The sequence below is a fragment of the Aulonocara sp. 'chitande type north' Nkhata Bay genome, unplaced genomic scaffold (assembly GCF_057382095.1).
Source record: "Aulonocara sp. 'chitande type north' Nkhata Bay isolate Kocher_YH1m ecotype deep benthic unplaced genomic scaffold, A_spYH_male_GT1.1 unmapped_scaffold_7, whole genome shotgun sequence".
Taxonomy (NCBI): Eukaryota; Metazoa; Chordata; class Actinopteri; order Cichliformes; family Cichlidae; genus Aulonocara; species Aulonocara sp. 'chitande type north' Nkhata Bay.
The window spans coordinates 804-144,982 of NW_028234339.1; the positions used below are offsets into that span (position 1 = coordinate 804).

Sequence of the window (144,179 nt, forward strand, 5' to 3'; positions counted from 1 at the left end):
TCTTCTGGCCCGTGTCAGCCCTACTTATGACCCATAGGTTTATGTAAAAAATAGGATGCAATTTGGCCCTTGAAGTTACTTTTTCTGTTAGGGAGGATGTGTTTTTTGTTGAGTGCAACAGTTCTAATGTGTACATTTATGTCTGCATTTTGATTTTGTTAAATACAAACACAATGATAGCAGAAGTGCTGCCACGTGTGTGGACAGAAAGAGACCAGTGTGTTTATTTGGTCAACAAAAGGCTTCAGTTTGTTACGAGGGAGAAAAAAGATTTATGCTCATGTTTGCAGTTTTTCTCTTATTGTACAATATTTGAAATAAAAAAACCTACTTTGTACTACTTGAGCCACTTGAGTATAAATATATATGTATATGTATATATATATATATATATATATATATATATATATATATATATATATATACATACATATATATATATATACATATATATATATATACATATATATATATATATATATATATATATACATACATATATATATATATACATATATATATATATATATATATATATATATATATATATATATATATATATATATATATATATATGTTTATATATATATGTAGGTAGCATGGTGGCACGGTGGTTAGCACTGTTGCCGCACAGCAAGAAGGTCTTGAGTTAAATTCCAACATCAGGCCGGGGTCTTTCTGTGTGGAGTCTGCATGTTCTCCCCGTGTTTGCGTGGGTTCCCTCCGGGTACTCTGGCTTCCTTCCACCGTCCAAAGACATGCAGCTTGTGGGGATAGGTTAATTGGATAATCCAAATTGTCACTAGGTGTGAATGTCCGAATGAGTGTGAATGGTTGTCTGTCTCTGTGTGTTGGCCCTGCGACAGACTGGCGACCTGTCCAGGGTGTACCCCGCCTCTCGCCCTATGACAGCTGGGATAGGCTCCAGTGCCCCCCGCGACCCTGAAAAGGATAAGCGGAAGCGGATGGATGGATGGATGGATAGTTTGAATCTTTGAACTTTCTGCACATCAAGCAAAAATGTAATTATATGCAACAGGCTTTGACTTAAAGAAATTCGTTAACATTTAAACCTATTGTCTGCATATTCCAGTATATAAAATAAAATAATGTTTTGTGTATACACTCACTCTTTCAAATAGATGCAAGTAAAACACAGCAGAAAATGAATAAAATCAAAGATTCAGCAGCTCTTAAATCTATTGTCACCTGTTTAGCAGGAGTGGGGCGGGTGGAGGTTGGCCCGTCACCTAACCCTAACCCTTACTTTACTCATTACTTGAAAAAAGTAATCAAATCACAGAAACACGTTACTTTTAACGTGTAATATCTCTGCATATTACCCATAACTGCAGTTGGAGTTTGAAACCACGATTCCACATGTAATAAATTACATTGGTCTGAATAGTCATTAAGACTTTGGTAAGACAGATGCATTTATACACGTGTGCACACAAACAAGAACAACTGACGTGTTTGGCAAATGCCTCCGACAAGGTTGGAGTGATGACGGCAAGTGTGCAGCACATCAAATAAAATGGTCGCCAAAGTTATTTGTTGATCTACCCGCCTCGACCGCATGAGTTACCATGGAAACTCTGTTTCTGGTCAACTGACCCAGGCCAGAACACCGTACATTCAGCCAATCCAACAACCGCATGCCACTGGGAACTAACTGTCAACAACAGCAAACAGTCCATTCACTGCAAATGTTTACGAGAAGACACCGGCAATAAGGGCTGAACATGCAGAGGAAGAAGCAGATGGACATTAAGGTCTAATGGGCGGCTTCTGGTACGAACCAAGTGTTTTTCATGCTGCCTATCTTCACAGCTGCTCGGCAAAGTCCTGGCACAGATGGCTAGTTGTGAAAGAAGTATCAGGAAACAATTGTCCAGAACAACTGGTAATTTCCTGTTGCTGAGATGTGACAGCTGAGCCTAGATCAGGTACATCCACTGAACATAATACTAATTTTAATATATCAGATGCCTTACAATTATTTATTATTTATATAAATGATATTTGTAAGGCATCTGATATATTAAAATTAGTATTATTTGCAGATGACACAAATATTTTTTGTTCTGGGGGGAATCTAAAGGAGCTGCTGGATACAATTACTTCAGAAATGTGCAAAATTAAAAAATGGTTTAACAGGAACAAACTATCGCTAAATCTAAGTAAAACTAAAATTATCTTATTTGGGAATTCCCTTAGAAATGCACAAGTGCAGATTCATGTAGATGGTGTGGAAATTGAAAGAGTACTTGAACATAAGTTTCTTGGTGTGATTATAGATGATAAATTAAACTGGAAGTCTCATATAAATCATATACATAACAAAATTTCAAGAAGTGTCTCAATCTTGAGTAAAGTAAAACACATTCTGGACCACAAATCACTCCACATTCTCTATTGTTCCCTGATTGCACCGTATTTGAATTACTGTGCAGAGGTTTGGGGCAATACTTACAAATGTTCGCTATCATCAATCTTTATATTACAAAAAAGGGCCATAAGGATAATCCATGAAACTGGTTACAGAGATCATACAAATCCACTATTCTTAAAATCAAAAATTCTAAAATTCACAGATCTGGTTCATTTTCTCACAGCACAAATTATATATAAAGCAATAAATAACCTGCTTCCTGACAATATTCTAAAAATGTTTTCTAAAAGGGAACGGGGATACAATTTGAGGGGGGAATTAAATTTAAAACATCCTCGTATCCGTACAACATTAAAAAGTTTTTGCATCTCTGTGTGTGGAGTGAAGCTGTGGAACAGACTAAGTAAAGATATGAAGCAATGTCCAAGCATGGCGCAGTTTAAAAAGCGGTTTAAGGATATGGTTTTTACAGGGTACAGGGAAAAGGTAGAGATTTGATAGGGTGTTCTTGTCTAATATTTTCATGTGTGTGCGCATGCACGGGTTTGTTGGTATGGGTATATATGTATGTGTATATGTATGTATATGTATGTATGTATGTATGTATGTATATATATGTATATATATATATATATATATATAAAATTGTAGGTTGTGTATCCTTGAGGTGTTAATGGGGTTATTGAAAATGTGTATATGTGCGTATGTGTGTATATACGTATGTATGGATAGATAGAAACATATATGTGTATATATTAAAAAAAAAATTTACACATAACATATAATGTAATTGCAAGGAGGTATTTCTGTAGTCTATTGATACTAGATAGTGGAAAAGGGGTGGGATTAAATAAGCTTATGCTTCTTCCTGCTCCTTTTTGAACATGGACGTTATTTGGAGTTGTGGTTGCTCGTTTTCCTTTTGTTTGCTTTGTTCATTTGTCTCTTTTAATTCTATTTTTTTTATACTTTTTCAACATGTTCAAAATAAAGATTCAATCAAAAATCAATCAAATCAATCAAACATCAAAAATATACTATCATCATGATTATATATGACAAACTAACAAATCACCATGTCTAATGAGACATGTACGGTGATGACGCCACCAGGAATGATTTTGAACCTTGCAGTAGTCCGTAGCAGTGCTGTGCATTTTGACCTCATGTTTTCTGCTGTCTTAGGTTTTGCTCAGTGAAATGTGAAGTTTCTCTTTATTCAAATTCAGATACTGGAGTGTTTTTGAAACTGAACTATAAAGATTTGGCCGTAACAGCCCACTTCTCTTCATGTCTTCTGGGTTTTTTCTCTGTTCTGTCTGTCTATGCACTAACTGCCACAAACAGCAGCTGTAAGCATCTCCTTATTTCTCATTGTCTGTGGCATCATGAGAATCAGCTGCTGATTTTATCAGCTATTAGCCACTGCATACAAACCCTAACAACTCGTGTGTTCATTCGTGAAACTTTAATCCTCAGCACAAGGGTCACATTCCAAACACTACTACATAATTCAGAGCTTAAATATTTTTGGTAAATTAAACTGCATATTTCAATCTTTTCAGACTGCAATAACCGAAAAACGATTTCTGACTGATATTTTTACGTTTCCCAATTCGCACACAGCTTGCATAAATTTTTATTTGTATACCAACACTATGGAGGTCTCCTTCATTATCTGCATTAGACCAACTTCCTGTTAATCGTTAACCAATATGGCTGGTAGCGCATGTTCTAGACAAGTAGCAGGTACAGGAGGGACCTATGAGATGTGGGAGTGATTACAACATTAATTTATAGTGCAGAGTGCAGAAAGATGTATGAACAGAGAGCATGCAAAGGGATAGATAAAAATGAATGGGACTTTTATCCTCACAGAATGATTGCTTAAGTGCATCGCTTTAGTCTGCACACAAACACAAGGCCCAATAATCTTTAAAAATCTTGTCTAGATTTACACTCTGTCCCTTAATTTCCTCTGTAATGGATCCCTGATTGTCGTGGAGGAACAACCCACCATCCCAAGCCCAACCCAAGCAGTGTGGTGGCCCCCGAGGGCAGGCTGGTGGTCCTTGGCCAGTGTTTGTGAAAGGGCCCCAAGCTGCATGCACCGTGGCAAATGAGGCGCGTGACTCATCAGACCAAACATGGGATTAGCTGGTAATGATCTGGCAAATGGTTTTGAAATTGTAATTATCTGGCCTTCAGCTGGATCTGCTAGGAGGCAGGGACACATAGAAGGACTGACAAAAAAGGAGATAGAAAGGAAAATTATAGTTATTATTTGCTACGTGACATGCACATTAGCAAAAGTCTCATTTAAATATAGTACAGTTGGGACTAACAGAGAATACACGCACGAGATTCAAGCAGACGGAGAACTTAAAGAAAAAGGACTGAAACATGAACATGGAGAGGCAACAAACACTTTCACATCCTAACACATGTCCACTCCAATCTGACATAACTGAGCTCTAACTCTGTGTTGATCCATCCAGGCAACAAAATAACTTCCACAAAGACTGATGTAACCCGTCCAGTCATTACTGCTGACCTCTGCTGCCACCTGCAGGGAGGAACATAGAACAACTTGTAGCGATGCCCACTAAAGTTCCACGTGCTGGGGTATGAGTTACTGCAAACCCAGCAGCAAAGCAAGAAAAATATCAAATAACACAAGTCCAAGTAAGTAATGAACCAAGAACACATATTATAGTTTTAGACTACATTTTATGAGTTCACTGAAATATTCAATAATACCCTTCATGAAGCCTGGCCATCATTACAGTTTTTCTCAAATGCTAAAACACATGTCACAAACGTTACCACCAGGTCCCCCAATGTCCAAACACAACACCCTTCTCTAAAGCTACATAAACACAACCACACCTTCCCACTGCAAAACTCAAACTCCCACACCAAGAGAGCAGCTCGAAGCTGTCAAAACTGTAAACACTATACACAGCATTACACACTACAGCAAAACAATTGAAAACACAATGCTCAATTTGTGAGAAGGTTCTTTGTTTCATAACTGCCAATGCATATTTTAGAAACTATACAGTAACGGATCGTCGTAGATCTCTGCAGAGGATTAGGCATTTAGATTTGTGAGTTTCATATGAGTAGTATAAATCTATAGAAAATCCTGCATGTACGTACACTACTGTAACACAACTCAATGCAAAAACAGAATCTATTGCACACAACAGTAATCTTGAAAACATGAACAGGGTGTGAAGTTTTTTTATTTACGTTATTCACACCACACACACACCACAATCACTGTGCGGCATCATGTCGCTGAGCTGTTGCTCGCATCTCGTCCGTAATGATGGTGCGAGGTTGTCTTGCTCTCCCTCCTGGACCTTCTCCTCTCCCATGTTGGCCTCCTCCTCTTCCTCGTTGGTCGCTCCTCTTCCTCCTCTCATTTGAACTCCTCTTCCTCATTGGCCTGCTCCTCTTCTTCCAGGGCCAGCTCTTCTCCCTCCTCTGCATCAAATTCCTCTTCCCCTGACTCTGCCTTCATCCATTGTGTTTGTTTGGAACCTTCAGCATACTGTGCACTCTGAACTTGCTTTTACATGTGGGTACAGCATTAGCAACAAGTGTCTTCAATTTTGAGTCATTGTGTGTAGTGACTGACGCCAGGTGTGTTCCCTGTGTTCAAAGATTGGTGACTGTGGCAAGCATTTTGCATCACATGGGCTTTCATTTGAGGATATGAGCAGAGTTGTTTTGCAACATGTGTTTTAGCAAGGAAACATGTGTTTAGATTTATGAGTATAGAGGGTTGTGTTTTGTGAATTGTGTCTTCATGTGACATGTGTTTATGGTACTGGAATATGGTGGCTACATTTAGTAAATGTGTTTAGACTACTGGTCATTTGGGTTACAGGATTGGCTTTTGTGTTTTAACATTTGAGAAAAACTAATGTTACTGCTCTCTACCAACCCTCTCTCCGTGAGTCTTGACTAGGTACATACAGACTTTTATTGTGAAGGTTGGGCACTCTTGTCCATTAATCCTCTTAGCAGATTAGCCTTTGAAAAGCAAACCCTCCAGCTGCCATGATGTCTTTTAGAGTGCACAGTAGTAACACTGAAATGAAGATGCCACGTTTCCACAATGCCAGCTGACAACCAGACAGATTCAGATGAGGAGGAGGAGGAAGATGACGGCGGGAGTGAGGGAGGAAATAGTTCATCTGTTGTCACTTTTTTCAGTAGTTTAATTTCAGGTGTGTTTTCATGTCAGTGTAACTAACCCGACTCTATTCAAGCTAACTTTGAATTGTTGTGAGTTTTTCTGAGTGGTGTAATCAGTGTTGTTTTTGATGCAGCTCCTCTTGTTCTGTAGTGACACCCTACCAAAGACATCACACAGTGTCACCAATGTTTTGCTGATGTTGTTTGTAAATGTCTTAACTGCAGCACCCCGAGGAAACCCTGAGGCCTGTACTACAAGGCAGGGTGTGGGCTGATCTGGGTAACTCTAGAGTTCACTCTGAGCCTTCTGTACTATGAAGCAAGTTCAACATATCCAGAGTATCTTTTCATGACCTGGAAGCACTTCCCCTAACACTGACGGTCAGCATAAGTGGTTGCATGATGCTGGTTATCAGCCTGCTAAGTTAACCTGGGGTTTACTGATACAAGCGTGTTCATATGAAAGAGTTGTGTTGGAAACATCTGGCAAATCGCATTGATTAGTGCACTGGCAGCTGAATTGAAGAATAAACTATAGATTTAGAAAAATACACACATAATACAAAATGAAAGCAACAAAACATAAATAATTGATGAAAGATGAAACTCACTTTACAATGTTTACAGTTGGGGCAGATTGCTGCCCCTCACTGAGCCTGTTTGGAAGGTTCTTCCTGTTAAAAGGGAGTTTTCCTTCCTTCCCATGTTGGGGTTTTCTCTGCGTTATTGTAAGATCCTTGTCATACAATATAAACCTGGAGGCAACTCTTGCTGTGATTTGGTATTATAAAAATAAAACTGAGCTGAAATGAATTTATTTAAAAGTATGAACAGCATCAATGACTGCACTTCAGGAGCTTCGGTCAATAAGACTGGAAAGAGGCTTTAGCTGATTTGAAGTCTAGAAAGAAGCTAAACAACTGGGAAGTCCACAAACTTATGACGATCTCAGCTCCCAGACACGGGAGAATCTGGTGGATCATAATCGAGCATTTTCTTAAATTCATATTTTTATCGTAAGAATACAGAAAGATAATCTGCTCACGTTAAACTTGTTTGGTCGCGAAGCAGCGACGTCGCAAAATGATGACTTCACGTGTTGACTTTGTCGTCAGAGTGCGCGACAAATGTAGTCTTATTTATTTACGGAAGCTTAAGCCAGGCGGTAGTTCGCACTTACATCCTGGATAAGGAGAACTACTGGATTTGATTATTAAATATTTCTTTCAACTCGCGAACATTAACTTCAGTCGAAGTCTCACTCTTTAGATTTGCCTCTAAAGTGCGTTGACCTGTTAGCCTAGCTTAGCCTAGCAGCACTGCTCGGCCGAGATGTGTCCTGAGCTAGCACCGCCGACAGCATGACAGCACTGTGATATCTGGTGTTTGTGTGTGACTGTGTTAAACTGCCGCTGGTTAAACAGGGTTTGTACGAAAGTGGGGCTGCTTCCGGACCGTTCACAACATGTTAAACGTCCCGACCCAGTCCTTTCCGGCACCGAGCTCCCAGCAGCGGGTCTCTCCGTCCGGCCAGTCCGGGAGGAACAAGGTAACTCACTTTCTGGATCCCCCGAACACCCGTGAATCCCGCACACGCCCGTTACACACTTTATTGTGTTGATGCGCTTTCTCCCTTCTTTACTTTTGTAACCATTTATTAATTATCCTCCAAAATATTTATTGCGCAATTGACTTTTTTTTACATTTCTCTTTATTATTCTAATAAATCAGAGCTTCTATTCTGGCAAATAAGTCAGTGAGTTAAACCTGGCACATAAAATAAACTCGCAGTGGAAATAACCGAGTAATCTGGAGACACCTGTGTCGTCGTTTCCGCTCATGAGAACAACTGAACACTTTTTGCCACATAAATCAAGATTTCACGTTGTTACCTGGAAATGTCGAATCCAACAACGAGTTCGTGCCTAATTTATTCCAAGTGAAAATGTTTTTTGTTTGTTGTTTTTTCAGTGGCGGAAGCAAATATTCTGCTAAATAAGTAAACGTAAAATAATGTCAGAGCTTACTTCGTGGGATGCATCAGTTGTTGTGTATGTGAAGTAACAAGGCTGGTTGCTGTTATGGCAGATTTATGTTTTGCATTAGAGAGCAGTATTTATTCGTTCAGAGTTTTGGGGTTTTGAACGTCACACCATTAACATCTGGCATATTAGCAGAATTGAGTTTCCACAAAGCTCCAGAGCTCTGCTGTCTAAAATGAGTTCCTAACGTTTTTCATGACTCTGCCCTCAAAGGTGGCCTTGAAGCCGGGCCACAGTCTCATGGACTGGATTCGGTTTGCCAAGAGTGGAAAAGATCTTACTGGACTCAGAGGGCGCCTCATTGAAGTTACTGAGGAAGAACTGCAGAAACACAACAGGAGAGAGGACTGCTGGACCTGCATACGAGGTGAGTCTGCAGAGGCCTTTCTTCTTGGAGAAAACTTCATGGCACTTCTCTTTGTGAAGTTTGTCCTTTTGACAAACTATATAACAAACAAATATGACAAACTAAATAGATGCAAGTAAAACACAGCAGAAAATAAATAAAGTCAAAGACTCAACGGTCCTGTTGCTCTATTTTCACCTGTAAAGCAGGAGTGGGGTTTGTGGAGGTTTACCCTGGTGCAGGTGTGCCGCAGTCAGTGGAAGAATCCGTGAGTTTCTCTGTGAGTTTCCCATTACGTCGTAGCTACTCGGTGCTTGCTCTGAAGTTTAGGGTTTTTTTTCGCTGTAAAAAGAAGTTTTCTTCCCACGCACAGCGGACACTAATGTTTTTGTCACTTTTTATGGAATCAAACTCAAAGTAAGGTCAGTACTTCCACGCTTTAAACGCTGCACGCTCATACTCTCTCCGCACTCGATATATAATATACTGTTGACCTGCACACAGCTGTTGTCACTAACAGCGCACTCGCTTACGTCACTGTCGTGAGACATTCTCGCAAAAAATCACGGTTTTAGTAACGCAGTAACGCAGCGTTCCTACGGGAAAGTAACAGTAATCTAATTACCGTTTTTGCAATAGTAATCCCTTACTGCCCATCTCTGATCACGATACACGATATATCACAATATGTCTGAATAACCTCCAAAAACAAATGTGATTTTCAACCATACACGGCCCAACATTGCACAGCTGTACTCATTCAAATTCACCGTTCAGTAAGTTTTTCTACTTTGAACACAAAAAATCTGAATGAATTGAAATGTTTTATTTGAACCCTTGTGTTGTCCTTGGGACATTTTTGTCCTCTAAAGAAATGTTTTGCTCTCAACAATGTGTTTTTTATTCATCAGATGGTCTGAAAATAACAGAAGTTATTCATTACTATACTATGCATGACTGGAATAAGTTTTAAGTAATTTGAGTTATTTATGGGATTTTTATTGGATTTTATGACATCTCTTGTCCTCGGGGACAAAAATGACCCCAAAGTACAAAGTGTTGCAAAGAGCTGTATTTTCACACCATACTGCTTTCAAACATCTTTGATCTTGGATCACTGATGTGTGGGGTCAAGCACTGGTCATAACAACCACAACAGGCAGCACAATGAGGAGGCAGGTGCTCTATATTCAATTACATTTTATTTATACAGCGCCAAATCACAACAACAGCCGCATCAAGGTGCTTCATATTGTAAGGTCGACCCTACAATAATACATACACAGAAAGTAGCTCACAGGTCTCCATTGCAGTGGAGGCTTGTGAGCATACTTTTTTTTTTTTTTTTACCATGTTGTGCAAAGCAATGACCAGTAGGACAAAGCACATATTGTCCTCTAGTATAATGAGGAGGGAGAATCAATGTTCAGGAAGATCCAGGGTTAGAAGATATAGAAAATATTGTCAATATTTAGAGCACATGCTACCCTTTCTCTGAAAAAGCACATCAGCCACCTGCAGAAGTGGAAGAAGGCTATGAAGTGAAGAAAAGTGATGAAGAATCTGAACTATGTTCAAGTAGGTTCTCAGGCATCCAGGACATGGTAGTCTGAGGAGCTTGTCCAAGGACACCTTGGTAAGAACTCCAGACTAGAGCACACAGAGATTGAACCAACAACCATCCAATTAGCAGATGACCTGCTCTACAGCCAACTCAATGACGAACAAGGAGGGACAACGAGAGAGGAAGAAAAATGGACCGAATGCAGCTGTAGGCATATGTGGGTGTGTTGATTCTTACTGCCGTGCATCCAGCAGAGTCGCTACGGCCAGTTTATGACATCCTGAGTCTGGTAGAGAAGTTTTAAAGGTGACACAAGATTAATCACAGAAGCACAAAAAGGACATAATTTCTTGATAAAGACACAATAGATGATCGTCGTTCATGACACAAACGTGCTCCCATTTGAGGTGTATGGAACAAGTGGGTGTTCCTCCTGCTGTGATGTAAGATCCTGGTACTGATGTGACTGTATGAGCACCAAGTCCCCTTCAGAGGACTCTGTCCAACAGAACATCCAAGTAAACCAGGGAACTATGAGACAAAAACATGGGCAGCATGTGATGCAGGTCCAGCTGTACATGGAACATGCTCGTGTGCGATGGCAAACCGTCTGTCCTGCAGTCAGGACACGAGTTGTCCCTAACATTGCAGGTTTCCAAAAGAAAACAATCACCTGTAACAGCTTGTTTACTGTATATGCCCCTTGGCCTGCAACTGCAGAAAGAAAGCTGTCCATGATGGGACCAGTGCAGAGGAATAAACCTGAGCTTCCTCCTGCACTTGGGTCAAATATGGACACGCCTTTGTCCTCATGAAAGTTTGCCTTCACTCAGACTCATGCCCTCCTACCATGCCAAAATATAGAAAACTGTCAGGCAATGAGTTGGAATAAAGATGAATAAAACCTTGAAACACAGAAATGATATTTTATACTTGACAGGGGATTTCTCTAAATCACCCCGTAGTTCTTCAGCTAAGACGCCTGAGTTAGAAAACACAAACACTGCAGTTGTCTTTACTCGCGAGAGCAGTCATGGACGCACGACCTGCGTCTCATCACTGTCTGCGTGCTTTATTTATACTTGTCTGTGTGCGTGTGTGTGTGTGTGTGTACAAATAGCTTCTTATTCTAAGAACTCTGAGCTGAGGTTCCCCTTTTTCTAAGTCTGTATGTTCTTACAGAAAGAGGAAGCTATTAGTTGTTTATCACACAAAAGTACATGTCAAACGTCACGTAGACATTTGCTTAGTGATCAATAAAAGAATACATTTCATGAAGCTGATCACATTATATAAAAACTATTTTCCTTTGACAGTACTTGTTGCTTTATAAACAGTCAAAGCAAACGGGGGCATTTTTGAGCCCAGAGGACAACAGATGTGATTATTTGCTGCCAGTAAAAAACTTGTAGTTTAAAAACAGTTTCCTACATTAACTTTGACATAAACCCGTCTGTGATCATCTGTTAAAGCAGCCGACTCTGGTTGTGAAACGATAATCACAATAACTGATGATTTAATTTATTTTTTACCCAAAAACAAAGAAACATTTTGTATAAATGAGACATACATTTGAAATGGAATAAAAAAATAGTGTCAAAACAGTGCCCAAAATGTAACATGTAGGGTAAATTTTGTGGTCATGTGTTGGTCTTAAGTAAAACTAAGCTGTAACACTGAATTGATTGGCAATTTATACTTTTAAAAACAGTCAAATGAAGTGGGGTCCCGTGGTATCAGGAGGACATTATGAGGGTTCGCCACAGAGGTTTGTCACAGTGACGATGCTGTTCGTCTCTTTCTGTCGTCAACAACACTGATATTTAACAAAAGATCACGGCAACAGAAAAGGGCATCGAGCAATGTTTCATCAGACAAAACAACTGAAATTAAAAATGTGCTCCTTTGTGCTTAAACAAAAACTGTCTAAACAAAAGTGTAGACGGCGACTACAAAAACCCCCGACTGGTGCAATCCAAACGACAGCGAGTCTCAAACTCCCGCCGCCACCATGTTTTTCCCGATGTTGTAGTAAATAAACACGCATGCTGAGTGCAGTGTGTCAGGTTGGGAGGGGGGAATTAGTGATGCATTTGCAGTGTGTGGGAGAAAAAAAACTCAGTGAATTACATGCAGACAGCTTAATATTGCCATGGCGACGTATACTCAATGGTTACGATAAAGCCATTTATGCGTCGCACGTGGAAAAACTCGCGATACCTCGCGTGTATTCGATAAACATGGCCCGCCCTAGTTTGAAGCTGTTTCATTTAAGGTAAAGCAGACGTGCTGCAGCCTTTGAGGACGAGGTCTCTCTGTGTGAGGAGCCCAGTCACTGATAACACAGCTGATTTCTCAGCAGAGTGTGCACGCTCACGATGTGGGACCTTTCTGGGTTTTCTGGGTGTATTCTGTGTAATTTTAAAAATATAATTAATTAAAAATATGATAATATTGAACAATCGTTTTATACTGTTTTATCTGTTTCTGTCTGCAGAGGACAAACACAACTTAATACACAAAACGTTGTGTGGATGTTTTTGACAGGTATGGTGTATAATGTGAGTGCCTACATGGACTACCACCCTGGTGGAGAAGAGGAGCTGATGAAGGCAGCAGGAGTAGATGGAACTGAACTCTTTGACCAGGTATGGAAGCAAAAAGTAAATGCAGTGTATTGTATAGTCTGGAATGCATCTGCAGATTTATGATAAGTGGTAAACGTTTAATTGGTTTACCAGTGTGCACACGAAGCGACTGTAGGCTCATTTTCCTATCAAGCATCACTGGAATCAATAAATCAGTTACAGAGTCGACTTCACATGTCCGCTCTTTATTCTAGGCAGGATTTGTTTGTTTAGTCATGCCGATGTGTTTAGCTTCGATTTTAGCGTCAGACTGTGACATAATTCTTTATCAGTCTCACAGTCAATTAAAACGACTCTCCTGTTGGCTTCATGTGTGAAAGTGGGGCCTCGCTAACGGGCAAAGCTGAGCAGAGGTGAAAATAAGTCTGTAAGACTGCAGCAGGACTTGTGTTTGCAGTATGATATAGATTTGTAAGCTCAAAGCTTCAATTCAGCTTTATTTACACAGCGCCAAATCACAACAACAGTCGCCTCAAGGGGCTTTATAGTGTAAGGTAGACAATACATTGATAGATACAGAGAAAACCCAACAATCATATGACCCCCTGTGAGCAGCACGTTGGTGACAGTGGGAAGGAAAAACTCCCTTTTAACAGGAAGAAACCTCCAGCAGAACCAGGCTCAGGGAGGGGCGGGGCCATCTGCTGTGATTGGTTGGGGTGAGACTGACTTGGATGAGTGTATATGTGTGTTTGTGAGCAGGTCCATCGCTGGGTCAACTATGAGTCTATGCTGAAAGAGTGCCTGGTGGGCAGGATGAGCACCAAGGCCGCCACAGCTGTTAGAGGTACACAGAGATTTACATCCGTCTGCACTCTGCAGAAAAACACAGCCTTTAACTAAGTCTATGAAGCTGGGGGTCGGGGGGCTTCTCACAAGTATACATGTAGAAACTGCTGTGACGCTACATCCTGGTGCTGCCATAGTTGTGTTTAAAAAATAAACATGTGTGCAGCTGTGACCAGTTTATTGGCACATCTGTAATAAATACACATAAATATAATCGAGTCATGCTGTGTATGTTCATGTTTAGTATGATGTGTTGTTGTTATTCCAACTGAAAGTTTTTGCTGCACCTAACATGGTTTCGTCTGTTGCCATAGCAATCCTCCCTCCCCCACCTGTGACTGGCCTCGCCTCACCGACTTCAGTGGCTCCTCTTCCAGACAAAGACTCTCGCCCTCGGTATGAAGGACAGTAAGCACCTAAAGAACACATCTGATAAGGAAGCTCTCGAGTGACAAAATCCTCTTCTTCCTGTTGCTGCAGGTACGATTGGTTCCAGACTGATGGGACTGTTCATCTGGTTGTTTATACCAGAAGAAAGGTAATCGCTCCACCTGTGATGTGCTGTAAGATGGAGCTCTTCACATGCCCCCCTCTACACTGTGTGCATCCAGGCCCTGACTGTTATTGAGCTCCACTTGTGTCCTGTGTTGCTTTCATTCCTCTAACCAGTACAACCAGTACCAGCTGTGCACACAGTAACTGTACCATCTGTATGTGTCAGATACCCAGCTCAGGCTGTACCACTGTCGATCTAAAGGCAGGTGTTCTTCGACTGGAGGTGCTGCTGGGGAAAATGTCCTACATGATTCATTTGCGTGAGTATTGCTGTGTTGCATCGATCCTACGCAGCTCACTGCGCTGTGTCGTTGCAGCAGTCTTTCACTCTACATAATGAAAGCCCAACTCTCAGCTGTCCAATCTGGCAAACACAGAAACATTTTCATTAACTGTTGTTATCATCTGCCTGTCAGTCATAGCAGACTTGTGTAAGGAGGTAAGGTTGTGTAAGGTGTGGCACTAAGCTAAGAGGCCTTAAAGAGCTGCTGGGCTGGAAGTGTGATACACTACTTTAAAAAAGCACCTCAGCTGTAAAAGGCTCCTGGGGTCATCAACGTGGCCCTGCTGCGAGGCCGGCAGCATAGGTGCATCTATGAAAAGCAAACTACAATAACTCACATGAGGCAAACACTGAGCTTCACTGACGAGAGCGGGAGCTTCATACAGCACGCCTCATTCACCCGTACAAGCACCTTTTATCTGCGCTTAAGTTCTTTCTGTCTAACATTGATACGCATTCGTACTCTGATGGGCACGTCGGTAGATCAGCTGATGACCCGCTCTACCTCCTGAGCTATCGCCACCCCAAGAACAGCAGATCAGCTGTCAAGCATGGTGGTGGTAGCATCGTGCTGTGGGGCTGCTTTGCTGCCAGTGGTCCTGGTGCAGAAGAAGGACGACCTCTGAACTCTTCAGCTAGACAGTTAAAACAGCACAGGACAGTGATCCCAGACCTGTTCCCAGCTGTTGTTCTGCATAAAGCAGGTTAACATTAACCTTCCCAAAGCTCCGAGCTGAACTGTATTGAAATATGTGTAAAACTGACCAATTTAAACGAACTGTTCAAGGTTCAACATACCGAGAGACATTTAGTCAACTATTAGCTGGGATGTATGTACAGTATTTAAGCCTGTATGTATCTGTTTGACTTTGGTGAGAGAAAATACAAAATGGATTTAGATTTGTGTGCTCAATTCTTGTTTTTTTTTTCAGTCCACTTTGGGAAAAGAGCCGTTCCAAGAAATCATTAAAAGCCCAAAGAGAGCCTGAGTTTCGTGTAAACGTTTGACCACAGCTACACAAGAGCTTTCTCCCAAGCATTCCTCAGTTGTGGAAGTCCTACAGAGATATTTGTTAGCTCCCACATATGTTGCTGCTGACTCTCTGTTCTCTTCACCCCTCACAAGTCACAGCAGATGTTTCTCTTTCTGCTGTCATTGAGCATTTCACCATAGAGGATCTGAAAGCTGGGGTTGTAGTCTTGGTCTTTGCTTAGCTTTATAAAGGTGTGAATCGGTGGTATCCAGATTTAGCTAAAATCAGATTATGGTTTGATTTGGTGCCAGAACTACTTGAATGTCTAATGAGACTTTTAGGTGCTGTTACTTGTGGAAGCCCCAGTTTTTCTCCTGTGGAGATTGTTCCTCCAGCTTTTAGCACAGCTTCTGTCAACACAGCCCTAATGTGAGTTTCAAGCTTATGAATAAATGCTTTTGTTTGTAAAATCGACTGTCGTGCTTTTGCAGGTCTTTCTGATGAAGTTGAGGAAAATGTTGCAGGTGAACAACATCTTTGAAAACAGATTCTGTAAAATGAACATGCACTGTCTTGCTGTTGTCCTTAAGTTGGTAAGTTGTTATCATCTACAGTTCACACTGCTTTCTCCGTGGGAAAGATCCAGGTTAGCATACGCAAAGGTGCTCACGGAAAATGGGCGAGTCTCGGTCAACCTCTGGAGTCCCATAATACGTTTGTACGCCAAAAGGACCGAGGTGGGTTCCAACAGCATCACAGATGTGCCTGTGCAGCCCGTTCACATCGCTCCACTCGCTTCCTGCATGCTGTGTGCTCAGACAAAAAGAAAGATACATAGGAGACCACGTTGCTGTTCCCTGTTTTACAGCTCTCTTCTATCGGGATTGTGTGTTGGTGTCTAAGACTGAGGTGAACCACAACACTTACCTGTTCAGACTGCAGCTCCCTGCTGGGACTGTCATGCATGTGCCAGTCGGGAAACACGTCTGTCTGAAAGCGCTCGTCCAAGGTGAGCAGTCGCACAGGCAGCTGGTGAAACGTGTATAAGCTGCAGTTTAGAGGAAGCTTAAAACACCTGTGGAAGCAGGTGTGGTGAGCTGCTGAAGATAGAGCAGTGTTAGAAAGTTTATATTGTGTGGGGATGTTTCATTATCATCTACAACCATGAAGTACACAGTGGTACAGAGTATTCACATCCTTGTTGTTGGTGTCTTAAACCAGGTGCATTCAGTTTGCAGGCCTCCTGTCCAGAATAATGTGCTGCCCTCTTTCATCAGTGGGACAAACTGGTCCCCAGTGCTGCCGCCTGTGTGCGTTTGCTAACCTCCAAATAAAATCAGCATAAGGCATAAAATCTGATTATTGTGCTCATTTCATTTTGATGTGGAGAGGACACAAACTGAAAATAAGAAAAACACATTACATGAAAGTTGTAAAGTGATTTTCAGTGAGTAAAATAAGTATTTGAACCACATGGAAAACATGACCTTGCACTTGGTGGAGAGCCTCTTGTTGGCAACAGTAGATGGTCAGCAGGTTTGCACACATCTCAGGGTTTGTGCTCTTCCACTCCCGAGTCTGCAGTCCTGATGTCCTGTCACAGCTCTCTGGTTGTTACTTCAGGAGTATCTGACTCATCGGTTCATTATGATGTAGCGCACAGCCTTTGTGTGGCTGGGTTGTAGGGGATCGCTACTTATTTTACTCAGTGACCTGCAAATGTGTATAATTCAATTCATATGTGATTTCTAACTTTTATGTAATGATTTTTTACATCACTGCACATTTTTGTGACAACTGTTTCCACCAGTCTCATTCTAAGCCTTACTATAGTTAAAAATGAGCACAGCTAGATAAGTGATGACAGGTCAGTGAGTAAAATGCTGATATTAGTTTGATTATTTCAATGGCAGCGAATCACAGACAGAAACAGCTCTGACCTTGGACTGTTTCTGGGAGTGTGACATCACCGAGACGGGCACAGCTGTAAATCTTACTGTTTGTTATCTACATGCAGACGTGGAGGTAGTGAGGCCGTACACTCCAGTGGAGCACACATTTCCAGCAGCTTCTAAGAACGGGTCACAGGAATCAGACCTCTACCTCATGATCAAAGTCTACCCTGGTGGAGCGTTCACCCCACACCTCAGCAGCCTGAGTGTCGGTGAGTCACATTCAGGGAGCAGCTCCCAGGGTGGGAACATGGATGAGGTCCAGTGACTTCTCTCTCTTAACCTGTAACAAACAAAAGTACAATGAAAAAACCAATGTGTGCTTTTCCACGTGCGGCACAATAACGCGACCAACTCGCCATCGAACAGTAAATAATGTTCTGAATTTTGATTTGATGAAGGTGTTTAATCTGTGGAAACTGTTGTAATAATGACGCGTTTACTCTTCTAGGTGATCGTGTGGCCGTAAGTGGTCCAGAAGGCACCTTCAGTCTCCGCCCTCTTCGTGATGTTACAAACCTCTACTTAATAGCTGCAGGCACAGGCTTCACGCCCATGGCTCGTCTCATCCGTGCGGCCCTCGAAGACATCGAAACCATCGGGTAGGAGCAAACTTTCAGAAGCAGCGCTCATAAGTGACACCTTTGTATTCAGTGCTGATCAGTAAGTGCATTCATTTATATAAATCAATGTACTTGGAGCAACCATCTGGTTGTTGGTCACCTCCCCGAACTGTATCAGTTCAAACACACAACAAGAGAAGCAAACAAACAACAAGAGAAGCAAACACACAACAAGAGGAACAAACACACAACAAGAGGAGCAAACACACAACAAGAGAAGCAAACAAACAACAAGAGAAGCAAACAAACAACAAGAGAAGCAAACAAACAACAAGAGAAGGACACAAACAACAAGAGAAGGACACAAACAACAAGAGAAGGACACAAACAACAAGAGAAGGACACAAACAACAAGAGAAGGAAACAAACAACAAGAGAAGCAAACAAACAACAAGAGAAGGACACAAACAACAAGAGGAACAAACACACAACAAGAGAAGCAAACACACAACAAGAGAAGCAAACAAACAACAAGAGAAGCAAACAAACACACAACAAGAGAAGCAAACACACAACAAGAGAAGGACACAAACAACAAGAGAAGGAAACACACAACAAGAGAAGGACACAAACAACAAGAGAAGGAAACAAACAACAAGAGAAGGAAACACACAACAAGAGAAGGACACAAACAACAAGAGAAGGAAACAAACAACAAGAGAAGGACACAAACAACAAGAGAAGCAAACACACAACAAGAGAAGGACACACACAACAAGAGAAGGAAACAAACAACAAGAGAAGGACACAAACAACAAGAAAAGGAAACAAACAACAAGAAAAGGAAACAAACAACAAGAGAAGGACACAAACAACAAGAGAAGGAAACAAACAACAAGAGAAGCAAACAAACAACAAGAGAAGCAAACAAACAACAAGAGAAGGACACAAACAACAAGAGAAGGAAACACACAACAAGAGAAGGACACAAACAACAAGAGAAGGAAACAAACAACAAGAGAAGGAAACACACAACAAGAGAAGGACACAAACAACAAGAGAAGGAAACAAACAACAAGAGAAGGACACAAACAACAAGAGAAGCAAACACACAACAAGAGAAGGACACACACAACAAGAGAAGGAAACAAACAACAAGAGAAGGAAACAAACAACAAGAAAAGGAAACAAACAACAAGAGAAGGAAACAAACAACAAGAGAAGGAAACAAACAACAAGAGAAGGAAACAAACAACAAGAGAAGGAAACAAACAACAAGAGAAGCAAAAACAACAAGAGAAGCAAACAAACAACAAGAGAAGCAAACAAACAACAAGAGAAGCAAACACACAACAAGAGAAAGAAGCAACAAGGGAAAGAAACACACAACAAGAGAAGCAAACACACAACAAGGGAAAGAAACACACAACAAGGGAAAGAAACACACAACAAGGGAAAGAAACACACAACAAGGGAAAGAAGCAACAAGGGAAAGAAACACACAACAAGAGAAGCAAACACACAACAAGAGAAGCAAACACACAACAAGAGAAGCAAACACACAACAAGAGAAAGAAGCAACAAGGGAAAGAAACACACAACAAGGGAAAGAAACACACAACAAGGGAAAGAAACACACAACAAGGGAAAGAAACACACAACAAGAGAAGCAAACACACAACAAGAAAAGCAAACAAAGAACAAGAGAAGGAAACAACAAGAGGAAGAAACAAACAAACAACAAGAGGAACAAACAAACAAACAAACAACAAGAGAGCAAACATGCAAACAAAAAAGATGACTTGCAAAGACCTTACATTCCTGCATTCATTCATTGCATGCTGTGGGTCAGATGTTTGCGTACTGGAGATATTTCCCGTCTTTGTTGTGATCAGTTTTGGGTTTCATTGCTCAAAAAAGTTACTTATTGGTCACTTTTCTTAAATGTAGTGCCGTACGTTACCTTCCAGGAATTTGTTTCACTACTTTTTACACCGTTTTTGCATTTTTCCAAAACGCACTGAAACACACTGTGTGATAATCACCATTTAAACACATAAAGCTACAGCCCCACACACCAACACTGATCTGTCCTAATGAGGACACACGTCATCTTTCTCTTAGTACTTAGGTGTGACCACGAAGCAAAGATGAAAGTGGTTGCCATGGTGATAGTACTGTAGAAACGGAGGCTGACTGCTCATCAGTGCTCATGTTAACTGTTGAAACTTAGAGTGTGTCTGCTGGGCCGCCTCACTCAGCTTTAACGTCGCTGGGTTTTTGGCTAGATTAGCATTAGCATGTTTGCAAAGCTCTAAAGTTGCGTTAGCAGCATGATGCAGCTGCTGTGGATGCAGTTTGCACTCCTTTTATAGAAATAAAAGTCATGTCCATCCACTCTGAAGACTGTGGCACTATGAAGTGCAAGGGGAACTGCGGGATGGATAGACAAGCAAAGTAACAAGGAATTAGACTTCTGGGAACCGGTTCTTGATTCCCATCAATACTTCAGAGTGCTTGAAGGATCTGGTTAGCTGTGCAACAGCTTTAGTATCTCACACCCACTCACCATCTTTGATTTATTCTTACAAATCCAACAAGACAACAAATACGTTTGCACAAACCTGATCATTTTATGAAAACCAAAGTGTTTGGATGCAACATCTATCTGTCATGTGTGGGTGGTTGATTATATTTTGTTTGAGGCTCTGACACTGTGTTCTTAAATGCTCTGTGTGCACTGTGACCTCTGGTGTTTTACCAGTGAACTCCCTGTGCTCTTGACACTAGTTTGAGAAAACAGTTGTAGTGTTTTTCAGTTGGCTGCTTGCTTCATAACCTACAACATGTTTGTGTGTCTCCAGAAACACAAAGCTGCTCTTTTTTAACCGACGAGAAGAGGACATTCTTTGGCGCTTTGAACTGGATGAACTGGCTGCTAATAACGGCAGGTATAGGAGCTGTGTGCCTGGGGAGGGCCTCACACTGTGGGTCGTGTTAACAACAAGCCTCTAAGGTGGTGCATGTGAACAAACAGCAGGGTGGAGTCATCGGTAGAAAAGAACCCGAGCTCTAAGAAAGAAAAAGAAAATGCAGAGAAAGAGAGACGATGAGGAGAGGAGTAGTAACCAGTTTAGGCCAGTCCTGTTAAATGTAATTTAGATAGCTGGTTCAATATTTGTTTTAGCCTTTGGAGCTTCAATAAGCCGGTGTGTCAGAAAAATAACTCTTCTCAACTGAAGTGAATGGCTGTGGAGACATGTCTACATGTAAAATGGCTCTCGTGTCTCGTCTTCCGTTTGCTGTGTGTTAGGTTTCAGGTGGAGCATGTCCTCTCTGAGCCCAGTGAACGCTGGACCGGCCGGAAAGGTCCGGTGAACGAGCCCATACTTACTGAGCTGCTGTCCAGGCCTGATGGGTCCAAATGCTATGTGTGTGTCTGTGGCCCTGCAGCCTTCACAGAGCTAACACTCGGGTAGGTAACACAACCGCACTGCTGCTCTGACAAAGTGTTTTATTTAAAAGCCATCCTCACGGAGATCTATGTTCTGTTCGACTGACTGCACTGTTTCACTTGGTGTGCAATCACAGCATTTAAGAGCGCCAATACAGTCATGTGATACGTCCTAGAAATATCATTGAAACAGGCAGCGAGCATGTTCACATAGACTCCGGCAAAGTCTCAGATTTTATATGATCATTAAATAATAAATGTGTTATAAATTCAAAGGCCAAACTGCCTCAGCTCCGCGCTCTATTGTTCTTTTTTTTTCCAAGGACTTGATGTAATTAATGGCACATATTTTTCCACCTGAAATCTTTTTAAAACATTCAGCTGCACGGGCCTAACAACACCACACTGAGAACATTTTCCATGTGTAGCGTGAACTGACTCAGCTTTGTGTTGACCTCCTTTCCTGTGTGCTCTTCTTGTAGGTTGTTGAAGCATCAGGGCTTCAGTGAGCAGGAGCTCCACGCCTTCCAGGGTTGACGTGAAGGGAACACTGTGTTTCTATGCATCGAGAACTTGATGATGCTGATACGTTGGAGGTGCTCTGAGGAACGTCATATAAATAAAGAGAAATATCACTGGTACTGTTTCAGATACAGTGGATCCAGAAAGTATTCATTCAGCATTTGTCATGATCCAGCCTTATTCCAAAATACATTCAATTTGTTTTTCACTTCAAAATTCTACACGTGACACACCATGATAGCAAACTGAAAAACATTTGCTATATATATATATGTTTTTCAGTTTGCTATCATGTGTACATGGCCTTAATGCCTACTCCAGCTCATTTAGCTTAAAGCTGCTCTTAACCTCGTCAGTGAGGTAACCTGCGCTCACTGGGCATATTTAATTGCTGCTCACCTGAATGCTTTGAGGAGTGAACAGCCAGTGACACCTCAGCCTGAGTCCAACCTGCTGATTTTTATAAACACACTGCACCTTCAGTTCTGCCTTGACAGAACCTCATCACCTGCCTCTAGTTTTTAATTCACTTTCATTTATAAAGTGTTAAAATCACAACAGCAATCCCTGCGAGGTGCTTTATATTGTAAGGTAAAGACCTGCAATAACACAGAGTTCACATTGCAGGATGTTATGCCACACAGCTACGAGAGTAGAAGGTTACTAACAATGAAATGTCCCAGGAGTATCTCTGCCTGCTAAAGAAAAGAATAGAATAGAATTCAACTTTATTGTCATTGCACATGCACAGGTACAGGGCAACGAAATGCAAAAGTGTTGCAACAGAAGGAGATTTTTCCAACTATCAAAAAGAAAACTCTAATGAGCGCCACGTGCTTCCTAGCATGGTATGGTGGCACCACCGCCTGGTCACGGTGCCAGTAAAGCAGCCTTTTCCCGGGGCTTTAAAAACGTTGCTCAGGCTAAATTCAAAGGTTTGCTTTGATCATATCAAACTCATTGCTACATAATACAGGCCTCAGCAGTGCCGACCTGTGGCTGTAGCTCAGGTGGTAGAGCGGGTCACCTACTAACCAGAAGACATGATACTAATCCCAGGTTGCTCTTCAGTGCATCCATCGGGGTGTGAATGTTAGGTAGCACTGGAAGCCTAGAAACGTGCTGGCGTGATTGGGTGAATGAACAAGTTGTATAAAGCGCTTTGAGTGCTCAGATTGGGTAGAAAAGCGCTATATTAGAACCAGTCCATTTACCTTTAGCTCCTCCCACAATAGTTGGTGCACATTGTTCCCATTGGGCTGCAGTCTCTGGATCTTCAGTTTCAAAAGGTTCTAGCACTGAGCTACCAGGTGTTTCTTGGTTCTTTGCCCGTTCATAGTCATCACATTTATGCATATAACCTCTCTGAGTGGGTTCGCTGGCGTAGCCGTGTTACATCAGTTCCATGTTTCCTGTCCTTACCCGTGTAGGCAGCTTCTCATCTGTCCTGTTCTGGTTTCCCAACACCTGACCTTGTTAAGCTGGGTGACGTCTAAGCCAGTAGTTAGGCTTAGCTAGCATTTGGGGTCTAGCCCATGCTGCATGCATGTCTTGAATGGGTATAATACTGTCAGTGGATACAATTAGAAAACATCGTTTACATTACAGTTGGTAAACTTCATCAATACTTGGTCACCTAACATGACTTATCAGTCAGGGACGCACATCCACTGTTACAGTCACGCCAAGTACCCCAGTATGGCTCCTCTGCTCCTGCAGTGTGATAACACAACCCTTGAATTGTGCAACAAAGACATTCAGGCTGCAGACAGAACAACGTGATGTGCTATGTAGCTGCAACAAAAATGAATCCAGCAGATTCCATTAGTGTGCGAGCTACACCACAGCTCTGTGTTTGTGTCATATCAGTAATGCCAGCTCAGTCTGGGTTCAGGGAAACTGCTCTCCTTTAACATAAGGCTTCAAACTTGCATTTTTTGTAAGGGCAGCCTGTAGCTTCAGCTGGAACAAACAATCTTGAACTTGTGGAAAAATAAATTGACACCAATCAGATTTTCTGAGGTTCATTAAAATAAATCCGGATCAATAAAGCCAGAGCAGGCTTCACACCTGCACTGATACTGAAAAGAATAACTAACATCTCCTCTACACATGTGTGGATACAAACACTGTGTTTGCAGCTGAATGCAAACGTTACAGTTAACAGTACATAGAGGTTAAACCAGGTGAAACATTTCTAATCTTGCATTATTTTAATTCATTCACAGCACAAAACTCGTGTGTAAAATGTATTAATAAGAGCGGTGGTGAATTAACATTGGCTGTTTTGTAGCAGATGGGCATCTCACTGCACACTGTAAAGACAAATGAAAGCATTTACACCGAGTGTGGTGCTCAGCTGCCCCGTATCGCAGACACAACCTGGAAACACAGTCTGCAGAAGGTTCATAACATCATCCTCCCATCCAGACCACAGTCTGTGCTCCCTGCTTCCCTCTGGGAAGAACGAGGTTCAGGAACCTCTGATCCAGAAACAACCAGCTCAGGAACACCGTCCTCACATTTTAAACCCTAAACACACACAAGCACACAAAAATAACATTGTGCAAATACTGTGAATCCATGTACATATTTACTCTGTAGGCTTCTCTTTCATTCATGTTCGTTACTCTGGACAATAATGTTATATCGTTTCCACTTCACATCAGATACCAAACTTTGTGTCATAGTTTGAGTATTGTGGTTTTCAGTGACAATAAAACAGTCTAATCCAAAGCCGTCTTAGTTTTGATTACTAATCTTCATAACCTTCCCGGGATTCAGGAGATCAGGTAGTTTATTCACGAGAGCTGTTATTGAGTTTAGGCTCTCGTTTGCTGTGCGACACACTAATAGGTCCCTCTGACAATCCGCTCTCTTAACACGACATCATGACATCATGTGTTAAGAGCAAACACTACATTAACACTACTGTCAGACTAATATTGTTTTCCATTGAACATTATTGTTGGGCTGCTGTAGGCAGCTGGGGTCAGCGTCACTACTGGTGCCATGAAGTAGTTCTGACGTTGCACAGACCATAGAGAACATTATGCTGCTCGTAACATCGTGCAGATGAACGGTTTGGTCTGAGGACTCCTCCAGAGGAAGGCACAGACCTCTGCAGGCTGAGCACCTGACTGCCATTACATATCGGGCCTGAGCCCAACAATGCCTGGCCTCATGTGGCAGATTGCACTTCAGACTGTCCGGGAGCTCGCAATGACCATCGAGACGTGGGGGGGAAATGCCCCAGGACACTGTCGTCTCATTAGGAGCATGCCCTGATCCTGTCAAAGTCAAATTTATTTATGTAGCACATTTAAAACAGCGACTGTTGACCAAGGGGGTGTACATTTAAGGTAATCAAGAGATAAAAATATAGGAAGAAATGATAACATTTAAGAAAAAGAAGCATAAAAAGAGAAGATTTAAGTAAGAAATGAGACAAATAAAAGTCATACAAACTCTTTCTGATTTAAAAGCCAAGGAACAAAAGTGGGTTTAAAAAGAGTCCAATGTTGGGGAGGTCCTGATGTGAAGGAGCAGTTTGTCCCACAGTTTAGGAGCAGTTACAGCAAAGGCCCGATCTCCTCTGTGCTTTAATCTGGACCTCGGCACAGGAGCATTTGAGCCGTACCCCCAAGTGAGCTCTTTGGGGTGTACCAATTAAAAAGACCAGAAAGGTGTGAGGGTGCTAACCCGTGCAACGCCTTCAAAAACGAATAATAAAGCAACAAAGGATCCAGCAGGTGCATCGTTCCAATCCTGGGAAATGTAGGATGCATTTGTAGGCTGTATTTGGATGAACCTCTAAATTGGGACATCCTTCACTGCCTACAATACGAACCTCAACGATGGCACATCCAGTGTGTCCAAACACAGTAGTCCAGTCAGGTAGAGACATCTAGCACGGTTTTTTGGGTGTTTTTCTAAACTGATGTTTAACACTATATTAAGAATGCCTTTGCAGTGTAATTGAGAGAATCCTTCTCTCATCTCACATGATTTTATGTTATTTATGTTAAATAACTTTTTCTCCCTCTTCTTTTTGAAGTCTTATGTTTACCAGTTTAAAACAGTGTTAATGAACATGGGGTCGGTCGGTCAGTTTAAAGCCAGCACATCCTTTATCACACAAATGCATTTCATCTGAGAGAGTCAGGCTCCAACACAAAGAGATGCAAAATTATGAGAACCTAGAAGTTTGTAGATAACTGCTGGAACAAAGTTGAGAATTTGTGTTCGTGATCTGACGTATTTTCTCCAAAACAAAATATTCAGCAACTCATCCACAAAGTGGCAGCCAGGTGTCAGAGACATCCTGAGATGCATAAAGTGTAAAAGCTGCCAGTGCTCCGCTGACACAATAACACAGACCTCTGAACTTCTGGCGACACAAAAACCTCCTGGTTGTAGCGCAGTAAGTGCCAGGAGCTTACAGGAGTTCATAATAAAGGCTCCAGTATTTTTGTCAGTTATTAATTTCACCCCCTGCTTTAAGTTCACTTACATACAAAAGAAACGAACAGTCACAAATTTCATGGTAGTATCCAGAAAGAACAGAAAAAAACTTAAATAGATTTTCATGTCATGAGTGAAATAAATATTATATCACACCAAGCACAACATGACTTAACACTTGATGGAAAAACGATTCTTTCGAAGCACAGCAGTAACTGGTCACCAGGTTTGCACACATCTCAGGAAGGAGTTTGTTCCACCCTCTTTATAGAAACTCCTGTAGTTTTCTTGGCTGCTGCTAAACAAAAAGAAAGTTCAGCTCCCTCCTGAGTACCGAGGCCTGGAGACTGGCTCGGCCGCTCCTTTGTTGCCTTGGCAGTATGTTGGCAATCACTGTCAAGTTGGAAGACCACGACAATCTTCAGTATTCTTGCTGGTCTTGTGCAGGTCCACAGCCTCGTTCCTGACATTTTTTGACAGCTCTTTGGTTTTTCCAATGGTCGTAGAGAAGCTGGAGCGGAAGAAACTGACTCTGAAGACAGGCGGCGTGCTTTAAACACAAGTTAAGATCAGTAGTGTCTGTAATTGACTGATTGTAATCTGTGTCCCACATGGGCGCACAGCTGCCACAGACTGTTGTACACCGTATTTCACTCAGTGACATCAGGTTTGACAGCATTCCTCGTCAGTGGCTTGAGCATGAATCGATGATTAATGTATTTGCTCGCTTGAAGATTTTATAGTAGACTTAAATATGGCTACTCGCTGCAGTTTTCTGTACTTAACTGAAAGAGTGATCACAAGGAAAACGGCATGTACATGAAGTCTTCAGAACCAGGAGTTTCAAATTCTGATTCAATGACTCTGCTGCTATAGATATGTAAGAGTCTGACAAATGACTGTAACAAAAAACCTTTCTCACCGCTATGGGTTTAATTATATTGCCAACTCATGTAGGACCACCAAACTGTGCAAAGAATCCAAGAAGATGGAAAATCTGATAATGAAGACAAATTGGATCTATAAGTTGAATCTGGAGCTGATTTCTTATTACAAAGTCTGGCATGTAGTTGACCTGCAAAGGCACTGAAACAGAGGAAAAGAGATGAAGAATTGAGACTCTGATGTGAGTCCCATCAAAAACACCTGCAGAGGATAACAACTGACGGGCATGTTGCGCAGCAGCCATGCTTGGGTGCAGGCTGCTAACCAAGCCGGCCAGTGTTAGCTGAGACTTGGCCTCCACCTCACACTGGGGCCATAAGGAGAACATTTACTGCAGAATATTTAAATATGTGTTCATATTGTGGTTGTGATCAAGTATATTACTTTTATCTGCAGGCCCTGCTGTCATATCTAGACATGTAAAACAGTCAAAAAACAAAATGATGTTCGAGAGGTTTCTTTATTTTACACGACTGTTTCCTCTGTGGAGGCAGGGATGGTAAGCCAGTCTCTGCAGGTCTTTGGTGCAATACTGATCCTAATAAACCATTAACATGAAAAATATAAAAATAGTTATTTAAATAACAAGTAAAAGCTTCTATTGCTGACACACTGGCATGGAATCAGTGCAGCATTCACAGTCTCAGCTTTCAAACGTTGTATTAACTCCTCTGTGGAATGGCGAGCTCAGGAGTCGGCAGAACCGCTCCCTGTCGTTGCAGATGTCTCAGGATGTCCAGGATGGAGTCGAGCTCAAGGCGGAAAGCATCCATCTCCCTGCTCTTGTCCTGAGCCAGACGTCTCCAGTGCTCCAGCTCAGACTGCAAATCATCACCTGGCGTCTGCCACGCCCCCCCAAGCACCTGAAGGACACAAACAAAAGACCTCAGGTTGTATTTGATACAGTAGAACTACTTCATCTGACCTCTATGTGGATAATATCATCAGGGGAAGTGCACAAGCTTCTCCACCAAACAGTGTATATGTTTGGCCACAGGTTCAGCAGTGTGTCTAACTCCGATGTCTGTGTGACTCGCAGACGGTTTCCCAGAGTCCAGGAGACGTTTAAAGTCATTTACAGCATAACATTCAGGTCAGCTTACGTTTTCGTACAAGTTTGCCACTAGTTCAAGTTAGTTTCATTTACGCTGACAATGTGGATCCAGACCTGCTTTTGTTTGAACGTGGTTAGTTCAGGGGATCACCCACCGTGGATGTCCAAGCCTGTGTTCAAAGTTTATCACAACTGCTGATTTAAAACACCTGAATCTTGACCTTAGGGGTCACTACAGGTTCACATCAGGTTCTGGGTTCCAGTTTCTGTCAGCTAGTTGGGCCCTCACTGGTACCTGCTGCAGCTCCTTCTCTCTGTGCTGGTGTCTGAGCTCCATGTTCAGTATCTTCCTCTCCAAGGTGCACAGGAGTTTCACCTCTGAGCTTGAAGCTTCTTTAGCTTCCTTCAGCTCCTGCAGCAGTTTGGTTAGCTAAACATGAGACAGAAGCAGCTAAATTAAATTAATTAATTCCAATTAATTATTGACACATTTAATGAATTGTTTAATGGTGTATTTCATTAATTCATTTTGGCAGTCCTGGCATTCCATAATTCAGAGTCTTTCTGTGTACAATCCTGGATAGAGCCAGCACAGCTCCTCACCTGCGTCTGCAGAGCATCCTCTCTCCTCCTGGATATTTTCAGTGCTTCTTTGCACCCCTGCGTTTCTTTCAGCTGCTTGTCCAGATGATTCATCATTATCTGCAGGTACATATGAATGTTAAAGCAGCAGGCTCATGTTGTACAGAGGCTGCTTGATGAGGGAGCCCTACCTCTTGAGTGCTCAGCTTATTAGTCAGTTCTGCAACCTTAGAGTCTGAGTGTTCGAGTGCATGGGTGGCCCGCAGGTGGTCCAACACTCTAAAGTGTTCTGCCTTCGTAGTGGATAGCTGCTCTTCAAACTCCTCTGTCAGCCTGGGAGATTAAATCATATCTTTAATTCAGGGGCAGCAGGTGATTGGCTGGGTTGTTGAAGAACATCCTGCTTCTTTGCTGGATGGGTCTCTATTTGCACTATGAAGCACTGTCCAATCAGCTTTGCCTGAATCTGAAGAGAGTGTAACTTTATATTCCTGAGAATTCATCAGCAGCACAAATGTTCCAATAGCAGCCACGCATCCCCAACGTGACATCCCCTTCACCGTTTTCCTGACAGATGATGTGATCTGTATCATCTCCACACACTGTTTGTTCTCGAGTATAACCAGTGGTTGGCACTTTGTTGTACACCTGTGTATTGACGTTGACAGTGATATTCCCCATCAGCCTTTTACGGCTCAGGGATAGAAATTCAACACTGTAAATGAACTTTGATATTTAGTCTGCTTCACTGCTTTAAGTATAACATTTCCTAAACAGCAAGTGCAAGTAGAAGCATTTGGAAACAAGCAGAAAGCACACAGAAGCAAAACTACAAAACTGTACCTGCACAGCTGCTGCTTGGCCTGTGCAGCATCAGCCTTCAGAGCTTCCTTCTCCTGCTCGCTCTGCAGGAGCACAAGCTCCACCTGCTTTTTTAAAGCTTCGTTCTCCTGCAGAACCTCAGAGATATGACTCCCTGTCAGAAGGAAACATGAAAAAAATCTTCTAGCGCCTCCAGCTAGCTGCATTTTTTAAATCTGGAAAACCACAGCCCTGCTTATAGACGCTTCTATATCCCTGCTGTTAGTGTTCACACTGGGATCGATGTGGGCATGTTCTTCCTTCTGATGCAAGTCTAGAATATGTAAACAACACTTGTGTGTAAACCACTTTCAAGGATCGCTCGACAAATAACAGTCACACACACACACACACCATAAATTGCCCCCTTCACGCACTATGTACTTATACAGCACTCTGCATTGCATTATGAGTTGTTATTAATCTTTGGCTCTCTTCCACAGCACGACTTTAGTCTCGTCTCCCTGCTCTCGTCCCCGATGAGGCGAATCTTGTTGGGATTTGGAATTGAATAAATAAAATCAAAGTGAATTAAACAGTGTGACCACAAAATATTTTGATTGCATCAGGTGATCTTTAGTCCCTTTTGTGTATTACTTACTTTAAAAAAGTGCATTCCCACCTGTGAATACGGTGGGCTGATAGGTCTTCTCACACGGAGCAGCTGGGAATGTTTCTCCTCCTGCAGTGAGGAGACCTGGTTGTTGGTGTTTGCTCTCAGTGGATCGTCTTTCTGCTCGTGTGTTGGGGGCAGACGGCATGTTCCTCCGTTCCTTCTTCAGTTCCTGAATGGTCCGTGTCTTTTTAGCGAGCTCTTGATTCAGCCGCTCAAGCCGCACACCAAATGCTGCCTCGGCTTGGCGCTGGTGCCGGCCGGGACTCAGCAGGGCCTGTAAAACGAAGGGCTCTCCTCAGTATTGTATAATCGAGTACAAGTTTATTTTGTGTTATCAACTCCTCCATTATCCTACTTCATCCATTATTCCAAGGTTTCAGGGCAAAGGCTGCCTGCTCTAGCATCTGGAGGCAGCTAAGACAATAGCTCTTTGCTTTTAGTAAGACTTGTACTGACCTTCTGTTTAAGCTGCTGCTGGAGAGACTCGATCTGCTCATGCAGAGATTTCTCCTTCTGTTTGTGGCTCTGCTTCACACGGTACAGCTCTTCCTCCAGAGCCTGGACTACTGGTGACTGGGACCCAGCTGCTGCTTCAAGCTGCTGCTTACGCTGCAGCTGCTGCTCCAGCTCACAGATCTGCTGCTCGTAGCGGAGCTGCAGAGCAGACACATAGTGGCATTCAACAAAAATCTGCTACACTGTTGCAGGTTGTTTGTTTTTAAGACTCAGTTTGTGAGCATGATTTAAAATGTATTTGATTTTATAATGTGTCTAATTTGATTAAATAACTGTGACAAGTTATATATAAAACAGTCCTTAATGAAGAGGAATTAATAATACAGGACCAAGCGCAGTACATCAGTGACTGCAAGCAAAGAAACAACAAATCAAAAGCAGCTACCGACCAAAGAACACTGTTACTGATCCCTGTGTGAAACAAGCCACATGTGCTTCACACTTTCTACTTTACGTATAAACAGTGAGTGATACACAAACCAGTTAACAGGTACAGCTGGAAACTGAGCCAGTCAGCAGCTGACAGGCTCGTGGGTGTGACTAAGCAGGCCGACGCCTACAGACTCAGATCCTCCACAGTAGAGAGGCTGCAGTCCTTTATGAAACAATGCTCTGAAAACACTAATGAATATGTCCATGTCCATGACAAGAGTCCAAACTGAAATAAAACCTTTCTGTCCGTCAGTTTTTCCACAGAAATCAAAATGGCCAGTGCTGTAAGTGACTCATAGTGCTGTCACACAGCTGCTGAGGGATTTTACTACAGTGAAACTGGAGTTGAATCAGAAAAATATTATAATGTATTCACTCTGCCTCATCTCTTGAGTTATCTGCTAATGGTGCTTCAACCCCTGGCTGCTCCACAGCACTGTGACTGAGCTTGTGGACAGGTGACTGAGACGAGCTGTGTAAAGAGCTTTAAGTGCTACGAGGCGCTACAAGAGGAACTGGTTCATGTGTTCCCTCATCTGATGTTTTTAATGATCATTTCATCATTAAATGATACAAACCACAGAAAATAATGGTTCTGACACAGACTTCTATAAAACACACGGAGTCTCTACTATAAGCAGACGTCTGAAACGTGATTCTTCACTGTGATGAATCAAACTACCGTAATTGTCGGGCTATAAGCCGCTACTTTTTGCACAAGCTTTGAACCCTGCGGCTTTTAGTCAGGTGCTTCTTTTCTATGGATTGTCCATGATTTTTGTGATATCGTAAGACGATTTGTTTTGTTTGTTCTGCTGTTGTACGGCACTACGTTGCCTGGCGGAAGGATCGGGGTTCAAGAGTGGTATGTTGGTCACATGTCCATCCGCCAGGCAACATAGTGCCGTACAAGTAGCGCGAAAAACAAACTTCAAAGTAGCGCTACGCGTTCAGCGGGAGGCGCGGATGACCAGCGGCGATAAACTTGCGAAAAGCAAGTTATGCTCAACTCCACCGGTGGAATCTGACAGCGTGGAAAAGTGTGAAAACATCCACGATCACCAACGGATTTCGAAGGGCTGGACTGCTGCATGATGGAGAGGAGGACACCGCCACGGCCCTTCTGAGGGTGTTCGACTCCGACACTGACAACGAGGATTTCTTTGGTTTTGAAAGTGACAACGAAGGAAAGAAGCTGAGAGTGGATGACGAAGCCATCCTGAGCCTGTTCGTTTCCGACACTGGAGAAGAGGACTTTGGTGGTTTCAGTGCGCAGGAAGAAGAGAAAGATGGTGAATGACTGACTTTTCTTCTTGTTAAAGCCGTGTCGCTGCACCTGAGCCTAAAAGGTAGGCCGGATCTATTTTTCTGGTGTGCTGTAGGTTATTGTTATGTACTACATGTGCAAATATGTATCCATAACTTGTTTTTCAAAATATTAATAAAAGGGGTGTGTCTCCAAACAGCCGTCTCTTTCCTGACAATTCGCTTTGTGCATATTCTCTTACATATCTCTTATATTATACATATGATGAGTCAAAATTGAAACACCTGCGGCTTTTGGTCAGGTGCGGCTAATGTATGTACAAACCAGGATTTTCCCCTGATTTTAGCTTGTGCGGCTAATATTCGGGTGCGCTTTGTAGTCCGGGAAATACGGTACTTCCACAGCAAGAACATTTAAAAGTGTTGGTTCAGCACAGACACACGTTTCCTCACTGATCTGCTGTAAGTCAGACATGTGAAGGAGAAAAATAAAGGTTTTACTGTTTAGTCTCACAGCTGTGCGGTTAAGAAGCTCATTGACTGACTGAAACTGAACTTATTATGTCACACGGCTTCCTCTTTGGGCTTCAGTTCTCTATGAAGCTTTTGTCTGTTTGTCGCTCTGCTTTGCTTTTCTAGCACACCAAGCAGGAGGAGACGTGGTGATCACAAAGTGTGGATTCAGTGACTTCTACTGATGACCAGCAAGAGACGGTGGCTGCCCTATTTCTTTGGTATTAAGATGTGATTAACATATTTTTTGTCATTTAAAAAGGACAAAACCCCACACTAGCAGACAGCTGTAAAAGGTATAAACACGCCCCCAGCAGCCGAGGCTGGATGCAGGGTCACCTGATCCAGCCCTGACTATACGCTTTATCAAAGTTTTAAGCCCAATCTTAAAAGCTGAGAGTGTTTGACCCCTGAACCCAAGCTGGAAGGGGGTGAACAGGTCGGTGGTGTGACGGGGGCTTTCTGTTTAGGGTCCTCTTCAAAGTCACCCAGCTGTTACTTCCAGGCTGAGTGCTGGCAGGTCGTTACATCGACAAGCCTGTGGACTGATGTTAGCTGTACCTTGACTCTGTGAAACTGCTGCTCCATAACCTGGAGGCTGCGTTTGGCTTCCTCATCGTGATTCTCCAGCTCGGCCTCCAGACGTTGGATCCTTCGCTCCAGCAGAGCAGTGATCCGGCTGGAAGAGGACATTTTGCCAGCGTCCTCGTGGCTGGCAGATGTGGCTGCAGCATAAATCAAAGCAGGCAGCGAATTTGGGTTTCTGCTCCTGAGTATTTGTTCCAGCTCCTTCACCTGGTGAAAACACAAGTGATATGAAGTTGTAGAAGAAGGAAGGAGAAATGAATTGTTAGTGTATGCCCGTGTGCCAAACCTGTCGCTCCAAGTCCTTCATCCTCTTCGAGTCCACAAATTTGTCTCTCGCCTTTCTCTGCCAGCTGTTTCTTTTGCCCACTTCCTGTTTCAGTTTTTCTACCTGAAATGGAGACGGCCTGTTACTTCCCATCCTCATTCCTAAAGCTTTCACTGTTGTCACTGTAAAGCACCACAAAAGAACTCTCGCGGCCCGGTACCAAACGAGTCACGGACCGGTCCCCAACCCACGGACCCCGAGGCCCGGGGGTTGGGGACCGCTGCTCTAGAGCAATGTTTCCAGAGCCAGGAAAGATAGGCACGTTCCTCAAAATTAACACAATTTAAATCAATTTTAGTTTTAGTGGGGCGATCGTGGCTCAAGAGTTGGGAGTTCGTCTTGTAATCGGAAGGTTGCCGGTTCGAGCCCCGGCTCCGACAGTCTCGGTCGTTGTGTCCTTGGCCAAGACACTTAAGATAAGATAGAACTTTATTAATCCCTCGGGTGGGTTCCTCTGGGAAATTCGACTTCCAAAAAAAGCACAGCAACGACCGAAGTTACAGTTACAGAACTGTTATATATATATATATATACACACACACACACATATATAAATACAGAGACAAATATAAATAAAATATACAAAGGGGATAAATAGAATAAATAGGAATAAAAAATAAAAATACAAGTGAATTGCACATTTCAAGTATTGAGTCTATTGCACTGTTGACTATTTACAAAAAGTATTGCACAAGGTATTGTACAGTGAGGTGCAGAGGCACTACAGCTTAGTTGTTCCCCCCTCCTTTGTCCTCCTGTTTCCCCTCCCTCTCCCCTCCAGAGAGGAGTTAAACAGTCTGATGGTGTGTGGGACAAAGGAGTTTTTAAGTCTGTTAGTTCTTGTCTTGGGGAGAAGCAACCTGTCACTGAACAGACTCTTCTGGTTGTTTATGGCCGTGTGCAGAGGATGCCCAGCATTGTCCATGCTTCACCCGTTGCCTACTGGTGGTGGTCAGAGGGCCCGGTGGCGCCAGTGTCCGGCAGCCTCGCCTCTGTCAGTGCGCCCCAGGGTGGCTGTGGCTACAATGTAGCTGCCATCACCAGTGTGTGAATGTGTGTGTGAATGGGTGGATGACTGGATATGTAAAGCGCTTTGGGGTCCTTAGGGACGAGTAAAGCGCTATACAAATACAGGCCATTTACCATTTTTTCAAATCAAAACAATAGTTTCCTTGAGGCACATTTTGCTGTAACATAAAGAACTGAATGTTAGACTGAAACCAACAATCACACAATCCCCTGTAGGAGGTGCTCTGTGACAGCAGGAAAAAAAAACGATGGTTTGTGGCAAAACCATCACAGCCTGGTCACATGGTCTGACTGGGAGAGTACAACCACCAGCCTGCCTTAAATGGGAATGATGAATTATTCAAGTTGTATATCTAAAAAAGGTACAACAACAACAAAGACAAATAAAGTTCTGATCAACAAAGGAAACCGTCTCTAAGACTAAACACTGACCTCATTAATTATAAATGGTGTGATTGAATGTTTTGTTTCTATTATAAGTCCTGTTTAAATTAGTTGTTTAGAGTATTTAATGAAAACTGTACCACACACATGCTAAAACAGACTCTTAGATGGCTCGACTACACCATCTATTTCAGGTACAAACACTGAGTCACACGTTAGAAGGTTATGTTACAGTCATTGAATTAGCCTGCTTTATGTCCTGGTGGGCGGGGCTATGACTCGCCACACCCACTATCAGATCGTTACATGGAGAAACCTTTTGAATAGAGATTGAAAATGTGACGTCATTTCCGTGGTAAAACTGCAAAGGATTCTGGGTAAGAGTGGCAAGCGGTACCAGTGTACGAAGCCGTTGTATTATTAACTGCAATAGCCGGTCGCATGACAGCCACGGGAAGCCGACGGGTAAAGAGATCGTTTTTATCGGATTACATCGTTGAAGAGAAATTGTTCGAGCCATGTTTCCGAAGTAACAAAGAGCCGACGGATGGCCTGGATTGCAGCCATTCAAAGACCAAATATAACGTCCCAGAACACTCACAGGTTAGTCTGCTCCAAGCATTTACACGAAGGTCAGTCTGCTGTTGTAATTGTTGATGTAGGTTACAAATAAGTCTTAATTTGAATTGAATTCGTTGCTATGCTGCTTTGTTCACTGTGGCTTTGCGGGCTAATGTTTGTGTTTTGTAGGAAAACCAGCCTACAAAATGCAGGAATGTGATCCAGACTGGGCCCCTCTATCAGCCTGGGTCAGACCGAGTTTAAAGCTGCTACCACAGCCCGATTTGATCGGTTAAGAGAGAGAGCGAGATCGAAACGTCCCGCATATATGTGCCCAAGTGTTGTATTGAAGCAATCAATTGATGAATAACTTTTCCAGTATGTTGTTTTGTAATGTTTTTTTTTTTGTTGCATTGTTGATTAGTTTTTCACCGAAGCAGCTAATAAAGCACGATGGATTTTTTTTTTTACAATTTTGCCTTTCCTGTAAGATTCTATAATAGAGCGAAACAATAATGCCAGTTATAAATAAAAACAATAATTGAATGAATTACGAAACACTCATTTTATTTCTATTAGATCTGAAAATGTTGTGTAACACTACAACCTGAAACAACAAATAGATGCGTTGGCCTGTAACAACAGCTGTGAGATGGAATAGTCCAAATCACCAAAGTAAACTGGACCTGGGCTTGTTGCAGGATCTGAAGTTACTAAACATGTTGTGAGTGTGTGCACTCACACTTAGGACCATATAATAATAAATATGTGCGTGATGAAAGTTGTGCAGCATGCTAACGTCCTTACTCCACTCTGTATGCTCGTGTGGGTCTGACCCTTTCACTCCTTTGATTTTTTCCTCGTCCTTTTTTTGCCTCTTCGCCACGTCTGTCTTTGTACGGAGCTGCCGTGTTCACCGTCGTTTTGTACAGAACTGCAACTCGTAAACATAAAATGCAAGTAGGGATTAAAACCGCAGAATTAATGATTGCCGGTGCTGGAAATGCTTGATGCGCTTGATGCAGTGTTTTGATGTTGTTGCCACTCGTACCCACAATGCAATGCACGAAAGTCACGTGGTCTGTCAATCTCTATCTCTGTAAATTTCTATACAAAGTGTTCACGGACACCTTGGCTGCTGCCTCTAAACATATTGAGCGTTGTCGGTCGTGCATGCTGCTCATTAACATTCAGTATTTGTTAGTTACTGTTACAGGTTGCTGCTGTGGTCTGCCTACTGTGTTGTTCTCTTTTGGTTTCTTGACTTTTCTTCCAGCAGGTGATCCAGCTGACTTTTGTGGTCTTTTCCTTCTGTCCCTCTGATTTTCTTGAACTTCCCTTGTCTACGCCTTTCCCGTTCCTATCCCCCGGTCATGTCTGTTCTCATTGTAATAACTTAAAAGTAAAAATAAAGATCAATCAAGTGGACCAGTATGACAAAGCCGTAATGATCCACGTTGCCTGTTGGGCCTCTTTCTTGGCCTTCAGACGATAACTCTGATGCTACAGTGCCGAACGGCACAGGAAGAATAACTGAATTAAACTAACAACAATGACTTGCATGAGGGAAGTTCACTGAAGTCAGAGTATCATTTAAATATGTCTGTGAAGGTTCTCAGTCATCTAGGTCATTTTGACTCAAAATTGAGTCAAAGGACTCAATTTTGCCATTTCTCCGCAACAGTTGCCCACAGTGGACCTCATCTCAGCCACAGAAACCGCCATACGGATTAATAAATTATCACAGACAGAAGCAGAGCAAATCAGGATGAAAGTCTCAGCCACCCTCTCCAGTGCCAAAGTCCCTCCATCCAACCTCACAATACAGGAAAAGAAGGCCGTCGCTTCCCTGAGCAAAGACCACAACATCACTGTTTTACCAGCTGATAAGGGAAGATGCACCGTGGTCCTAAACACTACAGATTACCATACAAAGATCACTACTCTCCTCAGTGACAACAATACCTACGAAGCCCTAAAGCGAGACCCCACAAGCAGCTACAAAAAGAAAGTTATAGTTTGCCTTCAGGACCTTGAAAAGGACAAAATCATTGACTGCCTTACATATCACCGCCTTTACCCAGGGGATGCCATACCCTGCATTTACGGACTTCCTAAGATCCACAAGGAAGCTGTCCCACTCAGACCCATAGTCAGTAGCATAAACTCAGCCACTTACAACATTGCTAAACACCTTGCTACCATCCTTGCTCCTCTCGTGGGGAACACCCTACACCACATCAAGAACTCCACCGACTTCACCGACAAGGTCCAGAAACTTACCCTGGATCCAGATGAAACCATGGTGTCCTTTGATGTAGTCTCTCTCTTCACTTGCATACCCACCACGGAGGCCGTGGAGACTGTCAGAAAACGACTACAAGAAGACAGCTCCTTGGAGGACAGGACCAACTTCACACCCGATCAGATCTGCACACTGTTAGACCTCTGCCTCACCACTACATACTTCAAATACAACGAAGGCTTCTACAGACAAAAACATGGCTGTGCCATGGGCTCCCCCGTGTCACCTATTGTAGCAACCTTTACATGGAGGAAGTGGAAAGGAAGGCTCTTGGCTCTTTCAAAGTAAGAGCACCCAGCCACTGGTACAGATATGTAGACGACACCTGGGTCAAAATCAAGACACAAGAAGTGGAATCCTTCACTGCGCACATTAACGCTGTGGATAAAAACATCAAGTTCACCAGGGAAGACACAAAGGACGACTGTTTGCCTTTCCTGGACTGCGCTGTGCACATTGAAGAGAACGGCAAACTCAACATCGAAGTTTACCAGAAGCCCACACACACGGACCAGTACCTCCTCTTTGACTCCCATCACCCTCTGGAACACAAACTTGGAGTAATCAGGACCCTACACCACCGGGCAGAACATGTTCCCTCTAAGCCTGAAGGGAAAAAGAAGGAACACACACATCAGAAAGGGTTTTATTGCCAAATGTTGAGCGGGTTTACAACATTAGGAAATTGCTGCGGTGCTTCAGTGCAAACATACTGTTATAAATTACGCTTAAATAGACATGAAAATAAAAATAAGAATAAGAGTTAAAAGTGCTAAGTAGATAGATATATACATGATATATACATGATATATACATGAGTGCAGGTGGTGATCAGTGCCAAACATGGAATGATGCAGTGAACACAGCGTAGGGTCATGTGTTAGTGGTGGGAACAGTCGTACGTTTATTGTTCATGTGTCCAACAGCAGAGGGGAAGAAACTGTTCTTATGGCGAGAGGTTCTGGTGCGAATGGACCGGAGCCTCCTGCCTGAGGGGAGCAGGTCAAACAGACTGTGTCCAGGGTGAGAAGGGTCAGCTGAGATCCGAGCTGCATGCCGCAGTGTCCTGGAGGTGTACAGGTCCTGCAGAGATGGGAGTCTGCAGCCAATCACCTTCTCAGCAGAGCGCACAACACGCTGCAGTCTCTGTTTGTCCCTGATAGTGGCTCCAGTGTACCACACGGTGATGGAGGAGGTGAGGATGGACTCGATGATTGCGGTGTAGAATTGCATCATCGTCCGTGCTGGCAGGTTGAATTTCTTCAGCTGCCTCAGGAAGTACATCCTCTGCTGGGCTTTCTTAATGACGGAGGTGATGGTGGGCTCCCACTTCAGGTCCTGAGTGATGGTGGTACCCAGGAAGCGGAATGAGTCCAGAGAGATGATGGGGGTATCAGTCAGGATGATGGGGGGGAGTGGAGCTGTGTGCTTCCTGAAGTCCACAATAATCTCCACTGTCTTCTGGGCATTCAGCACCAGGTTGTTGTGGCTGCACCAGGACACCAGACGTTCAACCTCCCTCCTGTAGGCAGACTCGTCCCCGTCCGAGATGAGCCCAATAACGGTGGTGTCATCTGCAAACTTGATTAGCTTGACAGACTGGTGGGTGGAGGTGCAGCAGTTGGTGTACAGGGAGAAGAGCAGAGGAGAAAGAACACAGCCCTGAGGGGAGCCGGTGCTGATGGTCCGGGAGTCCGAGACATTCTTTCCCAGCCTCACATGCTGCTTCCTGTCCGTCAGGAAGTCAGTGATCCACCGGCAGATGGGATCAGGCACATTCATCTGGGAAAGCTTGCCTCGGAGATGGTCTGGAAGGATGGTGTTGAAGGCAGAGCTGAAGTCCACAAACAGGATCCTGGCGTAGGTTCCTGGGGAGTCCAGATGCTGCAGGATGAAGTGTAGGGCCATGTTGATGGCGTCGTCTACAGACCTGTTGGCTCTGTATGCAAACTGCAGGGGGTCCAGGAGGGGGGCCGTGAGGGTCCTGAGATGGGAGAGAACCAGGCGCTCAAAAGACTTCATGACCACAGATGTCAGAGCCACGGGTCTGTAGTCATTTAGTCCAGTGATCCTAGGTTTCTTGGGGACAGGGATTATGGTGGAGGACTTGAAGCAGGCAGGCACATGACATGCCTGCAGTGAGGAGTTGAAAATGCCAGAAAACACTGGGGCCAGCTCGTTTGCACAGTGTCTGAGGGTGGCAGGAGACACACCGTCTGGGCCGGGAGCTTTCCGAGCATTCAGACTCTTAAACTGCTTCCTCACATCTGCTTCATGAATATGAAGAGTTGTGGTGGGAGGAGGTGGTGTGAAATCCTCTTTTGTGTGGGGTGAGGAGGGGGGTGTTGTAGGTGAAGTGTTTGATGGTGGTGATGGCTCTATGTAGGGGGGAGAGGTGGGGGAATGAGTGTCCAAAGTGTCTCTATTGTTGGGGCCGTTGGAGGTGTGAAGGCTGCCTGATGGCTCGTCAAAACGGCAGTAAAAGTGTAAAGGAAGCACTCAAAACTAATTATCCTAATTGGGCTTTTATAAAGTCAGCAAAGAGGCACAGAAAAGAAGACCAGACACCAGTGAGGGAGGATAAGAAGGACAGACGCAACAACATTGTCATCCCCTATGTAGCCGGTGTATCAGAGAAACTCAGGAGAGTTTTCTCCAAGCATGACATCCCGGTGCATTTCAGACCCAGCAACACGCTCAGACAAAAACTGGTTCACCCGAAAGACAAAACTCCAAAACACAAACTTAACAATGTGGTGTATGCTGTACAGTGCAGCGAGGTATGCTCAGACCTCTACATTGGAGAGACCAAACAGCCACTTCACAAGCGCATGGCACAACACAGAAGAGCCACCTCCACAGGACAAGACTCAGCAGTCCATCTGCATCTAAAGGTCAAAGGTCACTCTTTCGAGGATGCCAATGTTCACATTTTGGGCAGAGAGGACAGATGGTTTGAAAGAGGAGTGAAAGAAGCATCTATGTCCACTGTGAGCGACCATCTTTGAACAGAGGCGGGGCTTACGACACCAACTCTCTGCCATCTATAATCCAGTTTTGAGTTCCTCCCCAGACGCCTTAACACCCACTCACATCCTGGGCCATCTGACCTCAGGAAATCACATGATAAGGTGGGGCCAGGTTTCACAATGAACTCACCCGAAACTCTGGCTGATTGGGACCCACACCCAGTTTCACACCTTGGATTAGGTAGATGATCATCAGGGGGTCCTTTTGTCCCTCTGTGGGGGGAAACTCCCACTAGGTTTAAATCTGGGACTCTCCACCATTTGACCTTAGAACTGAAGAAGCTTCTTGGATGAGAGGTGAAACGTCTTCAAGCAACTCAAAGAAGTCCAGACGCTTTTCTTTGCAAGTATCATTTAAAATAAAAAGTAGTTAGCACAGACAGAGGATTCATGCAGATTGAGGGTACAAAACAAATCAGTCTGTAACCATCGTGTGAGAGCGGAGCATCACCTGTTCTCTGAGCTGGTGTATCTCAGCTGTAGCAGCCTTCAGCCTGCCAGCATCTCTGTCCAGCATCTCCTGCTTCTCAGCAAACCACTGCAGCTTTTTCTTAAGGGCTGTCACTTCCTCCTGGTGCCTGTCCTCTAATACACGCATCTCAAAGGTCTGATTTCCTAACACGTTCAGGAGAAACGCACTCAGTTCTTACTCACATATACACAGCAGGTACAATAAGTATTGAACATGTCACCAGTTTCCTAAGTAAGTATATTTCTAAAGGTGCTACTGACATGAAAGCTTCACCAGCTTAATTCCCACATTACAAGAAATCAAACATAAATGTCCACAGATTAAGTTGTGTGTAAGAATGAGGAGTGACACAGACAAGTACTTAGAAAGCAATCCTGCCTTTTTATAGGCCAGATGGGACCATCAAGAAACATCTCATGATGGGTAAAAACAAATAATCTAGCTCAAGACCGTCACAGTCCTATTGTTGTAAAACATCCTGATTGGTTACAGAAGAATTTCTAAAATCCTGAAGGTTCCAGTGGCCAGCGCCCGGTCATGGCCGGTTCTCCCCACAGAGCAGTGAACAGAATTATCGCAGAGCCAGGGGCCACTTGTGGAGAGCTACAGAAAGACCAGGAATCCTGCAATTGTTTCAAACAACACAATGAAAACACGGCCTGTATGCACAATACTGTTCATTACTGAAGAAAAAGCAAAATGAAACATTTAAATTTTGCTGAAAAACAATCAAACAAGCCTTTGAAATACTGGGCGAACATAGTCTGGTCAGATGAGACCATAGTTCCACTCGTTGCATGCATAATAAACACCATGCCAACAGGTATGCACCACCAAGGCCTGGGTGTTTCAGCATGTGACACTGGCACACTTCAGGATGAAGGGAAAAATGTGCCGAGACATTCCTGATAGCGAAGAAATGACAGTAGATGTACAGAAAGGAAACTACTGACTGGCTTCAGAGAAAGAAAGAAAGTGTCTCGCCCAGCCAGTCACCTGACCCATATCCAGGTTAAAGTCAGTGGAAAGAACTAAAGGTCAGAGGTCATAGAAAGGGCCCGCGCAGCACTTTCAAGTTTTGAAGACTGTTTGCGTGGAAGTTTGGGCCAAAATCCCGCCCGAGCACACCTGGGAATACTTTCTCCACACAGGAGACGTCGTGAAGCCGTCGCCTCCAACAACGGCTTTTTGTGCGAACAGTTAAGTAAACATCAGTCAGCACGTTCAGTACTACTGACATCTATGTGTGGATTACATGTTACCCACATCTGGTGACAACTTCACTTTGAATCATACATTTAATGACATATTTGTCAGTTTGATACTTTTTGGGGTTTTATAAACAAATCACCAGTAGCAGCTGGTTACACATCTTTTCAGTGTTGCAGTAATCCTGACAGCATTTGATGCTTTTCTTTGTCACACAACATTAAAGTGAGTCTCTTTGGTCAAACACAACATTTGAAGCTGCCACTTTGATTTATGGGTTTCTGCTAAGGTGGCACATTTTTAAACTGGCAGAGTTTTGCATATTTCTACATGTTTTGAAGGCAAAACGAAGCTCCAAACTTGGGCTTGTCATTATCCTATTATAGCATTTTGGAATTGGGTTTGTATATGAAGTGAAAAGGGGATGAAAAATATGAATATTGTAGTTTCAGGACTGTTCTTTATCTTACCCGATGTGGAGGTGGCTCGGGCTTCAGCCAGGTCTCTCTCTTTCTTAATGAGCTGCAAGTCCACCTCCAGAGCCTGCTTTTCCTGCTTAAGCTTGTGGACGTCCTCAGACATCTTGGCCTCATTTCTCTGCACAAAGATTCACATCTGTGCTACATCAAAGAGGCTAACATAGCCCTTCAAGCCTTACAGTACAGGTGGATGAGAGCGGTACTAACCTGAAGTGAGTTTATTTGCGCTAACAAGTCTGCAGTGCGTGGAGTATGATCCGTTAAGCATATACTTCCCACTGGCCTCGAAGTTTTATGCAGCTGCTCCCTGGTGAGGTTAGAAAAGGTTTACCCTAACCACAGAACAACCACTCCACAGCTAGAGGACTTTATGATCTCTATTTGTTAACAACCTACTTCACAAACTTTGAATAAAGTTAGCGCTGCTGTCCCTGAACACGAGTGACTCTCCGGTTTGGCCTATGAGTTGAATACCTTCCATAGCCCAAACACGTGCTGTTAGCTTCACTGTTAGCTTCACTGTTAGGTGCTTAAATGCACAGAATGAAGCGATGCATGAACATGTGTATGACTCGCAGTGTTCCAAGTGGTCAGTCTTTCACAGTGCACATAAACACACATATATGGGTACAACAACATGTGTGTGGGACGTACAGGTCTGTCAGACGCTCACCTGGTGGCAGCCAGCTCATTCAGCAGCCGCTGGTTTTCTTTAAACATGGCCTCCTCATTAGCTTTACTCTTGGCCTGCTGAGCCTTCATCTGTAAATACAGCTTCTCATTCTCCTGGAGGAAGATTAATGTAAAAAAACAAACAAAAAACCAATGAAAAGAACAACAACTAGGTACAAATGGCTCTTGTTTTTTTAAACCGTTGCTCACACCCAATATGGGCTTTTCTATTTACTGCAGTTTGTATAAAACTGAAAATGATTAGAATTTCATAAACTGTGCCCACACGGCGTCTTAACATAGAGCTTCTGAGGCAAAGCACTGCTACGAGTGGAGAGCACTTCTAAAAAGTTGTTTTAAGCAGATGGCAGAAAGTTTAGTGCTTGGGGAAAATGAGTCCCTCTCATTAAAGACACACTCTCATCTCCCAAACCTATGCAAACTAAAGCAGGGGTCCCCAATCCCAGACCTCGAGGGCCGGTGTCCTGCAGGTTTTAGATCTCACCCTGGGTCAGCACACCTGAATCACATGATTAGTTCATTACCAGGCCTCTGGAGAACTACAGGACATGTTGGTCGTGTCCAAATTCATGGGCTGCATCCTCCTGAGGACCCGGCCTTCGCGGTCTATGTGGGCCGGGTCCTCAGAAGGTCGGGTAGGCCGGAAGTAAACGGCCGTGAAATTGGACGGTCTAGCCTTCTGATTAGCGTCGCCGCTGTCTCGGTGGAGTTTAATAAACTCGGCCGTCTGCTCCTTGCTATCTAAAATATAACAGGACACTGGCGTAAACTCTCGACCATCTCATACTTCTGTTTAATCAGTTTTCTGTTTGACGTTTAGTCAGCTGTGTGAAAACCAAGGGGGAACCCACCCGGGGGATTAATAACGTTTTATCTAATCTAATCTAATAACTTTAATCTCAGCCAAACCGATTTACTCACGAACAAACAAAACACTGAAAAAAGCCCAACAATAACATTTTTAGGTTGTCTAAGTGAATTATATATTACGTTTAACCCGAGCAGCGAAAGTCCGCGGTGATCTGAAAATGATGTGCCGGGAGTTGTGCCGTTCTCGGCCGCATCAGTAACCCTCGAGCTCCCGGCTAGCTGTCGAGCTGGTGGGTAGCAGACGTCTCCGAAAACGTCGAAGCACTTTTGCAAATATGCGATATCTTGATAAACTGAGCAGATATTTGATGTTTACACAACTACTTTCTCGCCTGAAAATATGTTAAAAGTTTATTTTGTGACCCAGAAAGATTAGTATGAGTAATTTTAAAACTTAGTAGCGGCCGCCATTGTTGGAAACTGGAGTTTGGCTGGGCCGCGCTATGAGTTCTGGGATATGGTAGGCCACGAAGGACACACCCGACCCATCCTTCAAATTCAGGGAAAAGGAGGACGCATTTGTCGGCTGCATTCGGAGGAGTCTACGAATTTGGACAGCCTTCGGCGCGTCGCTGTGACGTAATCGGTCTACAAATGCGGCCTCAGGAGGACGTAGCCCATGAATTTGGACACGACCGTTGAGGAGGTAACTTATCCATTTAAATCAGCTGTGATGGATCAAGGACACATCTAAAGTAGATGTAGAGTAGCGAAAGTCTGCAGTGATCTGAAAATGATGTGTCGGGACTTTGCCATTCTCGGCGGCTCTAGTGACCCTTGACCTCCCGGCTAGCTATCGAGCTAGTGGGTAACAGACGTCTCCGAAAACGTCGGAGCGCTCTTGAAAATATGCGGTGTCTTGATAAACTGAGCAGATATTTGAGGTTTACACAGCTACATTCTCCATGAAAATATGTTAAACGTTTATTTTGTGACCAGAAAGAATAATAAGAGTAATATTAAAACTAACTAGCTGCTGCCATTGTTGGAAACTGAGCTGGGCTGCGCTATGAATTCTGGGACACAGCTTCTTCTTCGGGGTTTAACGGCAGCTGGCATCCTTGTACATGCAGTGCTGCCATCTTCTGTTTCAGTGCGTTATTACACACTTAAATCCTGCTACTTATTCCTGCGTCTTTTGGGATCTTACAAAGCTTCAAACGACGCGTCGACTATTAAATCAGTCGTCGACGATTTTGATAGTCGACTAATCGTGGCAGCCCTAGTATGTAGTGTCATAAATTTGCATCCATTCAGTTGATGATGTAGCAAATGTATAAAATTACTTACACTGCTGGGATTACAGCTGACAGAACACAAATTAGAAAACAGTCTATTTGTTTTAGAAACAAGTCCTAATAAAAGTCCTTAAAAAGTCGAAATAACACTGAAATCATTGAGAGAAAAACGTTGTGACAAAAGTCACAATAAGATGTAGAGTTCAGGGTCACTAACCTGTTGGTAACCTTTTATGAGTGCCTCCTGCTCTTTTATTTCTTTATCAATCTGCTGGAACTTCTCATCTGCAGCAACATCTGCAGCCTCCACCCACCTCTTCTTCTGACTGGCTTCTTCTGCACTTCTCAGCTGTTGAGAGAAAAAAGTCTTACCCTGGCAGTACCCAAATAAGAATGGGCCATCCTACAGATTTCCCATATATATGGAATGAAAGTAGTGATGTGTTTGTGCACCTTGCTTTGCAGTAGGTAATTCTGCTGTCTGAGTGAGCTGAGCTCCTCTGCTCCTGCCTTCATCATCTGCAGCTCCCTCTCCTTCTGTGCCAGCTGCGTCCTCAGCTCCTCCAGCACGGAGCTGTCGTGGCCAGTCTGAAAGGCAACAAACCAAAGTCACGTCTCTCTTTCAGCAAGAATCAGTGTGCACAGGAGCTGCAGCATGTTTTTGCTTTTCTCCTATTGAACACACATTTTGGCAGTATGTTTGTGTTGTGACACTCTAAATGTAGTGTTAGGTAAAACAACACTGTCCTTGTAAAAGGTGAAAAACACTATGGATGAACGTGTGAAATCCTTTAAGCAGAGGCTGTGGCACTTTAGCTCTGCAGCTCAGTCACTCCCTGGATGGCTCTCAGTTTGCTAAAGTGATGTGCAAACAACAAAGGCTCTAACTTTACTCACATCTTTCCATTTTAAATATTTTATGTTTTAGCACCCAGAGCTGTACCAATGACCAGCTACTACGCATACTCAGGTTTTATCTAGGAGCTGTAAGCTTTAGGCTCTGCTTTGGTAACCAGCAGCAGATTTTAGGCACACAGACTTCATCCCACAAAGAGCTGGGCCTAACACTGTAAAACATGGCAAAAGGAGACCTCTGGAAGTTCAGCTCAATCTCAATGCCAGACACCAACACAGACATCGAACAGGCTGGAGAGAGGACACATCCCTTCCATCTCCAATACCCTAAATGTCAAAGGAGCTTGCAAAGAAAAGCATCTGGACTTCTTTAAGTTGCTTGAAGACGTTTCACCTCTCATCCAAGAAGCTTCTTCAGTTCTAAGGTCAAATGGTGGAGAGTCCCAGATATAAACCTAGTGGGAGTTTCCCCCCACAGAGGGACAAAAGGACCCCTGATGATCCTCTAATCGCCTGAGCCAAGGTGGGAAACTGGGCGTGGGTCCCAATCAGCCAGAGTTTCGGGTGTGTTCATTGTGAAACCTGGCCCCACCTTATCATGCGAATTCCTGAGGTCAGATGGCCCAGGATGTGAGTGGGCGTTAAGGCAGGGAAGGGAACTCAAAACTGGATTATAGATGGCAGAGAGTTGGTGTCGTAAACCCCGCCTCTGTTCAAAGATGGTCGCTCACAGTGGACATAGATGGCTTCTTTCACTCCTCTTTCAAACCATCTGTCCTCTCTGTCCAAAGTGTGAACATTGGCATCCTCGAAAGAGTGTCCTTTACTACTGTAACTTGGCTTCAGATAAGTAATAGAAAATAAATGGATTCATGTTCGCTGTATGATGTTGTTCAAGAAAAGCAGAGGTCATGGTTACTGCTGACACGCTTAGTATTAGAAGTTGAGATGGAAGTAAGCATGAGGGTGTTTGGTAATCCAATGCCACGTTCTAGATGCAGCCGGAAATTTAAATTTCCAAGTTCCAGTCAGAATATCATCTGGAATGTTCCCTCAAATCAATTAACTAATATCCCAGAAATGAAAACTGCACTGACACTGTTGTGTATTCAAGACTCACTAAATAAGCAGTGCGCAGCACACAGACCAGGCTCTATCCATCAATGTGCTGCAGGAGTGTTTCTCAGCACAAAACAACAAAAGTGTTACGGCAGAGGTTCCCAAAGTGGGGGACGCAGAGCCATTGCAAGGGGAGTATGAATGAAAAACGTGTGGACCCTGCTGGCATAACGGACAGGTTTTTGACGGGGCTCCCACACAAATGCAAAGCAGAGGATGAAGCATCTCCAAATATGTTTCCAAACCAACTTCCTTCCAAGTCAAAGAACAGATGATCATATCTTGCCTTTGGCTTCACCTGCACAAGTGCAAAGGTAGGTCTCCCTGCAGGATTAGTTTCCCCTGCGTCAGGAGCAGCGCTGGGCTGTTTAAATCACGGACACGGACGAATGTATTGACAGCAATGCTGAATATTATTACACAGGAAAAAACAACTACACAAAATAGACCATGACACCTTTCTAAATGGAGGGACAGTAACTGTGTGTAAGTGTGAACACAGGAACCACTGTGTTATGGTGTAATGTTAATGATGCATTAATGAATCTACTTTGCTAAGATACAAAACAAGCCCTGTTTTCCTCTTTTCCAGCTTCATCACTGGAATGTGAGTGATGAAGTAAGTGAAGTCACTGCAGAGTTCAAACAAGATTAACCAAACACAGCACAACAGCTGTCGTAATCTTCCTGAAGTTATACAGGTTATTACCAACCACACAGAGTAAAAAGAACAATGTGAAAAGATGCTGGTGGTCAGGAAAACCTGCACACACAGTATTTCCTTACACGGATCTGTGGAAGATGTTGCTCCAGCCTGGTTTCTCTGACTTCCTGTGCAGAATCCTGGTGTTTGGTAGCATCTATTTGCTGCTGGAGGACAGCCACTAAGGACTGAACAGATGCCACTAGTTCATTCCTCACTGTTACTCCTGGTTCTACCAGTGAAAACACACAGAAAGGGATTCAAAGAAGTGCTAACAAGTCAAGAGATTACAAGGTAAACTGACAGAATTGATGCTGGTTGATAAGAAATGAAGTTAAGCAGTTATCCAATGATCGATCAATGAGTTTCTAACAGTGTGGAAAGCACACGATTCTTTCCTACATTATTTAAGCCTCTGATGACTTGATGTGTGCAGTTAATAACCTGTGCAGTCCCAGCAGTCTTCATGGTTCGCTCTGTGTGGACACTGTGAGGAAATAGCAGACCGGGTTTTGGCTGGTGTAGCAGAACCTCTACTTATCCCCGATGACCTTGAAGTCACCGCCGTTCTCCCATCCAGGCGCTTGCCTCTTACAGGAGCTGGAGTGGCTTGTCTCATTGAAAAGGTACAGGAAGGAGAAGTAAGGGAGCCACGGGAGGCCTGAGAAAAACGTATAATGCAAAGTGTGAATGTAATCTCTTTTCTACAGTAGTGCCTTTTATATAGTTTGCTCACCGGGTGTTTCTTAGTTTTGCCAGTGTGAGATGATGTGAGAGAAGAGCTTTTGGTATGATCCTGCATCAGCTTGTCTACTTCTGCTCTGATGCTGCAAATCAGATCCTTGTTGGGGGGGTGAGCAGCACTGATTGGGTGGCTTGTCGACTCCTCGGCCCCATTTATTGCTGCAGCTGCAGGGTGCTGTGCCTCATCCGGGAATGCCCTTTCCAGTCCCCTGGAAGTCTTTTCTTGGTTGGGCTCCACAACACTGCAAAGTGACAACCACAGTAAAAAATAAACAAAATATTTTGTGTATTGTAACTTTACAGTTACTACTGTAACTATTTTTTCAGAAGAGTGGCAGTGATGTCACGATGGTGAGTTCTTCTAAATACAGACAGACGGTGGATAATACATTTTTTCTCTCATATTCATCTACATAAATGAGTACACATTAGTGCCGAGCAGAAGACTGTGGACGGACGGACGGGTGGACAGGCTTCAGCATGAGTCGTCACATCTGCCCGAGTTTCATTGATAGGTAACACATTTAGCTCACCTGTCACATTTGCCTTTGCTGTGTAAACTACATACTTTTATTTTCTTGGAGGGTGCAGATGGTTTCCTAATTATTACAATCCATTTCATAATCATTGACACTCTGAGTCCAGACCTTTTACCAACTGAAAACATTTGATTCATCATGAAAAATAAAGAAGAGTCAGGAATGATGAGCAGCTGGACAAGAATGGGACAACAATGCTCTCCAACATGTCCAGCAGCTGATTTCCTACTTCCAGATGTTTCAGGACTGTTGTAAGAAGAGGGGCTGGTACACATGGCCCAGTGTTTTTGAGATGTGCTGCTATCATTAAATACAACAGATTTTTTTTTTTTATTGTACATTTTATAAATATCGGATATATTTTCTTTGTTTTGCTAGGAACAAATAGGGGCTTCAACATATTTGCAAATCAATGCAAAGCGCTTTAATTAACATTCTGCACAGCCTCCCTGAATTTTAGAACTGATGATCACAGAAGTGATCCCTGTGTGTTGGCCCTGCGACAGACTGGCGACCTGTCCAGGGTGGACCCCGCCTCTCGCCCTATGACAGCTGGGATAGGCTCCAGCGCCCCCCGCGACCCTGAAAAGGATAAGTGGAAGCGAATGGATGGATGGATGATCACAGAAGTTGTCATGCTCTCCATAACGATCGATGCTTTCATTACTGTTTGTTTCACTGTTTTTGTTTGCGAGTTTATTCTTTGCTTCACTTCTTGTTTTATTGCTAGCAGAGTTCCTCCAGTTGATCATCCCAACCCACGGATGAACTGCTGTCCACGGCATACCAAGAACTCTTGTTTATAATAATAATAATAATAATAATAATAATAATAATAATGGATTACATTTATATAGCACTTTTCGAGACCCTCAAAGCACTTTACAATGCCACTATTCATTCACTCTCACATTCACACACTGGTGGAGGCAGCTACAGTTGTAGCCACAGCTGCCCTGGGGCAGACTGACAGAGGCGAGGCTGCCAGATCGCGCTACCAACACCAGTAGGCGGTAGGGTAAAGTGTCTTGCCCAAGGACACTGTTAGATTTGTATTGTTGATTGTCATTTATGCTTAGAAATATTTACTTATATATGCTTAGAGTTGTAATTAGTTGTAGATTGGTAGAGGTTTTGATCCTTGATAGTCTGCAAACTTTGTGTGTATTAGACAGCACTTTGGGAGCATGAGAGGTCATACCGTGTCTTATTATTTTATGGTAGGATTAACGTAGTTGCGTCTGTTCTAGTCTAAGTGCTCTTTGTTTAGATGAACTGCTGGACTTCCTTACCGGGGGGGTCTAGTCTACCCTCTTCCTGACCAAGGATGATTGCCTTCGTGCTTTCATGTTGTTATATGACCTTTGACACACACACACACACACACACACACACACACACACACACACACACACACACACACACACACACACACACACACACACACAGTATTCTTTGTTCACATGTATACCTATGTAAGATGTTATATGTTAATGACCCTATGCATATTCATGTAACCACAATAAAAGGAGTGCTGTGGGGAAACCTGGCTGAGAGTCTGACAGTGGTCAAGTGGTGGAACGACGCTTGGCTCCAGCCAGGTCTCCCTCATGCATGAGTAAACCAGAGAACTTTGGTGCCTTGAGTCTTGCTTTTGCTGCGTAGCAGATTGTCCTTAACGTTCCAGCGAATAGGTTTATGTTACAAACCTATCAGACACAACGACCGAGACTGTCCGAGCCGGGGCTCGAACCAGCAACCCTCCGATTACAAGACAAAATGCCAACTCTTGAGCCGCGATCGCTCCTTAACATAGTTAAGACAGATTGTGACGTCAGATTTAAGCTTGTCTGTTGGCTGACGTTTGAATATTTACAGTGAGTCCCTTCAAATGTTACTTGAACACTGTATTTGTGCCACAAACACTGAGATACTGATGAACTGGGAGGAAAACAAGCTGGCAGCTTGCTGAGAATCCATCGACTGTGTAGTCCTGACCTGACAGGCTGGAGGGTGAAGCCTCTAATTTGAGCTGCCTCTGGTCGGAGGAGCCTCATCAGCTCTTCTGCAGTGGGCAGCTCTAAATACACACAAAGACAAAAGAATTTCTTAGCATACTTTTATCATTAACGATCCTGCCCATCACAAATACTTTTGCACAAGTAGGATGCATCTTATTTATAGGGCTAACACACATGAAGTGACATGATGTGACACAGAAGTGGAGCCCAGGTGTGACAAATGTGAAATGAAGACCTTTCTCTCAAGTCTTTGAAATCTGTGGACAAAGAAAATAATCAAAAAATTTTGATGCTTTTTCCAAAACTGTCAAATGACATTGAGGGTTCATCCCTGATCTCATTTGTAGTGTCAGAAAGAGCCGTTAGGGTACGCTCACTGAGCAACCACAGACCTGGGGTTTATACACTGTATACTCAGACCGACAAAGACTTAAAGTAGAATAATTTCTGACCTGACTCACTGGTAGAAACAGGCTGCAGAGACTGTTGGGCACGTTGAGGAGGAGAGGAAGGAGACAGAGGTCTGTTGATGCTCCATCTCACTTCCAAAGATGAGGTATGATGACCATGATCATCTGAATCCTCCACAGCATGGACCTGCCTGTAGGCCTCCTGAAGAGCCTCCAACTCTGAGGCCCCACTTTGCACGTAAGACTGACCTGTAGAGGAAATGAATGAAGTTTATCCAGAAAGCAAAGTTAAAACTTGAATGATGTTTTAGGGAAGCTTCAGTCACGTTTAAAGACCTTCCTGAAAAAGCTCGTTTCACGTGTTTACATGCTTGTTTACATCCTGACCACATATGTATTGTTTACAATTTTGTCTTATAATCTGGTTTTCATTATGCATATTTACATATTATTTTACCTAATGAGGCTAAAGTTATTAAAATGTTTTCTGTAAAAGTCAATATATAATTCATTCATTGCATAGACTGAAAATGTCACATGTGAATCACAGTGTGTGAGATGTGGATTAGACACTTTATAACCTCAAATTGGGATTAAAGTAATCTCTGTCAAAGATCAGGGACTGTGGCTGATCTCCTTAGAAGTAGTAAAATCACACAGACACTAAAGAGAAAACTGCATCAGGAAAGAGAAGCCCAGAGAAAGGGCCACATCTTAAAGGAATACCAGAGCTGAAGACCATCTATCATCCTGACACTATATTTCTGATCATGGTGGAACTCACAGTACACTGGGAGGAGCGGATTGAGGAGGCCAATGAAAGGAAAGTACCAGGAACTAGTGCAGGAGTGCAGGGGAAGGGGCTGGAAGACTTTCTATGAGCCCATAGAAGTGGGATGTAGGGGCTTTGCAGGACGATCTCTCTGCAAAGTCCTAGGCCGGCTGGGCGTGGCTGGGGCAGCCAAGAAGAGGGCCGTCCAGGCTGTGAGCGAAGCAGCAGAGAAAGCCACAAGGTGGCTGTGGATTAAGAGGGCTGATCCGTGGGTAGCTACTGGTACACAAGTCGGGGCCTGATCACCCCCGGCTGGGTCGCCTGGGTGAGGGTGTGTGATGTTGTGAGACCCGAAACACCTGATGACCCCAGGATACATCACTGAAGATGCGTACCAGTGCATCCAGGAGATGTGTCTTGTATAAGAAAATAATTTATAGAGTGAGGAGGAACTGGAGCGAAAAAAGAAGCAGCAGCACTCCTGACACAATTTGTATGTTGTATGGTCGTTACCCTTCAAGCTCAGTTTGTCAGCCACGGAACTGGGAGCGTGATGGTCCTACAAGCACTACCACTCACACTGTTTAGGGGTCCATGCCCCGAGTGCCCCAAACACCTCGTGAACCACTATTGGCTTCACCCTCCACACAAGCTCCTCTCACAGCCCTTGGGTTGTGTCGAGCTTTTTGTGTTACGTCCTCCTGATGTTGCTTCTACCTGGTATAACATTTATCACTATGGCCGTCTTCTTCTTCTACGCCTGGTCATCACCAGTCTGTGAGAGCGTTCAACCATAGAACTGGGACTGAACTGCACTTGTGGTGTGGTAGACCCCAGCCTCTATCGAGCTTGTGCCTTTGGTGCCATTGGTAGGATTTTTCAATATCAGGTATTTCTATCTGCTGGTGGTGCATGTTGTGCAGAGGTTTGTCTTTCCATGATGTTTCCGTTCTCTGTGTTTCTGTTGCCTCAACAGAACCATGTACTCACTAGGCACACTATCAGCTGTGGCCATGTTCCTGGTGTACTCATGGATCTTAGCCGTTTCATTCTGAATAGTGGTTCTGACTTTCACTGGTTCTTAGCCTCCTTCCTTTCGCTATGTATCGTCTCAGGGTGCTGGACTTGGGCTGAAAGCCTCCATGCACAGAACATGGCCCCCTGCTAAGTCCAGTATCTAATTTAAAATCCTTCTCATCACATAAAACATCTTACGTACAGTATTTCCCCACAGAACAGTGTAATTTAAGTTCTACGCCTCCCAGAAACTACACAGAAAGGCATAAAGTCAAACATGACTTTCAAAAACACCAGCTGACCTTTGAAAGGCCCTGTAGGGGGAAAACTATTTTCCCCACGAAAAGCGACACCACTTCCGGTTTCCCCAGGTAATGGCGGACTTGAAAGTTCGCACTGACAATTTGATGATGTTAATTGCAACGTAGGAAGTGCTATGAACAGCTGATCAAGGTGTGTTTCTGGATTATGTTACTGTTGTTGCGAGCACGTTTTACTTGATTTTTGCAAAGGAAACCCTGACCTGGGACAAGTTGAATGCATGCTGTGTAAGTACAACTCCTGTGGTTTCATACGCAAAAAAATGATTGCACTAGCTTATTTGTGTCATTGCGGGGCAAGCCGTGTGTAAATTATTAAAGGACCCTTTATGCAGGCAGCTCAGATGCAAGTGAGTTTATTCATCAAATGTTGATACAAACAGAGATGGCGAGGGTGAGCATGAAACTAAGAAAAAACCTAAACAACCCTAGAGCAACCCTAGGTTTCTCTTCAGCACTGTAGCCAGGCTGACAAAAAGTCAGAGCTCTTTTGAGCCAACCATCCCTTTAACGTTAACTAGTAATGACTTCATGAACTTCTTCACAAATAAAATTTTTATCATTAGAGAAAAAATTACCAATAATCATCCCACAGATGTAATATTATCTACAGCTACTCTTAGTACCATTGATATTAAGTTAGACTCTTTTTCTCCAATTGATCTTTCTGAGTTAACTTCAATAATTACTTCCTCCAAACCATCAACGTGTCTTTTAGACCCCATTCCTACAAAACTGCTCAAAGAAGTCCTGCCATTAATTAATTCTTCGATCTTAAATATGATCAACCTATCTCTAATAATCGGCTATGTACCACAGGCCTTCAAGCTGGCTGTAGTTAAACCTTTACTCAAAAAGCCATCTCTAGACCCAGCAGTCTTAGCTAATTATAGGCCAATCTCCAACCTTCCTTTCATATCAAAAATCCTTGAAAGAGTAGTTGTCAAACAGCTAACAGATCATCTGCAGAGGAATGGTTTATTTGAAGAGTTTCAGTCAGGTTTCAGAGCTCAGCACAGCACAGAAACAGCTTTAGTGAAGGTTACAAATGATCTTCTTATGGCCTCTGACAGTGGACTCATCTCTGTGCTTGTCCTGCTAGACCTCAGTGCAGCGTTCGATACTGTTGATCATAATATCCTATTAGAGCGATTAGAACATGCTGTAGGTATTACAAGTACTGCGCTGCAGTGGTTTGTATCATATCTATCTAATAGACTCCAATTTGTGCATGTAAATGGAGAGTCCTCTTCACACACTGAGGTTAATTATGGAGTTCCACAGGGTTCAGTGCTAGGACCAATTCTGTTTACATTATACATGCTTCCCTTAGGCAGTATCATTAGAAGACATAGCATACATTTTCACTGCTATGCAGATGACACCCAGCTCTATCTGTCCATGAAGCCAGATAACACACACCAATTAGTTAAACTGCAGGAATGTCTTAAAGACATAAAGACCTGGATGGCCGCTAACTTTCTGCTTCTTAATTCAGATAAAACTGAGGTTATTGTACTCGGCCCTGAAAATCTTAGAAATATGGTATCTAATCAGATTCTTACTCTGGATGGCATTACCTTGGCCTCCAGTAACGCGGTGAGGAACCTTGGAGTCATTTTTGACCAGGACATGTCCTTCAACGCACATATTAAACAAATATGTAAGACTGCTTTCTTCCATTTGCGCAACATCTCTAAAATTAGAAATATCCTGTCTCAGAGTGACGCTGAAAAACTAGTTCATGCATTTATTACTTCCAGGCTGGACTACTGTAATTCATTATTATCAGGATGTCCAAAAAACTCACTGAAAAGCCTTCAGCTAATCCAAAATGCTGCAGCAAGAGTCCTGACAGGGACTAGAAAGAGAGAGCATATTTCTCCTGTTTTGGCTTCCCTTCATTGGCTTCCTGTTAAATCCAGAATTGAATTCAAAATCCTGCTCCTCACATACAAGGTCTTAAATAATCAGGCCCCATCTTATCTTAATGACCTTGTAGTACCATATCACCCTATTAGAGCGCTCCGCTCTCGCTCTGCAGGCCTACTTGTTGTTCCTAGAGTATTTAAAAGTAGAATGGGAGGGAGAGCCTTCAGTTTTCAGGCCCCTCTTCTGTGGAACCAGCTTCCAGTTTGGATTCGGGAGACAGACACTATCTCTACTTTTAAGATTAGGCTTAAAACTTTCCTTTTTTCTAAAGCATATAGTTAGGGCTGGACCAGGTGACCCTGAATCCTCCCTTTGTTATGCTGCAATAGATGTAGGCTGCCGGGGGATTCCCATGATGCATTGAGTTTTTCCTTTCCAGTCACCTTTCTCACTCACTATGTATTAATAGACCTCTCTGCATTGAATCATATCTGTTATTAACCTCTGTCTCTCTTCCACAGCATGTCTTTATCCTGTCTTCCTTCTCTCACCCCAACCGGTCGCAGCAGATGGCCGCCCCTCCCTGAGCCTGGTTCTGCCGGAGGTTTCTTCCTGTTAAAAGGGAGTTTTTCCTTCCCACTGTCGCCAAAGTGCTTGCTCATAGGGGGTCATATGATTGTTGGGTTTTTCTCTGTATCTATGAAGCGCCTTGAGGCGACTTTTGTTGTGATTTGGCGCTATATAAATAAAATTGAATTGAATTGAATTAAACTGGAAAAACTAACAAAAACAAACCAGAAACAGAGATGCAGGGAGACACGGAGAGACAACCTGAGACGACGGAGGGAGAGACGCAGACCAGAAAACACCAAATAACGCAGACAAACCAGCAACGCACACGAGAAAACACAGGGTTTAAATACACACAGGGCAATCAGGGAATGGGAAACAGGAGGGAGACACGGCTGGGAGTGATTGGACATAACGAGACAAGGGGAAGCGAAACTAGAAACACTAACGAGAGACGCAGACCTGCAAAATAAAACAGGAACTCACACATGCAAAGACACAGACTAAGGAACACGGACTTTACACAGAGGAAACACCGACAGAAATGACTAAACATTAAACTGAGGAAGAACAGAACCAAAATATATCACAACAATAGAAAACACAAAACGCTGGGTCAAAGACCCAGGATCATGACAATTCTACCAGGATTTTAAAATAGTTACACAAATGGGAGCGTGTACGCTCCCATGGGCTTAAAGGGTTAAAGTACTTGCTCATACGGGGTCATCTGATTGGTGGAATTTTCTCTGGATCATTGTAGAGTCTTTACCTTACAATATAAAGCACCTTGAGCCAATTGTTGTTGTGATTTGGCGCTGTATAAATGAAACTGAATTAGCCAGCTGGTTGCAGTGATGGTCACAGTAGGGATTGTGCATAATGCTGCACTCTTATCCTCTAGCAGACTTTCACAGGGTACGTGACACGGGTCTTGGTAAATAGCCATGTAGAGTCTAAATTTTCTTTGCCATGATCTTCTCTTTCAGGTCAGCTGCTCTGGCATTCAATGTCAGTAGTCTCTATCGTCTCCTGTGGCCAGCGTATTATTCTAGTGGGGGATCTGATAATTGGTGCATGCATTGATGGCTGTGATCTTATTCCTACCGTTCAAATGGCTTCTCAGCAGCTGTCTCGCCTTCTGGAAATATCTGGCTGTGGCTACCCTTTCTACATCTTCATCATGGTTCCTGTTGGCCTGTGGGTAACCCAAGTACTTGTAGCTGTCCTGTGCATCTCCTATTCTGCCTTTTTACAGCTCAACCCATTCAGCCTGGACCATCTTCACTTTCTTTGCAACCATTCAGCCACCCTTATCCAGTCACAAGAACGTCCAGATATCCTTGCGGCAGATCCTGGTGAGATGGATCAGTAAAGTAATGTCTCACTAACTCTTAGGATATAGCTCGATGTCATCCATGTACAGCAAAAGGCCGATGGTATTTGCTCTTAATGACGAGCTGACTTAGGCGAGTGAAGCCTATGCAGAACAGCAGTGGGGACAGTGCATTACTGTGTGATTGCCTTGTAGATGGTGTCCAGTGTCATTTTCCACAGTCCCACTGAATTTCTGATGAATATAATTAGGGCACTATTAGAGCACCTTGTACAGTGCCAAGCACTCCAATATACTCAATCCAGCTTCATCTGTTGGCCTGAGCTACAGCCACCCACATGATCTCACCTTCAGCTCTAGGTGTGTCTGGCTTGTGCTATTGTTCCCTTGTAGCTGAGATTCCCCCATAGATGAATCTTTGGAGAAACAGGCTATTTATTCTTTTTGCCTCTCTTCATCCTAGTGGCCAACGTTGTGACCCTTATTCTGGATCCGGTCTTTTATCAGTTCCCAGAGTCAGAACCAGACACGGAGAAGCTGCATTCAGCTTTTATGCTCCTTATATCTGAAACAAACTCCCAGAAAGCCTCAGATCAGCTGAAACACTCAGTTTATTTAAATCCAGGTTGAAGACTCACCTGTTCTCAGCTGCATTTGAATAAAACACCAAATCCATTATCTACTGGTTTTTTTTAATCAATTTTAAATCATGCTTTTTATTTGTTTTTGTTTTTTAATGTCTCTGTAAAGCACTTTGAAGCACCTTGTTGTTGAATTGTGCTATATAAATAAACTTGCCTTAGTTTGACAGTTTCTAGAACTCAGTTATTGAGATCTTGTCCCTCTTTTTCATCCAGCAGCTGTCTCTCAGAGTCCTTCTGTACCTCTGTTAACTAACATGTTTCTAGGCTTCTCTGATTTACACTGAATTACACCACACGGTTCTACCATAGTTGGCTCTTTACATCCACACAGCTTACTACTGTTCCCATTGTAGCCTCTTGATTTCCAGCTAACAGGGGCTCCTTGATCAGTGTGTCTTATTTGCATTGTACTCATTCATAGAGCCCACATACACTGCATATAAATGCTCTCACTGTGCGTGTCTAAGATATTAGGTTTCAAATAAAACCACTTTAAAATACACATATCGATATTCTTCTCTGGAGTTGGTGTTGCCTCTGTTCAGAGACTCCACTGTGTTGTTCTTTCTCTCCTCTTCGCCTGCCTCATCCAGAGAATCATGAAAAGACACTGAAACAAACATTAAGTTGGAGTGACATATATTCTTCAATAACTAAATCCAAAACAAACAAAAGAAGAGGAAGCCTTTAAGGTTTGATGAAGACCTCAATCATATGTTTTGGAGAAAGTGTTGTTGTGTTTCAGACAGAGCTGAGAAGTAACAAAGTACTTGTACTTTGTTACTCTACAAACTTTATTCATTCTTCTTGCCTCCTCCACTTCCGTACCATTGATTCATTAATGTTGAATTATCTGGCAGCTGCTCTATTCTGGACCTGAAAACAGGGTTTGATCTTTGGTTTCACTCTGTAATACTGGGCTTAGTTTTCTCTGAACGTTTGAACTTTGAGAGTTTAAACAGGAGAGAAAAGTGTGAAAATGTTCGTGCCTGTCTGAGAAAAGTGTAGAAAGTGTGTAGTGAGGGGTTTTACAGCCTTAAAACATCTATAATAACTGTAAAAAATAAAGCTGGCTACTTTGTGGATTTCACCTTTCACGGGTCATTTTTACAACGTAACTCCCGCGATAAACGAAGGACCGCTGTACTCTGAGAAATGGAAGTTAGCAAAGATGGCTCATGAAACATCTGCTGACATCTGTTAAAGTCAGCTGTGTGAATCCACAAAGATCAGCAGCTCTGCTGATCACAGCCTGTCCACAAAGAAAATCTCCTCAAGCTCACATTAGACCACAACTTAGACCACAAAAGTTTAGGGTTCTCCCACATGTTGAATCTAACTGTGGCGGGGGCGTGGTTTGCTGGCCTGTTGCAGAGGAGGGGTGACACAGTGAGCTCTCCGGGCGGCACGGAGGCGGGGAGGGAAAAGGTGTACGGGACTGTTAATGAGGGAGATGTGTCTTAAAAAAAAAAAAAAAGGTAAATGGCCTGCATTTGTATAGCGCTTTAATTAGTCGCTAAGGACCCCAAAGCGCTTCACACTACATTCAGTCATTCACCCATTCACACACTGGTGATGGCAGCTACATTGTAGCCACAGCTGCCCTGGGGCGCACTGACAGAGGCGAGGCTGCCAGACACAGGCGCCACCGGGCCCTCTGACCACCACCAGTAGGCAAACATGGGGTTAGTATCTTGCCCAAGGATATTTGGCATGCAGCCTGGAGGCAGTCTGGGATCGAACCACCGACCTTCTGGTTAGTGGCTGACCTGCTCTGCCACCTGAGCTACAGCCACCCTTATGCGTCTTATGTGTGTCTGCAGTGAGAAGGAGCAGAAGATGCTGGGAGAGAGTCGGAGTGGCTGCGTCCGAGGCGGGTGCCAAAAACCGCAGATTATTTCTCAATAAACGACAGTCTAAGCCAGGGGTCGGCAACCCTGGGCACGCGTGCCACTGTTGGCACGACCATAGCTGGACTGGCCATCGGGCATACCGGGCATTTGCTCAGTGGCCGGCCCGATGATTTTTTATTTTTTTTGTAATGGTATAAACAATGAAAGGTGGTGGATTGGCCAGATGCTGGCAGATGTGTAAAAATAACTCAGTTGTTTGGTGGTGGCTATGGCGGGGCTTCCACAGATTCAGTGACATTAGCAAGTGGTGGAGGCCAGCAGGTGGAGGAGGGAGATCGGAGGCAGGAGGAGCAGAGACCCGAGGCGGCCGCCGGTCCGAGTGTGAACTGAACTTCAGGTAAGAAGTTATGACCTGCAGTCTATCTGGTCAGATATGAACCAAGTTTAGGTGGAGTTTATTTTCGTTATGCTGACTTTTTACAGTCAGTTACAATAACTCGTACTGCGTACTAGCTAGCATGACGCAGTTTCTATACAGCTGGGTGGGTGCTATGATGTTACTGATAGTGAACTTTATTTAATTCATAAGGTTAGTTAGTAGCTGCCAACCGTCCCTTGAAAATATGGAATCGTCCCGCATTCAGAGAAAATATTACGCGTTTCATGTTGAGCTGAAAAGGAGCAGTTTGTCCCGGACTTCAGCTGAAAAAGACACAAAGCTGGAGTTATTCTGTCGTAACGCTGCACAGCTGCCTCTTCTCCTCTCATTCTCTCACCCTGCCTCTCCTGTTGCTACTTCAATCATGAAACTGATCAATGATCAGCTGATCGTCTCTCGTTTGTTTATCATCCACTTTGTGCCAGAAAGAGGAAACCAGCAGATGTCGCGCTAAACAACAGCAGCACGTTTAAGCTTGATCAGCTGTTGTTAGAATTTATTTAATATTAATTTCTAGTATCAGCTGATGTTTGCTGGAGCCACAGCTGTAAAGCTGCTGGTCATGATGTCGGTTTGGATATGTGGTGAGAGGGAAACATGAAGATGAAACCAGGAGATGTCCTTACTGAATCATCAGAGCTGTGATGGAGAAACAGGTTTACCTTTTAGGTGACATGGATGAGTTGAAGTTATGAACTGTTTCTGAGAGACAAATAACACCAGGATCCTTTTCTAAGTAGCTGACAGCTGGTAACTGTGCAGGGGCGGGTCTAGCAAAGTGTTGCCAGGGGGGCAGGTAGGCATTAACAGGGAGAGGGGGGCACAAAGAAATACTTTTATTTCTTAGTCTCATTTAAAATGTCTCACTTTTATTAAATAATTATCTGAATCTTACAACCAAAGTCTTTATCTGATGTAAAATGTATAGAAATCACACATATACCAACAAGACTGTGCATCACTGTCACAACAGCGTTTGTTTTCATTCAAAGGCTTTATGGCTTTAATACCTGGGGGGCCGGTCTCTAGTCAAAATGTCCAGGCTGATGTTTTGTCCCAGTCCAGCCCTGGGCACGACACGCAGTGAGTTAATCTGAGAGGTGCATTAAAAAATAAATGGCTGGGCCAGCGGTGCTCATCGCAAATTAGCTCGCATAGACACATTAGTTGTGCTGCTTCTTAATGACGGTATCTTAGCTAACAACCCAACTACCAGATTCAACTTGTAATTGGCTAAAAATAAGTTAGCCTACCGGTGAGAGGGACATTGTTAGCTTTCCACATTCCGACACTTCAACAGCTTCAGCAGCTGTCCGCTCAGCATCAGCACCACGGAAATACACAGATACATCCGTAGACTCGAGACACAACGTGTTTTTGGGACTTTCAGGTGTTTGGACCAATGTTTTATTTTCTGAACAAACCAGAAATCTTTAATGAGCAGCTGGATTTGTCTCGCATTAACTGGCTGAGTTAATGCCAGTTAATGCAACATCGAAGCAGCTGGAATCCACAGCTGTGCGTGTTCATGGAGCTGCATGTTCACCTGCTGGACGTCACTACCTGACAGGTTTAACTGTCTTCAGAACATTGCAGAGGCCTTATTGACAGTAGCTTGCCATCACCAGTGTGTGAATGTGTGGATGACTGAATGTAGTGTAAAGCGCTTTGGGGCCCTTAGGGACTGAGTAAAGCGCTATACAAATGCAGGCCATTTACCATATTTGGCTCTACATGTCTGCGTGAGCAGGTTTTCTCACACATGAGTCCTCAGGTAGCCTCTGAATGCTGGACACTGGGAGACCTGTGTCTCTGAGTGGGAGACCAGAGATCACAGTAACATGTGCGTCTCTGTATTAACAAACATGCCATATTGGCCCAGTTTATTTTTCTTATCATTGTTGTGAGGAGACCATAAATAGCATTTGTATTTTCTGTTGTACAGTTCATTTGCTGTTATGGATTAAAAGTGTTTTGTTTCTAAATAGCTGATAACTATTCGCTGACAGCTGCAAACATCTGTGAACAAATATAATCCTATAACGTTGTTCTATATAGTGAGTAACTGTTCATATAGAGCGTTATTACATTTATTGCTAATGCAGTCATACGGCACACTGACCTCTGAGGAAATGGTAGATGCACTCATCATCAGAAAGGTGTGTGTGGGTCCTGTGTTACACGAACTTTAAGCCCCGACTGCACTCGTTTTTCTATTTAGGTCTACCTGCACTGTAGTTCTCTAATTCTCTGCACGTGTCCTACATAACAGAGTCAAGCTGAGTACATTCATTACAACTAGAATTTAGATTCAAATAACATTTGTATTCTCATGTACTTTATTTTATTATCATATTAATAGAGCACAAGAGTCAGTTACTTTGTACTGTCTTACTCTGAGTACATTTCAGAGCCTGTAGTTTTTTACTTTACTTGAGTAAAGAAGTTGATTCAGTACATCAGGCTTTACTGGAGTATTTTTTAAACTATCTGTACTTCAGATTGAATCATTATGACGAGACTTGGAAGAAGAAGAACCATTTAGACCTCACAGGCTTAATGGGAACTAAAGGTCATCGCTTTAGGAACACTGCCGGTGACGACAGTAACACATCTCAGTGTGCTGGCCTCAGCACAATGTCATCTGTGTCTTACCTCTGGCAAGAACTGAAGCCGTCGTTGACGTCTGAAAAAGGACAAGAGTGTGACAGTGCCACAGTCACATGATATCCGTTCATTTGGAACAGTAAGTGATATATTACTAACATGAATTATACACCGCTGTTATTATATCCACTGGTTATCCTGAGGTCGCTGTTAAACAATCATACGGTTTCCCCCTGGACAAACGTCCAGTTGAACTCAGATCCAGTTTGTTTAGCTAATTTTTTCTTTTTACAGCATTTTTAACTTTGCAGATACATCAACAAAGTGTGTTCAGCGACACTGATTTACAGTGTTATACTGTATATACTATTGAACTGTATTCTGTGTGCTTTTCATTGGAAAATGAACTTTCTGATGAAGTTTCTAATATTTTTGACTTTAACAGGTACAGATTTGAGCACAAACCTCCTCCAGTGGAACCTTCACGTCCTCGTCATCTTCAAAATCCTCGCTGTAGTGTGGGGAGCCTGTGAAGGCTGAGAGAGGACAGACATGATTAAGACAAAGACAGAGACACAGCAGAGTTGGCCTAGATTTCATTATTCTTACCTGGACTGATCGTCCCTCTGACCTTGCTGTGATCATCACCGCCCCCTCGCTCCACTGGTTCTTCTGCTTCTTCTACATTCCTGCAGGGAGGACATCCTTCTTATTACATTAAAATTACAACACTGAGCTCCACAGCAGCAGCTGTTGTAGAGACGCTGAAAGCACAGCTGTGCTTTACTACTGTCCAAAATTAACTCATGTGTCTTACTCAGAAGCCTCATTTAGGGGCCTTGGGGGTGGGCACGCTACATGGCGTCCAGAGGACGGTGTGTGTATTCAAGCTCACCTCAGTTTGTGTCCACTAATATATCGTTACACGGAGAAACCCTTTGAATACAAGCATGCTCACGCACACAGGTGTGCACGGACACCTTTGCTGCTGCCTTTAAACATATTGATCGTTGTCAGTCCTGCGTGCTGCTCATTAAGTTTCAGTATTTATTATTTCCTGTTACTGACACTTATCCAGGCTGCTGCTGTGGTCTGCTACTGTGTTGTTCTCTTTTTACTTGTTTCTTCTTTTCTTCCAGCAGGTGATCCAGCTGATGTTTACTGTCTTTCCCTTTCCTATCCCCCGGTCATGTATGTTCCCATTGTAATAACTTAAAAGTTAAAAAAATAAAATAAAGATCAATCAAGTGGACCAGTATGGCAAAGCCGTAATGATCCACTCGGAAAAATAAACCCGTCGGGCATCTTTCTGGACCTTAGGCTGCTGCTGAACGGGGCAGGAGGGAAAAAAGCCTAATTTAACTGAAATGACCACAGAGGGGAGAAAAGTATCTACCATGAAATTCAGTAAGTAGTTATGCAGTATAGCGGTCATCAGCAACAGATACGGGTATTTAATTGATTTACTTGTAATTCCTTTACTAATTGAAACAGTTAAAACTGTATTAAGTGATAATATTTGCTGAGCTTTATCAGACTAATACGTAATGCTAACAACTTTATAAAGGTTTGTATTTTTGGACGGTGGATCCCCAAAGTGACTCAAAGACAGACTCTCTGCAGCTGTCCACAAAACATCATTTTCACATAACCAGAGATGGGCAGTGTAATCCGATTACTTTTTTCGAGTAATGAGTAAAGTAAGGGGTTACTATTGCAAAAAAGGTAATTAGATTACTGTTAGCGAAAAAAAACCCTAAACGTCTGATCAAGCACCAAATACGCTGCTGCAGTGTGAAACTCACAGAGAAACTCGCGGATCCTTCCACTGACCGCTGTGACACAACTGCACCAGGGTAAACCTCCGCCTGCCCCACTCCTGATATACAGGTGAAAATAGAGCAACAGGACCGCTCAGTCTTTGACTTTATTTATTTTCTGCTGTGTTTTACTTGCATCTATTTGAAGGACTGAGTGTAAACACAAAATATTTTATTTTATGTGCTGGAATGTGCAGAAAATAGGTTTAAATGTTAAACTAATTTCTTCCAGTCAGAGAATGTTGCAGATAATTAAATTTTTGCTTGATGCATAAAGTTAAAAGATTAAAACTAATAAAACAAGTTTTAAAAAGAGACTTTTCCATTTGATTACATTTTGTATGATGGATTATGTAGAAAAAGTAGAATTGGGCTGAAAGATCTATTGTTTTTTTAGGGGATAAATCATGTTTTAAAAAGTAACTAAGTAACTAATTACTTTAAAAAAGTAATCAGTAAAGTAGCGTGATTACTTTTTTCAAGTAACTTGACCAACACTGCACATAACTGACTTTAACTGATTTTCAAATGTTTGAATATTTAGTTTGAGAAACGATTTCCTTTTTCCTAAATGCAATGAAAACCTGTTGTGTTGATGGCTGCTGCTGCTGCTGCTGCCACTCTGCACTCATGTACACAAACGGATTTAGATGTGAAAAGTTCTGATGGTCTTCTGTTAAGCTTTTGTTCATGTTTGAATCTCACTGCAAGAAGGAAATGCAGCACAGGAACTTTCTCTGTGTTCGAACAGGTTTTAGTGACGGGTGAATGAACACAGTGCTCAATGGAAACACAAGAGCTAAATGTGGCAAAATGAAGAGAGGTGAAATAAAGGATCATTTACTAGTGCTGAGGGGATGTAACAGAAAGAAAGAAAGTGTACTTTATTGGTCCCCGTGGGGAAAATCCCTCTCTGCATTTAACCCATTCACTCAGTGAAGCAGTGGGCAGCCACTGGGCGCCCGGGGAGCAGTGTGTAGGGACGGTACCTTGCTCAGGGGTACCTCAGGGTAGTTGTTCAGGGGAATCTAACCCCCGACCTTCCGATCATGGGGCCACCACTCTACCTGCTGAGCTATCCCTGCCCTAACACATAGCTGCTGACATGCCTGTAGTTGTTTGCAGGGGTAGAACGTGTTGAGTCCAGCTCCCTGTTCAGCTTGGAGTAGTCTATAGTAGATGAAGCTCCTGCCTCCAGCTGGGCAAAGAACCTGGCCTTCTCCTCTTCCTCCTCCAGAGTGTCTAAACCCACCGCGCTCATGTACACAGCTGGCACCGTCGCCGAGCCTGCACACACATTTAAACACAGCACTTCTCCACAAGACTCCTTCATGTATAGTGCTTTATGTGGGTGGACAATAACGGTGGAGCTACTCAGTGCTACATGCTCAAAAAAATGTTTTGCACCATTGCCATCCTGGTTACATAATAAAAGATGAAAAATGCTTTTTGATCTGGGAGAACTGGAGTGCTAGCACAGTTTCTCCAAGCATGAATTTGTGTAACACCTTCTTAGCTGTCAGTACATTTCTGCAGCCTCCCAAATAAACTGGTAGTCTCACAAATTTCACTGAACATCTGTTTCTGTTCTTCATCGCATATTTTTCTTCTCGGGCTTCTTTCCATTTGAGCCTATTATTGATTTTCTTTCTTTTATAAAAAGTTTCTAAGCAGAGTTTTCTGCATGCTCCTCTGTTGTTTGCTTTTTAAATACCTTCACATATCGCTCTCGCTGGTTCGTCTGTGTGTTCAAGGACTCACCCTCTGTGTCTTTGTTGTCTCTCAGGACGAGGTCTTCCTCCTTTGAGTGAATACCTTCTGCCTCCTCATCCTCCTCTTGAATAGACTCAGACTTCCTTAAAGAAATCTGAGATTCCAACCGTGCTGACAGAAATAAAAACATCTTGATCTAAACAAATTAGGAAAAGCAACATCGATCCACCACCTGGGACCCAACAACACATCAGACACAGTCACCATAATAGAAACGATATTATTGGCTGAACAAAAGGCCCACGCTGCCACCTAGTGTAGGCATCAGCTCACTGACTGTCTTCATCAGATCATTTCAATTTTTTCTGTTTAGCCTGTGTCAGGTTTTAGGTGCTGTTGAAACATTTCTCGCTGTCTCATGTTATAGAATGACACCAACATTAACATGTACAGTAAGGTCCTATCATCACTTGAATAACCCAATCAGGGTGGCTGGTATCCCTGAGCAACATGCTGAGGCCACGTTGGTCTCTGATGCAGCCGAGTATGAATGTGTGTGAATGTTAGACAGAAAGCACTAAAACAAGAAGGACGTGCTGGTGTGAATGGGTGAAGTGAAGACAACGTACAAAAAATAAATAGTTATTCGAGTGACTGTCAGACGTTTAGCTGGATGCAACCCAACACATTCAGAACGCACTGGAGCAGCTTAGAGCACATTTAAGTTCAATATTAGCTCTAGTCTGAAAGGTTCCTGTTTATAGTTTCTTATGTATAACATTTTATAGTAAACAGTATAAATGTGTTCTTAAGATGTATTTATTATTGTTGTTATTTTAGTTTGATGAGTGGCTGCTTGCTGGTTTCTACCAGAGACACAAATCCCCTTCGAGGCTTTCGTTTGTATTAAATATGAGTAAACAGTAAAACATGTTCCCAACTGCTAACAAATACATCCTTGTGGTTTATGCAATGATAAAAACATGCGATTAAAAGAAGCTGCAATTCCTGCATTAGATGCATAAAATAACTGCAATGAAAAAGTCAGAACAAAGTCAATTACTCAAAAAAAATGCATTTAGAAGCCACAATAAACAGGGCTGGGTTTAAAAGTAGCTCTTTGAATATAAATGTATTTTGCTAGAAACGCCAGAATCTCAGGGTAAAGCTTAGAAAACCGGCAGGCAGGTTTCATCCTTACAGAATCCACAGACATCCACATCACTCACACTCTCATAACACATACATGTAGGGCCTGCTACATGCTACATGGCATCCAGAGGACGGTCTGTGTATTCAGCCTCACCTCTGGCCGTGCTGGCACCTGCTGCTCTCTGGCAGCAGCACCATGCCCTCCCGTGTTTTAAATGCAAATGGCCTGTATTTATATAGCGCTTTACTAGTCCCTAAGAACCCCAAAGCGCTTTACACATCCAGTCATCCACCCATTCACACACACATTCACACATTGGTGATGGCAGCTACATTGTAGCCACAGCCACCCTGGGGCACACTGACAGAGGCGAGGCTGCCGGACACTGGCGCCACCTCTGGCCACCACCAGTAGGCAACGGGTGACGTGTCTTGCCCAAGGACACAACGACCGAGACTGTCAGAGCCGGGGCTTGAACCGGCAACCTTCCGATTACAAGACGAACTCCCAACTCTTGAGCCACGATCGCCCCACATGCACTTTAGAACAACACGCAGCAGCACTACACATGAGCAGGAGGAGGGAGGTTTGGGGTCTTCCCCATAAATTAGAAAACGCAGTTTTTGCATTGCAGTGTGGAAAAGCTAAAGCCAAAACAGAGGCATACGAAAAATGATAACGCATTTTAGTCACATGATGCAGTCATGCGACCAATTCAACTAAGATGACGGACGGCATGGTGCAGCACTTGTTTAGTCTTTTCCCATTTTTCACAGCCCCGTTAAAGATTACTATCTGTTTGCACATGCTCCCCAAAGCTTTTCTTCAAAGAGGACCAAATGCTAATTTCGGCATATTTGTTTTGGTCTATATTCTCGCTCGCTTTTCAATTTTGTACTCTTGTGTTACTCGCAGCAACAACTCCACCTCATTGTTAGTCCATTTAAAAAACTCTGTGTTTTTCCTCGACATTTTGCCGCGACGTTTCAGAGAGTTGGAAAGTAAATAAACAGCAGACAGAAATGAGGCAGGTTGAATTGTCTCATGTTTCACGCATGAGCAGTACTGGAACGTAGGCGTTTTTAGTCGTTTCATTGTGGATGAAAAACTCTTCGGCTCCTGTGGACACGGAGCGTTTTTAGATGAAAACACCGTTTTCAAATTTATCCAGATTAGTGTAGACTAGGGCTGCCACGATTAGTTGACTAGTCACGATTACGTCGACTATCAAAACCGTCGACGACTGATTTAATAGTCGACGCGTCGTTTGAAGCTTTGTAAGATCCACTTCACTACTCAGGTTAAACATGATATATGAGTCACTTAGATAACTTAAAAATGTTATTTGTAATATGTAATGTTATCTTTTTTTTAGTATTTATTTGTTCCTGAGTAAATCGGTTTGGCTGAGATTAAAGTTATAGTTTTTACACAGCTGAATAAACCTCAAGCAGACAGCTGATTATCAGAAGTGTGAGATGCTGGAGAGTTTACTCCGGTGTCCTGTTATATTTTAGATAGCAAGGAGTTTATTAAACTTTACCGAAACAATCTGCAAATTTCATTAAAATGTAATAAACTATCATCTTGTCTTTATTGTTAGTGAGCACCTTACACACTTAAAGCTGTAAGCTAATGATAGTTATATCAGAGCAGATGCTGCTGGTGCAATAAGCTGTACTTTTACGTCCAATGGATGATGATCTGATTAGTCGACTATCAGAATAATCGTTTGTGGCAGCCCTGGTGTGGACGCAGCCTAATTCATGTTTTTATTTACAGATTTCTGCATCTAAGAAAAAAACCCCACAAACAGAGAGAGAGGAGAGAATGATCTACAATAAAGCTAATGTCTCACATGTGCTGGATGTTTTATCATTATTACCTGCTGCTGATCCTCCACCACTGAGTGCCTCATCTTGCCTCACTCTTGGTTTCTGGTTGCTTTTAGAGTGTGGCTGCTTGTCAGCAGCACCTAAATCCACAGAGTCATCTGAAACAGACTGACAAAGAGATGCTCTTAAGACAAAACTGTGGTTTCCTGTTTTTTATTGCTGATATAAAGGGACCACTGATCACGGTGACATTTTTGATATTACATACACAAAGAGCTCCCTCTGTTTGGCTGAGATACGAACACTTCTCAGTAAAATCACTTCTGATATTAGCCTTTCAGCACCAGCACAGTTCACATGCAGTCGGCGCTCTAAGGAGCGCTGACTGTAGGCTAATCTTTGCTTGTAAAGCTGGTCATTAATGTTTACAGGCAGTTCTAAATATAGCCCAAGAGGGGTACAGATGAAAAACCCACCACCCAAAATAATAAGTGACCATTTAGATTTTGATGATCAGAATCAGATGAATGAAAGACTTTATACGGGTAATTGATAGTGTGAGGATGATTTACAAACATCGGCACAGACGCATTAATGTTGCGTTACCTCTTTTAAGAACTGCTCAAACTGTGCATCCAGCTCTTCTTTGGTTAGTCTGCGAGACATAATCACGCTCACCTCATCCACCAGCAGGAAACTAGGAAAGAACAACACACAATAAAACATTTTTATGAACATTATGAGAAGCATCACCCTCACCTACTTAATGCTCAGTTACAAAGAGTCCATATGCCATTCACAGAATGCTATTTCTGTTTTGTTGCATCATTCAAATGAATGAGAATAGTGTATGAAATATGTGAGATAACTAGGGTTTTGGCCCGGGAAGGGCTTGAAACAATTCACCCTATGAATCATCCAAACACTAATGTTCTCATGTCCTTTCAAGATTTCAGGTTTTCATTTAACAGGAGCAGAAAGCCTGTTCAGAAGCACATCAGTGTAATTCACTGCAGGTCTGTTCACAACTACTAACGTGCACAAACCGCACGCAAGGCTGAGTGGACGTATGGATGTCACATGTTTTCATCACATTTGAAAAACACAGAACAGTTGTAACCGAACTGCCTGACCACAGCCAACTGTTCAAGGAGAATGCACTGCCCACAAGAACCCAACAAACCACTTAAGCATGTTCCTTTTAAAAATGTGTTCACAGGAGTCAAAACCATCCAAAGTCAGCGTCCTACCTCAACAAAATAAACTTTCCTGTCCATCCAAATAAACTTCAAAGCACCTGTCAACCCATAGTAAGCACTTTGTGAAAGGCAATATCATTTCTGCTGGCTCATCTTGCTTTGACACTGTTTCACTGCATGAAATATCAAGATTGGAAGAATGCAGTGAAATGAAACATCGTTCAGTTGGTTGTATAAATTCTAAGTCGTTTCTTATAGAGACAACATTTATTTCTAAACGGTTTTAAACCAGAATTTTCAGACAAAATAGCATTTCTGTTACTATTTAGGGTGATTTTTTCTTCTTTGAAAAGTTACTGCGTTGCCTATAGTGGAGACTGATAAGGAATACACCTACTAGAAAATATGACACACTGTACTGTTGGTATATTACGTGCAGAAAACAGATTAGAAAACATAATGTTCTGTCCAAACACCCCAAACTACCATTACTTTAATGAGTGAAACACTGTGGTGTGTTTTGCATCACATTTGAGAGAAACCGAGTCCCCACTTTGACTGTGAATGGATCTTTACTACAAAGTCTTCAACCATAGATGGAGTTTGCTCAGTTGTCATGGAGAGATCTCTTACGGCCATTTCACACCTGAATTATCGCCATGGCAACTGAGCAAACCATGCTGCTAATGAAGACTGAACTGAGTAGTTTCTTGAGTTATGATTACCTTATTAAATAAAACAGATTTTTCATATTAACTTTGACAACATTTTCGATGTGAGGCTCAAAATGATCCAAATATAAAGTGAAAAGACTCACTCGCCTAGCAGGTCAATCTTTTCTTCACTGTAACACGAGTATAACGTCAAACCATCATTACGCTTATTAACAACACAAATAGTCAAATATTTGCGGCTTTCACACTTATTTGACTTGGCTCTGATTCATATTGTTTAATTACTACATATGTGTTTTGTCAGGTTTCATTAGGTATGTGTGTTTGTGAAGGGGTTTTTCTGTAAAGCAAATTTACCTGTGGGTATAAATAAAGTAATCTTAACCTGGGTTTCTACGAGCACCATCAAGTGTTTTTCGACAACAGATTCTAAAATACTCTCACGCATCTTCGAATCTGTAATTCTCATTCAACTTAATTATACCTAATAATGTCTACTTTTGTTAGTGTTTTGTAAAGAATCGTTTCAGCAAATGAGTTTAATACTTCACTCTTATTGCCTGTTCTTATTGTCCTTATCTAAACGTTATGCTGCTTTGTTGTTTATTAGTTGCCCCTTCGGGGATAAATAAATTCTGATTCTGATACTTTGTGACTGGGTTTTATTTTGAAAATGAACTAACTTACTTCCGGTACTTTCGGGCGCCTTAAAGCCAACTGCAGCCGCAGTTTATCTTGTAACGCTAGCTGGCTAAAGAGAAGAGCTATTCCCCTACTGCATCTGCTGCATCTTGAGTAGCTTAGCTGTGTCGCTCCTGTATCAGCACAACTCACATAACACAATGGACTTACTCAGCTGAACACTTGTTGAAACGTCTCCTCTGTTTGTTGTCTTAAATTGCCTGACGCAACCCGATTGGCTGACCCGATGCGTCACAGACCAACGACTACAGAAATAAATTCACGACCTTTCAAAAACTGAAAGCAAAGCGTCTCTATCGCCCCCTGGTGTCGGGCGGCAGGGTGGCTGTTAAACTGGTCATACTAAAACAATAAAGCTAACCTCAGCCATTAGTAGTAACTCTCGTCTGGCTGATTTATTCTATTAGTTTTATTTTGATTAATAACCTGATTCTATAAGATGAGGCATTTGATTGGCAGCTGCTGTCACAGAGAAACATGCTTATGTCTGTTTGGAAAGCTTGCTGAAAGTCAGTCAGTGTGTCATTGTTTTACTAATACTTTTTTCACTAAGATGAGTCCATTTTCACATTTTGTATCTAATTTCTTTGTGATGACTTAAGAGATGATGAATCCATTATCAATTTGCAAGTTCTGAATACATTTTACTGACCACTATATGATTACTGTGATATTTGTGTTATACAAATGTTACACTAACAAAAAACATTTGACAGTCAACACAAACAGTTATTATCTTCAGACTTTTTTCATATGTATTTACTAACATTTCCTGTAGTTAGAACTTGAGATCAAACCTCACCGTGCAGCTTTTTCTATCTTAATGGAAGTATGGTTTCAAGTTCAGGAGAAGTTTTTAACTGCAGTCTCAGTGGGCCAAAACTAGTGTCTCTGGATCCATATAATCTCTCTTTACAACTGCCTCACCGGCTCTGTTCCACACAACCTTGCACACACTCCCCCAGCTGTGTGACAGGGATACTAGCTGGAACAAGAACGCATACATGGTGCTCCATTTTGCTGACCATCATTCCAGTTTATCTGACAGACATTACCCATAATTTTGTGCACAGTAAGCACAATACACTCATACCATATAGCTTAGCTTGTAAAGTAACAGAGGAAGCATTAAATGAGCGTGCTTTCCTCCTGCCTGGGTGTTTGGTACGCAGGGGCCACTACTGAAAACAGGAAGCCTGTGCAGACGGTAATCAACACAATGCAAAAAATCACTGGCTGCCCTCTGCCTCACCTGGAGGCCATTGCCAGATCCTCCAGCCTCAGTAAAACCAGGGTAACCCCTTGCACCCCGTAACCCTTTTCTCACATACGAACTCTATACACAGACCTTTTGCACTGCTTCCAAGCACTTTACTCTCCATTGTGTGCCTTTCTCTTGTTTTGTATATATTCCTCTTGACTGTATATATATCAGTTCATTTGCTATTTATTCCTGATGTCTTTACTATTTATATTTTTTTAATCCTCCACAGTTGGCATGGAGCACCCATGATTTTGTTGTACATGTGCAATGACAATAAAGGGCTATTCTATTATATTCTACTGCATTTGAGTTTCATAAAGTTATTTATCCAGAACTACTCCTGGAAATAGTTGTGTTTTACACCACATCACTAGACATCCTTAAGGCTTTTTGAGAGAGGATTTCTTAAGAAAAATATCACCTGCTACCAGAACAACTCACTGATAGTTGTCAAGAGTTAAGTTCAGGAAAGATATTCACAGATACAACAAAACAGATAAAGTGTTTAACACACAACTTACAAACAAATGCTTCAAATAGGGTTGTAGCAATAGGTATATACAGGCGGAGATAATATGAAATGAAAATTAAACCTGAACCATTGTAATATAATGGTTGTAATATAGCAGGCAGCACGGTGGCACGGTGGTTAGCACTGTTGCCGCACAGCAAGAAGGTCCTGAGTTCAATTCCACCATCAGGCCGGGGTCTTTCTGTGTGGAGTTTGCATGTTCTCCCCGTGTTTGCGTGGGTTCCCTCCGGGTACTCCGGCTTCCTCCCACCGTCCAAAGACATGCAGCTTGTGGGGATAGGTTAATTGGATAATCCAAATTGTCACTAGGGGTGAATGTGAGAGTGCGAATGGTTGTCTGTCTCTGTGTGTTGGCCCTGCGACAGACTGGCGACCTGTCCAGGGTGTACCCTGCCTCTCGCCCTATGACAGCTGGGATAGGCTCCAGTGCCCCCCGCGACCCTGAAAAGGAGAAGCGGAAACGAATGGATGGATGGATTGTAATATATGAGAATAATGAGAGTATTATTACCATTTCTGCTGCAGCAGATGGTGGAGGTGGAGAGCTGATGAGCATCTGCAAAATGATGCATTGTTCCGCCTGCCATCTCCGTCTGAGAGAGCACAAGCTATGCCCCATTAGCTCTGAATACACTGGCAGGGAAAAAGAGGGAGAGATTCGCTGAAAAAAGGTACAAAAATAATATAGAAGGAAGAGTTAACACTAGCTGCTTATGCTAAAAATGCTTTCATGCATGTGTACTGCTAAAATGATGCGTTAAGTTCAAAACAACTAACTAGTTCTGGTTCTCTCCGCATTGTTTGGTCGTGGAATGTCAGGGCTTAGAGACGGTGCCATCTCACGCTCCTGCGCTGTCCTCTTGTGAGATCGGTGAGCAAACTATTTTACCTGTTCATTGTTTATTTGCACTTATTATGAGTTCACTGTGAGTAAAATGTTTGTAGTGTTTACTGGAGAAATAGGTTACAATGTTTTGTGGAAATCTTTATTTGCTGAACAAAACTTGAGGCGATGCCCTACAGTTGTGTTTTCTTCAAAATGTGATTGAAATTGTAAATATTTTAACTACTGAAAAGACTGAAGAAGCCCTTGAAACCAATGCAACGATTATTACATATTTCACAGTTTTATTTTCAGTTGTAAACATGGTTAATGTTACAAACAGTACTTTTATGTGCTAACAGTGTGTGAAGTGTGATAATTTGGAAACTCAGTGTTTCCTATGACACTGTTGTTGACAGGTCAGGGTTTCTTTTCGATGCATTAGAATGGATCTGATATTGATGGCGAGCCAATCCCACCGACAGACCAGTTGATTTTGTTCCTGTGCTGCACGGCACACACACACACACACACACACACACACACACACACACACACACACACACACACACACACACACACACACATTCCCCTGGACCTTTGGACATTTTACTTTGAGGAGTTTTACAGACATCTCCACAAACAGGAAGTGGATTTGGTGTGGGCAAGTTGGACCTGTTCCTCCAAATTAAGGTTTTGTTGCAACTAGCTAACAAGGTCTATGCAATGTCAAATGAATGTTGCCATTTGGACTTTTGTCTTTGAAATTGTGGTTTATTTTGAACTGGAAACCTCAATTATACATTTAGAAGGGTGTACCCAGGGGGTTTCCGGTACGTGTAAGGTGAGAGCTCCCAGACTCACTAACCAAAAATCCCCAAATTTACTCGAATTATTACTCTGACAGCATTTTACACTAATGGAGGGGAAAACTGGTCGTAAACAGAGAGGCAAGACACAGATGATGACAGCGACGAGGGTATGGATGGCCTGCAAGCTAGCATCCGTGCTATCCACGAAGAGCTAAAAGCTACCAGGTTGGACATGAAAACAGACCTGAAAAATTTCAAAGATGCCTTCTCCACGGAACTTACGTGTTTTAGAAAAGATATTGATAACATATTAAACGAAATTGTCAGAGACATAAAGGACACAATAAGTAGAGTGGATGGGGCAGAAGGGAGGGTGGCGGAGGTGGAGGAGTGGGCTACCGTAGCTAACGAGGTTCTGCTTCAAGCTATTCAAGCACAAGAAAATATACAAGCTAAACTGACAGACCTGGAAGCCCGATCACGAAGAAACAACCTTCGTGTTTATGGAATCCCAGAACACACGGAAGGGAACAACCTACGGGAGTTCTTGGAAACATTTATTAAATCGGAGTTGTCCCTAAGTGATACTGAGCTGGGAATGCAAAGATGTCATAGAGCTCTCAGCCCGAAGCCACCGCCGAATGCCAGCCCCCAGTCAATAGTGATTTACTTTCTGAAGTACAGAATTAAAGAACTGGTGCTCTGCTCTGCTTGGAAAAAGAAAGGTCTTTCTGAACGGAGTGAGAATCTACTTTGACCAGGACTATCCCACTGAAATTCAACAGAAAAGAAAGGCTTACGCCCCCATCAGAAAAGGAAGGTTCTGAGCTCCGCGGGAGAACAGGCCCAATCCATGGATGCAACACAGGAAAAGCTGAAGCACCTTTCCTGGAAGACAGCAGAGACAGCGGGATGCCGGAACCGTGATGAACATCAAGAGAGAGCGAAGATGATGTTCTAGGCATTTCGACATGAACCAAGGGACACAGTTTGATCATGTTCTAAGCTGAATAGTTGAGAAATTCAGTTTCTCTACCGATTTGACTTTTCCTGGGTAAGGATTGACATTTCAGCCTTACACTGTACACAATACAATTTAGTGTAAACGTTTAGGTTTCATTTTACACCTAAATATATACTGAAAGTTAAATGTCTGCCTTAGAGTACTTAGAGATTAAAACACTGTTTGATTGTTTGATTACTTCTTACTTTGTGGTATTTTGTTTATGCATAACCTCAGGAGACGTCACTTTACACAGGAGAGGCCGCTTGTGAAACGACAGCTTTCCTCTCCAAAGGGTTTTTGGGGAATTCTGTTTTTTAGTCGAAACCACAGTTCTCTCATTTGTTCTGTTTTAGTTAAAGTTTCAAATTTTGAAATCAAATTTATGTTGTGTGTGGGTGTTTTTTGTTTATTTGTTGTTGTTTATTTGTTTTGTTTTTGTTTTGTTTTATCACCCAGGTCTTACAAGGTAAATGCTCTGACTTATACAAGACATGTCATTTTAAGAGTACAGTTTAGTAACACTTAATGTTAATAGGGTTAGGGTTAAAAGAGGTAAGCTCTTTGCTTATAGAACAGTTACAAAAATTAAAAATCCACTAAGACCTATTCCCACAAACCCGAAGATATAGAAGAATCTTTTGCATCACATTACAAAGAGCTTTACACTCAACCCCAAATAATGGATTCATCACTAGTGAAAGGATTTCTGGAGTCTCTAGATTTGCCTTCCATAGGAGAAGAACAAAACAAAATACTAACGCAAGAGGTTACTAACGCAGAACTTGATAAAGCTATATCTAGGCTGAAGACAAAGTGCCAGGAGCAGATGGATTCCCTGCAGAATGGTTTAAGTGGTATAGGGACCTTTTGTCACCAGTGCTGTTAAAATGTTTTAATTATATCTTGAAGGGAGGAGAGACTCCAGTATCCTGTAAACAAGCTATCCTATCTGTGATTCCAAAGGAGGGAAAGGACAGATCAGAGTGCACCTCATATAGACCTATCTCAGTCTTAAATATAGATTACAGAATATTTACTTCAATCATTGCAAGAAGACGGAAAAATATTAGTCCCGACTTGATCGACCACGACCAAACGGGTTTCATAAAATATAGACAAACACAGGACAAGAAGAGCATTATACCTAATAAATATTATGAGTCAAAATCAATTTATATCAGTTGCTTTGAGTTTGGATGCAGAGAAAACCTTTGATGTGGTGCAATGGGAATTTCTTTATCTAAAACAGTTTGGCTTCAAAGAGCAGATCATAGGCTGTTTGAAATCGCTATACAGTTGTCCAACTGCGCGGATTAAAATGAATGGAAATCTGTCCAGGACTATTATACTGGAGAGAGGATGTCGTCAGGGGTGCCCCCTAAGCCCTACCTTGTTAGCATTTTTTATAGAGCCCCTGGCTCAATGTATTAGAGAAGACCAGAAAATCGAGGGCATTCAGGTTAAAGGAGTGGAGTATAAAATATGCTTATACGCAGATGACATACTTTTGACCTTGTCAAATCCGGACTCTAGTCTTCCCAAACTGATGATGCGCCTTGAACCGTTTAGCCAATTCTTGGGTTACAAATTAAATATACACAAAAACCAAACTCTAACTTACAACTATGTACCAAAAGAAAACATACGTAAAATGTATGATTTCAAATGGAATACTAACAAACTGACATATCTTGGAGTCATTATACCAAAGGATTTGACAGAAATTTATAACTTAAATTATAATGCCATCACACAAAATATAAAAGTGGACGCTTTACAAATCCACACACAGGTGTTGGCAAGCTACATTGTAGCCACAGCCACCCTGGGGCGCACTGACAGAGGTGAGGCTGCTGGACACTGGCGCTACCGGGCCCTCTGACCACCACCAGTAGGCAACGGGTGAAGTGTCTTGCCCAAGGACACAACGACCGAGATTGTCCAAGCCGGGGCTCGAACCGGCAACCTTCCAATTACAAGGCAAACTGCCAACTCTTGAGCCACGATCGCCAGATATAAAAGATAGCCTGTTTGGAGTAAGTGTATTTGGAGCGGATAGTGGAACGCTTAGTTCCTCAGTGGATTCATGTTTTAGTCCTGGACACTGATGCTTGTTTGTTTGAAAGGACACAGATGGCACTTTTGTTCCTTCTTTCCTTACTTTTTGTGACTTTGATGCTTCATCTGCTGCTCTTCACTCTGTTAGTTTGGACTGATTTCACTCACATTCACTTTTTTACTTTGTTTTCAAAGAACTGTTGAGATTTTTGAGTATGAAGAAGCTTCCAGGCAGAAAGCAGAACAAAGAGCTGAACATCAAGAAGAAACAAGAACAAGATGGCAGTTTTAATGGCCGAGCAGGGAAGGGAAAACAGATGAGGGCACTGTGGGAGTAACTCAAAGCAGGAGGAGAGTGTGAGGACACCTACTGGCTGGATGTGGAGTGACAGCAGATGGATTGAAGAAGTGAAAACAACAGAGGGATGAGACAGGAACATAGACTGGGGGCACTTGAATCGAATTGAATTGAATTCTCGACATTCAACTGACCCACAACAGACTCCTTGTGGCTCTGAAAGGAGCCTCTAGCTAAAGAAGCATTAGGAGGTCATTTGCATTATCTCTGCTATGGTTCCTTTTTCACACCAACATTTATCATCTGATTTCCTCTATTTAAAATCAGTTGGAAGCTTCCTTTTAAAGAGCTGCTCTCACATAACTGATTACATACACATTCTGCTGGCTTCTGAAACCGAAACATGTGAAGTAGCACATCATGGTTCTATCTTCCTGTGTTGTTAAACGTGGAGCTATTAATGATTGGTTGACGCATGTTAGTCTGCTGAAAGCTGTGATTGTTGCATGCATGAATCAACTAAAGTGGAAACATATCAGGTCATCAGACCTGTGGTAAAAAGACTATTTCTTCTGTTTTGTTATTCCTTCTCTCTGAAGCAACTTTCAGCACAAACTGTGGTCCAGCAGTAGGTGGAAGTGTCACATGAACAATAACCACAGTGGAGCAGACCAGTTCAAACTGGTACGTCACTCAGGTTTCACCAGCAGTCACTTTGGTCAGCAATGCTCAGACAACATAATGCATAAACACTCACAAAGAGGCTAACATGCATGGGACTGTCATTGGTAGGTTTCCTCAGGGTAAAATTCGACTTCTGTAGTTCACAAATCCTTCTTATAAAGATTTGAAATAATTAACATTAATACTGATGTCAGAACAACTACAGGATTTTGTTTGTTGTCACTGGTAGATTCTTTTTAATACAGATAATTCTGAAGCGTTTTTTCCTGAGATGTTGTTAATAACTAATAATGGATCATATATCAGCAGCACGGTGGCATGGTGGTTAGCACTGTTTCCGCACAGCAAGAAGGTCCTGAGTTCAATTCCACCATCAGGCCGGGGTCTTTCTGTGTGGAGTTTGCATGTTCTCCCTGTGTTTGCGTGGGTTCTCTCCGGGTACTCCGGCTTCCTCCCACCATCCAAAGACATGCAGCTTGTGGGGATAGGTTAATTGGATAATCCAAATTGCCACTAGGAGTGAATGTGAGTGCGAATGGTTGTCTGTCCCTGTGTGTTGGCCCTGCGACAGACTGGCGACCTGTCCAGGGTGTACCCCGCCTCTTGCCCTATGACAGCTGGGATAGGCTCCAGTGCCCCCCGCGACCCTGAGAAGCGAATGGATGGATGGATCATGGATCAGTTATTAAGCATTGTTAATATTTAAACAGGTCAATGAGACAAACATTTGTGTGTAAAGCTGTAAACATCTTTTTTTAATCTTTTTTTTCTATTTTAACATTTTAGCTTGAGTATGAGGAGATTTGTTTTTGATTGATTTTTGAGAAGGTTGAGAAATTTATGACACACTATATTACAGGAAGTATTTGATTGTCTGCCTTTACATACATATGAACTTGACTGACATCCTATTCTTAATCCAAAGGATTAAAATTGATGTCTTCCCACTGCTGCAGCTGTAACAGCTTAAACTCTTCTAGAAATGACTTCCACAAGATTTAGGAGTGTTTATGGGAATTTTATTTGAACACACTTCCAGACGCAATTGTGAGGTCAGACACTGACATCGGATGAGGAGGCCTGGCTCACATTATTCACTCCAATTTATCATAAAGGTGTTCTTCCAGACCAAACTCTCTGTGGACTTTCTTTGCTCATGCAGAGTCATGTTGGAACATGACGGGGCTGGTTGGCTCAGTTTGAACTTTACCCTCATGATTTTCTGTTCACATCTCCTCCACAGCTGTAGCTGTAATAAACATTTGTCCTCCATCTACAGGAGCAGTCAGCTGACTGTGACTCAGTTTGTAAGTGATGATGTTTGATATTCAGGCTGATGAAAGTGTTTGAATTTAAAATGGTTGTAATGTTGGAGCTGTGAGTTGAAATAAATCCAGACTGCTGTGTGGAAACAAGCGCCTGTGATTGTTCATCGGCACATTTTCTGCAGACGGAGGTCGTGTCAGATAACATCAGTCCATCTCATCCTTCTACAGCTCACAATATGTCAGGATCCTGGGTCATTTGACCCAACGTTCTTAGTTTTCCTGTGTTCCTGTGTCATGTTACGTTCATTTGTTATTCTATGGGTCCTAAGTTGTTCAGGTTAATTTACTGGATTTCCCTTCGTGTCTTTATCCCCCATTGTCTCCCTCTGTGTGACCGTGTATATAGTGATGTGAGTTATTGTGCAGTCAGTGGTTGCTGGAGTACTTTTCTATGCTGTGGTGTGCTGGGGGAGCAGCACAGCAAAGAAGGACTCATCCAGGCTGGAGAAACTGATCAGGAAGGCTAGCTCTGTGGTCGGCATGAAGCTGGACACTCTGATGACAGTGGCAGAGAAAAGGACATTAAAGAAACTGATGGACATTATGAACAATGCCAGGCATCCTCTGCACACGGCCATAAACAACCAGAAGAGTCTGTTCAGTGACAGGTTTCTTCTCCCCAAGACAAGAACTAACAGACTTAAAAACTCCTTTGTCCCACATGCCATCAGACTGTTTAACTCCTCTCTGGAGGGGAGGGAGGGGAGACAGGAGGACAAAGGAGGGGGGAACAAGCAAGCTGTAGTGCCTTTTCACTGTGCAATACTTTTTGTTAATAACCAACGGTGCAATAGACTTCAATACTTGAAATGTGCAATTCCCTTGTATTCTTATTCCTATTTATCCCTTTTGTATACTCTTTATTTATATATGTCTCTGTATTTATATATGTGTAGATATGGTATTCTGCTCACATTCTGTAACTTCTGTCGGTGCTGTGCTATTTGGAAACCGAATTTCCCAAAGGAACCCACCCGAGGGATTAATAAAGTTCTATCTTACACAGCAAATTCAAAAGTGTTAAATGTTTTAGTGTTAATAGTCTTCTTGCAAAAGTAGAGTTAATTTTACTCTAAGTAGAGTCACATTCTTTTAATGTAACTCTGAGGTGTAAAATGATAGTAGTTAAAATCGAGTGTTAAAAATGAGTGTTTCTCTGTCAAATCTGGAGGTGTTACAATGGAAACATTAACCCTTGACCTCTTAACTCTGAACTCCTACAGGGGCTATGACACCAATAGAGTAAATTCACAGACTCCGCCCCCAGCACGGCTCCAATCGAAGCTGAAGTGAAGCCGTTTCAGAACATTTTGCTCTACATATTTGAGTTGTTTGCCATGCTTGGTAAGTCATTTTTTCAAAGATTGTTTCAATTATTATTATGAGCTTTTACTTCTGTGGCTCTTTGGAGTTGAGACAAAGCTGTGTGAAAGGCATTAGCCATGTTGCTCGCTGATAGCATAATAACATGCTTTAGCTAGCTGAAAGGTATTGTTTGCGGGCAAATACCACAGCCTTGAAAAAAAGCTTGCATGTGAATTTTCAGTCAAACTTTTGGTCAAATACACCTAAAACAATGTCTAGAATGTGAAATGTTGGTATAATGGTGCTACTTGAAGCCTGAAAACGATCGCCCATAAAAAAAACGAGCAAACAGCAGTAGCAGGCGTCCTGACTGGATTCTACGTTAGCATAGATCCCTCCAGAGTTTTGTGCACACGGTTTAGGTAAAAATGAAAAAGGTTGAGGTTTTACATTTAGTTCAGTATTACCTGTTGCCTGTGTCCTTGTCTTTTGGGAAAATACTTTACACAAGTAATGGCTCAAAGAGGATTCCTTTTTTTTTTTTTTTACTGTGCTGCAATTGTTTACTGGATTATTTGTGCCATTAATTAGTGTCAACTAATTTTTATTCAATCTCCGCACAGGATATGCTTGTGAAGATGGAATATGGGGGAGAGCAGAAGTGCGTTGAAGTTCCACAAAGGGATGAATGAAGGACATGCATATTGTATTGAAGAAATAAGTGATGAGAATGCTGTTATTTGCATTTACCATGTCAGACCTTTTGATAAACAAAATTCTAATGAAAGTGAGAACATGTATACTGTTACATCTTTCAGAAAATGTTTTGAAATTGTGGTGCACAGTTCAGAATAAATGTTTTTCAAAAACCATTGCATCTTTTTAGTAAATGTTTATTTCCAAAAGAAATTTCTAGAAGTTCAGAACAGTAAAATTCCCGCTTTTTAGAATGAATTAGAAGATAACTCTTACGTAGTTAAACTAAAATACTCTTTGAGAGTTAATATATAAACTCTTAACACCAAGTGTTAAATTATCAACTCCAGACAGATTTGGTGTTTAACACTAAATCAGAGTTAACGTACCAACTCTCCAAAAAGAGTTAAATTAACACTCTCTGGTGTGGACCCATATAGACACTTTAATAGTGTTGAAATCAAATCCGACAGTGTTAATTTGGACATGCTGGATTTGCTGTGTATCTTATCTTTGCTCCCACTCCTTGTGTTCTGTGTTTTCCTCTTTCCGTCATGTTCTCTCTCTCTCTCTCTCTCTCTCTCTCTCTGCCTCTCTCTGTTATGTTTATGGTCCGCATCTTGGTGTCAGCATTTTCAGTTTCGTGTCCTCCCCCGCTGTCGTGTGTAATTGTCCTCAGCTGTGTTCCCCATGTGCTTCCACTTCCCTCATTACCTTCTGTGTATTTTTTTCAGAGTCTCCCTTTGTTCCGTGTCACGTCGTCCCTCATGCTGTGTGTTCCCTTGTGTGCCTCTCTGTGAAGTTTAGTTGATATTTTCCCAGTCTAGTTTAGTTCATCATTAGTTGTATCATTTTCCCGAGCCTACAATAAACTACCTTTTTGAGTTCCCATTTTTGCCTCTGTGAAGTCTGTGTTTGAGTCCTCATCTCCTGCTTGCACACAGTGCTTCTTGACACACTACATCTAAGTCCTCCCCGAACACATCCTCTTATTGTGAAAATTTGCCTCTTTCTCCAAAAGAAGGTGGAGCCCTGACTCCTTCCAGGTAGCAGCTCAGAAGCTGAAGTTGAGGAGCTCAGACTTGTGAGAACAAGAGGACTCACTTGTAGAACTTCTATCAGACACTTTTTTTTTCATGGAAATCATTCAGGACCGACAGTGGTCCCACAGACTGCACTGCAAAAAAATACCCATCTTAAAATAAGTTAAAAAAAATAATAGATTATAGTCTAAATCTTCTTAAATTTAGTGAAATAATCTGCCAGTGCAGTAAGAGAATTACACTTGATAAGAAAAATATATAGGCTTTGGACAAGTAAGAGATATCTTAAAACAAGTTGTGAATTAGCTATTCCAAGAACTCTGTTAAGTCAAATAAAACCAAAATAAGTCTATAAGTGCTTTTTTTAAGTTTTCATTTTTTCTTACTTTGAGAGAAAAGATCTTAAAACAAGACCCACTAAACAAGATACATCTTTTTAAAAAAAATCTTAAAACAGGACAAAGCATGTACACCAAATGAAAGCAGGTACAGTATACTGTGTACATGACGTTTATTGGAAACAAACTCTCCAAACAGTAACAAATATTTCAGTCAATCATTGCACACAGAAATTTAAAGACACATTGTAAGTGTAACATTGTTATTTTGTGTTCCTTTTAGAACTGCTAAACCAGCTAGCTACTCAACATATAAAATGTAATAAAAAGAGTATTTGCAATTTTAAACAAGTTGCAGAACAGATGTGTTTAAAGAAAAAAGTACTTTGTATTACATTAATTAGAATTAAAAAAAAAAAAAAAAAAGAATTCAAGAGTAAATTGCAACTTCAAAGCTATCAGGCCCAAACCTTCCAACACAGACTAGAGCTGGGCGATATATCGAGTTTTTAAAAAATATCGATATATTTTTATACGAGATATAAGATGTGACAATATCTTTTATATCGATATAGTCTATGTCACGTTATAACTATACTTGTCGAGCCGCAAGTTTGCCTCTCTTTCATCCACTTTTGTCTTTACGCAACGTTACTCGGCCTCGCCCTTCCTTCACTGAATACAACTCCCCCTCCTCCCCCATCGCTTCACCTGCAGGAAGCAACAAGATGGACACGGCAAATCTCCGTTAACGAGTTACTGCGCATGGCCCCATGCGTGGGGCTGGACGGCGTCAACGTGTTAGCTAGCTAACCACGCTAACGAGCTAACCACGCTAACGCCATGCAGCCCAGAGGCGCTGCACAGCCTAAAATCCTTTCATTTTCTCAAAAGTTGACAGCGCGCCTTATGTATGAATTCTGGTTGTGCTTGATGGCCGCGAACCGATTTTATGTGGAACACGCTCAGCAATCTGTCAAAAAATGTTTTAGTACGACTTTGGTAAGCTACGGTGCTGGATGGATTGTCAGAGCATTGCGGCTACCGAGGAGCCTCGCGGAGTGATACGTACTGTGCTTCAACGTAATATTACCCTACTGTGTATAAGGACCATAAATGGCACCTGTTAAGAGACGTGGTTACGAAGAGGATTTCAAACTCAATGCTATCAGTCACACAGTAGAACTTGGGAACAGAGCAGCTGTGAAATCTGTCTTTGTTACTATGCTCAGCGTCTTTTAGTTTACATTTTGACTGCACAATTGTGAGCTTTTTGTTATGCACAAAAACAACATTGTTTTCTTTTATTTATTGACCATTATTATTTAATGAATGCTCATAATTTATTTTTGAGTAAATTTTATGTACATCTATGCTCTATGTTAATAAAAGTGCCTGTGTGACATTTGGGACACAGCTTTGACTAAGAACTCTCTTTTTGTTCTTACTTTATGGCTTTAAAAAAAAAAATATCGAGATGTATATCTTATATCGCCATCTAGGTAAAAAATATCGAGATATGAATTTTGGGTCATATCGCCCAGCCCTAACACAGACCTAAGTTATATCTTGCTCACACAGCTCTACGTTTGAATAAAAATTTCTACAGCCTGCCATGACTGTTTTGTATGAGCCTGTGGTGTCTTGCTCATGGATTTTGTCCTTTAACACTTCAGCCTGAATGACAGACAGAAGCCTTGCCACACATTCAGGATAGGTGAGATGCAGGGTGTAGTAGTATGCCATAAGATACAGCAAACCTTCTCCAAGGTCATCTGTGGCAAATGTGGTGATGGGAGTGGTTCCATCTGCAATAAGACAGCGGGACCCTTCAAAGAGCAGAACAGGGCTGATGCTGGATCTTCTGTTGGCAAAAGAAAAACAAAGACAAAATTGTACAATGTACGGAGAAACTCCAACGCTATCAGGGTAGTTCAAATAACCACAAGTATGTATTAGACTTGGACTTCACTTTATTGCACCCTTTGGGGTGCACCCTTGGGGTGATACATGAATGATGACAACCATAGATCAGATGCGCTACAGTCCATATTAATGTTATTTTTCTTTAGATAGACAAATACTGTATAGAAAATCCCAAATATTCATGCCATTGAAAAATGTAATAAATTCTGCCTCATCACCGTTAGGTTTATGTCTTTACACACTTTAGGAAATGACAAAGATACTGCACCTGTAACAGTTAAATAAAAACACCATATGCTAAATAAACTGTTAAAGTGAAGGCTTTAGGGGCATTATTTTATAACAAATATGAAGAAACCCAGACCTGAAGGACAAGAATCAGTGCTTCACTGGCATGTCCCATCTTCTTGGGTGGTGCAGCTTGTGATGGGAAGAGAGTTGGTAGTGCCCTGAACAGGGCTATGTTTAAACAGAACAGGAAAGAAAGGACTAAATCAACTTTCAGTTCAATATTCCCGGCCCATATTTGTGGGTTCATTTTTATTTCACAAAACTCTGTCACTCAATATGCTGTGCCAAAATGAACAGTGAGGTTAGTACAGTTATATTTCCTCAATGTTGTAGGGGTGTGGTGATTCATTAAAAAAATGGATTAATCACGATGTTAAATGTACCAAATCGATTACGATTCAAAAACGTTTAAAACTCGATTATTTTTCATAATAAACAAGGGAGGAAAACGTAATATTCGGACATGCCGCCCGGACATTTTTAGCGGACGGACTGACAAGAAACAGCTGGCTGTTATTTCCGTCTCACCCCTTCGGTGCAAAATTCACAAAACAACAAATATTTAGCACCTTAGTCTTGAAAGTAGTGTCTCTGTTGTGTTTCATGTTAGCAGAAATGTCAAGTTTCCCCTGATTTGCCAACTTTTTCTCTTCTGAACCTAGGCAGCTTAGCTGTAGCTGACAGTGTGACATCAACTCCTAATGTGTAAACATCCCGTTGGTCAAACTGATACAGAAACTTTGAAAAAGCTGTTCAACATTCATAGATCAATGCTGCTTTTATTTTCTATTACTCTGACTGGAAAATAATATTTATTTTCTCAGAATATAATTTTAAGATTTGTGTAATTTTTGTCCTACATGACTTAAAGGAAGATATTATTTATGGTTTATTTTCTAATAAAATTAAATTATTTCTACTTAGATTTTAAAGTAATTTCTGTAATGGTTGACTTGGAAAAGCTGACCTGAACTTTATTAAATTTTTCTTTTTAACCACATACAGAAGGAACACATTAGACAGGGTTAAAGGTCTAAAAGTAAACTGAATTTGATGGATGTGTTTGAGTTTCCTCCTTTAAGGAAATCAAAATATGGTCCTTTTTTATTATACTTAAACTGCCAACACACATTTCATGTTTATTGTTAATTGAAAATATGACCTTGACATGATTTTGAAACATACTTTGGACATTTCTACTTCCTTTCCAGCATATTTTGAGCACCTTTGAGGACATTTGCTACCACTGCTACGCAGATGATATCCAGTTATATATTTCTTTTAAACCTGAAGATGTTTCTAGGCTGCAGATTTTAAATGAGTGTTTAGAATCCATCAAAGGTTGGATAGCTGACAACTTCCTCCAACTTAATGAAGAAAAGACTGAAGTCCTTGTATGTGCTCCAGACAGACATGTACCTAACATAATGAATGCTCTTGGTCCTCTTTCAACATTTGTGAAACCGTCTATCAGGAACCTCGGGGTAACCTTTGATTCTACTCTTACCCTGGATGTTCACGTCAAATCTCTATTTTGGTCCTGCTTCTATCATTTAAGAAACATTTCTAAATTGAGCCCCAGAGTATCTCATACTGAACTGGAGATTGTTATTCATGCATTCATTTAATCGCGATTGTACTACTGTAATTCACTGTTTACATGTCTAAACAAAAACTCCCTGGAGCGTCTGCAGATTGTCCAAAATGCTGCAGCAAGGCTTCTGACAAAAACATCTAAGTACTCTCATGTAACACCGTTGCTTATACAGCTGCACTGGCTCCCCGTTGAATTCAGAGTCCATTTTAAGATACTGGTTCTGACCTTTAAAGCTCTTCTAGGACAAGCACCAGCCTACACCATTGAACTTTTACAGCCCTATGCCCCTAGGAGGTCCCTGAGGTCTTGTGATCAGGGCCTACTTGTTATTCAGCATACAAGGCTGAAAACCAAGGGAGATAGAGCTTTTGCTACTGTGGCCGCCAGACTGTGGACTCTCTTCCTCGGAACTTAAGATCTGCAGACTCAGTGATCACTTTTAAAAAACAACTAAAAACACATCTTTTTAGAACTGCATATTGTTAACTTTTGTCTGTTTTTGTTTTATACTTTGTGAAGCACTTTGTGATCTTTTTATCTAGAAAGGTGCTATATAAATAAAATTTTACTTTACTTACTTTATCTGTTGATTTTATTTGTGGTTTCAAATAAATAAAAGACAGGAAGCTTCCATTAATATAAAATGAATGGATTTAGGATTAGAACTTATCTATGGAGGGAATGAAAAAAGAAAAACCCTGAATGGGGAAAAAATATGCAACAAAAACAATCGTTTTATAATCGAATCGTAATCGTGAGGCACCCAAGATGGCACGTCCCTACAATGTTGACAATGTACACATGAGGTGTGTTTCCACGATCAGAACTTCGGGGTAATAGGGAGAAAGATGGCAGGCCGCGCATTCACTCACAGGCTGAGATGGTGAGCTTAGTGGGACAGTCAGCACCAGCAGCAGAGGCTATCAGAATCAGAGAAGAGTCACAACCAGAAAATCTGCGGAAAAAGATGTAACGCTCCTTCAAAAATGACCCGCTGCAGCATTATTACATATCTCTCTTAGCAATACTTTCAGTTGTACATCTATAATTTTTTTCATTTATGATTTCTTATTATGTACATGAGTGGGGTAGCGCTAAACATTTTATTTTAAATTTTAATTTATATTGTGCACTGTTGTTACGTCAGTAGTAAATAAATAATTTCAGTTTTGTTATTGATTCATTGCAGTGCCTTGATTCTAGTGCGGTTAGAACACATTGTAGCCACAAATACTATGGTTCTTATAGACATAACCATTTTTTTCAGTGTTTCGGTTTTTGACGTTGCTTTCCTTATTTTCGGTTTCAGACAAGAATTTTCATTTTGGTGCATCCTTAAAATTACCCTTAAGTTCCGAAAATGGAAACATACCTAATGATGTCAATATTCCTGTAGGTGGATGAGGGAAGATGGTGTATGACAGCACACTGACTAACCTCCATCCTGGTTCTTGGGTGGCAAATGATCAAAGCTCAGATTAGGCCAGTTCATCCATAAGAAAAAATGTTACCTCAGTTCAGCAAGGTTAAAGTGACCTGATTTATATTAATAGTAGATTACAGTAGATTATTACAGATTATAGTAGATTAGTTTGTAGATTACAGCTCAGCATTCAATACCATCGTTCCCTCGAAGCTGGACAGGAAACTGCAGGATCTAGGACTGAGCAGCTCCCTCTGCAGCTGGATCCTTAGCTTCCTGTCTGACAGACGCCAGGTGGTCAGACTGGGCAGCATCACCTCATCCCCCATCACACTGAACACTGGTGCTCCACAGGGGTGTGTACTGAGCCCTCTCCTGTACTCACTCTACACCTACGACTGCACAGCCACTAACAGCTCCAACATCATTGTGAAGTTTGCGGACGACACTACAGTGGTGGGTCTTATCACCAACGGTGATGAGACGGCTTACAGGGAGGAGGTCAGTGCCCTGACCCACTGGTGTCAAGACAACCATCTCACCCTCAACGTCGCAAAGACAAAGGAGCTGATAGTGGACTTCCGGAGGTGCAGAGAAGTACACACCCCCATCACCATCAACGGCGCTGCTGTGGAGAGAGTGAGCAGCTTCCGGTTCCTTGGAGTACATCTGGCTGAAGATCTTACGTGGTCAGTACACACAAACAAAACAGTGAAGAAGGCGCAGCAGCGCCTCTTCTTTCTCAGGAGACTGAAAAGATTCGGCATGAGCCCCGCATCCTCAGGACCTTCTATCACTGTGCCATTGAGAGCATCCTCACTGGATGCATCACCACCTGGTATGGCAACAGCACCGCCTACAACTGCAAAGCTCTCCAGCGAGTAGTGCGGTGCTCTGAACGGATAATTGGAGGTGAGCTTCCCTCCCTCCAAGACATCTACAGGAAGCGGTGCCTGAGGAAAGCGGGGAGGATCATCAAGGACTCCAGTCACCCCAGCCATAAACTGTTCAGACTGCTTCCATCAGGAAGGAGGTTCTGCAGCATCCGGTCCCGTACCAGCAGACTGAGAGACAGCTTCTTCCATCAGGCCATCAGACTGCTGAACACGTCATAGACACCTCAGATTCACTACTGGAACTTCAACATTATGCACTCCACACTGTATATAAATGCCACTTGTTTTGCACATATTCAACTCTGTATATTTTATATATTTTATTATTACTATTATTATTATTATTATTATTATTATTTTTTTTTTTTACTATTTAATTTGTAAAAATGTGTATACACACACACACACACACACACACACACACACACACACACGTAGGAAAATATTTGGTCAGAAGTGTGTTGCCTGTCTCACCAACATATTGGATGCCACATTCGCTGCAAGTAATCACATAAACACAGTTCTTGGAGCGTGGAGAACCGTTACACTGTGAGTGGAATACATTTCCGTTTGAGAAGCTGCGCAACCATGTTTGGTGCTTAAAAAATTGCCCTTGGTCTCTGAGTTTGGGCTCAGAGAGAGGTGAAAGTTTTGCCTTAATGAGGAAATCCCTCAGGTTTTTATTCCTCCTAAAGGCCGCTATTACCTTATGATCACCCAGCAATTGGGTTTTCTGGACAAGATCCTGAAAGTTGCTCTTAATCACTCTGATCAGTTTGCATGTTGATGGGGCATATGTCACAATCACTGGTAGGATAGGGGTCAGATCAATGGGTTTGGTCTGTAGGAATGATTTAAAACATTTCCTAAGGAAAGAGCGACAGTACCCCCTAGTGGCGAGAGCTGCAAATAGAATTTTGGTCGCTGCTCTGAAATCAGTCCGCTGGGTGCAGATTCTGTGGAATCGCAATAATTGGGACTTAATTAGACCAGCAAAGGTATGTTTCGGGTGGAAGCTTGTTTTAAACAACAATGCATGTGTGTCCGTGGGTTTGAAAAACACTTTGATGTCCAATTTGTGGGTCTGTGAAAAATTTGGGCCTTTAAAAGTGGTTGTGTCCAAGAAGTCAATTGTGGAGTCGCTAATTGTGGATTTAAGTTTAATTGAGTCATTGTGATTATTCAGAGTGCTTAGAAACGTTTCAAAATCTTGTTCAGAATGAGGCCATACTCCCCAGATGTCGTCAAGAAACCTGTAGTAATACAATGGTTTTTTAATACATTTTGCCAGGGCTGCAGTTTCCCATTCAGCCATGAATATGTTGGCATATGCTGGGGCAAATTTCTTGCCCATGGCTGTCCCTTTTATTTGTAAGAAGAAGTCCCCGTTGAATTCAAAGTCATTTCTTGTCAGATTGATTTCCAATAATTGTAATAATTCTTTTTCTGGCCTTTTCTTTTCTGGATATTTGTGGAAAATATTCCTAATGGAGTTCATTCCCTCCTTAATGTCAATATTGGTGTACAGGCTGTCAATGTCAATCGAGAAGAGAAATGAGTTAGGGGGTACCTCTGCCTGTTTCACCTTCTCCACAAAGTCATATGTGTCTTTAATGTAACTATCATGCTTTGTGGACAAGGGATTCAGGAAAAAGTCCAGGTATTCTGCTGTGTGGTATGTTTCACTTTCACAGTCAGATACGATGGGACGCCCGGGGGGCACCTGGAATGGTACAGACCACTTTGCCGGGTCTTTGTGGATTTTGGGTAGCAAATAAAACAGCCTTCCTCTTGGCTCAGAGGAGCCTAATAAATAGTTTTTTTGTTTCATATTAATGAATTTCTTTTGATAAAGATTATTAATTATTTTCTCCACAATAGGCAGTGTGTCCAAATAGATGGGTTTCTTCAATTTTGAGTAGTATGTTGTATCATTTAGTTGTCTGTAGCCCTCCTGTAAATATTGATCTCTGTCCAGGATGACCACAGCACTTCCTTTGTCTGCCGGTTTTATAATTATTTGTTTGTTTTCTCTTAGTTCTTTTAGAGCTTTGGTTTCTTCTCCCTTTAAGTTAGGTTTGATGCGGTCAATCTGGAAATGATTATCAAAATATTCATAATCAGCTTTCACCAAGGTGGACACCTCATGTGGAAGCTGGCCCAAGGGAGGAGACCAATCAGATTTGGGAGTGAAGGGTTGGGGTTCTGTATCAGACTTATCCCCATAATGTATAGCCAATTTGACCCTTCTGTGGTATTGTTGAATGTCGTATCTACATTGTAATAGGAAATTTTTATTGTGACCTTTTGTGGGAATGAAATTAAGGCCCCTACTTAAAAGGGTCCGCTGAGCAGTGGAAGGCTGAAAGTGTTTAGATAAATTAATGACACTGTTGCAATTGTCACAACTTACCCCCTCCCTGTTGGCTGGGTTCATGGGGACACCACATTTACATAGTTACTCCAATGCTCCAACATACACTTCGCTGTCTTATCAGTCCAGTGGATATTGTCCTTTTCTGTGTGGAACATTGAAGCAGGAAGAGTAGGTATGTGTTCGTCCAGACCTGCAATAAAAGTGTTCAAGTGCAGCAGTGTTTCCTGCTCATTCTGGGGCAGAGCTGAGGAGAAGTTAATAGCTGGAATGTAGATGTCAGCCTCAGGAAATCTTTCCTGGGCTGTCTGCAGTGCCTTTTTCAGCTCTGTGACCGGTGTGCTCTTGTCTCTTTGTGACCTATTGTTTAGGCCAAAAGATAACACCAGTGTTTCCAAATCTTCGTCGCAGGTCGCTTTTTCCAAAAGGGCTTGTGCGTGGCACCATTTCGCCCCGGGAAAACTGTCAATTTGTATTCCTGGTGCTGAAAAGGATGGGAGTGTGCTCACATTCGAATCACCCATGATGAGTGATGTTTCTCTGATGTGAAGACTCCAGTCTTGCAGTTTCTTCTGCGTGTTCGGGTGTCTCGTTGGAGGGTGCGTTTGCTGAATAGGTGAACCTGGTGAAGAGGGAGGAGACAGGGAGGATTCCTCAATTCTCCTCGTTTGGAGGCGGGTCTGCACGCAGGATTTCAGTCTATCCTGAGTGGTGCGTGGCAGGCTGGAGTGTGAAGCTGTCGGGGGTTTGGGCGCTGTTCTTCTGCCTCCCTTGGATTTGGTGGGGGTGAATTCCCCCTGTGTGAGGTCCATTACCTCGATCTCCATTTTTTCAATGCACCAAGGTTCCGGAATGTTCGGAATTCCGGAATGTTCAGAGTTCCGGAATGCACCAAGGTTCCGGAATGCACAAAGGTTCCGGAATGTTCAGAGTTCCGGAATGTTCAGAGTTCCGGAATGCACCAAGGTTCCGGAATGTTCGGAATTCCGAAATGTTCAGAGTTCCGGAATGCACCAAGGTTCCGGAATGTTCGGAATTCCGGAATGTCCAGAGTTCCGGAATGCACCAAGGTTTGGGAATGTTCAGAGTTCCGGAATGCACCAAGGTTCCGGAATGTTCGGAGTTCCGGAATGCACCAAGGTTCCGGAATGTTCGGAATTCCGGAATGTCCAGAGTTCCGGAATGCACCAAGGTTTGGGAATGTTCAGAGTTCCGGAATGCACCAAGGTTCCGGAATGTTCGGAATTCCGGAATGTTCAGAGTTCCGGAATGTTCAGAGTTCCGGAATGCACCAAGGTTCCGGAATGTTCGGAATTCCGGAATGTTCAGAGTTCCGGAATGTTCAGAGTTCCGGAATGCACCAAGGTTCCGGAATGTTCGGAATTCCGGAATGTACCAAGGTTCCGGAATGTTCGGAATTCCGGAATGTACCAAGGTTCCGGAATGTTCAGAGTTCCGATATGCACCAAGGTTCTGGAATGTTCAGAGTTCCGGAATGTTTGGAGTTCCGGAATGCACCAAGGTTCCGGAATGTTCGGAGTTCCGGATTGCACCAAGGTTCCGGAATTCAGAGTTCCGGAATGCACCAAGGTTCCGGAATGTTCGGAATTCCGGAATGCACCAAGGTTCCGGAATGTTCGGAATTCCGGAATGTACCAAGGTTCCGGAATGTTCAGAGTTCCGATATGCACCAAGGTTCTGGAATGTTCGGAATTCCGGAATGTTCAGAGTTCCGGAATGCACCAAGGTTCCGGAATGTTCGGAATTCCGGAATGTTCAGAGTTCCGGAATGTTTGGAGTTCCGGAATGCACCAAGGTTCCGGAATGTTCGGAATTCCGGAATGTACCAAGGTTCCGGAATGTTCAGAGTTCCGGAATGCACCAAGGTTCCGGAATGTTCAGAATTCTGGAATGCACCAAGGTTCCGGAATGCACCAAGGTTCCGGAATGTTCGGAATTCCGGAATCTACCAAGGTTCCGGAATGTTCAGAGTTCCGGAATGCACCAAGGTTCCGGAATGCACCAAGGTTCCGGAATGTTCAGAATTCCGGAATGTACCAAGGTTCCGGAAAGTTCAGAGTGCCGGAATGCACCAAGGTTCCGGAATGTTCGGAATTCCGGAATGTACCAAGGTTCCGGAATGTTCGGAATTCCGGAAGGTTCAGAGTTCCGGAATGTTCAGAGTTCCGGAATGCACCAAGGTTCCGGAATGTTCAGAATTCCGGAATGTTCAGAGTTCCGGAATGCACCAAGGTTCCGGAATGTTCAGAATTCCGGAATGCACCAAGGTTCCGGAATGCACCAAGGTTCCGGAATGTTCGGAATTCCGGAATGTACCAAGGTTCCGGAATGTTCAGAGTTCCGGAATGCACCAAGGTTCCGGAATGTTCGGAATTCCGGAATGTTCAGAGTTCCGGAATGCACCAAGGTTCCGGAATGCACAAAGGTTCCGGAATTTTCAGAGTTCCGGAATGGTCAGAGTTCCGGAATGCACCAAGGTTCCCGAATGTTCAGAGTTCCGGAATGCACCAAGGTTCGGGAATGTTCGGAATTCCGGAATGTACCAAGGTTCCGGAATTCAGAGTTCCGGATTGCACCAAGGTTCCGGAATTCAGAGTTCCGGATTGCACCAAGGTTCCGGAATTCAGAGTTCCGGAATGCACCAAGGTTCCGGAATGTTCGGAATTCCGGAATGTACCAAGGTTCCGGAATGTTCGGAATTCCGGAATGCATCAAGGTTCCGGAATGTTCAGAGTTCCGGAATGTACCAAGGTTCCGGAATGTTCAGAGTTCCGGAATGCACCAAGGTTCCGGAATGTTCGGAATTCCGGAATGTTCAGAGTTCCGGAATGTTCAGAGTTCCGGAATGCACCAAGGTTCCGGAATGTTCGGAGTTCCGGATTGCACCAAGGTTCCGGAATTCAGAGTTCCGGAATGCACCAAGGTTCCGGAATGTTCGGAATTCCGGAATGTACCAAGGTTCCGGAATGTTCGGAATTCCGGAATGCATCAAGGTTCCGGAATGTTCAGAGTTCCGGAATGTACCAAGGTTCCGGAATGTTCAGAGTTCCGGAATGCACCAAGGTTCCGGAATGTTCGGAATTCCGGAATGTTCAGAGTTCCGGAATGTTCAGAGTTCCGGAATGCACCAAGGTTCCGGAATGTTCAGAATTCCGGAATGTTCAGAGTTCCGGAATGTTCAGAGTTCCGGAATGCACCAAGGTTCCGGAATGTTCGGAATTCCGGAATGTACCAAGGTTCCGGAATGTTCGGAATTCCGGAATGTTCAGAGTTCCGGAATGTTCAGAGTTCCGGAATGCACCAAGGTTCCGGAATGTTCAGAATTCCGGAATGTTCAGAGTTCCGGAATGCACCAAGGTTCCGGAATGCACCAAGGTTCCGGAATGTTCGGAATTCCGGAATGTACCAAGGTTCCGGAATGTTCAGAGTTCCGGAATGCACCAAGGTTCCGGAATGTTCGGAATTCCGGAATGTTCAGAGTTCCGGAATGCACCAAGGTTCCGGAATGCACAAAGGTTCCGGAATGTTCAGAGTTCCGGAATGGTCAGAGTTCCGGAATGCACCAAGGTTCCCGAATGTTCAGAGTTCCGGAATGCACCAAGGTTCGGGAATGTTCGGAATTCCGGAATGTACCAAGGTTCCGGAATTCAGAGTTCCGGATTGCACCAAGGTTCCGGAATTCAGAGTTCCGGAATGCACCAAGGTTCCGGAATGTTTGGAATTCCGGAATGTTCAGAGTTCCGGAATCCACCAAGGTTCCGGAATGTTCGGAATTCCGGAATGTTCAGAGTTCCGGAATGTTCGGAATTCTGGAATGTTCAGAGTTCCGGAATGTTCAGCGTTCCGGAATGCACCAAGGTTCCGGAATGTTCGGAATTCCGGAATGTTCAGAGTTCCGGAATGTTTGGAGTTCCGGAATGCACCAAGGTTCCGGAATGTTCGGAGTTCCGGATTGCACCAAGGTTCCGGAATTCAGAGTTCCGGAATGCACCAAGGTTCCGGAATGTTCGGAATTCCGGAATGCACCAAGGTTCCGGAATGTTTGGAATTCCGGAATGTTCAGAGTTCCGGAATCCACCAAGGTTCCGGAATGTTCGGAATTCCGGAATGTTCAGAGTTCCGGAAAGTTCAGAGTTCCGGAATGCACCAAGGTTCCGGAATGTTAAGAGTTCCGGAATGCACCAAGGTTCCGGAATGTTCGGAATTCCGGAATGTACCAAGGTTCCGGAATGTTCAGAGTTCCGGAATGCACCAATGTTCCGGAATGCACCAAGGTTCCGGAATGTTCAGAGTTCCGGAATGCACAAAGGTTCCGGAATGTTCAGAGTTCCGGAATGCACCAATGTTCCGGAATGCACCAAGGTTCCGGAATGTTCAGAGTTCCGGAATGCACAAAGGTTCCGGAATGTTCAGAGTTCCGGAATGCACCAAGGTTCCGGAATGTTCAGAGTTCCGGAATGTTCGGAATTCCGGAATGTTCAGAGTTCCGGAATGCACCAAGGTTCCGGAATGTTCGGAATTCCGGAATGTTCGGAATTCCGGAATGTTCGGAATTCCGGAATGTTCAGAGTTCCGGAATGCACCAAGGTTCCGGAATGCACCAAGGTTCCGGAATGTTCAGAGTTCCGGAAGGTTCAGAGTTCCGGAATGTTCAGAGTTCCGGAATGCACCAAGGTTCCGGAATGTTCAGAATTCCGGAATGTTCAGAGTTCCGGAATGCACCAAGGTTCCGGAATGTTCAGAATTCCGGAATGCACCAAGGTTCCGGAATGCACCAAGGTTCCGGAATGTTCGGAATTCCGGAATGTACCAAGGTTCCGGAATGTTCAGAGTTCCGGAATGCACCAAGGTTCCGGAATGTTCGGAATTCCGGAATGTTCAGAGTTCCGGAATGCACCAAGGTTCCGGAATGCACAAAGGTTCCGGAATTTTCAGAGTTCCGGAATGGTCAGAGTTCCGGAATGCACCAAGGTTCCCGAATGTTCAGAGTTCCGGAATGCACCAAGGTTCGGGAATGTTCGGAATTCCGGAATGTACCAAGGTTCCGGAATTCAGAGTTCCGGATTGCACCAAGGTTCCGGAATTCAGAGTTCCGGAATGCACCAAGGTTCCGGAATGTTTGGAATTCCGGAATGTTCAGAGTTCCGGAATGCACCAAGGTTCCGGAATGTTCGGAGTTCCGGATTGCACCAAGGTTCCGGAATTCAGAGTTCCGGAATGCACCAAGGTTCCGGAATGTTCGGAATTCCGGAATGTACCAAGGTTCCGGAATGTTCGGAATTCCGGAATGCATCAAGGTTCCGGAATGTTCAGAGTTCCGGAATGTACCAAGGTTCCGGAATGTTCAGAGTTCCGGAATGCACCAAGGTTCCGGAATGTTCGGAATTCCGGAATGTTCAGAGTTCCGGAATGTTCAGAGTTCCGGAATGCACCAAGGTTCCGGAATGTTCGGAATTCCGGAATGTTCAGAGTTCCGGAATGTTCAGAGTTCCGGAATGCACCAAGGTTCCGGAATGTTCGGAATTCCGGAATGTACCAAGGTTCCGGAATGTTCGGAATTCCGGAATGTTCAGAGTTCCGGAATGTTCAGAGTTCCGGAATGCACCAAGGTTCCGGAATGTTCAGAATTCCGGAATGTTCAGAGTTCCGGAATGCACCAAGGTTCCGGAATGCACCAAGGTTCCGGAATGTTCGGAATTCCGGAATGTACCAAGGTTCCGGAATGTTCAGAGTTCCGGAATGCACCAAGGTTCCGGAATGTTCGGAATTCCGGAATGTTCAGAGTTCCGGAATGCACCAAGGTTCCGGAATGCACCAAGGTTCCGGAATGTTCAGAATTCCGGAATGCACCAAGGTTCCGGAATGTTCAGAGTTCCGGAATGTTCAGAGTTCTGGAATGTTTAGAGTTCCGGAATGCACCAAGGTTCCGGAATGTTCGGAATTCCGGAATGTTCAGAGTTCCGGAATGCACCAAGGTTCCGGAATGCACCAAGGTTCCGGAATGTTCAAAATTCCGGAATGTTCCAAGGTTCCGGAATGTTCAGAGTTCCGGAATGCACCAAGGTTCGGGAATGTTCGGAATTCCGGAATGCACCAAGGTTCCGGAATGTTCGGAATTCCGGAATGTTCAGAGTTCTGGAATGTTCAGAGTTCCGGAATGCACCAAGGTTCCGGAATGTTCGGAATTCCGGAATGTTCAGAGTTCCGGAATGCACCAAGGTTCCGGAATGCACCAAGGTTCCGGAATGTTCAAAATTCCGGAATGTTCCAAGGTTCCGGAATGTTCAGAGTTCCGGAATGCACCAAGGTTCGGGAATGTTCGGAATTCCGGAATGTACCAAGGTTCCGGAATGTTCAGAGTTCCGGAATGCACCAAGGTTCCGGAATGCACAAAGGTTCCGGAATTCAGAGTTCCGGAATGCAGCAAGGTTCCGGAATTTTCGGAATTCCGGAATGTTCAGCGTTCCGAAATGTTCAGAGTTCCGGAATGTACCAAGGTTCCGGAATGTTCGGAATTCCGGAATGTTCAGAGTTCCGGAATGTTCAGAGTTCCGGAATGCACCAAGGTTCCGGAATGTTCAGCGTTCCGGAATGTTCAGAGTTCCGGAATGTTCAGAGTTCCGGAATGTTCGGAATTCCGGAATGCACCAAGGTTCCGGAATGTTCGGAATTCCGGAATGTTCAGAGTTCTGGAATGTTCAGCGTTCCGGAATGTTCAGAGTTCCGGAATGTTCAGAGTTCCGGAATGTTCGGAATTCCGGAATGCACCAAGGTTCCGGAATGTTCGGAATTCCGGAATGTTCAGAGTTCTGGAATGTTCAGAGTTCCGGAATGTTCGGAATTCCGGAATGCACCAAGGTTCCGGAATGTTCGGAATTCCGGAATGTTCAGAGTTCCGGAATGCACCAAGGTTCCGGAATGTTAAGAGTTCCGGAATGCACCAAGGTTCCGGAATGCACAAAGGTTCCGGAATGTTCAGAGTTCCGGAATGTTCGGAATTCCGGAATGCACCAAGGTTCCGGAATGTTCGGAATTCCGGAATCTACCAAGGTTCCGGAATGTTCAGAGTTCCGGAATGCACCAAGGTTCCGGAATGCACCAAGGTTCCGGAATGTTCAGAATTCCGGAATGTACCAAGGTTCCGGAAAGTTCAGAGTGCCGGAATGCACCAAGGTTCCGGAATGTTCGGAATTCCGGAATGTACCAAGGTTCCGGAATGTTCGGAATTCCGGAATGTACCAAGGTTCCGGAAAGTTCAGAGTGCCGGAATGCACCAAGGTTCCGGAATGTTCAGAGTTCCGGAATGTTCAGAGTTCCGGAATGCACCAAGGTTCCGGAATGCACCAAGGTTCCGGAATGTTCAGAATTCCGGAATGCACCAAGGTTCCGGAATGTTCAGAGTTCCGGAATGTTCAGAGTTCCGGAATGTTCAGAGTTCCGGAATGCACCAAGGTTCCGGAATGCACCAAGGTTCCGGAATGTTCAAAATTCCGGAATGTTCCAAGGTTCCGGAATGTTCAGAGTTCTGGAATGCACCAAGGTTCGGGAATGTTCGGAATTCCGGAATGTACCAAGGTTCCGGAATGTTCAGAGTTCCGGAATGCACCAAGGTTCCGGAATGCACAAAGGTTCCGGAATTCAGAGTTCCGGATTGCACCAAGGTTCCGGAATTCAGAGTTCCGGAATGCAGCAAGGTTCCGGAATTTTCGGAATTCCGGAATGTTCCGCGTTCCGAAATGTTCAGAGTTCCGGAATGCACCAAGGTTCCGGAATGTTTGGAATTCCGGAATGTTCAGAGTTCCGGAATCCACCAAGGTTCCGGAATGTTCGGAATTCCGGAATGTTCAGAGTTCCGGAAAGTTCAGAGTTCCGGAATGCACCAAGGTTCCGGAATGTTAAGAGTTCCGGAATGCACCAAGGTTCCGGAATGTTCGGAATTCCGGAATGTACCAAGGTTCCGGAATGTTCAGAGTTCCGGAATGCACCAATGTTCCGGAATGCACCAAGGTTCCGGAATGTTCAGAGTTCCGGAATGCACAAAGGTTCCGGAATGTTCAGAGTTCCGGAATGCACCAATGTTCCGGAATGCACCAAGGTTCCGGAATGTTCAGAGTTCCGGAATGCACAAAGGTTCCGGAATGTTCAGAGTTCCGGAATGCACCAAGGTTCCGGAATGTTCAGAGTTCCGGAATGTTCGGAATTCCGGAATGTTCAGAGTTCCGGAATGCACCAAGGTTCCGGAATGTTCGGAATTCCGGAATGTTCGGAATTCCGGAATGTTCGGAATTCCGGAATGTTCAGAGTTCCGGAATGCACCAAGGTTCCGGAATGCACCAAGGTTCCGGAATGTTCAGAGTTCCGGAAGGTTCAGAGTTCCGGAATGTTCAGAGTTCCGGAATGCACCAAGGTTCCGGAATGTTCAGAATTCCGGAATGCACCAAGGTTCCGGAATGCACCAAGGTTCCGGAATGTTCGGAATTCCGGAATGTACCAAGGTTCCGGAATGTTCAGAGTTCCGGAATGCACCAAGGTTCCGGAATGTTCGGAATTCCGGAATGTTCAGAGTTCCGGAATGCACCAAGGTTCCGGAATGCACAAAGGTTCCGGAATTTTCAGAGTTCCGGAATGGTCAGAGTTCCGGAATGCACCAAGGTTCCCGAATGTTCAGAGTTCCGGAATGCACCAAGGTTCGGGAATGTTCGGAATTCCGGAATGTACCAAGGTTCCGGAATTCAGAGTTCCGGATTGCACCAAGGTTCCGGAATTCAGAGTTCCGGAATGCACCAAGGTTCCGGAATGTTTGGAATTCCGGAATGTTCAGAGTTCCGGAATGCACCAAGGTTCCGGAATGTTCGGAGTTCCGGATTGCACCAAGGTTCCGGAATTCAGAGTTCCGGAATGCACCAAGGTTCCGGAATGTTCGGAATTCCGGAATGTACCAAGGTTCCGGAATGTTCGGAATTCCGGAATGCATCAAGGTTCCGGAATGTTCAGAGTTCCGGAATGTACCAAGGTTCCGGAATGTTCAGAGTTCCGGAATGCACCAAGGTTCCGGAATGTTCGGAATTCCGGAATGTTCAGAGTTCCGGAATGTTCAGAGTTCCGGAATGCACCAAGGTTCCGGAATGTTCGGAATTCCGGAATGTTCAGAGTTCCGGAATGTTCAGAGTTCCGGAATGCACCAAGGTTCCGGAATGTTCGGAATTCCGGAATGTACCAAGGTTCCGGAATGTTCAGAATTCCGGAATGTTCAGAGTTCCGGAATGCACCAAGGTTCCGGAATGCACCAAGGTTCCGGAATGTTCGGAATTCCGGAATGTTCAGAGTTCCGGAATGCACAAAGGTTCCGGAATGTTCAGAGTTCCGGAATGGTCAGAGTTCCGGAATGCACCAAGGTTCCCGAATGTTCAGAGTTCCGGAATGCACCAAGGTTCGGGAATGTTCGGAATTCCGGAATGTACCAAGGTTCCGGAATTCAGAGTTCCGGATTGCACCAAGGTTCCGGAATTCAGAGTTCCGGAATGCACCAAGGTTCCGGAATGTTTGGAATTCCGGAATGTTCAGAGTTCCGGAATCCACCAAGGTTCCGGAATGTTCGGAATTCCGGAATGTTCAGAGTTCCGGAATGTTCAGCGTTCCGGAATGCACCAAGGTTCCGGAATGTACGGAATTCCGGAATGTTCAGAGTTCCGGAATGTTTGGAGTTCCGGAATGCACCAAGGTTCCGGAATGTTCGGAGTTCCGGATTGCACCAAGGTTCCGGAATTCAGAGTTCCGGAATGCACCAAGGTTCCGGAATGTTCGGAATTCCGGAATGCACCAAGGTTCCGGAATGTTCGGAATTCCGGAATGTACCAAGGTTCCGGAATGTTCAGAGTTCCGGAATGCACCAAGGTTCCGGAATGTTCGGAATTCCGGAATGTTCAGAGTTCCGGAATGCACCAAGGTTCCGGAATGTTCGGAATTCCGGAATGTACCAAGGTTCCGGAATGTTCAGAGTTCGGGAATGCACCAAGGTTCCGGAATGTTCGGAATTCCGGAATGCATCAACGTTCCGGAATGTTCAGAGTTCCGGAATGTACCAAGGTTCCGGAATGTTCAGAGTTCCGGAATGCACCAAGGTTCCGGAATGTTCGGAATTCCAGAATGTTCAGAGTTCCGGAATGCACCACGGTTCCGGAATGTTCGGAATTCCGGAATGTTCAGAGTTCCGGAATGTTCAGAGTTCCGGAATGTTCGGAATTCCGGAATGCACCAAGGTTCCGGAATGTTCGGAATTCCGGAATGTTCAGAGTTCTGGAATGTTCAGAGTTCCTGAATGCACCAAGGTTCCGGAATGTTCGGAATTCCGGAATGTTCAGCGTTCCGGAATGCACCAAGGTTCCGGAATGTTCGGAATTCCGGAATGTTCAGAGTTCCGGAATGTTCGGAATTCCGGAATGCACCAAGGTTCCGGAATGTTCAGAGTTCCGGAATGCACCAAGGTTCCGGAATGCACCAAGGTTCCGGAATGTTCAGAATTCCGGAATGTACCAAGGTTCCGGAAAGTTCAGAGTGCCGGAATGTTCAGAGTTCCGGAATGCACCAAGGTTCCGGAATGCACCAAGGTTCCGGAATGTTCAGAATTCCGGAATGCACCAAGGTTCCGGAATGTTCAGAGTTCCGGAATGTTCAGAGTTCTGGAATGTTTAGAGTTCCGGAATGCACCAAGGTTCCGGAATGTTCGGAATTCCGGAATGTTCAGAGTTCCGGAATGCACCAAGGTTCCGGAATGCACCAAGGTTCCGGAATGTTCAAAATTCCGGAATGTTCCAAGGTTCCGGAATGTTCAGAGTTCCGGAATGCACCAAGGTTCGGGAATGTTCGGAATTCCGGAATGCACCAAGGTTCCGGAATGTTCGGAATTCCGGAATGTTCAGAGTTCTGGAATGTTCAGAGTTCCGGAATGCACCAAGGTTCCGGAATGTTCAGAGTTCCGGAATGCACCAAGGTTCGGGAATGTTCGGAATTCCGGAATGCACCAAGGTTCCGGAATGTTCGGAATTCCGGAATGTTCAGAGTTCTGGAATGTTCAGAGTTCCGGAATGCACCAAGGTTCCGGAATGTTCGGAATTCCGGAATGTACCAAGGTTCCGGAATGTTCAGAATTCCGGAATGTACCAAGGTTCCGGAATGTTCGGAATTCCGGAATGCATCAAGGTTCCGGAATGTTCAGAGTTCCGGAATGTACCAAGGTTCCGGAATGTTCAGAGTTCCGGAATGCACCAAGGTTCCGGAATGTTCGGAATTCCGGAATGTTCAGAGTTCCGGAATGTTCAGAGTTCCGGAATGCACCAAGGTTCCGGAATGTTCGGAATTCCGGAATCTACCAAGGTTCCGGAATGTTCAGAGTTCCGGAATGCACCAAGGTTCCGGAATGCACCAAGGTTCCGGAATGTTCAGAATTCCGGAATGTACCAAGGTTCCGGAAAGTTCAGAGTGCCGGAATGCACCAAGGTTCCGGAATGTTCGGAATTCCGGAATGTACCAAGGTTCCGGAATGTTCGGAATTCCGGAATGTACCAAGGTTCCGGAAAGTTCAGAGTGCCGGAATGCACCAAGGTTCCGGAATGTTCAGAGTTCCGGAATGTTCAGAGTTCCGGAATGCACCAAGGTTCCGGAATGCACCAAGGTTCCGGAATGTTCAGAATTCCGGAATGCACCAAGGTTCCGGAATGTTCAGAGTTCCGGAATGTTCAGAGTTCCGGAATGTTCAGAGTTCCGGAATGCACCAAGGTTCCGGAATGCACCAAGGTTCCGGAATGTTCAAAATTCCGGAATGTTCCAAGGTTCCGGAATGTTCAGAGTTCTGGAATGCACCAAGGTTCGGGAATGTTCGGAATTCCGGAATGTACCAAGGTTCCGGAATGTTCAGAGTTCCGGAATGCACCAAGGTTCCGGAATGCACAAAGGTTCCGGAATTCAGAGTTCCGGATTGCACCAAGGTTCCGGAATTCAGAGTTCCGGAATGCAGCAAGGTTCCGGAATTTTCGGAATTCCGGAATGTTCCGCGTTCCGAAATGTTCAGAGTTCCGGAATGCACCAAGGTTCCGGAATGTTTGGAATTCCGGAATGTTCAGAGTTCCGGAATCCACCAAGGTTCCGGAATGTTCGGAATTCCGGAATGTTCAGAGTTCCGGAAAGTTCAGAGTTCCGGAATGCACCAAGGTTCCGGAATGTTAAGAGTTCCGGAATGCACCAAGGTTCCGGAATGTTCGGAATTCCGGAATGTACCAAGGTTCCGGAATGTTCAGAGTTCCGGAATGCACCAATGTTCCGGAATGCACCAAGGTTCCGGAATGTTCAGAGTTCCGGAATGCACAAAGGTTCCGGAATGTTCAGAGTTCCGGAATGCACCAATGTTCCGGAATGCACCAAGGTTCCGGAATGTTCAGAGTTCCGGAATGCACAAAGGTTCCGGAATGTTCAGAGTTCCGGAATGCACCAAGGTTCCGGAATGTTCAGAGTTCCGGAATGTTCGGAATTCCGGAATGTTCAGAGTTCCGGAATGCACCAAGGTTCCGGAATGTTCGGAATTCCGGAATGTTCGGAATTCCGGAATGTTCGGAATTCCGGAATGTTCAGAGTTCCGGAATGCACCAAGGTTCCGGAATGCACCAAGGTTCCGGAATGTTCAGAGTTCCGGAAGGTTCAGAGTTCCGGAATGTTCAGAGTTCCGGAATGCACCAAGGTTCCGGAATGCACCAAGGTTCCGGAATGTTCAGAGTTCCGGAAGGTTCAGAGTTCCGGAAGGTTCAGAGTTCCGGAATGTTCAGAGTTCCGGAATGCACCAAGGTTCCGGAATGCACCAAGGTTCCGGAATGTTCAGAGTTCCGGAAGGTTCAGAATTCCGGAATGCACCAAGGTTCCGGAATGCACCAAGGTTCCGGAATGTTCGGAATTCCGGAATGTACCAAGGTTCCGGAATGTTCAGAGTTCCGGAATGCACCAAGGTTCCGGAATGTTCGGAATTCCGGAATGTTCAGAGTTCCGGAATGCACCAAGGTTCCGGAATGCACAAAGGTTCCGGAATTTTCAGAGTTCCGGAATGGTCAGAGTTCCGGAATGCACCAAGGTTCCCGAATGTTCAGAGTTCCGGAATGCACCAAGGTTCGGGAATGTTCGGAATTCCGGAATGTACCAAGGTTCCGGAATTCAGAGTTCCGGATTGCACCAAGGTTCCGGAATTCAGAGTTCCGGAATGCACCAAGGTTCCGGAATGTTTGGAATTCCGGAATGTTCAGAGTTCCGGAATGCACCAAGGTTCCGGAATGTTCGGAGTTCCGGATTGCACCAAGGTTCCGGAATTCAGAGTTCCGGAATGCACCAAGGTTCCGGAATGTTCGGAATTCCGGAATGTACCAAGGTTCCGGAATGTTCGGAATTCCGGAATGCATCAAGGTTCCGGAATGTTCAGAGTTCCGGAATGTACCAAGGTTCCGGAATGTTCAGAGTTCCGGAATGCACCAAGGTTCCGGAATGTTCGGAATTCCGGAATGTTCAGAGTTCCGGAATGTTCAGAGTTCCGGAATGCACCAAGGTTCCGGAATGTTCGGAATTCCGGAATGTTCAGAGTTCCGGAATGTTCAGAGTTCCGGAATGCACCAAGGTTCCGGAATGTTCGGAATTCCGGAATGTACCAAGGTTCCGGAATGTTCAGAATTCCGGAATGTTCAGAGTTCCGGAATGCACCAAGGTTCCGGAATGCACCAAGGTTCCGGAATGTTCGGAATTCCGGAATGTTCAGAGTTCCGGAATGCACCAAGGTTCCGGAATGCACAAAGGTTCCGGAATGTTCAGAGTTCCGGAATGGTCAGAGTTCCGGAATGCACCAAGGTTCCCGAATGTTCAGAGTTCCGGAATGCACCAAGGTTCGGGAATGTTCGGAATTCCGGAATGTACCAAGGTTCCGGAATTCAGAGTTCCGGATTGCACCAAGGTTCCGGAATTCAGAGTTCCGGAATGCACCAAGGTTCCGGAATGTTTGGAATTCCGGAATGTTCAGAGTTCCGGAATCCACCAAGGTTCCGGAATGTTCGGAATTCCGGAATGTTCAGAGTTCCGGAATGTTCAGCGTTCCGGAATGCACCAAGGTTCCGGAATGTACGGAATTCCGGAATGTTCAGAGTTCCGGAATGTTTGGAGTTCCGGAATGCACCAAGGTTCCGGAATGTTCGGAGTTCCGGATTGCACCAAGGTTCCGGAATTCAGAGTTCCGGAATGCACCAAGGTTCCGGAATGTTCGGAATTCCGGAATGCACCAAGGTTCCGGAATGTTCGGAATTCCGGAATGTACCAAGGTTCCGGAATGTTCAGAGTTCCGGAATGCACCAAGGTTCCGGAATGTTCGGAATTCCGGAATGTTCAGAGTTCCGGAATGCACCAAGGTTCCGGAATGTTCGGAATTCCGGAATGTACCAAGGTTCCGGAATGTTCAGAGTTCGGGAATGCACCAAGGTTCCGGAATGTTCGGAATTCCGGAATGCATCAACGTTCCGGAATGTTCAGAGTTCCGGAATGTACCAAGGTTCCGGAATGTTCAGAGTTCCGGAATGCACCAAGGTTCCGGAATGTTCGGAATTCCAGAATGTTCAGAGTTCCGGAATGCACCACGGTTCCGGAATGTTCGGAATTCCGGAATGTTCAGAGTTCCGGAATGTTCAGAGTTCCGGAATGTTCGGAATTCCGGAATGCACCAAGGTTCCGGAATGTTCGGAATTCCGGAATGTTCAGAGTTCTGGAATGTTCAGAGTTCCTGAATGCACCAAGGTTCCGGAATGTTCGGAATTCCGGAATGTTCAGAGTTCCGGAATGTTCGGAATTCCGGAATGCACCAAGGTTCCGGAATGTTCAGAGTTCCGGAATGCACCAAGGTTCCGGAATGCACCAAGGTTCCGGAATGTTCAGAATTCCGGAATGTACCAAGGTTCCGGAAAGTTCAGAGTGCCGGAATGTTCAGAGTTCCGGAATGCACCAAGGTTCCGGAATGCACCAAGGTTCCGGAATGTTCAGAATTCCGGAATGCACCAAGGTTCCGGAATGTTCAGAGTTCCGGAATGTTCAGAGTTCTGGAATGTTTAGAGTTCCGGAATGCACCAAGGTTCCGGAATGTTCGGAATTCCGGAATGTTCAGAGTTCCGGAATGCACCAAGGTTCCGGAATGCACCAAGGTTCCGGAATGTTCAGAGTTCCGGAATGCACCAAGGTTCGGGAATGTTCGGAATTCCGGAATGTTCAGAGTTCTGGAATGTTCAGAGTTCCGGAATGCACCAAGGTTCCGGAATGTTCAGAGTTCCGGAATGCACCAAGGTTCGGGAATGTTCGGAATTCCGGAATGCACCAAGGTTCCGGAATGTTCGGAATTCCGGAATGTTCAGAGTTCTGGAATGTTCAGAGTTCCGGAATGCACCAAGGTTCCGGAATGTTCGGAATTCCGGAATGTACCAAGGTTCCGGAATGTTCAGAATTCCGGAATGTTCAGAGTTCCGGAATGCACCAAGGTTCCGGAATGCACCAAGGTTCCGGAATGTTCGGAATTCCGGAATGTACCAAGGTTCCGGAATGTTCAGAGTTCCGGAATGCACCAAGGTTCCGGAATGTTCGGAATTCCGGAATGTTCAGAGTTCCGGAATGCACCAAGGTTCCGGAATGCACAAAGGTTCCGGAATGTTCAGAGTTCCGGAATGGTCAGAGTTCCGGAATGCACCAAGGTTCCCGAATGTTCAGAGTTCCGGAATGCACCAAGGTTCGGGAATGTTCGGAATTCCGGAATGTACCAAGGTTCCGGAATTCAGAGTTCCGGATTGCACCAAGGTTCCGGAATTCAGAGTTCCGGAATGCACCAAGGTTCCGGAATGTTTGGAATTCCGGAATGTTCAAAGTTCCGGAATCCACCAAGGTTCCGGAATGTTCGGAATTCCGGAATGTTCAGAGTTCCGGAATGTTCGGAATTCCGGAATGCATCAACGTTCCGGAATGTTCAGAGTTCCGGAATGTACCAAGGTTCCGGAATGTTCAGAGTTCCGGAATGCACCAAGGTTCCGGAATGTTCGGAATTCCAGAATGTTCAGAGTTCCGGAATGCACCACGGTTCCGGAATGTTCGGAATTCCGGAATGTTCAGAGTTCCGGAATGTTCGGAATTCCGGAATGCACCAAGGTTCCGGAATGTTCGGAATTCCGGAATGTTCAGAGTTCTGGAATGTTCAGAGTTCCTGAATGCACCAAGGTTCCGGAATGTTCGGAATTCCGGAATGTTCAGCGTTCCGGAATGCACCAAGGTTCCGGAATGTTCGGAATTCCGGAATGTTCAGAGTTCCGGAATGTTCGGAATTCCGGAATGCACCAAGGTTCCGGAATGTTCAGAGTTCCGGAATGCACCAAGGTTCCGGAATGCACCAAGGTTCCGGAATGTTCAGAATTCCGGAATGTACCAAGGTTCCGGAAAGTTCAGAGTGCCGGAATGTTCAGAGTTCCGGAATGCACCAAGGTTCCGGAATGCACCAAGGTTCCGGAATGTTCAGAATTCCGGAATGCACCAAGGTTCCGGAATGTTCAGAGTTCCGGAATGTTCAGAGTTCTGGAATGTTTAGAGTTCCGGAATGCACCAAGGTTCCGGAATGTTCGGAATTCCGGAATGTTCAGAGTTCCGGAATGCACCAAGGTTCCGGAATGCACCAAGGTTCCGGAATGTTCAAAATTCCGGAATGTTCCAAGGTTCCGGAATGTTCAGAGTTCCGGAATGCACCAAGGTTCGGGAATGTTCGGAATTCCGGAATGCACCAAGGTTCCGGAATGTTCGGAATTCCGGAATGTTCAGAGTTCTGGAATGTTCAGAGTTCCGGAATGCACCAAGGTTCCGGAATGTTCAGAGTTCCGGAATGCACCAAGGTTCGGGAATGTTCGGAATTCCGGAATGCACCAAGGTTCCGGAATGTTCGGAATTCCGGAATGTTCAGAGTTCTGGAATGTTCAGAGTTCCGGAATGCACCAAGGTTCCGGAATGTTCGGAATTCCGGAATGTTCAGAGTTCCGGAATGCACCAAGGTTCCGGAATGCACCAAGGTTCCGGAATGTTCAAAATTCCGGAATGTTCCAAGGTTCCGGAATGTTCAGAGTTCCGGAATGCACCAAGGTTCGGGAATGTTCGGAATTCCGGAATGTACCAAGGTTCCGGAATGTTCAGAGTTCCGGAATGCACCAAGGTTCCGGAATGCACAAAGGTTCCGGAATTCAGAGTTCCGAAATGCAGCAAGGTTCCGGAATTTTCGGAATTCCGGAATGTTCAGCGTTCCGAAATGTTCAGAGTTCCGGAATGTACCAAGGTTCCGGAATGTTCGGAATTCCGGAATGTTCAGAGTTCCGGAATGTTCAGAGTTCCGGAATGCACCAAGGTTCCGGAATGTTCAGCGTTCCGGAATGTTCAGAGTTCCGGAATGTTCAGAGTTCCGGAATGTTCGGAATTCCGGAATGCACCAAGGTTCCGGAATGTTCGGAATTCCGGAATGTTCAGAGTTCTGGAATGTTCAGAGTTCCGGAATGTTCGGAATTCCGGAATGCACCAAGGTTCCGGAATGTTCGGAATTCCGGAATGTTCAGAGTTCCGGAATGCACCAAGGTTCCGGAATGTTAAGAGTTCCGGAATGCACCAAGGTTCCGGAATGCACAAAGGTTCCGGAATGTTCAGAGTTCCGGAATGTTCGGAATTCCGGAATGCACCAAGGTTCCGGAATGTTCGGAATTCCGGAATCTACCAAGGTTCCGGAATGTTCAGAGTTCCGGAATGCACCAAGGTTCCGGAATGCACCAAGGTTCCGGAATGTTCAGAATTCCGGAATGTACCAAGGTTCCGGAAAGTTCAGAGTGCCGGAATGCACCAAGGTTCCGGAATGTTCGGAGTTCCGGATTGCACCAAGGTTCCGGAATTCAGAGTTCCGGAATGCACCAAGGTTCCGGAATGTTCGGAATTCCGGAATGTACCAAGGTTCCGGAATGTTCGGAATTCCGGAATGCATCAAGGTTCCGGAATGTTCAGAGTTCCGGAATGTACCAAGGTTCCGGAATGTTCAGAGTTCCGGAATGCACCAAGGTTCCGGAATGTTCGGAATTCCGGAATGTTCAGAGTTCCGGAATGTTCAGAGTTCCGGAATGCACCAAGGTTCCGGAATGTTCGGAATTCCGGAATGTTCAGAGTTCCGGAATGTTCAGAGTTCCGGAATGCACCAAGGTTCCGGAATGTTCGGAATTCCGGAATGTACCAAGGTTCCGGAATGTTCAGAATTCCGGAATGTTCAGAGTTCCGGAATGCACCAAGGTTCCGGAATGCACCAAGGTTCCGGAATGTTCGGAATTCCGGAATGTTCAGAGTTCCGGAATGCACCAAGGTTCCGGAATGCACAAAGGTTCCGGAATGTTCAGAGTTCCGGAATGGTCAGAGTTCCGGAATGCACCAAGGTTCCCGAATGTTCAGAGTTCCGGAATGCACCAAGGTTCGGGAATGTTCGGAATTCCGGAATGTACCAAGGTTCCGGAATTCAGAGTTCCGGATTGCACCAAGGTTCCGGAATTCAGAGTTCCGGAATGCACCAAGGTTCCGGAATGTTTGGAATTCCGGAATGTTCAGAGTTCCGGAATCCACCAAGGTTCCGGAATGTTCGGAATTCCGGAATGTTCAGAGTTCCGGAATGTTCAGCGTTCCGGAATGCACCAAGGTTCCGGAATGTACGGAATTCCGGAATGTTCAGAGTTCCGGAATGTTTGGAGTTCCGGAATGCACCAAGGTTCCGGAATGTTCGGAGTTCCGGATTGCACCAAGGTTCCGGAATTCAGAGTTCCGGAATGCACCAAGGTTCCGGAATGTTCGGAATTCCGGAATGCACCAAGGTTCCGGAATGTTCGGAATTCCGGAATGTACCAAGGTTCCGGAATGTTCAGAGTTCCGGAATGCACCAAGGTTCCGGAATGTTCGGAATTCCGGAATGTTCAGAGTTCCGGAATGCACCAAGGTTCCGGAATGTTCGGAATTCCGGAATGTACCAAGGTTCCGGAATGTTCAGAGTTCGGGAATGCACCAAGGTTCCGGAATGTTCGGAATTCCGGAATGCATCAACGTTCCGGAATGTTCAGAGTTCCGGAATGTTCAGAGTTCCGGAATGCACCAAGGTTCCGGAATGTTCGGAATTCCAGAATGTTCAGAGTTCCGGAATGCACCACGGTTCCGGAATGTTCGGAGTTCCGGAATGTTCGGAATTCCGGAATGCACCAAGGTTCCGGAATGTTCGGAATTCCGGAATGTTCAGAGTTCTGGAATGTTCAGAGTTCCTGAATGCACCAAGGTTCCGGAATGTTCGGAATTCCGGAATGTTCAGCGTTCCGGAATGCACCAAGGTTCCGGAATGTTCGGAATTCCGGAATGTTCAGAGTTCCGGAATGTTCGGAATTCCGGAATGCACCAAGGTTCCGGAATGTTCAGAGTTCCGGAATGCACCAAGGTTCCGGAATGCACCAAGGTTCCGGAATGTTCAGAATTCCGGAATGTACCAAGGTTCCGGAAAGTTCAGAGTGCCGGAATGTTCAGAGTTCCGGAATGCACCAAGGTTCCGGAATGCACCAAGGTTCCGGAATGTTCAGAATTCCGGAATGCACCAAGGTTCCGGAATGTTCAGAGTTCCGGAATGTTCAGAGTTCTGGAATGTTTAGAGTTCCGGAATGCACCAAGGTTCCGGAATGTTCGGAATTCCGGAATGTTCAGAGTTCCGGAATGCACCAAGGTTCCGGAATGCACCAAGGTTCCGGAATGTTCAAAATTCCGGAATGTTCCAAGGTTCCGGAATGTTCAGAGTTCCGGAATGCACCAAGGTTCGGGAATGTTCGGAATTCCGGAATGCACCAAGGTTCCGGAATGTTCGGAATTCCGGAATGTTCAGAGTTCTGGAATGTTCAGAGTTCCGGAATGCACCAAGGTTCCGGAATGTTCAGAGTTCCGGAATGCACCAAGGTTCGGGAATGTTCGGAATTCCGGAATGCACCAAGGTTCCGGAATGTTCGGAATTCCGGAATGTTCAGAGTTCTGGAATGTTCAGAGTTCCGGAATGCACCAAGGTTCCGGAATGTTCGGAATTCCGGAATGTTCAGAGTTCCGGAATGCACCAAGGTTCCGGAATGTTCGGAATTCCGGAATGTACCAAGGTTCCGGAATGTTCGGAATTCCGGAATGCATCAAGGTTCCGGAATGTTCAGAGTTCCGGAATGTACCAAGGTTCCGGAATGTTCAGAGTTCCGGAATGCACCAAGGTTCCGGAATGTTCGGAATTCCGGAATGTTCAGAGTTCCGGAATGTTCAGAGTTCCGGAATGCACCAAGGTTCCGGAATGTTCGGAATTCCGGAATGTTCAGAGTTCCGGAATGTTCAGAGTTCCGGAATGCACCAAGGTTCCGGAATGTTCGGAATTCCGGAATGCACCAAGGTTCCGGAATGTTCGGAATTCCGGAATGTTCAGAGTTCTGGAATGTTCAGAGTTCCGGAATGCACCAAGGTTCCGGAATGTTCAGAGTTCCGGAATGCACCAAGGTTCGGGAATGTTCGGAATTCCGGAATGCACCAAGGTTCCGGAATGTTCGGAATTCCGGAATGTTCAGAGTTCTGGAATGTTCAGAGTTCCGGAATGCACCAAGGTTCCGGAATGTTCGGAATTCCGGAATGTTCAGAGTTCCGGAATGCACCAAGGTTCCGGAATGTTCGGAATTCCGGAATGTACCAAGGTTCCGGAATGTTCGGAATTCCGGAATGCATCAAGGTTCCGGAATGTTCAGAGTTCCGGAATGTACCAAGGTTCCGGAATGTTCAGAGTTCCGGAATGCACCAAGGTTCCGGAATGTTCGGAATTCCGGAATGTTCAGAGTTCCGGAATGTTCAGAGTTCCGGAATGCACCAAGGTTCCGGAATGTTCGGAATTCCGGAATGTTCAGAGTTCCGGAATGTTCAGAGTTCCGGAATGCACCAAGGTTCCGGAATGTTCGGAATTCCGGAATGTACCAAGGTTCCGGAATGTTCAGAATTCCGGAATGTTCAGAGTTCCGGAATGCACCAAGGTTCCGGAATGCACCAAGGTTCCGGAATGTTCGGAATTCCGGAATGTTCAGAGTTCCGGAATGCACCAAGGTTCCGGAATGCACAAAGGTTCCGGAATGTTCAGAGTTCCGGAATGGTCAGAGTTCCGGAATGCACCAAGGTTCCCGAATGTTCAGAGTTCCGGAATGCACCAAGGTTCGGGAATGTTCGGAATTCCGGAATGTACCAAGGTTCCGGAATTCAGAGTTCCGGATTGCACCAAGGTTCCGGAATTCAGAGTTCCGGAATGCACCAAGGTTCCGGAATGTTTGGAATTCCGGAATGTTCAGAGTTCCGGAATCCACCAAGGTTCCGGAATGTTCGGAATTCCGGAATGTTCAGAGTTCCGGAATGTTCAGCGTTCCGGAATGCACCAAGGTTCCGGAATGTACGGAATTCCGGAATGTTCAGAGTTCCGGAATGTTTGGAGTTCCGGAATGCACCAAGGTTCCGGAATGTTCGGAGTTCCGGATTGCACCAAGGTTCCGGAATTCAGAGTTCCGGAATGCACCAAGGTTCCGGAATGTTCGGAATTCCGGAATGCACCAAGGTTCCGGAATGTTCGGAATTCCGGAATGTACCAAGGTTCCGGAATGTTCAGAGTTCCGGAATGCACCAAGGTTCCGGAATGTTCGGAATTCCGGAATGTTCAGAGTTCCGGAATGCACCAAGGTTCCGGAATGTTCGGAATTCCGGAATGTACCAAGGTTCCGGAATGTTCAGAGTTCGGGAATGCACCAAGGTTCCGGAATGTTCGGAATTCCGGAATGCATCAACGTTCCGGAATGTTCAGAGTTCCGGAATGTACCAAGGTTCCGGAATGTTCAGAGTTCCGGAATGCACCAAGGTTCCGGAATGTTCGGAATTCCAGAATGTTCAGAGTTCCGGAATGCACCACGGTTCCGGAATGTTCGGAATTCCGGAATGTTCAGAGTTCCGGAATGTTCAGAGTTCCGGAATGTTCGGAATTCCGGAATGCACCAAGGTTCCGGAATGTTCGGAATTCCGGAATGTTCAGAGTTCTGGAATGTTCAGAGTTCCTGAATGCACCAAGGTTCCGGAATGTTCGGAATTCCGGAATGTTCAGAGTTCCGGAATGTTCGGAATTCCGGAATGCACCAAGGTTCCGGAATGTTCAGAGTTCCGGAATGCACCAAGGTTCCGGAATGCACCAAGGTTCCGGAATGTTCAGAATTCCGGAATGTACCAAGGTTCCGGAAAGTTCAGAGTGCCGGAATGTTCAGAGTTCCGGAATGCACCAAGGTTCCGGAATGCACCAAGGTTCCGGAATGTTCAGAATTCCGGAATGCACCAAGGTTCCGGAATGTTCAGAGTTCCGGAATGTTCAGAGTTCTGGAATGTTTAGAGTTCCGGAATGCACCAAGGTTCCGGAATGTTCGGAATTCCGGAATGTTCAGAGTTCCGGAATGCACCAAGGTTCCGGAATGCACCAAGGTTCCGGAATGTTCAGAGTTCCGGAATGCACCAAGGTTCGGGAATGTTCGGAATTCCGGAATGTTCAGAGTTCTGGAATGTTCAGAGTTCCGGAATGCACCAAGGTTCCGGAATGTTCAGAGTTCCGGAATGCACCAAGGTTCGGGAATGTTCGGAATTCCGGAATGCACCAAGGTTCCGGAATGTTCGGAATTCCGGAATGTTCAGAGTTCTGGAATGTTCAGAGTTCCGGAATGCACCAAGGTTCCGGAATGTTCGGAATTCCGGAATGTACCAAGGTTCCGGAATGTTCAGAATTCCGGAATGTTCAGAGTTCCGGAATGCACCAAGGTTCCGGAATGCACCAAGGTTCCGGAATGTTCGGAATTCCGGAATGTACCAAGGTTCCGGAATGTTCAGAGTTCCGGAATGCACCAAGGTTCCGGAATGTTCGGAATTCCGGAATGTTCAGAGTTCCGGAATGCACCAAGGTTCCGGAATGCACAAAGGTTCCGGAATGTTCAGAGTTCCGGAATGGTCAGAGTTCCGGAATGCACCAAGGTTCCCGAATGTTCAGAGTTCCGGAATGCACCAAGGTTCGGGAATGTTCGGAATTCCGGAATGTACCAAGGTTCCGGAATTCAGAGTTCCGGATTGCACCAAGGTTCCGGAATTCAGAGTTCCGGAATGCACCAAGGTTCCGGAATGTTTGGAATTCCGGAATGTTCAAAGTTCCGGAATCCACCAAGGTTCCGGAATGTTCGGAATTCCGGAATGTTCAGAGTTCCGGAATGTTCGGAATTCCGGAATGCATCAACGTTCCGGAATGTTCAGAGTTCCGGAATGTACCAAGGTTCCGGAATGTTCAGAGTTCCGGAATGCACCAAGGTTCCGGAATGTTCGGAATTCCAGAATGTTCAGAGTTCCGGAATGCACCACGGTTCCGGAATGTTCGGAATTCCGGAATGTTCAGAGTTCCGGAATGTTCGGAATTCCGGAATGCACCAAGGTTCCGGAATGTTCGGAATTCCGGAATGTTCAGAGTTCTGGAATGTTCAGAGTTCCTGAATGCACCAAGGTTCCGGAATGTTCGGAATTCCGGAATGTTCAGCGTTCCGGAATGCACCAAGGTTCCGGAATGTTCGGAATTCCGGAATGTTCAGAGTTCCGGAATGTTCGGAATTCCGGAATGCACCAAGGTTCCGGAATGTTCAGAGTTCCGGAATGCACCAAGGTTCCGGAATGCACCAAGGTTCCGGAATGTTCAGAATTCCGGAATGTACCAAGGTTCCGGAAAGTTCAGAGTGCCGGAATGTTCAGAGTTCCGGAATGCACCAAGGTTCCGGAATGCACCAAGGTTCCGGAATGTTCAGAATTCCGGAATGCACCAAGGTTCCGGAATGTTCAGAGTTCCGGAATGTTCAGAGTTCTGGAATGTTTAGAGTTCCGGAATGCACCAAGGTTCCGGAATGTTCGGAATTCCGGAATGTTCAGAGTTCCGGAATGCACCAAGGTTCCGGAATGCACCAAGGTTCCGGAATGTTCAAAATTCCGGAATGTTCCAAGGTTCCGGAATGTTCAGAGTTCCGGAATGCACCAAGGTTCGGGAATGTTCGGAATTCCGGAATGCACCAAGGTTCCGGAATGTTCGGAATTCCGGAATGTTCAGAGTTCTGGAATGTTCAGAGTTCCGGAATGCACCAAGGTTCCGGAATGTTCAGAGTTCCGGAATGCACCAAGGTTCGGGAATGTTCGGAATTCCGGAATGCACCAAGGTTCCGGAATGTTCGGAATTCCGGAATGTTCAGAGTTCTGGAATGTTCAGAGTTCCGGAATGCACCAAGGTTCCGGAATGTTCGGAATTCCGGAATGTTCAGAGTTCCGGAATGCACCAAGGTTCCGGAATGCACCAAGGTTCCGGAATGTTCAAAATTCCGGAATGTTCCAAGGTTCCGGAATGTTCAGAGTTCCGGAATGCACCAAGGTTCGGGAATGTTCGGAATTCCGGAATGTACCAAGGTTCCGGAATGTTCAGAGTTCCGGAATGCACCAAGGTTCCGGAATGCACAAAGGTTCCGGAATTCAGAGTTCCGAAATGCAGCAAGGTTCCGGAATTTTCGGAATTCCGGAATGTTCAGCGTTCCGAAATGTTCAGAGTTCCGGAATGTACCAAGGTTCCGGAATGTTCGGAATTCCGGAATGTTCAGAGTTCCGGAATGTTCAGAGTTCCGGAATGCACCAAGGTTCCGGAATGTTCAGCGTTCCGGAATGTTCAGAGTTCCGGAATGTTCAGAGTTCCGGAATGTTCGGAATTCCGGAATGCACCAAGGTTCCGGAATGTTCGGAATTCCGGAATGTTCAGAGTTCTGGAATGTTCAGAGTTCCGGAATGTTCGGAATTCCGGAATGCACCAAGGTTCCGGAATGTTCGGAATTCCGGAATGTTCAGAGTTCCGGAATGCACCAAGGTTCCGGAATGTTAAGAGTTCCGGAATGCACCAAGGTTCCGGAATGCACAAAGGTTCCGGAATGTTCAGAGTTCCGGAATGTTCGGAATTCCGGAATGCACCAAGGTTCCGGAATGTTCGGAATTCCGGAATCTACCAAGGTTCCGGAATGTTCAGAGTTCCGGAATGCACCAAGGTTCCGGAATGCACCAAGGTTCCGGAATGTTCAGAATTCCGGAATGTACCAAGGTTCCGGAAAGTTCAGAGTGCCGGAATGCACCAAGGTTCCGGAATGTTCGGAGTTCCGGATTGCACCAAGGTTCCGGAATTCAGAGTTCCGGAATGCACCAAGGTTCCGGAATGTTCGGAATTCCGGAATGTACCAAGGTTCCGGAATGTTCGGAATTCCGGAATGCATCAAGGTTCCGGAATGTTCAGAGTTCCGGAATGTACCAAGGTTCCGGAATGTTCAGAGTTCCGGAATGCACCAAGGTTCCGGAATGTTCGGAATTCCGGAATGTTCAGAGTTCCGGAATGTTCAGAGTTCCGGAATGCACCAAGGTTCCGGAATGTTCGGAATTCCGGAATGTTCAGAGTTCCGGAATGTTCAGAGTTCCGGAATGCACCAAGGTTCCGGAATGTTCGGAATTCCGGAATGTACCAAGGTTCCGGAATGTTCAGAATTCCGGAATGTTCAGAGTTCCGGAATGCACCAAGGTTCCGGAATGCACCAAGGTTCCGGAATGTTCGGAATTCCGGAATGTTCAGAGTTCCGGAATGCACCAAGGTTCCGGAATGCACAAAGGTTCCGGAATGTTCAGAGTTCCGGAATGGTCAGAGTTCCGGAATGCACCAAGGTTCCCGAATGTTCAGAGTTCCGGAATGCACCAAGGTTCGGGAATGTTCGGAATTCCGGAATGTACCAAGGTTCCGGAATTCAGAGTTCCGGATTGCACCAAGGTTCCGGAATTCAGAGTTCCGGAATGCACCAAGGTTCCGGAATGTTTGGAATTCCGGAATGTTCAGAGTTCCGGAATCCACCAAGGTTCCGGAATGTTCGGAATTCCGGAATGTTCAGAGTTCCGGAATGTTCAGCGTTCCGGAATGCACCAAGGTTCCGGAATGTACGGAATTCCGGAATGTTCAGAGTTCCGGAATGTTTGGAGTTCCGGAATGCACCAAGGTTCCGGAATGTTCGGAGTTCCGGATTGCACCAAGGTTCCGGAATTCAGAGTTCCGGAATGCACCAAGGTTCCGGAATGTTCGGAATTCCGGAATGCACCAAGGTTCCGGAATGTTCGGAATTCCGGAATGTACCAAGGTTCCGGAATGTTCAGAGTTCCGGAATGCACCAAGGTTCCGGAATGTTCGGAATTCCGGAATGTTCAGAGTTCCGGAATGCACCAAGGTTCCGGAATGTTCGGAATTCCGGAATGTACCAAGGTTCCGGAATGTTCAGAGTTCGGGAATGCACCAAGGTTCCGGAATGTTCGGAATTCCGGAATGCATCAACGTTCCGGAATGTTCAGAGTTCCGGAATGTTCAGAGTTCCGGAATGCACCAAGGTTCCGGAATGTTCGGAATTCCAGAATGTTCAGAGTTCCGGAATGCACCACGGTTCCGGAATGTTCGGAGTTCCGGAATGTTCGGAATTCCGGAATGCACCAAGGTTCCGGAATGTTCGGAATTCCGGAATGTTCAGAGTTCTGGAATGTTCAGAGTTCCTGAATGCACCAAGGTTCCGGAATGTTCGGAATTCCGGAATGTTCAGCGTTCCGGAATGCACCAAGGTTCCGGAATGTTCGGAATTCCGGAATGTTCAGAGTTCCGGAATGTTCGGAATTCCGGAATGCACCAAGGTTCCGGAATGTTCAGAGTTCCGGAATGCACCAAGGTTCCGGAATGCACCAAGGTTCCGGAATGTTCAGAATTCCGGAATGTACCAAGGTTCCGGAAAGTTCAGAGTGCCGGAATGTTCAGAGTTCCGGAATGCACCAAGGTTCCGGAATGCACCAAGGTTCCGGAATGTTCAGAATTCCGGAATGCACCAAGGTTCCGGAATGTTCAGAGTTCCGGAATGTTCAGAGTTCTGGAATGTTTAGAGTTCCGGAATGCACCAAGGTTCCGGAATGTTCGGAATTCCGGAATGTTCAGAGTTCCGGAATGCACCAAGGTTCCGGAATGCACCAAGGTTCCGGAATGTTCAAAATTCCGGAATGTTCCAAGGTTCCGGAATGTTCAGAGTTCCGGAATGCACCAAGGTTCGGGAATGTTCGGAATTCCGGAATGCACCAAGGTTCCGGAATGTTCGGAATTCCGGAATGTTCAGAGTTCTGGAATGTTCAGAGTTCCGGAATGCACCAAGGTTCCGGAATGTTCAGAGTTCCGGAATGCACCAAGGTTCGGGAATGTTCGGAATTCCGGAATGCACCAAGGTTCCGGAATGTTCGGAATTCCGGAATGTTCAGAGTTCTGGAATGTTCAGAGTTCCGGAATGCACCAAGGTTCCGGAATGTTCGGAATTCCGGAATGTTCAGAGTTCCGGAATGCACCAAGGTTCCGGAATGCACCAAGGTTCCGGAATGTTCAAAATTCCGGAATGTTCCAAGGTTCCGGAATGTTCAGAGTTCCGGAATGCACCAAGGTTCGGGAATGTTCGGAATTCCGGAATGTACCAAGGTTCCGGAATGTTCAGAGTTCCGGAATGCACCAAGGTTCCGGAATGCACAAAGGTTCCGGAATTCAGAGTTCCGAAATGCAGCAAGGTTCCGGAATTTTCGGAATTCCGGAATGTTCAGCGTTCCGAAATGTTCAGAGTTCCGGAATGTACCAAGGTTCCGGAATGTTCGGAATTCCGGAATGTTCAGAGTTCCGGAATGTTCAGAGTTCCGGAATGCACCAAGGTTCCGGAATGTTCAGCGTTCCGGAATGTTCAGAGTTCCGGAATGTTCAGAGTTCCGGAATGTTCGGAATTCCGGAATGCACCAAGGTTCCGGAATGTTCGGAATTCCGGAATGTTCAGAGTTCTGGAATGTTCAGAGTTCCGGAATGTTCGGAATTCCGGAATGCACCAAGGTTCCGGAATGTTCGGAATTCCGGAATGTTCAGAGTTCCGGAATGCACCAAGGTTCCGGAATGTTAAGAGTTCCGGAATGCACCAAGGTTCCGGAATGCACAAAGGTTCCGGAATGTTCAGAGTTCCGGAATGTTCGGAATTCCGGAATGCACCAAGGTTCCGGAATGTTCGGAATTCCGGAATCTACCAAGGTTCCGGAATGTTCAGAGTTCCGGAATGCACCAAGGTTCCGGAATGCACAAAGGTTCCGGAATTCAGAGTTCCGGATTGCACCAAGGTTCCGGAATTCAGAGTTCCGGAATGCAGCAAGGTTCCGGAATTTTCGGAATTCCGGAATGTTCCGCGTTCCGAAATGTTCAGAGTTCCGGAATGCACCAAGGTTCCGGAATGTTTGGAATTCCGGAATGTTCAGAGTTCCGGAATCCACCAAGGTTCCGGAATGTTCGGAATTCCGGAATGTTCAGAGTTCCGGAAAGTTCAGAGTTCCGGAATGCACCAAGGTTCCGGAATGTTAAGAGTTCCGGAATGCACCAAGGTTCCGGAATGTTCGGAATTCCGGAATGTACCAAGGTTCCGGAATGTTCAGAGTTCCGGAATGCACCAATGTTCCGGAATGCACCAAGGTTCCGGAATGTTCAGAGTTCCGGAATGCACAAAGGTTCCGGAATGTTCAGAGTTCCGGAATGCACCAATGTTCCGGAATGCACCAAGGTTCCGGAATGTTCAGAGTTCCGGAATGCACAAAGGTTCCGGAATGTTCAGAGTTCCGGAATGCACCAAGGTTCCGGAATGTTCAGAGTTCCGGAATGTTCGGAATTCCGGAATGTTCAGAGTTCCGGAATGCACCAAGGTTCCGGAATGTTCGGAATTCCGGAATGTTCGGAATTCCGGAATGTTCGGAATTCCGGAATGTTCAGAGTTCCGGAATGCACCAAGGTTCCGGAATGCACCAAGGTTCCGGAATGTTCAGAGTTCCGGAATGCACAAAGGTTATGCAATGTTCAGAGTTCCGGAATGCACCAAGGTTCCGGAATGTTCGGAATTCCGGAATGTTCAGAGTTCCGGAATGTTCAGAGTTCCGGAATGCACCAAGGTTCCGGAATGCACCAAGGTTCCGGAATGTTCAGAGTTCCGGAATGCACCAAGGTTCCGGAATGTTCGGAATTCCGGAATGTTCAGAGTTCCGGAATGCACCAAGGTTCCGGAATGTTCGGAATTCCGGAATGTTCAGAGTTCCGGAATGTTCAGAGTTCCGGAATGTTCAGAGTTCCGGAATGCACCAAGGTTCCGGAATGTTCGGAATTCCGGAATGTTCGGAATTCCGGAATGTTCGGAATTCCGGAATGTTCAGAGTTCCGGAATGCACCAAGGTTCCGGAATGCACCAAGGTTCCGGAATGTTCAGAGTTCCGGAATGCACAAAGGTTATGGAATGTTCAGAGTTCCGGAATGCACCAAGGTTCCGGAATGTTCGGAATTCCGGAATGTTCAGAGTTCCGGAATGTTCAGAGTTCCGGAATGCACCAAGGTTCCGGAATGTTCGGAATTCCGGAATGTTCAGAGTTCCGGAATGCACCAAGGTTCCGGAATGTTCAGAGTTCCGGAATGCACAAAGGTTCCGGAATGTTCAGAGTTCCGGAATGCACCAAGGTTCCGGAATGCACCAAGGTTCCGGAATGTTCAGAGTTCCGGAATGCACCAAGGTTCCGGAATGTTCGGAATTCCGGAATGTTCAGAGTTCCGGAATGCACCAAGGTTCCGGAATGTTCGGAATTCCGGAATGTTCGGAATTCCGGAATGTTCGGAATTCCGGAATGTTCGGAATTCCGGAATGTTCAGAGTTCCGGAATGCACCAAGGTTCCGGAATGCACCAAGGTTCCGGAATGTTCAGAGTTCCGGAATGCACAAAGGTTATGGAATGTTCAGAGTTCCGGAATGCACCAAGGTTCCGGAATGTTCGGAATTCCGGAATGTTCAGAGTTCCGGAATGTTCAGAGTTCCGGAATGCACCAAGGTTCCGGAATGTTCGGAATTCCGGAATGTTCAGAGTTCCGGAATGCACCAAGGTTCCGGAATGTTCAGAGTTCCAGAATGCACAAAGGTTCCGGAATGTTCAGAGTTCCGGAATGCACCAAGGTTCCGGAATGCACCAAGGTTCCGGAATGTTCAGAGTTCCGGAATGCACCAAGGTTCCGGAATGTTCAGAGTTCCGGAATGCACAAAGGTTCCGGAATGTTCGGAGTTCCGGAATGCACCAAGGTTCCGGAATGTTCGGAATTCCGGAATGTACCAAGGTTCCGGAATGTTCAGGGTTCCGGAATGCACCAAGGTTCCGGAATGTTTGGAATTCCGGAATGTTCATAGTTCCGGAATGTTCAGAGTTCCGGAATGCACCAAGGTTCCGGAATGTTCGGAATTCCGGAATGTTCAGAGTTCCGGAATGTTCAGAGTTCCGGAATGCACCAAGGTTCCGGAATGCACCAAGGTTCCGGAATGTTCAGAGTTCCGGAATGCACCAAGGTTCCGGAATGTTCGGAATTCCGGAATGTTCAGAGTTCCGGAATGTTCAGAGTTCCGGAATGCACCAAGGTTCCGGAATGTTCAGAGTTCCGGAATGCACCAAGGTTCCGGAATGTTCGGAATTCCGGAATGTACCAAGGTTCCGGAATGTTCAGGGTTCCGGAATGCACCAAGGTTCCGGAATGTCTGGAATTCCGGAATGTTCATAGTTCCGGAATGTTCAGAGTTCCGGAATGCACCAAGGTTCCGGAATGTTCGGAATTCCGGAATGTTCAGAGTTCCGGAATGCACCAAGGTTCCGGAATGTTAAGAGTTCCGGAATGCACCAAGGTTCCGGAATGCACAAAGGTTCCGGAATGTTCAGAGTTCCGGAATGTTCGGAATTCCGGAATGCACCAAGGTTCCGGAATGTTCGGAATTCCGGAATCTACCAAGGTTCCGGAATGTTCAGAGTTCCGGAATGCACCAAGGTTCCGGAATGCACCAAGGTTCCGGAAAGTTCAGAGTGCCGGAATGCACCAAGGTTCCGGAATGTTCGGAATTCCGGAATGTACCAAGGTTCCGGAATGTTCGGAATTCCGGAATGTACCAAGGTTCCGGAAAGTTCAGAGTGCCGGAATGCACCAAGGTTCCGGAATGTTCAGAGTTCCGGAATGTTCAGAGTTCCGGAATGCACCAAGGTTCCGGAATGCACCAAGGTTCCGGAATGTTCAGAATTCCGGAATGCACCAAGGTTCCGGAATGTTCAGAGTTCCGGAATGTTCAGAGTTCCGGAATGTTCAGAGTTCCGGAATGCACCAAGGTTCCGGAATGCACCAAGGTTCCGGAATGTTCAAAATTCCGGAATGTTCCAAGGTTCCGGAATGTTCAGAATTCCGGAATGCACCAAGGTTCCGGAATGTTCAGAGTTCCGGAATGTTCAGAGTTCCGGAATGTTCAGAGTTCCGGAATGCACCAAGGTTCCGGAATGCACCAAGGTTCCGGAATGTTCAAAATTCCGGAATGCACCAAGGTTCGGGAATGTTCGGAATTCCGGAATGTACCAAGGTTCCGGAATGTTCAGAGTTCCGGAATGCACCAAGGTTCCGGAATGCACAAAGGTTCCGGAATTCAGAGTTCCGGATTGCACCAAGGTTCCGGAATGTTTGGAATTCCGGAATGTTCAGAGTTCCGGAATCCACCAAGGTTCCGGAATGTTCGGAATTCCGGAATGTACCAAGGTTCCGGAATGTTCAGAGTTCCGGAATGCACCAATGTTCCGGAATGCACCAAGGTTCCGGAATGTTCAGAGTTCCGGAATGCACAAAGGTTCCGGAATGTTCAGAGTTCCGGAATGCACCAATGTTCCGGAATGCACCAAGGTTCCGGAATGTTCAGAGTTCCGGAATGCACAAAGGTTCCGGAATGTTCAGAGTTCCGGAATGCACCAAGGTTCCGGAATGTTCAGAGTTCCGGAATGTTCGGAATTCCGGAATGTTCAGAGTTCCGGAATGTTCAGAGTTCCGGAATGCACCAAGGTTCCGGAATGTTCGGAATTCCGGAATGTTCGGAATATCGGAATGTTCGGAATTCCGGAATGTTCAGAGTTCCGGAATGCACCAAGGTTCCGGAATGCACCAAGGTTCCGGAATGTTCAGAGTTCCGGAATGCACAAAGGTTATGGAATGTTCAGAGTTCCGGAATGCACCAAGGTTCCGGAATGTTCGGAATTCCGGAATGTTCAGAGTTCCGGAATGTTCAGAGTTCCGGAATGCACCAAGGTTCCGGAATGTTCGGAATTCCGGAATGTACCAAGGTTCCGGAATGCACCAAGGTTCCGGAATGTTCAGAATTCCGGAATGTACCAAGGTTCCGGAATGTTCAGAGTTCCGGAATGCAGCAAGGTTCCGGAATGTTCGGAATTCCGGAATGTTCAGAGTTCCGGAATGTTCAGAGTTCCGGAATGCACCAAGGTTCCGGAATGTTCGGAATTCCGGAATGTTCAGAGTTCCGGAATGCACCAAGGTTCCGGAATGCACCAATGTTCCGGAATGTTCAGAGTTCCGGAATGCACCAAAGTTCCGGAATGTTCAGAGTTCCGGAATGCACCAAGGTTCCGGAATGCACCAAGGTTCCGGAATGTTCGGAATTCCGGAATGTTCAGAGTTCCGGAATGCACCAAGGTTCTGGAATGTTCGGAATTCCAGAATGTTCAGAGTTCCGGAATGCACCAAGGTTCCGGAATGTTCGGAATTCCGGAATGTTCAGAGTTCCGGAATGTTCAGAGTTCCGGAATGCACCAAGGTTTCGGAATGTTCGGAATTCCGGAATGTTCAGATTTCCGGAATGCACCAAGGTTCCGGAATGTTCAGAGTTCCGGAATGCACAAAGGTTCCGGAATGTTCGGAATTCCGGAATGTTCAGAGTTCCGGAATGTTCAGAGTTCCGGAATGCACCAAGGTTCTGGAATGTTCGGAATTCCAGAATGTTCAGAGTTCCGGAATGCACCAAGGTTCCGGAATGTTCGGAATTCCGGAATGTTCAGAGTTCCGGAATGTTCAGAGTTCCGGAATGCACCTAGGTTTCGGAATGTTCGGAATTCCGGAATGTTCAGATTTCCGGAATGCACCAAGGTTCCGGAATGTTCAGAGTTCCGGAATGCACAAAGGTTCCGGAATGTTCAGAGTTCCGGAATGCACCAAGGTTTCGGAATGCACCAAGGTTCCGGAATGTTCAGAGTTCCGGAATGCACCAAGGTTCCGGAATGCACCAAGGTTCCGGAATGTTCGGAATTCCGGAATGTTCAGAGTTCCGGAATGCACCAAGGTTCCGGAATGTTCGGAATTCCGGAATGTTCAGAGTTCCGGAATGCACCAAGGTTCCGGAATGCACAAAGGTTCCGGAATGCTCAGAGTTCCGGAATGTTCAGAGTTCCGGAATGCACCAAGGTTCCGGAATGTTCGGAATTCCGGAATGTTCAGAGTTCCGGAATGTTCGGAGTTCCGGATTGCACCAAGGTTCCGGAATTCAGAGTTCCGGAATGCAGCAAGGTTCCGGAATTTTCGGAATTCCGGAATGTTCAGAGTTCCGGAATGCACCAAGGTTTCGGAATGTTCGGAATTCCGGAATGTTCAGAGTTCCGGAATGCACAAAGGTTCCGGAATGTTCAGAGTTCCGGAATGCACCAAGGTTCCGGAATGCACCAAGGTTCCGGAATGTTCAGAGTTCCGGAATGCACCAAGGTTCCGGAATGCACCAAGGTTCCGAAATGTTCGGAATTCCGGAATGTTCAGAGTTCCGGAATGCACCAAGGTTCCGGAATGTTCGGAATTCCGGAATGTTCAGAATTCCGGAATGCACCAAGGTTCCGGAATGTTCAGAGTTCCGGAATGCACCAAGGTTCCGGAATGTTCAGAATTCCGGAATGTTCAGAGTTCCGGAATGCACCAAGGTTCCGGAATGCACCAAGGTTCCGGAATGTTCAGAGTTCCGGAATGCACCAAGGTTCCGGAATGTTCGGAATTCCGGAATGTTCAGAGTTCCGGAATGCACCAAGGTTCCGGAATGCACCAAGGTTCCGGAATGTTCAGCGTTCCGGAATGCACCAAGGTTCCGGAATGCACCAAGGTTCCGGAATGTTCGGAATTCCGGAATGTTCAGAGTTCCGGAATGCACCAAGGTTCCGGAATGTTCGGAATTCCGGAATGTTCAGAGTTCCGGAATGCACCAAGGTTCCGGAATGTTCGGAATTCCGGAATGTTCAGAGTTCCGGAATGCACCAAGGTTCCGGAATGCACCAAGGTTCCGGAATGTTCGGAATTCCGGAATGTTCAGAGTTCCGGAATGCACCAAGGTTCCGGAATGTTCGGAATTAGATAGTTTCTACAGAGGCTATATAAAGTGCTAGTGGTTGTGAGTGGTGGTTCAGTCCATGTTATTATTGTGTTTGAGGGTACAGTTGTCCATTGTGGGTGTGTGTATGTTCAGTCCATGAGTTTAACGTGGGTCAGATGTCAGGAGGCAGAGTTCAGGAGTCTGACAGCTGTGGGGAAGAAGCTGTTCCGGTACCTGGTGGTCTTAGTCCGGAGGCTCCTGTGGCGCCTCCCAGAGGGCAGGAGGGTGAAGAGTCCATGTGATGGGTGACTGGGGTCTTTGATGATTTTCCCAGCCCTTTTCAGACACCGCTTCCTGTAGATGTCTTTTATGGCAGGAAGTGGTGCTCCGGCGATGCGCTGGGCAGTTTTCACGACCCTCTGCAACGCCTTCCGGTCCGAGGCAGAGCAGTTCCCGTACCAGACTGTTATACAGTTGGTCAGGATGCTCTCGATGGTGCAGCGATAGAAGTTCACCAGGATGTCTGAGGACAGGTGGTTCTTCCTCAGAGTCCTCAAGAAGAAGAGGCGCTGGTGAGCCTTCTTGACCAGCTTGGAGCAGTTGGTCGTCCAGGTGAGATCCTCGGAGATGTGGACTCCCAGGAACTTGAAGCTGCTCACACGCTCCACAGCCGTCCCCTTAATGTGGATGGGTGGATGTGGGTCAGCATTCCTCCTGTAGTCCACGATGAGCTCCTTGGTCTTCTCGGTGTTAAGCAGCAGGTTGTTTCTGTCGCACCACTCAGCCAGACGATCCACCTCCTCCCTGTAGGCGGCCTCATCGTTGTCACTGATGAGGCCAATCACCGTGGTGTCATCTGCAAACTTAATGATGGTGTTGGAACCATCAGCAGGTCTGCAGTCGTGGGTGAAGAGGGAGTAGAGGAAAGGGCTCATCACACAGCCTTGTGGTACACCGGTGTTCATTGTGATGGTAGATGAGCAGCGGTTATCCAGCCGGACATGTTGGGGGCGGTTGGTCAGGAAGTCCAGTAACCATTTGCAGATGAGGGAACTGATACCCAGGTCTGTCAGTTTCCTGATGAGTTGTGAGGGGTGGATTGTATTGAATGCTGAACTGAAGTCTATAAACAGCATTCTGGCGTAGGTGTTGTTGTTGTCCAGGTGTGAGAGGACAAAGTGCATTGCGATGGAGACTGCATCCTCTGTGCTCCTGTTCCGGCGGTATGCGAATTGGTGGGGGTCCAGGGTGGGGGGGAGACAGGATTTGAAGTGTGCTAGGACCAGTCGCTCTAAGCACTTAGTGATGATGGGGGTGAGTGCTACTGGGCGGTAATCATTGAGGCAAGATGGGTTGGAGTTTTTGGGTATCGGGACGATGGAGGTGGATTTGAAGCAGGCCGGTACCACAGCGTGGGCCAAGGACAGATTGAATATGTCTGTGAGCACTCCTGCAAGCTCCCCAGAACACGCTCTGAGAACACGCCCGGGGATGCCATCAGGGCCTACAGCCTTGTGGACATTGATCCTGCTCAGCACCGCTCCTACATCGGTGGGGGAGAGAGTCATAGGTTGGTGGTCTGGCGTCATGTCTGCTTTGGTTGTGGTTGTGGGGTTCCCTCGCTCAAAACGAGCATAAAAGTTGTTGAGCTCGTTGAGGAAGGAGACATCAGAGGATGCGGGGGAGGGTTTGGTGGTCCTGTAGTCTGTGATGGTCTGGAGTCCTTGCCACATGCGTCGGGGGTTGGAGTTGGAGAAGTGTTCTTCTACCTTCTTTTTGTAATGGTGTTTGGCTTTTTTGATGCCCTTCTTTAGATTAGCCCTGGCTGTACTGTAGGCGTGTGCATCTCCTGACCTAAAGGCAGTGTTGCGGGCCTTCAGGAGGAGACGAACATCCCGGTTCATCCAAGGCTTCTGGTTGGGGTACATGGTGATCTGTTTCTGGGTGGTGACACTGTCTGTGGTTTTGGAGATGTAATCCAGTACAGATGAGGCATACTGGTCCAGGTCTGTGTGGGTGAACATATTCCAGTCTGTGTTTTTAAATCTGTCCTGGAGCACTGCGTCTGTCCCCTCTGGCCACACTTTAATTGTCCTCACAGCAGGTTTCACACGTTGGATGAGTGGTGAATACCGAGGTGTGAGGAACAGGGAGAGATGGTCCGATTGTCCAATGTGGGGGAGGGGTGTGGCTTTGTAGGCTCCAGCCAGGTTGGAATACACATGGTCTAAAGTCTTGTCTCCTCTGGTGTGGCAGGAGACATGTTGGTGGAATCTGGGGAGGACTGTCTTTAAGTTGGTGTGGTTGAAGTCACCAGCAACAATAAAAGCAGCCTCGGGGTGTTTATTCTGGTGTTTGTTAATGGCTGCAGAAAGTTCTTTCATGGCCAACCTAGCATTAGCGTCGGGGGGTATATAGTTTTCATTGTTTTCCATTGTTTTCATTCTACTTCCGTTTTTCATTCAAACTCTTTTCTGTATATTCTAATTCTGTTGTTTTCATTCAAAGTCTGTTCTGTACATTCTAATTCCGTTGTTTTCATTCAAACTCTGTTCTGTACATTCTAATTCCGTTGTTTTCATTCAAACTCTGTTCTGTACATTTCAATTCTGTTTTTTTTATTCTAATTCCGTTGTTTTCATTCAAACTCTGTTTTGTACATTCTAATTCCGTTTTTTTCATTCAAACTCTGTTCTGTACATTTCTATTCTGTTGTTTTGATTCAAATTCCATTGTTTTTATTGAAACTCTGTTTTGTACATTCTACTTCCGTTTTTCATTCAAACTCTTTTCTGTATATTCTAATTCTGTTGTTTTCATTCAAAGTCTGTTCTGTACATTTTAATTCCGTTGTTTTCATTCAAAGTCTGTTCTGTACATTCTAATTCTGTTGTTTTCATTCAAATTCTGTTCTGTACATTCTAATTCCGTTGTTTTCATTCAAATTCCATTGTTTTGATTCAAATTCAGTTCTGTTCATTCTAATTCTGTTGTTTTGATTCAAATTCCATTGTTTTTCCATTGAACTGAATTTGAATCAAAACAATGGAATTTGAATGAAAACAACAGAATTAGAATGAAAACAATGGACTATTAATACATTCTAATTCCGTTGTTGTCATTCAAACTCTGTTCTGTACATTTCAATTCAGTTTTTTTTATTCTAATTCCATTGTTTTCATTCAAACTCTGTTCTGTACATTTCTATTCTGTTGTTTTCATTCAAACTCTGTTCTGTACATTCTAATTCTGTTGTTTTCATTCAAACTCTGTTCTGTATATTCTAATTCTGTTGTTTTCATTCAAAGTCTGTTCTGTACATTCTAATTCCGTTGTTTTCATTCAAACTCTATTCTGTACATTCTAATTCCGTTTTTTTCATTCAAACTCTGTTCTGTACATTTCTATTCTGTTGTTTTGATTCAAATTCCATTGTTTTTATTCAAACTCTGTTTTGTACATTCTACTTCCGTTTTTCATTCAAACTCTTTTCTGTATATTCTAATTCTGTTGTTTTCATTCAAAGTCTGTTCTGTACATTCTAATTCCGTTGTTTTCATTCAAACTCTGTTCTGTACATTCTACTTCCGTTTTTCATTCAAACTCTATTCTGTATATTCTAATTCTGTTGTTTTCATTCAAAGTCTGTTCTGTACATTCTAATTCCGTTGTTTTCATTCAAACTCTGTTCTGTACATTCTAATTCCGTTGTTTTCATTCAAACTCTGTTCTGTACATTCTAATTCTGTTTTTTCATTCAAACTCTGTTCTGTACATTTCTATTCTGTTGTTTTGATTCAAATTCCATTGTTTTTATTGAAACTCTGTTTTGTACATTCTACTTCCGTTTTTCATTCAAACTCTGTTCTGTATATTCTAATTCTGTTGTTTTCATTCAAAGTCTGTTCTGTACATTCTAATTCCGTTGTTTTCATTCAAACTCTTTTCTGTACATTCTAATCAGTTGTTTTCATTCACACTCTGTTCTGTACATTCTAATTCCGTTGTTTTCATTCAAATTCCATTATTTTGATTCAAATTCAGTTCTGTTCATTCTAATTCTGTTGTTTTGATTCAAATTCCATTGTTTTTCCATTGAACTGAATTTGAATCAAAACAATGGAATTTGAATGAAAACAATGGACTATTAATACATTCTAATTCCGTTGTTGTCATTCAAACTCTGTTCTGTACATTTCAATTCAGTTTTTTTAATTCTAATTTCATTGTTTTCATTCAAACTCTGTTTTGTACATTCTAATTCCGTTTTTTTCATTCAAACTCTGTTCTGTACATTTCTATTCTGTTGTTTTGATTCAAATTCCATTGTTTTTATTGAAACTCTGTTTTGTACATTCTACTTCCGTTTTTCATTCAAACTCTGTTCTGTATATTCTAATTCTGTTGTTTTCATTCAAAGTCTGTTCTGTACATTCTAATTCCGTTGTTTTCATTCAAACTCTGTTCTGTACATTCTACTTCCGTTTTTCATTCAAACTCTATTCTGTATATTCTAATTCTGTTGTTTTCATTCAAAGTCTGTTCTGTACATTCTAATTCCGTTGTTTTCATTCAAACTCTGTTCTGTACATTCTAATTCCGTTGTTTTCATTCAAACTCTGTTTTGTACATTCTAATTCTGTTTTTTTCATTCAAACTCTGTTCTGTACATTTCTATTCTGTTGTTTTGATTCAAATTCCATTGTTTTTATTCAAACTCTGTTTTGTACATTCTACTTCCGTTTTTCATTCAAACTCTGTTCTGTATATTCTAATTCTGTTGTTTTCATTCAAAGTCTGTTCTGTACATTCTAATTCCGTTGTTTTCATTCAAACTCTTTTCTGTACATTCTAATCAGTTGTTTTCATTCACACTCTGTTCTGTACATTCTAATTCCGTTGTTTTCATTCAAATTCCATTGTTTTGATTCAAATTCAGTTCTGTTCATTCTAATTCTGTTGTTTTGATTCAAATTCCATTGTTTTTCCATTGAACTGAATTTGAATCAAAACAATGGAATTTGAATGAAAACAATGGACTATTAATACATTCTAATTCCGTTGTTGTCATTCAAACTCTGTTCTGTACATTTCAATTCAGTTTTTTTTATTCTAATTCCGTTTTTTTCATTCAAACTCTGTTCTGTACATTTCTATTCTGTTGTTTTGATTCAAATTCCATTGTTTTTATTCAAACTCTGTTTTGTACATTCTACTTCCGTTTTTCATTCAAACTCTGTTCTGTATATTCTAATTCTGTTGTTTTCTTTCAAATTCTGTTCTCTACATTCTAATTCCGTTGTTTTCATTCAAACTCTGTTCTGTACATTTTAGTTCCGTTGTTTTCATTCAAACTCTGTTCTGTACATTCTAATTCTGTTGTTTTCATTCAAACTCTGTTCTGTACATTCAAATTCTGTTGTTTTCATTCAAATTCTGTTCTGTACATTCTAATTCCGTTGTTTTCATTCAAATTCCATTGTTTTGATTCAAATTCAGTTCTGTTCATTCTAATTCTGTTGTTTTCATTCAAAGTCTGTTCTGTACATTCTAATTCCGTTGTTTACATTCAAACTCTGTTCTGTACATTTCAATTCTGTTGTTTTGATTTAAATTCCATTGTTTTCTTTCAAATTCTGTTCTCTACATTCTAATTCCGTTGTTTTCATTCAAACTCTGTTCTGTACATTTTAGTTCCGTTGTTTTCATTCAAACTCTGTTCTGTACATTCTAATTCCGTTGTTTTCATTCAAACTCTGTTTTGTACATTCTAATTCCGTTTTTTTCATTCAAACTCTGTTCTGTACATTTCTATTCTGTTGTTTTGATTCAAATTCCATTGTTTTTATTGAAACTCTGTTTTGTACATTCTACTTCCGTTTTTCATTCAAACTCTTTTCTGTATATTCTAATTCTGTTGTTTTCATTCAAAGTCTGTTCTGTACATTTTAATTCCGTTGTTTTCATTCAAAGTCTGTTCTGTACATTCTAATTCTGTTGTTTTCATTCAAATTCTGTTCTGTACATTCTAATTCTGTTGTTTTCATTCAAATTCCATTGTTTTGATTCAAATTCAGTTCTGTTCATTCTAATTCTGTTGTTTTGATTCAAATTCCATTGTTTTTCCATTGAACTGAATTTGAATCAAAACAATGGAATTTGAATGAAAACAACAGAATTAGAATGAAAACAATGGACTATTAATACATTCTAATTCCGTTGTTGTCATTCAAACTCTGTTCTGTACATTTCAATTCAGTTTTTTTTATTCTAATTCCATTGTTTTCATTCAAACTCTGTTCTGTACATTCTAATTCTGTTTTTTTCATTCAAACTCTGTTCTGTACATTCTAATTCCGTTTTTTTCATTCAAACTCTGTTCTGTACATTTCTATTCTGTTGTTTTCATTCAAACTCTGTTCTGTACATTCTAATTCTGTTGTTTTCATTCAAACTCTGTTCTGTATATTCTAATTCTGTTGTTTTCATTCAAAGTCTGTTCTGTACATTCTAATTCCGTTGTTTTCATTCAAACTCTATTCTGTACATTCTAATTCCGTTTTTTTCATTCAAACTCTGTTCTGTACATTTCTATTCTGTTGTTTTGATTCAAATTCCATTGTTTTTATTCAAACTCTGTTTTGTACATTCTACTTCCGTTTTTCATTCAAACTCTTTTCTGTATATTCTAATTCTGTTGTTTTCATTCAAAGTCTGTTCTGTACATTCTAATTCCGTTGTTTTCATTCAAACTCTGTTGTTTACATTCTAATTCTGTTTTTTCATTCAAACTCTGTTCTGTACATTTCTATTCTGTTGTTTTGATTCAAATTCCATTGTTTTTATTGAAACTCTGTTTTGTACATTCTACTTCCGTTTTTCATTCAAACTCTGTTCTGTATATTCTAATTCTGTTGTTTTCATTCAAAGTCTGTTCTGTACATTCTAATTCCGTTGTTTTCATTCAAACTCTTTTCTGTACATTCTAATCAGTTGTTTTCATTCACACTCTGTTCTGTACATTCTAATTCCGTTGTTTTCATTCAAATTCCATTATTTTGATTCAAATTCAGTTCTGTTCATTCTAATTCTGTTGTTTTGATTCAAATTCCATTGTTTTTCCATTGAACTGAATTTGAATCAAAACAATGGAATTTGAATGAAAACAATGGACTATTAATACATTCTAATTCCGTTGTTGTCATTCAAACTCTGTTCTGTACATTTCAATTCAGTTTTTTTTATTCTAATTTCATTGTTTTCATTCAAACTCTGTTTTGTACATTCTAATTCCGTTTTTTTCATTCAAACTCTGTTCTGTACATTTCTATTCTGTTGTTTTGATTCAAATTCCATTGTTTTTATTGAAACTCTGTTTTGTACATTCTACTTCCGTTTTTCATTCAAACTCTTTTCTGTATATTCTAATTCTGTTGTTTTCATTCAAAGTCTGTTCTGTACATTCTAATTCTGTTGTTTTCATTCAAAGTCTGTTCTGTACATTCTAATTCCGTTGTTTTCATTCAAACTCTGTTCTGTACATTCTAATTCCGTTGTTTTCATTCAAACTCTGTTCTGTACATTCTAATTCTGTTTTTTTCATTCAAACTCTGTTCTGTACATTTCTATTCTGTTGTTTTGATTCAAATTCCATTGTTTTTATTGAAACTCTGTTTTGTACATTCTACTTCCGTTTTTCATTCAAACTCTGTTCTGTATATTCTAATTCTGTTGTTTTCATTCAAAGTCTGTTCTGTACATTCTAATTCCGTTGTTTTCATTCAAACTCTTTTCTGTACATTCTAATCAGTTGTTTTCATTCACACTCTGTTCTGTACATTCTAATTCCGTTGTTTTCATTCAAATTCCATTGTTTTGATTCAAATTCAGTTCTGTTCATTCTAATTCTGTTGTTTTGATTCAAATTCCATTGTTTTTCCATTGAACTGAATTTGAATCAAAACAATGGAATTTGAATGAAAACAATGGACTATTAATACATTCTAATTCCGTTGTTGTCATTCAAACTCTGTTCTGTACATTTCAATTCAGTTTTTTTTATTCTAATTCCGTTTTTTTCATTCAAACTCTGTTCTGTACATTTCTATTCTGTTGTTTTGATTCAAATTCCATTGTTTTTATTCAAACTCTGTTTTGTACATTCTACTTCCGTTTTTCATTCAAACTCTGTTCTGTATATTCTAATTCTGTTGTTTTCTTTCAAATTCTGTTCTCTACATTCTAATTCCGTTGTTTTCATTCAAACTCTGTTCTGTACATTTTAGTTCCGTTGTTTTCATTCAAACTCTGTTCTGTACATTCTAATTCTGTTGTTTTCATTCAAACTCTGTTCTGTACATTCAAATTCTGTTGTTTTCATTCAAATTCTGTTCTGTACATTCTAATTCCGTTGTTTTCATTCAAATTCCATTGTTTTGATTCAAATTCAGTTCTGTTCATTCTAATTCTGTTGTTTTCATTCAAAGTCTGTTCTGTACATTCTAATTCCGTTGTTTACATTCAAACTCTGTTCTGTACATTTCAATTCTGTTGTTTTGATTCAAATTCCATTGTTTTCTTTCAAATTCTGTTCTCTACATTCTAATTACGTTGTTTTCATTCAAACTCTGTTCTGTACATTTTAGTTCCGTTGTTTTCATTCAAACTCTGTTCTGTACATTCTAATTCTGTTGTTTTCATTCAAACTCTGTTCTGTACATTCAAATTCTGTTGTTTTCATTCAAATTCTGTTCTGTACATTCTAATTCCGTTGTTTTCATTCAAATTCCATTGTTTTGATTCAAATTCAGTTCTGTTCATTCTAATTCTGTTGTTTTCATTCAAACTCTATTCTGTACATTCTAATTCCGTTGTTTTCATTCAAACTCTGTTCTGTACATTTCAATTCTGTTTTTTTTATTCTAATTCTGTTGTTTTCATTCAAACTCTGTTCTGTACATTCTAATTCCGTTGTTTTCATTCAAACTCTGTTCTGTACATTCTAATTCCGTTTTTTTTTCATTCAAACTCTGTTCTGTACATTCTAATTCCGTTTTTTTTTCATTCAAACTCTATTCTGTACATTCTAATTCCGTTGTTTTCATTCAAACTCTGTTCTGTACATTCTAATTCTGTTTTTTTCATTCAAACTCTGTTCTGTACATTCTAATTCCGTTTTTTTCATTCAAACTCTGTTCTGTACATTTCTATTCTGTTGTTTTCATTCAAACTCTGTTCTGTACATTCTAATTCTGTTGTTTTCATTCAAACTCTGTTCTGTATATTCTAATTCTGTTGTTTTCATTCAAAGTCTGTTCTGTACATTCTAATTCCGTTGTTTTCATTCAAACTCTATTCTGTACATTCTAATTCCGTTTTTTTCATTCAAACTCTGTTCTGTACATTTCTATTCTGTTGTTTTGATTCAAATTCCATTGTTTTTATTCAAACTCTGTTTTGTACATTCTACTTCCGTTTTTCATTCAAACTCTTTTCTGTATATTCTAATTCTGTTGTTTTCATTCAAAGTCTGTTCTGTACATTCTAATTCCGTTGTTTTCATTCAAACTCTGTTCTGTACATTCTACTTCCGTTTTTCATTCAAACTCTATTCTGTATATTCTAATTCTGTTGTTTTCATTCAAAGTCTGTTCTGTACATTCTAATTCCGTTGTTTTCATTCAAACTCTGTTCTGTACATTCTAATTCCGTTGTTTTCATTCAAACTCTGTTCTGTACATTCTAATTCTGTTTTTTCATTCAAACTCTGTTCTGTACATTCTAATTCTGTTTTTTCATTCAAACTCTGTTCTGTACATTTCTATTCTGTTGTTTTGATTCAAATTCCATTGTTTTTATTGAAACTCTGTTTTGTACATTCTACTTCCGTTTTTCATTCAAACTCTGTTCTGTATATTCTAATTCTGTTGTTTTCATTCAAAGTCTGTTCTGTACATTCTAATTCCGTTGTTTTCATTCAAACTCTTTTCTGTACATTCTAATCAGTTGTTTTCATTCTCACTCCGTTCTGTACATTCTAATTCCGTTGTTTTCATTCAAATTCCATTATTTTGATTCAAATTCAGTTCTGTTCATTCTAATTCTGTTGTTTTGATTCAAATTCCATTGTTTTTCCATTGAACTGAATTTGAATCAAAACAATGGAATTTGAATGAAAACAATGGACTATTAATACATTCTAATTTCATTGTTTTCATTCAAACTCTGTTTTGTACATTCTAATTCCGTTTTTTTCATTCAAACTCTGTTCTGTACATTTCTATTCTGTTGTTTTGATTCAAATTCCATTGTTTTTATTGAAACTCTGTTTTGTACATTCTACTTCCGTTTTTCATTCAAACTCTGTTCTGTATATTCTAATTCTGTTGTTTTCATTCAAAGTCTGTTCTGTACATTCTAATTCCGTTGTTTTCATTCAAACTCTGTTCTGTACATTCTACTTCCGTTTTTCATTCAAACTCTATTCTGTATATTCTAATTCTGTTGTTTTCATTCAAAGTCTGTTCTGTACATTCTAATTCCGTTGTTTTCATTCAAACTCTGTTCTGTACATTCTAATTCCGTTGTTTTCATTCAAACTCTGTTCTGTACATTCTAATTCTGTTTTTTTCATTCAAACTCTGTTCTGTACATTTCTATTCTGTTGTTTTGATTCAAATTCCATTGTTTTTATTCAAACTCTGTTTTGTACATTCTACTTCCGTTTTTCATTCAAACTCTGTTCTGTATATTCTAATTCTGTTGTTTTCATTCAAAGTCTGTTCTGTACATTCTAATTCCGTTGTTTTCATTCAAACTCTTTTCTGTACATTCTAATCAGTTGTTTTCATTCACACTCTGTTCTGTACATTCTAATTCCGTTGTTTTCATTCAAATTCCATTGTTTTGATTCAAATTCAGTTCTGTTCATTCTAATTCTGTTGTTTTGATTCAAATTCCATTGTTTTTCCATTGAACTGAATTTGAATCAAAACAATGGAATTTGAATGAAAACAATGGACTATTAATACATTCTAATTCCGTTGTTGTCATTCAAACTCTGTTCTGTACATTTCAATTCAGTTTTTTTTATTCTAATTCCGTTTTTTTCATTCAAACTCTGTTCTGTACATTTGTATTCTGTTGTTTTGATTCAAATTCCATTGTTTTTATTCAAACTCTGTTTTGTACATTCTACTTCCGTTTTTCATTCAAACTCTGTTCTGTATATTCTAATTCTGTTGTTTTCTTTCAAATTCTGTTCTCTACATTCTAATTCCGTTGTTTTGATTTAAATTCAGTTCTGTTCATTCTAATTCTGTTGTTTTCATTCAAAGTCTGTTCTGTACATTCTAATTCCGTTGTTTACATTCAAACTCTGTTCTGTACATTTCAATTCTGTTGTTTTGATTCAAATTCCATTGTTTTCTTTCAAATTCTGTTCTCTACATTCTAATTCCGTTGTTTTCATTCAAACTCTGTTCTGTACATTCTAATTCCGTTGTTTTCATTCAAATTCCATTGTTTTGATTCAAATTCAGTTCTGTTCATTCTAATTCTGTTGTTTTCATTCAAAGTCTGTTCTGTACATTCTAATTCCGTTGTTTACATTCAAACTCTGTTCTGTACATTTCAATTCTGTTGTTTTGATTTAAATTCCATTGTTTTCTTTCAAATTCTGTTCTCTACATTCTAATTCCGTTGTTTTCATTCAAACTCTGTTCTGTACATTTTAGTTCCGTTGTTTTCATTCAAACTCTGTTCTGTACATTCTAATTCCGTTGTTTTCATTCAAACTCTGTTCTGTACATTTCAATTCTGTTTTTTTTATTCTAATTCCGTTGTTTTCATTCAAACTCTGTTTTGTACATTCTAATTCCGTTTTTTTCATTCAAACTCTGTTCTGTACATTTCTATTCTGTTGTTTTGATTCAAATTCCATTGTTTTTATTGAAACTCTGTTTTGTACATTCTACTTCCGTTTTTCATTCAAACTCTTTTCTGTATATTCTAATTCTGTTGTTTTCATTCAAAGTCTGTTCTGTACATTTTAATTCCGTTGTTTTCATTCAAAGTCTGTTCTGTACATTCTAATTCTGTTGTTTTCATTCAAATTCTGTTCTGTACATTCTAATTCTGTTGTTTTCATTCAAATTCCATTGTTTTGATTCAAATTCAGTTCTGTTCATTCTAATTCTGTTGTTTTGATTCAAATTCCATTGTTTTTCCATTGAACTGAATTTGAATCAAAACAATGGAATTTGAATGAAAACAACAGAATTAGAATGAAAACAATGGACTATTAATACATTCTAATTCCGTTGTTGTCATTCAAACTCTGTTCTGTACATTTCAATTCAGTTTTTTTTATTCTAATTCCATTGTTTTCATTCAAACTCTGTTCTGTACATTCTAATTCTGTTTTTTTCATTCAAACTCTGTTCTGTACATTCTAATTCCGTTTTTTTCATTCAAACTCTGTTCTGTACATTTCTATTCTGTTGTTTTCATTCAAACTCTGTTCTGTACATTCTAATTCTGTTGTTTTCATTCAAACTCTGTTCTGTATATTCTAATTCTGTTGTTTTCATTCAAAGTCTGTTCTGTACATTCTAATTCCGTTGTTTTCATTCAAACTCTATTCTGTACATTCTAATTCCGTTTTTTTCATTCAAACTCTGTTCTGTACATTTCTATTCTGTTGTTTTGATTCAAATTCCATTGTTTTTATTCAAACTCTGTTTTGTACATTCTACTTCCGTTTTTCATTCAAACTCTTTTCTGTATATTCTAATTCTGTTGTTTTCATTCAAAGTCTGTTCTGTACATTCTAATTCCGTTGTTTTCATTCAAACTCTGTTGTTTACATTCTAATTCTGTTTTTTCATTCAAACTCTGTTCTGTACATTTCTATTCTGTTGTTTTGATTCAAATTCCATTGTTTTTATTGAAACTCTGTTTTGTACATTCTACTTCCGTTTTTCATTCAAACTCTGTTCTGTATATTCTAATTCTGTTGTTTTCATTCAAAGTCTGTTCTGTACATTCTAATTCCGTTGTTTTCATTCAAACTCTTTTCTGTACATTCTAATCAGTTGTTTTCATTCACACTCTGTTCTGTACATTCTAATTCCGTTGTTTTCATTCAAATTCCATTATTTTGATTCAAATTCAGTTCTGTTCATTCTAATTCTGTTGTTTTGATTCAAATTCCATTGTTTTTCCATTGAACTGAATTTGAATCAAAACAATGGAATTTGAATGAAAACAATGGACTATTAATACATTCTAATTCCGTTGTTGTCATTCAAACTCTGTTCTGTACATTTCAATTCAGTTTTTTTTATTCTAATTTCATTGTTTTCATTCAAACTCTGTTTTGTACATTCTAATTCCGTTTTTTTCATTCAAACTCTGTTCTGTACATTTCTATTCTGTTGTTTTGATTCAAATTCCATTGTTTTTATTGAAACTCTGTTTTGTACATTCTACTTCCGTTTTTCATTCAAACTCTTTTCTGTATATTCTAATTCTGTTGTTTTCATTCAAAGTCTGTTCTGTACATTCTAATTCCGTTGTTTTCATTCAAACTCTGTTCTGTACATTCTACTTCCGTTTTTCATTCAAACTCTATTCTGTATATTCTAATTCTGTTGTTTTCATTCAAAGTCTGTTCTGTACATTCTAATTCCGTTGTTTTCATTCAAACTCTGTTCTGTACATTCTAATTCCGTTGTTTTCATTCAAACTCTGTTCTGTACATTCTAATTCTGTTTTTTTCATTCAAACTCTGTTCTGTACATTTCTATTCTGTTGTTTTGATTCAAATTCCATTGTTTTTATTCAAACTCTGTTTTGTACATTCTACTTCCGTTTTTCATTCAAACTCTGTTCTGTATATTCTAATTCTGTTGTTTTCATTCAAAGTCTGTTCTGTACATTCTAATTCCGTTGTTTTCATTCAAACTCTTTTCTGTACATTCTAATCAGTTGTTTTCATTCACACTCTGTTCTGTACATTCTAATTCCGTTGTTTTCATTCAAATTCCATTGTTTTGATTCAAATTCAGTTCTGTTCATTCTAATTCTGTTGTTTTGATTCAAATTCCATTGTTTTTCCATTGAACTGAATTTGAATCAAAACAATGGAATTTGAATGAAAACAATGGACTATTAATACATTCTAATTCCGTTGTTGTCATTCAAACTCTGTTCTGTACATTTCAATTCAGTTTTTTTTATTCTAATTCCGTTTTTTTCATTCAAACTCTGTTCTGTACATTTCTATTCTGTTGTTTTGATTCAAATTCCATTGTTTTTATTCAAACTCTGTTTTGTACATTCTACTTCCGTTTTTCATTCAAACTCTGTTCTGTATATTCTAATTCTGTTGTTTTCTTTCAAATTCTGTTCTCTACATTCTAATTCCGTTGTTTTCATTCAAACTCTGTTCTGTACATTTTAGTTCCGTTGTTTTCATTCAAACTCTGTTCTGTACATTCTAATTCTGTTGTTTTCATTCAAACTCTGTTCTGTACATTCAAATTCTGTTGTTTTCATTCAAATTCTGTTCTGTACATTCTAATTCCGTTGTTTTCATTCAAATTCCATTGTTTTGATTCAAATTCAGTTCTGTTCATTCTAATTCTGTTGTTTTCATTCAAAGTCTGTTCTGTACATTCTAATTCCGTTGTTTACATTCAAACTCTGTTCTGTACATTTCAATTCTGTTGTTTTGATTCAAATTCCATTGTTTTCTTTCAAATTCTGTTCTCTACATTCTAATTACGTTGTTTTCATTCAAACTCTGTTCTGTACATTTTAGTTCCATTGTTTTCATTCAAACTCTGTTCTGTACATTCTAATTCTGTTGTTTTCATTCAAACTCTGTTCTGTACATTCAAATTCTGTTGTTTTCATTCAAATTCTGTTCTGTACATTCTAATTCCGTTGTTTTCATTCAAATTCCATTGTTTTGATTCAAATTCAGTTCTGTTCATTCTAATTCTGTTGTTTTCATTCAAACTCTATTCTGTACATTCTAATTCCGTTGTTTTCATTCAAACTCTGTTCTGTACATTTCAATTCTGTTTTTTTTATTCTAATTCTGTTGTTTTCATTCAAACTCTGTTCTGTACATTCTAATTCCGTTGTTTTCATTCAAACTCTGTTCTGTACATTCTAATTCCGTTTTTTTTTCATTCAAACTCTGTTCTGTACATTCTAATTCCGTTTTTTTTTCATTCAAACTCTATTCTGTACATTCTAATTCCGTTGTTTTCATTCAAACTCTGTTCTGTACATTCTAATTCTGTTTTTTTCATTCAAACTCTGTTCTGTACATTCTAATTCCGTTTTTTTCATTCAAACTCTGTTCTGTACATT

General features: G+C 43.1%; 2 protein-coding genes across 9 annotated transcripts; one reads left to right on the forward strand and one right to left on the reverse strand.

Annotated features, from left to right (window-relative positions):
* Nucleotides 1-6,456: 6,456 nt before the first annotated feature.
* On the forward strand, nt 6,457-25,026 carry LOC147300730 (cytochrome b5 reductase 4-like). 3 transcript variants are annotated; one of them, XR_015127569.1, is made up of 16 exons: nt 6,457-6,636; nt 8,029-8,153; nt 8,860-9,013; nt 13,104-13,204; nt 13,907-13,991; nt 14,308-14,389; nt 14,474-14,531; nt 14,715-14,808; nt 16,297-16,329; nt 16,420-16,542; nt 16,674-16,814; nt 17,823-17,969; nt 18,209-18,359; nt 21,185-21,267; nt 21,634-21,795; nt 22,257-25,026. XR_015127569.1 is itself a non-coding variant. In XM_086284852.1 (16 exons), exons 1-16 carry the CDS (start codon nt 6,525-6,527, stop codon nt 22,309-22,311), a joined length of 1,710 nt encoding a protein of 569 aa, XP_086140978.1. In that variant the 5' UTR covers nt 6,457-6,524; the 3' UTR covers nt 22,312-25,026. The 3 variants fall into 3 exon arrangements, 2 of the variants coding, with proteins under 2 accessions (XP_086140978.1, XP_086140979.1); XM_086284852.1 differs by having other exon boundaries at nt 21,185-21,271; XM_086284853.1 differs by having other exon boundaries at nt 6,515-6,636; nt 6,830-8,153; nt 21,185-21,271.
* Nucleotides 25,027-28,146: 3,120 nt separating this feature from the next.
* On the reverse strand, nt 28,147-73,889 carry LOC147300731 (centrosomal protein of 162 kDa-like). Of its 6 annotated transcripts, XM_086284851.1 has the most exons (29): nt 73,795-73,835; nt 71,676-71,766; nt 71,120-71,237; nt 68,130-68,252; nt 67,478-67,655; nt 65,158-65,237; nt 65,014-65,084; nt 64,597-64,627; nt 60,185-60,259; nt 53,161-53,367; nt 52,686-52,767; nt 50,141-50,390; nt 49,849-50,065; nt 49,488-49,636; nt 47,181-47,315; nt 46,945-47,076; nt 44,600-44,712; nt 44,134-44,233; nt 43,918-44,044; nt 42,218-42,381; nt 34,420-34,521; nt 34,107-34,340; nt 31,275-31,472; nt 30,825-31,092; nt 30,185-30,317; nt 29,533-29,674; nt 29,363-29,461; nt 29,055-29,189; nt 28,147-28,568 (listed from the first exon to the last, which is right to left on the reverse strand). In XM_086284851.1, exons 2-29 carry the CDS (start codon nt 71,733-71,735, stop codon nt 28,368-28,370), a joined length of 3,924 nt encoding a protein of 1,307 aa, XP_086140977.1. In that variant the 5' UTR covers nt 71,736-71,766; nt 73,795-73,835; the 3' UTR covers nt 28,147-28,367. The 6 variants fall into 6 exon arrangements, with proteins under 6 accessions (XP_086140977.1, XP_086140974.1, XP_086140972.1 ...); XM_086284848.1 differs by lacking the exon at nt 60,185-60,259 and having other exon boundaries at nt 53,170-53,367; nt 73,795-73,889; XM_086284846.1 differs by lacking the exon at nt 60,185-60,259 and having other exon boundaries at nt 73,795-73,889.
* Nucleotides 73,890-144,179: the final 70,290 nt, after the last annotated feature.

Excerpts from the sequence above, each read along its gene's own strand:
- LOC147300730 (XM_086284852.1), top strand. The coding sequence starts at position 6,525 with ATGCCAGCTGACAACCAGACAGATTCAGATGAGGAGGAGGAGGAAGAT. Across the intron at positions 14,532-14,714 it reads TTGTTTATACCAGAAGAAAG|ATACCCAGCTCAGGCTGTAC; the intron begins GTAATCGCTCCA and ends TGTATGTGTCAG. Across the intron at positions 16,543-16,673 it reads TGTACGCCAAAAGGACCGAG|CTCTCTTCTATCGGGATTGT; the intron begins GTGGGTTCCAAC and ends CCTGTTTTACAG.
- LOC147300731 (XM_086284851.1), bottom strand. The coding sequence starts at position 71,735 with ATGTCTCGCAGACTAACCAAAGAAGAGCTGGATGCACAGTTTGAGCAG. Across the intron at positions 29,462-29,532 it reads ATAAGCTGAGCACTCAAGAG|ATAATGATGAATCATCTGGA; the intron begins GTAGGGCTCCCT and ends ATGTACCTGCAG. Across the intron at positions 29,190-29,362 it reads AGGATGCTCTGCAGACGCAG|CTAACCAAACTGCTGCAGGA; the intron begins GTGAGGAGCTGT and ends TCTCATGTTTAG.